This window comes from Sipha flava, unplaced genomic scaffold (genome assembly GCF_003268045.1).
Source record: "Sipha flava isolate LNK unplaced genomic scaffold, YSA_version1 35a_pilon_pilon, whole genome shotgun sequence".
Lineage (NCBI taxonomy): Eukaryota > Metazoa > Arthropoda > Insecta > Hemiptera > Aphididae > Sipha > Sipha flava.
Genome location: NW_020273058.1, coordinates 2,083,497 through 2,213,002, shown reverse-complemented (window position 1 = coordinate 2,213,002; position 129,506 = coordinate 2,083,497). Strand labels below are relative to the sequence as shown.

The window sequence follows — 129,506 nt, the reverse complement described above, 5'->3', positions numbered from 1 at the left end:
TTAAATAATTATTTAATTTTTACATAAACAAATTGTGATTACTACATATTTCATGAAAAATTAATTTTTATTTTCTAATGAATTATTAAAAAAAATTTTTTTATATGTATAAACAATTTTATTATCGATACTACTTTACCTATTGCATATAAATAAATAAAAACATTATGTTATTTATATTTATTCAAAATCATACAATAACATCATAATTTCATACAATGTGTTTCGAAAATGTTACAGCAATATTATGACAGCCTTTATTGAAACTTAGTATTGATACATTGAAGTTTTAAAAATACACGAATATTATATAGTTTCCTACAACGACTTCAGACTACAGATTTACCAAAAACGAAAATCTCCTGTTATGATAAAGATGACGCAGTAGATATTAAAATATATATATATATTGTGAAAATTTAATTCAAAAGCGATTTTAAAAACTAAAATCTTTGAACTGTGAATCGGCCGTTTGTGAAAAACGATACGATAAATACTCACTAATGATAAGGAAAAAAACTCTTAATAGCATCACTGATACTTGGTTATTTATAATGAATGATTTGGCCTGCATAATATACGCATTCGGGAAAGCAATTTCAAAACGTGTAACATGTAAAGCCGAGGTAATTTTTATTCAATAGCTATCAGCTATAAGTTGGAAAATTTTTTTGTGCTTCACGCATAATACATTATTCGATTGCAGTTAGATTAATCGTACCTACTTCATTATTCCTGTTTTTGTTATTTTATACATTTCTGAAATCGATTTATTTGATTGCATGATAATGACTTTTTTGAATTAAAATTGTAGAGTCTATTTCAGTAACAGTATTTTAGTTAAACATTTTAGTAACATGATCAAGTACATTTTGTGACATGACACTGATTTTTCTACATTAATATTTTTACTAAAATTGAACCATCTATTGTTGTTAACATTATAATCAGATTAAAATGTAAAATATTAGCAAAATATTAGCAAGAAATACAATTATTACAAATCTAAGTGAGAAATACTTTTTTTTCTATTTAGTATACGAGTACATTCATGGCGCCGTGCCGTCGTATTGAAAACGTTGTAAAATGTTTAGAGAAAATTGTTTGCATGTTTAAAATTTCAGAAAGGTTTTTCAGAACAATTATGTCTATAGTGTATTTTTTAAGTTAAATTCAATAAAACAAGGGTTTATACCTAATATGGTACATATCCATGAAATGGATTTAAACAACCCGTCTTTATAAGTATAAACCTTATATTTAACTCCTTAAAATTACATTTGATATTGAAATACTGACCAATACAAGCATTTCGTATATGTATATATATAGTATATGTAGTGTGTTCTTTGTATTTAACTAGGAATCATCATCGTGCAAAATTGAATTTCTGAGTGTACACAGAAAAGTGTGAATAATTGAATTACATCGCGTAAAATTTCAAATTTAGTTGTTTTATCTGGGGCAATAAGAATATTGATTTTTCTCAGCTAATATGGTATTTGTTTCTTAACAAGTACAAAAAAAATGTTATACGTTTGATAAAAAGTCAAACTAGTTTCAACTATAAATCACAATCATCGTAACTCATTTTCTTACAGCGATCACAGTTAGACACATCACTGTATTATCAAAATTTAACCACGTGTGACCACCGAATTCTACTGAGGATTTTTACTGATGTAAATATATAAAATGTCCGGTCATCTGTAGTCAAGTGAAAAAAGAAATCGCAGTATACATAAACGTCTGTTTAGTAACGATGTATGGTTCGTGATTTTTCCGGCCGAGTTCACGCTGGGTTTCGATGGGTTCGACACCGTATAGAATAATATCTATGACAACATGAAACAAATAGATGTAAAACAAGATGTCCACGTCATGTTATTTTGATTAGTAAAATTAGTAAATGAATGATTACTTATGTTAACCTATTCTTATTTCAATATCAGGACGAATAACGATTCGAATAAAAAAATAAAATAAAATAAAATAAGTAAAAAAAAAATAAAAATATAAAAATTAAAATATATTTTTAATATATTTTAATATAAGTAATTAAAATAAGTATAGAGCTCTCATATTCTCATATTCCTATTGTGTTCATCCGTCCGATAGTTACCACTAGATAGCTATGTTTTTTAATATTAAAATAATAAATTATATTCATAATAGTTAGTAGTAAATAATATCAAAATATGACTATTTAATATAGATAAATACTAGGCAATATTAAAAAATATGCAATAAAAATTATTTTTACATCGATGTGTCTTATTTTTGAGGATCGTGCTAAAATATCGTCCAAAATATCACGCCAGATGTGACACTCATCTAGTAAAAAGTAGTAAAATGTATTTAACAGTTATTACTATTGACTGAGTAGGTATGATGTACCTGATGATGAATTTTTAATTCGAAACCGGTCGTACATTGCAAATACAATAATAAATAATACTCTTGGCTAATCATATAATTTTTTCTATGTATAAACCATTTATTTATATCAATTTACAATTATTAATCATTTAATAATTTGTATTTTATTACTTAACAACTGTTTGATTGTCATAGTAAATTCAATGTCAAAATCAGAATAAGTTTTACATAAATATTTTTATTAAGTCAGAAATAGTTGATACCATAATTTTGACTAAATTTTACCATGAACTTACTACAAAAACTAAATTGTTTGAAAAGGAAAATATGAATTTTACTAATTTGTGTTGTGTCTAACCAAATACATGCACCAAATAGTCTACATAATAGCACAAATATTTGGCAGACCATCGTAACTTTCAGCGTAACGTTTCGGATTTTGAATTGTATATGACATTAAAATTTATTGTTTAAAAAACGTTCATAACCGGGGAATCTATGGTTTGTAGAGTGAAATTTTTTAACTTATTTTTCCTGTTATTTTTAACGAGTGTCTATTGCTGATATTTTACAATAGTTTGGACCAGCTGATTTTGAGTGTGAAATGCAAAAATTATGATATTCAAACTTAGGCAGAACTATTGTATAAGAGTTGTGCTGTGGTATAAATAAATTTTTATATTTATATAATTTTAAATAAGTGTAGCTTTTTGCTGCTAGATCGTCAACTTTAGATCATCAACTAGATCGTCAAAAAATGATTGCGATTATGAGAGACGAGAGAAAAAATTATTAAATTAATTAAATATTAAGTGTATGTACGTTTCTTTTTATCGGTTCTCATGTTTTCCCTCTTTGGTTACGTCACTGATTGTTAACATATGGTATACATGTGCAGTGTTCAGTTTATCAAATGCTATCGTCAGCTATTATACGGTATTATATAATATAACACTACATCAGCACACAGAAATTAGAAGTCATCGATCGACGTCGGGTTAAGTGACGTGAGACTATATTATAACACGGAAAGATATAATATAATATATATATATATATTAAAAAAGATGCGAAGGATACAAAAAAAAAAAGAAGCAAAAATACGCGGATCTTCGTATTATAATGCGATTATTATTGAATTCACACAGGCTTGTATATCACTATATCACTTGGACGCGTGAAAAAACTCTTAACAAAATCATGCGGAGAAAATAAACGCACGTGCGACTTATCCAAAATATACCTACTGATGTACGCATGAATAATATGTTTAATAATAATTCTTGAACGATGCATTATATTATAATACAAGCACACGGTGACACAATAACCGCTAATACGATCTAACAAAATTCTTCGCTGTCTTTTACGTTCTCCTATATATAGTGTCGGTGTGCACACGCGTTTCTGCGCGCGAATTTAACGAACAAAAAAAAAAAATAATATAATAATAACACCTGAAGATGAGCGGCTAAAACGCAAGCTCCATATTCTTTTCTACTTATATTAATCTTCTTTTGAATCCATCAAACGTAGCGTTTTCCACTATTTTGTGTGTGTGTGTTTTTGTGTATATCTCAAACACTCACGCTCACTTGTGAATATATATAATAGGGTGAACCATAAAACACATACGTATAACTTCTTCCGTCAACCACCATGGTATTGCATCTATACGTATATTTACATATATTATATAGGACACGCGGCTAGTGTGTGCAATATGCATCATCAATATGATCAGCTTAAAAGGGGACACAGCCGCGAAGTAGTCTGTGGAACAGAACAAATAACAAGAAAAACCATCTCATATAAAATATACATATACCTATGGTATGCTTTGAGTGCGTAAAAATATCACATGATGAACACACGCTCACCCCTAAGTATATTATTTCTAAGCTAAAATACGTGCGTAGTAAACGGTTTGACGCACATACCCTATACTGTTTTGATTGTTTTCCATTCGTGATCGCTTTTCGGTTCGTTCGATCATCATGTTTATTTGTATTTGTTTTTATTTATGAAAACCATGCAACTTCATAGGAACCAATGGGCAGAGTTTGAAGGCCTAACCAAATGCAGTCTAATAGAATACCTGATAAATTTGAACTGATTACGATAATGCATTATAAACATACTATTAGATAAATTCGTATCACTGTAACAATTGTATTATAATTATCGTTGGCAATAAAAAGGATTCGTTTATGCGAAGGATTTCATTGTATTAAGAATATTATTTAAAAATCATATTAGTGGTATTATTTGTCAGTGGCGTGAGTAATTGAATTCACTAATAAGGCACAATAGTTTAAATCGTTGAAACTATCGCTCACAACAAAAAATTAATTAACTTTTTTTCTAAGCAAACAAATATTAGTTACTTAAAAAATGTTTTTTCGATTATCTTCCAAGTTGTGATATACCACTTCAAAAACGATATTTTAATCATCTACATTATTCAAATACATTAAACTATTAACTAATCCGGGACATCCACCACCCTTCTAAATTGAAGCATGTGCCTCAAATTATGCTCTTCATCACGCCACTGCATTATAATCAATAAGTCTAATATTTTATTTACCATGATTAGGTAAGTATATTCTAATACTTGGACCTATTATTAGAGTATATGACATATTTTAGTAATTATCTTATACTTATTAAAATATGTATATATTGTATTTTAATTTAAACATTTAAAAATTAGTTTAAATATCTATTTATTTCCGAATAATGTGCAAATATTTTATAATAAATGCATAAAACTAAAAAATAAAGTAATTTTTGAGTCTTTTGAATAATTTTAAAAAGTATTTTTGTTTATTTTTTAAATATATAATAAATACTTCTAAAAATGGTTTTTATTTATTTTTTAAAATATAAAAGTTATCATTAGGCACTGAATTTCAATACATAATTCATTTAATGTAATAGATATAAATCACAGTTCAAGTGAAAAACTTTTTTATGTTGCATTTTTTAATGTTTTTTTCATTTTTTCACATTTTTCGATCATTTTGTTAGAATTAATAAATTTCTATAAAATATACAGCATAATGGTTTTAATTTAATTAATTTATAATATAATATATCGAAACAATTTATTAATTTATTTTCTTGATGTTTAATGTAATTATTACAAATTCAAGTTTATCAAGTTTAATTTTTTCTCTACAACAAATGTATAAGTTTTTGGTAAATTATGTATAAGATACTCAATAAAGGACATTTAAATCCAGGTCCTAGATATAATTATTGGCTTATAATTACCATTTACCGATTAATCTTTCATAAATATATCTTTTATGGGTCAAAGGTTATCCTATTAATTTCTTAATTAAATAAATAATGAATTACAAAATATAAAAAAAAAATTAAAAAAATTAATATTTTATGTTGTCTGTATTCCTCATAAAAAAGAAAACCAAATGAAATTTCTTTATAAATTAATAAATAATTTTTCTTGTTAAAAAAGTAAACTCAGGGGAATATAACTTCTGAATGGAGTCTTATATAAGTATTCACTGCATAATGCGAATTGATAGATATTCCTTTGTAACATAATAATCCGTTATCTTATGCTAGTTATCATTTTAATAAGGATTGGTAATTTTAAAATTTGGGTGAATCTCATAATCTAAATTATTTCACTGTATTTATGGCGGTTTTCCAAGGAAGTGTAAATATTTTTGATTACGTTGTACGTACATTTAAAATAAGATTAAAATGTTTAGTTGTTCAATTCCCATCTTTTTGTTACTGACCCACTAATCATTCAAAATTATAAATTGCCGTGGCTTTTGTTTTGAAAAAGTCACTAAGACAGTTTTCAAAGCCATTGGAATCTCCCGGTACTTACTACGCTGCGTGGCGACGTTTACATGTCGATATGTTATAAAAGCTCCTCCGCTCTACAGAAGACTATGTGAACAATTTAATTTGATGTTTAGATATTTTGAGTTTTATTATTTTAGGAATAATGGTGTTCCATGGGAGGGTAAATATTTTCAATTATAGTGTATGTCCACTTTAAATAGGATCTTATATGCATTACATTTATATTACATTAATTATCTTAAAATTAAAATATAATTGTTAAAATAAATCAATAATAATAAAATCTTTATAAATCAAACGTATACAAAAATATTAAATCAACACATTTTAAATAATTAATACTTCTTTCAATTTTATAAATACTTTTTTAAAACAGTTTTTTTTTTTATAACTTTCACTATATTACAGTTCAACAGTTACAATGTACAAATTAAATAGAATTTAAGTGAGCATATTCGTATATAAACCCAATATGGTTAATACAGATAATATAATGTAGATTATGATAAACACAATCCCATTAAAAATTAAAATAACAAATAATACCGAACAGATACAATATTAATAAGTTAGGTAAACATAGTACAATAATATATAATGGATCGAAAATAAATAGAATGAATATACATAGATAGCGTATACAAAAATTAAAATTATTGTAATATTGTTAATGAGGTAATACAGAATGAACTATGGAATAAGTTTGTTTAGAACAGCTGTAAGGAGCGTAATTAGAGAATTAATTAATGAGGAAAGTACAGAAATAAATTTAGCCAACGACATATCACGAATGTGGCTATTAGGTAATGGGATATTATTGGAATCGACAACGGAGGCGAAAGAAACTATGAGAAGGTGAGGAGGGGGAGTTTTAGGTTGATGAGACGAGAGTACAGTATTCGGATTTTGCGGTTTTGAATGAAACGATTTACTGCGTTTGAGAAGTGCTTTAAATGATGGGCAGCCTCTGTAGTTGGAGGTATGATCACCCATGCAGATAGCACATTTGGCTGGACTGTCTTTGTCCTTAGTGCAAGAGTCTGTGGAGTGGTCGTCCCCACACTTGACGCAACGTGGAGGATGATAGCAATAGTTTGCTGTGTGACCGTAGTTTTGGCAGTTTATACACTGGAGTGGACCACTGTTGGTCCTATAGGGTAGTTCGACTTTGATTTTGGTATGCGAAATTGAGAACAAATTTAAAATATCTTTGTTGTTGGTATTGGATTTTAGTTCCACGAGAAACAGCGGGCACGGGTTGCCGTTTTCGATAACGTTTGTGATTCGTCTAGTGGAGTGACCCATTTCTGAGAGTGCGTCAGAAATATCTGAGATGAGTATTGTGTGGTGCAGATTTCTTATTATGACCTTATATGATCGATATGTTGGGAGCATGAAGGTGTGAAAATGAGAATCGGTTTTCATTAGATGATTTACTATTACATTAAACATAAGACGACTATGAAGGCGAATGATTAAAAATGAAGACGTAGACTTACAGGTAAACCCGTCTGGACCGGTGATTTGTACTAACGCATTTTTGAAAGCGGAGTAGTTGATAATGTTTTTAACATATATTGTCGGAGCCCTGGGGTTGTCCTATTAAATGTTAGTAATAATAGAATCGTCAATTATGTTTGAAGTAACACAAGAGGTGTCGAGATTGATTTCGTTATCCTCTTTTTTCGCCAGGCCAGCGAATTTGTTTGGTGAGACGAATGATCTAGATTTTTTATGTTCTGTTTGAATTGGTGAATTTGGAGATGATGGCAACGGACATTTTCGGAGAAGTGTTTACCATAAAAATAATGAAAGCTCGAACAACGGAGAGGAGACCGTAATAGATCACATATTAATTAAATTATAGCGCGATAACGGAGCGAACAATCACATAACATGCGACCGCTTTGCGTGTCAACACCAAACTATAAAAACAGTTTTAAACGTATTTTAAACTGTTGTAAACAACTAAATAAAAACATGACATTTTAAAAAAAAATAAACAAAAAATCCCTTTTTTAACAAAATAAAAACATAAAAAATAATTATTCTGGTAGAATAGTTTAATATAGGAGTAAAATGTTAAAATATATATTAGATATAATTTTAATATAAGATATTGGTTTAATTATTATCGTATTATTAAAAATAATAGACTATAGAAGTGACGTGGTACACTTGATTCACAAATGAGGCACAATAATTTATATTATCGAACTCACCACACACAAAAAAAATGAATTCTTTTTTTTTAAGAAAATGTATTTATTTATTTAAACAATGCTTTTTTTTGACGATATTTCGAGTTATGTTATTGCCTCTTCAAAAACCATTTTGAAATCCCTTTTAACACTCAAAAACATTATACTTTTCAAATACCGGTACACCCATTATCCTTTTAAATTGAGGCACGAACCTCAAATAAAGTCCTTTGCCACTATCATATATTTCAGATGTATAATTAATTGTTTTTGGTAGTAAGTAGTCTAACCAGTAGTATGAAGATCATCAACTGAGTCAGGGATTTGGTATATAATAAGGGAAATTTAATTTCAGAAAAATATAAAATGATAGTCGTTGTTAATTGTAAAAAAAATCAATTTTATCATAACTTAAACATTAAAAATCTCATTGAAAACATCTGATATATCAAAAATAATAATTTAACATAAATCTACTATAATAATATATGTGATAAATCTTATTTTTTAATAAATATTAATCGAACCAAAGAAAAATCGTTAAACTACCAATTTAAAGTTCCATCTGTGTCCAATATCTGAATAATGAGATATTTAATGAATATTTTAATGCAAATTTACCAATCAATTATGAAAACTTAGACAGGGTAAGATACTGGAATGGGTGTATGATATTATTATATTGGTATTTTCATCTTAAAACCAATGTACCATTAGAGTCGAAAAAACTTATAAATAATGATTCTGAGATAAAGAGATCTGGTTTTTAAAGAAGAGTGATATGTATAGATCCAAATTTCTAAATAATGTATGTTGAACTTTAGGAAAATAAAAGTGATCTATATATTACGTAAATGAATTATATTAAAATGTTATATCCCTCCATGTTATTAAACTAGCGATTACAATTTGGTAAACATAAAAAATTTCAAATTTCAAATACTTATAAACAATGCAAATTTCATCGAAATATTTTGAAAATTATAAAATGTCTATAAAATGCTATTATAAGTACTCAATAAATGTTCAGTCACTGTGATTTATATTTAAAGGTGTACATAAAAACAAATTAACTAATATTATTCATTGAAAATTCATTGAAATAGTCGATTTCGATTTCATCGAATTTCATTTTCTGTGCTTATAAAAATGTTTATGGTTTCAATAGAATTGTATACATTTTACCTATTTTTCAAACATTAAGAATGGAATTGGAAGTTTTATGAATTTCTTACTACAAAAATTTAGCAGATTTTAGTGATTTTCATCATACTACTAAAATTTAATATCTGACGCTCAAATTGTTTTTTTTAATATGCACAATTATTTTAATTAATTAGAAATATATATGTATTAAATGTCAAAAAATGTTTATCAAACCAATTTTATCGACATTTTCGAAAGAAGCATAGAAAACATGACATTTTCAACTATCGATAAAAGGCTCGAAAATGTTTTTAAAAATTATAACATTATGGAAAACGATGATATAAAAATTCAGTGAACATTTTAATTCTATGATTAAAATTTTTTGAGTTATGATGTATCCAAACAAAAATTCGATCTTATTAATAATATAATAACAAAAACAAATACATATCATTGATAAATCCTAAATTTGATGAGTTCCTGCATGTTACTTAATGATAGATAAAATAAGATTTTTTTTTTTATTTATAAAGTTTTCCTTTTTTTTTTTTACATCTAAACTTAGGTGTAAAGAATTATATAGTAAGATAAAATATAAAGAATAAGATAAGATAAGACAGATAAAATATTTTATTTTTCCTAGATCGCTAGAGTGGAACTATTGTTTAAAAGATTATGTTTGGCTAGTGTATTAATTTTGTTTATTGTTAGTTATGTGTGTGAAATTTTGTATCAAAATAAAAGTTTGGCTTCAACTTGAAAGGAAAACCTGAAATTTAAAATTTAGATTTGAAAATGAAAAGCTGTATAATCAGAGTCAGCAAAAGTTTCATTAGCACTCTGGGTGAATAAACAAATATGCGCCCTTCCTATTAAGTAGTAAAGTACCCAATTAATAAATAGTTGCTTTATTTTAAATTGTGTTTTAATGCTATAAAAATATCTAAATTCTTAATAGTGATTAAGAATGGTGACTAATAGTAATAATAATTTATTATCTATAGACTAAATTATCACATATCTACCTATCATTATAAATAATAGTCAATAAAATAGGTATAATATTAGAATTATTTTCCAATAATTTTTTCAGTTATATTATTATATCAATTTATTTATTTCAATAAGCACCCTGGGCATAGACAAAGGTTGCCCACTCCTAATGCAGACCCTGTGTATATTGACCGAATTAAACTTAACAAAAATATAATTACGATATCATTATAATCCGGACCTTTTGATGAATTCCGAAGGTCGGTGATGAAAGTTTGGAAACTATATCATATATAATGTTATATAGCATATAATATGCATAAAATAATATTTAGTAGTTGAGACCTTCTAAATTGAAATCTTCTGAGTATATGCGATGAAGTATTCATAAATAATAATGTTATAACTTATAGACGATACCTTACTGTACCCATTTAGATTAAAAAAGATACACATATAATCTGCATGCTTTGGACAAAGTAGGAAAACCAGAAAATTCAAAGTAATTTAATAATTAACATAGTTATTTAGTAATTTTACTCATAATATTCCATAAGTAAAATAAACTTTTAATTTATAACTCATAATATCACGTCATTACAGTAAATACTTCATTAATGCATACTTAAAAAAATAATATTTTAAATACAAAAAAAAATATAAGTTAAAGAAACTTAAATATCATTAAAATAATTAAATTTAATATTGATTAATTAAAATTTAAACCTTTAAAAAACTAAAAGAAAAAAAATAGAAGACGTTCGAAGATACTTTTGTTTATGTGAGAAAAAAAAATATTGTGTACTTACAAAAACAAAATAAAATAAAATTTAAAAATCATACTTATAGTTAATAGTTTTTAAACCTAAAAAAAATATGAGAAGATGTCTTATATCGTCTGGAAACAATTTGAATGAAGTAAGTACAAAAAAACTTCTTACTTAAAAAGTATGTACTCGTATATAAAATATATAATATAATTAGAATGAATAAACTTAAAATTGGTAATTAAAATATCAACTATCAAATAATTATTTAAAAATGAGAAGTCGCCGGTTACATGTAAGCAATTTGATTTAAATGAGAACAAAAAAATTAATTTTAACAAGAAAAATCATAAATTAACTTAAATAAATAATACTTATACTTGTAATTAAAAATTGAAAATTAAAAATGTAGAACATTTAAATAACAAAGTTCAGCACATCATTCCAAAATACCCTAAAATATTATTATTAAATAAAAATAAAAATTAATAAAATTGAAAGATTTAAGATTATAATTGATTTAAATTTTAAACTTAATAAGGGAAACAATTAATGAAAATAGGTCACTTATGTCCATTGTAATTTGGATTATAAAATATTTGTATGCCAATGGCCATAAATTCCAAGGCTTTTATATAATTTAAAAAATAAACAAATGTTGATTTTAGTAAAAACAAAAATAATGTTTATTATTTTAAAAAGTCATAAATATAATTAAAATTGAAATTTAAAATTGATATTAAATGTAGTGTTGATTATTTTAATAAAGATGTTATAAGTAACCTAACCTGTGATGTAAGAATAAATAAAGAAAACAAATACATACTGTTCCAATATTCAAGCATGCTATAAAAATAAAGAAATAAATGTCTACATTTTTTTTTAACTAACATGAAAACGTATAATAAACGTATATAGAATTATATGAGTAATACTGGACTTACCATCATAGTAGGTGTCAGTGCAGTGCGCTACTAAGAAATAACAAGGACATAACATTTAAATTAAAATTTTGTTAATTGGCAACAATTTATTTGAATATTACAAAACATTGACTGGTAAAGTATAAAGATCTGTTTTAGATTTAATTTTTCACATAAACAATCGATTAAATTTACATTTCAAAACGATTTTTAGTTCAACTATTTTTTTTTTAATGCGTGCTAGAATATAACCAAAAATGTAACAATATATTTCTTACTATTATATTATGGATTAAATATACTATTTTTAATAACGATTCCATGCAAACTGCGTGAAAGAAGATGGAAATAAAAAAAAAATGGATAAAACAAAATTAAATATTATTATTGGCAGCGATTTATAATATGTTAAATATATATTATCTATCTAATAACATTATGGGGATTGAATATGCAACCGAGTAAAAAAGGAGTTCGGTCTATGTGAAAGTGGATCTATAGATTTGTATCATAATATTAAATTATATATATATATCAATTGTAAATTATGACAAACCATGGGCACGTTATACATGAGCGCCAGTCTGACGTTTTAAATAAACGGCGGTACATTTTTATTCGTCAAAGTTGTGTTTATGCGAAATGTAAAAATAATGAAAAACGATAAAACGTAGGTACCTAAATAAAATCGCCGACTATGATAATGCGGTGTATATGCACGAGGCGGTTGCAGCGGCGAACTTTGACGATTCGCGCGCACGGTTATTAAACGTAATGCAATAGATGATTTTAGATTGTGGAAAACCCAAGATACCAACGGTTTTACATCTATAATGTAAGTGTATGTGTGTGTATGTGTGTGTGTGTGTGTGTGTGTGTGTGTGTGTGTGTGTGCTCGTTTTTATGTATGTGCACACGATTTCGATCAGAAGGATTGCTCCGATTTTCAAAATTATTGGTTATTTTTGATAAAAAATGTTGTCTAATTGGTACTTGGTCATTTAAGAAAATTTCCAATAATTTTCTAGATAGTATTACAGAAAAAAAAAACAACGACAAATTTTACAATACATCTGTCGAATATTAAATGTTGATAAAACTCGACAAAAATTATAGTAGGCCTGCAACTTTTTTATAGTTTAAAATGCATAAACTTTCAATTTCAATACTTAAGGCAAAACGATTGGATACATGTTTTTTTCGCAAAGTTGTAAATCCTGGATGTTTTTTTCTTCCGAAAGTTAAACCATTAATAGTTCAATCTACTTTTTTAAGAAAATTGGTTCTACCAAACATCAACCATCTTTAGACGTACAAACGGATCCAACCGAAACCGACCTCTTTCACTCAGAATCGTTTTTTCAAGAGCAACATTGGTACATTGGTCAGTTCCAGTTCAAAAGACCAATATCGTTCTAGCATTTCTGCCCATTTCACCCGAGTACCCAACCTATGTGTTTCGCAAGGTTTTTCTCGTTCGATTAACCATCTGGGGAAAACACCGGCGGAAGAGAAAAAATAAAACATATCGAAAACACGACCGTGCGGGATACGATATGTTTACATTATGGCAGCGGTTCCCAAACTTTTTTTTCCGTGGTGTCTTTTTTTGGACCAATTTAGCCACGGTGCTCTGTTATGAATAACGTGAAAAACAGAAAAAAATAAAAATACTCACAAACCAATTTTATTAATCTTATTAAAATGTATCTAAATTATAAATTAATGGATTTTTAAAAAATAAACAAATAATAATTATTGTTATTATAATATATGATATATCATATATGATCATAATTATTACATAAAAATATTATAACGTTAAAATGAGAATGTCCGAATATGCGATAGAAAATATTACATTATTCGCTATAACGTTTTTACGAGAATAATAAGGAAAAAATATTCTATACATTTTAAACTATTTGCTATGTACCGTAGGCCACGGTGCCCTTAGAAAGTGCGCTCGCGGTGCCCCTAGGGCACCGCGATACACGGTTTGGGAACCGCTGCGTTACGATGTATCGCGAAAGACAATTAGAACGTTACACCTACACGGTCCGAATCGGCGGGAAACCCGCGCATGCCCTCGCCGCTGAGGCGTGTGCAAGTCGCTCGCGGTCTCGCGATTTATATCAGACATATTTCACGTGGCGCTGTGGAGTTAAATCGTTTTGTCGGCGCGCGAACATTTTTACGCCGGCCTGTGCCACGTTGTATTTTATAAAATATTATACTACGTTCTTCGTGACCGCTCTCGACGATTGCGATGTCTACGCAAACGCCCGGTCGCGGTAAACAAGTGGTTTAAATACGTACTTATTGTCGGGTGGCAGCGCAAGTGGGGGAGGAGGGGTATGGGGGCAAACTGAGTACGTGCCCGGAGCCTTGTGATGTGAAGCGCAAATTGAAAATGTTGAATATTTATTTCCGTAGAAGTACGAATTTCTGCACTCAGTTATGACCGGGGCTCGAAATTTAAGTGCGGAAAACCAATGAAATTTGTATATACATATGCACTTAAAAAAAGCACAAATATGCGGTATAATATGCAATGATTTTTTTTTTTTTTTTTTTATGAAATATCTATTAATCATATACCTTACTCGTATGAACGGTACTCGTAATGGTACTCGTATGAACGATTATAAAAAAATATATATATTTTTTAATTACATATTTTTTATGTATTTTTTTCCTTTTATAGATCTTGGATCTGAGCTCTGAATCTATATTCCCACAGTCCTAAATTTATTAAAAAAAAGTAGAACTTATCTAATACAGCGACAATTATATTATTTAAAATAATAATTTAATTGATAATGTATATTATAATTAATAATTAATATTTAATAATAAAACATAGAATAATATTGTACATTATATTATTATATGATGGTAATCTAATCGGTATGGTTATAAACAAAATTACAAAATGATATACTTATTTTGTTTTCATATTAAAATAAAAAAAAGAGTCATTCAATATGATGGTTTATTTTTAGGGATTTAAAAACTGACAACCCTATCTAACACTATTATCCAATTCGAGGACCGAAAAGACGAAAACGAATTTCCACCACCATTATTTAAATAATAAATTTGTATATTAATAAAATAAAACTCTGTTTTTCTTTAAATAATGAGTAATAAATATTTAAATGTAAATTAGCATGAACACCTTTGGGGGTACTAAGCACACCCAAGCCCCCCCCCCAAAATGAGCCTATGGATGACATGATGTAACATTATATCTATGTCTTGAAATTATTGTATATTTTACAAAATAAGAGTAATTTCGGGAGGAGGGGGGTATAACTAGTTAACCCCCTTGACTACGCCATTGCAAATCGGCGTTACCTCGAATGAGATTTTACCTTCTCATCTTTATTCTGTTATTATTAGGGCCCGGAATTATATGCACTAAAAACGTACAAAATATGCATGCATTTATGCGATGGTTTTCATTCAAATATGTACTCAAAATATGTAAAAATATGCGAAAATATGCAAAAAAAATGCATGTTTATTATTTATTAAATTTATTTAATTTTAAAATGTATACTATTCATTAAATATTAATATTAATATTAATATTATTTTATATATTTATTTAATTATTTTTTTTATGATTATTATTAATATTAATTTAATATTATTTTAATTTAATATTCAAAAAAAATATACTTCAAAATATATAAACTGTATTTTATATATTTTATTGAACTGTATGAAACTGTATGTTGCATTGAAATTAAATTGTATTTTAAAGACTCACTCATCTAAACAAAAAGTCTCAAACGAAAATCAATTTAAACAAATCAAGTGGATTTTTATAATATTTTCAAAGTTATCTGGAGAGTTACTATTGTATTGGTACTTTTAGAAAACTGTATATCTTATTATAACACAAAATCAAATTATATAACTGCACGATTCACGGAATTTACGATGAACATGCGCGAAGTAATAAATAATAATATTAATAACTTCGTAATATTTTTTTCTATATATGCATTATACTTCGAAAAATGCTAAAATATGCATAATAATTTGAAATGTTCCAAATATGCAAAAATATGCCAAATTTAATTTCCCATACCAACACATTAGATTAAGATTCAAATTTCTGTCTTGCCTAGTTACTTTTTAATTTAATATATAAAAATATGCAAATGCATACAATTCCGGGCCCTAATTATTATTATTATTATTATTACTTTCTTATACAGTGTGATCACGATAAATGGAAACACTCAATAACTTTGTGCAGGCTTCATATATTTTAATTCTTCTTTTTTGACTTACTAATAAACATTATAATACACATTTTCAGATAATTAGACTATTTTTGTCACAATTGATTTCACGCATGCGCGCAAAAACTTTTTTTTTCGAATGACAAGACGTATTTTTGAAAAATAACTACCTAATCCAATTTATGAAATAACTGCTTACCTATTTTATTTATCATTATCAAAATTATCTCAGTAATTGTATTATAATTAATATCATATTTGCATAGGTACTAGTTAAAAATTAAATCAATGCATTTTTCACGGTCGATATTATTCTGCAGTAAGCGTCACTAGTGGCAGTAACTAATAAGAAATGAAAATCGATATGTTATAGTTTTTAAACAGATTTAATATTTATCTATTAGTTATTATGGATAATAATTCAGCAAAAGTTGACATACTTTATACATATTAGGAATGCCAAAAGAATACACGTCGTGCCCAAGAAACTTATGCTCTTCGTTATCCGAGTAACTATTATTTTAATACAATTACTGAGATAATTTTGACAAAGATAAACAAAATAGGTAAACAGGTATTTCATAAATTGGATTAAGCAGTTATTTTTATTTTTATTTTTACGTATTTATTATTATTAATTTAGGAAAAGATAATTTTTGCATTTGTAAATGACTAAATCTCTCTTGATGGGAACCATGGTTTAAACTTTAAACAGCTACGCTTTTATTATAAAAATATAAAATATTAAACCTAATAATAACATTTGTAATACATTTTCGCTTGAAGTATTCGCAATGAATTGCGTATTTTTAAATTACGATAATGTGTTTTTTTTTTTTTTTTTTTTAATTGTGTATTATTAAATTAATTTAACTATTTTAATTTAAATTTAGCAATATATGAAACTATTATAATAGTAATGATATTATCGTTTTATCAATGTTATCATATTTTGATAGCTGCAAAAAAGGGGCTAAATATAGGCGATATTATATACGGACACAAACAATTTTTTCCTGCAAAGATCCATTTGTCGAAAAAGTCGTATCTCCATGATATATTTATTATTTTACTGATAATATTATTTTCGATGAAAATGAAATACTATAATACATTATTACCATACTGTTAATTGTTTTTATAAATAAAATGTTATACTGTTAATTGTAGCTCTTAATTATAAGCCGAACAAAGAAATCAATTATAAACTAAGATTTACTGATATATTGGTTAAACCATCCACTGTTAAGAAATAATAAACAGAACGCAGTTATCTCAGAAAAATTACCACAACTACATATGCATAGAATAAAAATAAAAAAATAAAAATTCGAACATTTACAGCAACTTAAAAATAGTACCTATGAAAAAAGACTATCATCATTTTTTTGATAATTTGACATTTCAATGATAATTTGAATTTTATTTTATATTGTATTTTAACATTTATTTAATTAAAAAACTGTATTTTATTGTAACTATTCAAATACTGAATCTATAAGACTAAAGATAATATGGTTAACTATTGTTTTAATTTTTTTTTATATTAAAGGTTGTTATTTATTATTTTAAATTTGTTCATTGAACTATTGTGATAGTATCAGTTATTTTATTATATCTAAACATTTATTTTATGTATAAACTATATTTTATTAAAGATATTCACAAGGACTGAATACTATAAAACCAAAGATATGGTTGACAACTGTTTTAATTTTTTTTATTATTTTTAAAAGTTGTTATATATAATTAATTATATAAAAGTTAACTATTGTTATTTATTTTATGTTATTATTAAGAATTGTTGTCCAATTATTTTATTAATACACCTACATCTTTTTGTCCTTTATACAAAGGTTTATCAATTAAAATACAATCGAGTCGCGATAACTCGAAGTTGAAGAGGGATAAAAATTCACTTCGAGATATCCAACTAATTTATAGCAAAATAATTTTCTAGGGGAATAAAACACGATTCAAGTTGTCAATTTTTTCGAGTTATCACGACTCGACTGCACTAAATAAAATACGGTACTAATATAATATTATAATATTTAAGTATATTTATTGCACAATACTAGGTATATTACCTAATTATGCTTAAAAGCTGTCTGGCATATTTCCATATAAATTAGGAATATTTGGAAAAAATGGTTGTAAATCCCATATGCAAATATCATAAAAGTCGTATCTCCATATTTATTAAATAATATACAAAGAAAAAGTTCTAAGTTCGTTAAAGTTAATTCACACTATGATGTTCAAATTGTTCTAACATAATTGCAATTGTTTTTTAAATGAAATGGAAAAAAATAGTGTCTAATTTTTGTAGGCGCATTAAATGAGGAGAAGAATAAAACATTTGATAAATTTTATCAGATGTTTTATTATTCTCCTGAAAAATTTGTAATTTTGGACATACGACCATTGCGATTTAGACCGACGATATGTTCCTTAGGGACGTATTTCAATAGGAACTCTATCAAAATATATACATCAAATTCTAAAACATTTTCATTACGCCTATAGATGGCAAGTGTACAAGTATAATAATTGACGCATTTGTAATTTTTTAAGTCAGAAACTTATGTTTTTACAATATTAACTACATTTTAAGTCATAATATAAGTTAACATTTTATCCGCAAGAAATTATTTTAATTTGAAATATATAAATAAATTTTGATTTGTATGTTTTTGTGAGTACAATTTTAAAAACATCAAACACTGTCACTATACAACTCAAACAAAGGATAATATTGATGTTAATGTGGTTTTTACTTTTGCTACCTTTAAATATATATATATAATAAAATATAACTTTTCATAGCAAAATATAATAATGATTATTAAAATTAATTTCTACATTTTGCAACATCAGGAATTCTATGTATCTACAGATATTATAAATTAAGCATAGTCTAGACACCCATAGTTATTTTAATAGTTTTTCAGTTACCTTACACACCAAAATCACATTAGATAATTGTTTATTATATCAAATAAAACTATAATAATTCAGTTAATTTTTATTATGAAGAATAAATATAATTATTTTTTTTTTCTATAAGTATATGAAATGAAAAAAAATAAGCGTATAAAAATAGTATAATATATGAATAAAATAATCATGTGGATATAATAGAAATCGCCCATAAACAACTCTTGTGCGACAGTGAAAAAAACAAAGCGAGAAGAAAAATCAAAATTGTAAATGAATCATCATAGTTTGTAATACACTATTTATTAATGAAAAATTATTTACAAAAAGTAATTAATATTATATTTCCCTAGTAATGATTATAACACATTACCGAAACACAATATGAATATAGCTATATGTAATACATATTAACATAAAGAACATACTTGGAATAATTAATTCACTATAAATATATTTTATTAAAATACTAAGAAATATCTAACAAGGAGGTAAATAAAAGATTATAAAGCATACTTTTTACTATACTTCTTGATGTTTATTTACTTATCTTATCGAGACTCAATGAAAAAAAAAACAATTTATGAGCGATTTCTAAGGTATGATTAAATGTGATGGTAATTATCCCCATATTGACTAAGATAAATATACTGTTGAAATCATGCAATACAATCGCATTATTAAAAATCCTCGCATATTTCAAGAGCATTTAAAAACAATAAAATTATATAAAACGAATGGAATGTAGACTTTAACATTGTTGAGTAATGAATCTTTAATCATTCTTCTTATTTTCAGCTTCTTTATAAGGCGGAGGAAGTTCCTGAAACAGAAAATTGTCAACATTTAAAATTAGAATAAAAATTTTGAAATATAACTTAATAAACATTTTTTTGTAACTACTTCTTGTAAATTTTCTTGAAATCAAATACTTACACTAAATATCATAAGTTACTAATAGATTTTTTAAAAACATGAAAAATAAAAACTTACGTAGTATGATGGTGGTGGAACATAGGCCATTTGTGGTCGGTTAGGATCAAAGTATGCACTTTGTGCTGCATCTGCTGCTTTGGTATCTGGAAAAATTATGCATCTGTTACTTTAAAATTAAAAAAAGGTGGAACTCCTAGATTGAATAAGTCTTTATGTCCAGATGAAATACAGGGATGTATGAATAATATTGCTGCATTGATATTTTAATCTTAAAAATAATGTACCATTGCTCTTAAAAACTTATGAGTGAATGAAGATAATGAATTAATATTTCTAAAGGTATTTGGTATAGAAGTAAAATTAAAGGTTCTTTTAGTTCTGTAGTATTAATTATAACTGTTCTAACTATGAAAAAAAAAAAAAAAAAGGTATCTAAAATTTAAGGAAAACTAAATTTTCAAGTTAAACAAAACAAATATCTTTAAAATGCGAATATAAATATTTAGTAAATGTTTCAAAACATTTACAGTCAGTTGATTAGCATTTATATGATACAACTAAATAACTAATATCGTTGAATGGAAATTTTTGGAAATATCAGATTTCATTCATTTTGTCATTTTGTAGACCAAATTTCAATAATTTATTTGTCATTAAATTATTATTTTCTCTTTTGTATTTCTTTGCTTTAAAATAATATAATTTTATAATTTATTATATATATTATATTATTATGTATCTTCAAACATATTTTAATGATATAATAAATGTACAGAACTAATATTAATAGTTATGAACTGAAAAAAAAATCACAAATAAACAAGTAAAATTATTATCTGAAAGCTATAGTATAACTGATTATACTATATAAATAACTGATGGTAGAAACTCAAAATAATTAATTTTTAATAGAATTTAAAATTAAATTAAATTAAAAACACATAAATACCTTGTCCATTAAAATGTTGTGGAGGTGGAGCCGTTTGTGCAGGTGGAGCACTTGCATATCCAGGATTGCCTGTAAAGCCAATAATACCTGGATATGGTGGAGGCATATCTGTTCTGTACACAGATTGAGCTAAACATGAGATAAAATTAATATTAACATTTTTATAGTGAAACCTTTTTCAGTCAAATCTATCTATAATTGTTTTGTTTTTTTATAGTAAAAATATTATAGAAAAATAATACGAGTAATATTATAATTCAACATATTATATTTATATTACTTAAAATTAGATCAATTATAGTATTTCAACATAAATTTAATGAAATTAATAATAATTACGAGGTGGTGCATCTGGGAAAGCTGCAGTTGAAGGCATCCATCCATAATAGCCAGGAGGTGGTACACCATATGGAACATCAGCCATATAATATGGACCTTCAGGTGGAGCATATGGTGGAGGATTATCCATTTGAGGAAAGTTGCTATTAGCTAAACATATACAATTAACATTTTTGAACTCGTGTATACATTTTTACAAAAGTATACAACATACCCATCGATGCAGCTCTTAACATGGCTTGCCCAAAATCAATAGCACCTCCTTTCTTGAAAATCAATTTGAATTTTGCTTCACCTACCCAGTTCCCATTAGGTTGAGCACGTATTTTACCTTTTATATAATTTGAACCAAAGACCGGTTGTTCCAATTCCACCTGATTTCCGTTAAATATGTCAAAATAATGATATTTAAAAAGAAGTAAAATATTGTAATTTCAAAAATACTAACATCTTTGAGAGTAACAAAAGGCATGCTAAATGATAAGAGGTCATCTTTATCCGATTTGTTGATAAAAATCAAACGATGAGTAGTTAAAAAAAGTTTTCCCACTTTTGAACCATGAAATGCTCTGCCATCTTGTCCATGAAAGTCAATAGTAACAGCATCCGTAAACAAAATAATACTAGAAAAAACAAAAGCAATATTAATCATTTTGTTTATCGAATAGATTCTATAATTGTTTTTCCTTCATGTCAAAATTAATATTTCCCAGTATACGTGATATGGGCATTCACCATAAAATATGCAAAACTGTTTAATAAAGCATTAAAAAATAGGTCTTACTCTAGCTTTAGTGTTAGTCTAAAAAAAATAAATGCAAGCGTACCCGTGTGTATGTATAAATATGTAAGCGTATATGTATGTGTGTGTGTACGGGCACATTGACATACGTGCATTGACCATTCGGAAACATCATCATACCGATAATAGCCAAATCCAGAGACAACTGTCAGGAAAATGGGTAAGAGGGCGGGGCAGAAGGAATATTTTTCATAATATGCAAAAGAGCCCAAAGCTCTTTGCCGATCATGCGATTCATGGGAATTACATTAGACGTGATGTATAAAACTTAAGATTTTCTTATACCTTATATCTATGTCTACGAGGATAAAAGATCAAGTATTAGGGATTATTGTTGACATCAACAATGTAACACATAGGAGGCTCTACGGGGTGTGCCTTGGCACACCCTAATGTGAATAATGTGAATAAAAAAATTTAATAATTACAATTAAAAATATATGTGCATACACATTAATTAAATTTTAGTTTTTTGTAAGTAATACTCTAACAATAAAGTGTTCAGAATAAGTCTGAAATAATAATTATGTGTATTTTTTACCAATCATTATTTTACATCATTAACGAAGCCTTTATTTTTAGAATTTAAATCATAACACGGTCTACACATAAGTGTTTATTGCCTCCCCTTTATACTTTAAAAAAATAATCAAAAAATAACAGAGCACACTGAAATGTAAGACTCTGAGTCTACCTATGATATAACATAATATTTTGTAAAAATGTATCACATAAAGAGTATATTTAACTTGTTATTTTACACATCCATGTGTTTATCATTGCTTTTGTCAAATCACATTACGAAATCAACATATTTTAAAGCATGGTCAATATTAACTAAGATTGGTCGGACTAAATTATGAAATTGTATAAAAAAAAAAAAATCATATTTTTCCCAGTACAAAAATTTATCCTGTTCCGCTGTATAAAATATATACCTAGATTATTTATTGATCTTAATGTAATAAATAAATTTAATTTGTATTTAATTTGTAATTATATTTAAATAATAAAAAACACAATTTTCTAAAACAGATGATAATTTAAAATACACATGTATTTGGTGACATTTCTGTTCCCTGATTAATTTGAATCGCACTGTTAAGCAATTTTATTTAAATGAAATGGCTATTTATTCTGCTACTTATCATGTAGGTACACAATTGAGCATAATTATATTTCATGCTTTTAATTGTCAACAAAAATACTCTTAAGCTACAAAGAACATCCAACATCAATATATCACTCAAAATTTTAAAGACTAAAATATTCTAAAAAAATGGAGTTAATAAAATCCTTAAATAAAACTAGGCCATTCTTAAAATTTTCAGTAACAAATTTTAATCAATAAGGATAACCTACCTTAAATTGACTTTGGTAAAAACTTAAACCAATAACATATTAAATTCAAACTGCTAATCACTAATATTTTATAAAAAAATATTTTTATTAAATTAGGTACCTATCTAATAAAGAAATTTAATACTAGCGTTAATAAGCAATTAGTTATGTTTTTCAACCAAGTCTGAATACTAATTGATACCAAATAATAATTGTATTGTTACAGTTTTCAATTCTAAGATGACAATATAGATTAATTTACCTATATATCGGAACACTTAAATATGTTAATAAAACAAATCTAGGAAATAAAATTGTTAAATAACAATAAAAATGTGTAGGTAACAAAGGTAATCTATCAGAATTAAAAGATTTCTAATAAACTAGATATATATGAAATCAATATATATTAATCCCAATTCGCGAACAGTTAAAATGTTCTAGAAAATTCTAGATGTCTAATAAGAGATAAGTCAACAACACATTGAGTGATAGGTTTGTTTTCATACAGATAATCACTACTACCAATCCACGTAATGTTGAAAAGGAAAAATTAGTTCATCAAACGAAATCTATAGCAGGGTTTCTCAAAATGTTGTAATACCACCCCTTAATTTAATTTAGAATTGTTGATTCCCTATGGTTTGAGGTATAGATATTTTTTTAATCAAAATCATTCAAATAACAACTAATTTTCGTTCTTAACTATATAATAAAATTAAATAATTATATAGATTAATAATTTACGAGCCTCCATAATATACAAACAACAGTTTAAGAAGCTCCGGGCTATAGGTAAAGACACGAAATAACTAATTGGAGAGAAGAAGAGAATACAAAAATTCAAGATTTTCAAGGCAAACGTACAAATCTTGACACTAGAAAAAAAAATTGACAACAAGCCAGCGCCTCAGAGTTGGATTTCAATGGCTTCGCGTTTGGATGCGATCCAATGATTGCGAAATGAAATAGTTCGATCGTCTACCGACGTAATAATAACAGCGAAGAAAATGACATAAAACATCAAATAATCAACATCGAATTGACAACGGTGACTCACCATTCGCCTGCGTGTATCAGGCATCCGCCGCCTTGGACGTGCGCAGTGTTCAATGACATCGCGGCGTGCTGGTGGCGTGATGGGTTCGCGGACCGGGCGCGCGAAAAATGGAAGAAGGAAGGAACCGGGTTACTGCAGCGGATTTATGAAAACAATGATTCGGTACGAACGGATTGCGTCACACGCGGCAACAAACGACAACCGGTGACGGTCGCCAGAAACCGAAATCGGAAGAACAAATGAACGGCCGACCGTGCGGAACGATGCAACAGTATCGGACGTGGTGCAGCGGACCGCGAGACCGAACGACGAAACGACAGCGGAATAATTGATATTGAACAGTACGCGCGCCGCGAGTGGAGCTGAACCGATTGACAACACGGAACGGAGGAAAACACAATATTAATAATAATAATAATAATAATAGCAGTAATAATAGTATTCTACGTATTATCACGAAGCAGTCGTACGACGCGGTGGTGGCGGTGGACAAGATACAAATTTCGCATGCTGCTGCTGCTTGCGGAGAGCTGAAACCAGCCTATCACCACGCTCGTGTCCGCCGACAACAGCTGATCGCCCCCGTGATTACACGGACTAGCGTTCGTGAATCTCAAGGACAGACTACGCGCGACAGTGCGACCGAATCCGGAATGACAAACACATCGTTTAGCCAATAGTTATCGTAACGATATGCGAAACACCTACTAGAATTTTGAAATTATCGATTCCGCCGAGATACGCGTTCCATTTGCCTACATTCTTAACCACTGAAACTGTGCGATCATCTAGCACTTCTAACTGAATACATATTTAGAGAAATGTTATAAATTGAATTCAATATTTATGGTCTGATAAAATTACTAATAAGTTCACGTTCATTGTTAATTTAATTGAAAATACATCTATATATTACATTAATATGACCTGTAATCAGGTCCGGATTAATACTAAGCCCCAAGTCCTTGCAGGGCCGTTGTCCAGTATTTAAATGTTTAAGAAATCTTCTCTTTGGGAGTGTAACAAGGGAGTGTAAGCTTGTAAAAACAATAATATTTATAACATAAAATCAAATCTAAACTTTTATTTGATAACTATTATAAATTTTTGTATGATAAAAGTTTTAACAAATGTTAAAAAAAATTAATTTTAATCCAAAACATATATAATATAAATTATCAAAAACCATAAAAAAATGTTATACCAATTCGTATACTACAAAAAAATTGTAGCCACACGTTTTCGTAGGCCCTAGGCACAGTGCCTAGAGTACCTGTACACTAATACGGCCCTGTCTGTAATTAATGCCGCAAAAACCGGGTGTGCAGAGTGTGCCGTGCAGGCTTATATAGATTTGACTAGTCCCAGCCTAAAATAAACTACATTTTACAAACACACAATTATTTAATAATATTATATAATTATTTTATGATAAGAAGAAACTTTTTTTAAAATTCAGGCAATAAAGATCATGCTCAAGTAGTTAATTGTCTAGTGGAGTCTTTATAATGCGAAATAGTTTAGTTTCATCAGCAAAAAGCAATACATTTGAATTTATAAATTTAAGATCAATAATATAAATATTAAAAAGTAGAGTCAAATGAGATCCCTGGGGAACGCCAGAAGTAACATATTTGGATATACAAGTTATAATTTTTAAATTTAACGTACTATTTTCTACCGAATATAAAGAATACTATCCAAAAAAATAAAGGATCGCGAATACGTGATTCGTTCAACTTTGAGGCAAGTATATTATGATCAATATAATCAAAAGCTTTAGCAAAACCTATGTAAAATACGTCCACATGACTATTTAAACCAAATGCATTTAAAATATATTGTTATATGGTAAAAACTTAGAACTAAGTAACATGTAAATTATTTTAATATTGATCTTTATGTCTATATGTAACTTAAATATTTCTTTTAACTAATATCTTAGTAATTTAATTACTGTCTATATTGTATACCTCTCACAACATCTATACTATATATTGTTATTTTATGTTTCCAAACTGACTATTATAGTTGGGTTCGCCCGTTTAATCATAATAAATAAATTAAATAAAGAAATATGTGGCGTAATTTAACAGTATTATGGAATAAATATAGAATATTTTAAATTCACCTAGTGTCGGCCATTTGTTTTCTATTAATATATATTTATTAATCTAAATGTATACCATATTAATTTTTCAACTGGGCCGTAGTCGCCCCGAAAATTGGACGCAGATAATTCGCGTTATATTCCAAAATAAACTTGAAGCCACAGGTGCTGCATGTGTCAATATCTTGGTAGGTAATCTTTACGATAACTCTATAAATGCCTAATGATCAGCTGTGGTTTCTTCCATTTGATTCATATTCTCGTACAAATATTTGCACACCAATAAAAGTCTTAAGCATAAGCGAGGGGGGTACCATGTATGCCTGACAGTGGCGATGAATGAAATTGAAATTGGTAGTTCAAATAATTAGATTTTTTAATATAACCCCTTCCAATTTACCATCTATTCAAATACCTAAACATTTTTTTTAAACATCTTAAATAATTAAAGATGTTATATAATATTTATGGTAATTATTAAATAAACTATTTTAAATAGAAAATACTTGTAATGTTAAGGTACCTAATATATAAAAAAATTATTTTAAATTTTTAACTATCATTTTTATTTTTTTTAACATTTCAATTTTCTAGGCAACTCAAACGAATTTACTTGTTCGACACCATTGATGTCTGATGACTTGAAAATTCTAAAAATAGATTTGCAAATTACTGCTAATTAATATTTTTGGTTGATACCAATTTCAAATTTCTAGGTCAGAACGGATAAGCTATATGAGGTTAGCCCAACTTTTAATATTTTGGTTTCACAGTGAAATTTTAAACTTGCAAGTTCTAAAAATTGACTTGCAAAATAATAGGACAGATTTTAAAAAAATTGCAATACTTAGGTGACCAATTTCAGGAATGTCAAAAACTTATTATTGAGACTAATATACTATAATAGTCAATAAAAAATCTAAGTTATGCTTATTTAATTATTTATACATTAAAATATATTAATTATACCTAGAAGTTTTGTTAAGATAGGACCCAAAATATTATAGACACTCCTTGAAATACAGCTCTGCGCATACTTATGTTTATAGATAGCATATGGACTTACTGTCACATTAAGTGATGGTTTAATGAAAATTCGCAGAGATGAAATTATTATAAAAATAATATAGTTTTAAAAGTGAATCCCATCTAACAATTCTTAGGGTAGAATAATATTATATTGTTTTATTATTATCAACGCTTCAACTACAATTAAAAAATGCTGTGATCAACCTATAATACATCACTTTTCGACAAATATGTAATTTAGATATGTCATTAAGGCGTATGTAGACTATATATATATATACCTATATATAGCGTTTATAGATATCTATATAAGAATCAAAATAACCAAACTTACAAGGAACTTTTTTCTAGCCGGAATCTGGGCATATTATTACACGCCTTCCCACTTTTTTTTTTTTATCTTGTACACTAACGAATTATGAAATATAGTTAAATATTCTAACTAGGTATATATATAATTTTTTTTATTAATTTGTGAATAATAAAAAAAAAAAATCATAAAAAATAACAATTTGTAAAATTACAATGTAAACCGTAGATACTGAAGGGGTTTGAAAATGAGAGCACATTTAGTGAAAAACAGTCAAACATTTCGTGCAAATAAGTGGGAATTGTAATCTGAAATTTGTAATTTTTCCTAGTTGCCTCGTTGACAGACGACTGTATACAACCGTTTATAGTCACGCGTTGTTTACATATTCAAGATAGTAAAACTTGACGGCCACATCGCTGATTTCCGTCGACGACCGCATTTCATCGATCGCGCCGTGCGTAACAACCTCGCCCCACTCGTGCGGAGAGTCAAGTCGCGTGCGCGCATGCCACCCCCGGCAATACACACACACCCACACACACTGAATAGAACTGTCTACGACCCTCTTAGAGTTTTTTACATTCACATGTGTGTCTGTGTCTCTATGTTTATGTGTGCGTGTGTGAAATTCAAGGCAGTACGCAAGTCCGTTGGGTACATACGTTTATGCTCGTTTCGCAGAAGGGTGAACCGTGCGCGAACCGCACGCGCGAACTTCATAACAATAATAATAATGTGTGCGCCGTTCCGTCATTGATAATAATTATAATAATAACAGACAGTGAACGTGAGTGTCTTGCGGATTATATAGACAATATATAAATAATAACATTGGGACAACTTTCGGTTTAAGAAATAATTATATTAAATATAATACTAATAATATAAGTGTGAAAAATGTGATAATCTGATAAATTCGTTGAGACTCCTACGATACGTATCCTCGTACTGTCCAGTGTATAATAAAGTGTGTACCATATATGCGGGTGGGCAATATTGCCTGACCTTGCGTTGAAATGGACGAGAACCTGAGCAGGGGTTATGTAGCCCTGGGCAAACGCAGCAACGTCTGTCCACTGTCTACGCCTCCGGTCGACTATTTGGGCAAGACTTATCTGGCTATGGTGCTGGCTGGTGCTGGTTTTCTGTTCCCATACAACAGGTACATACATAACATAGTTAACATTACTACTAACACCAATATAAATATCTACTTCGATAAAACTTGTAAGAAATTTTATTCCAAAATTCATTAATATGTATATCGAATGAACTTCTGAAGCAGCAATAAAAACCAAGAGAGGAGCAGAGACATTTTGGTTGTATTCTGAAATCAAATTTTTATTCAACAAAAAACATATAACAATAGGAAAGATTAATAAATTTAGAAATAATTTTATCCCAAAATTTACACCACTTATGAATTTCACTTTAAAAATCATATCCAAAAAAAATTAAAACTTAAAAAAAATAATGAACGGCATAGAGAATTGAAATTTTAAAATCAAAAATAAACAAGACATAAATAACACCAATAAAAACTACAAAAATAATACTAATAAAATATTAAAATAAAATAGTATTGTTAAACGACAAAATAAATTATTAATAACATGGTAAATTAATTTATAAAATTATTTAGAAATAATTCCAGTAAATAAATATAATACCATTATAATCTTTCACACTACTGTAATTGATAAAAAAACTTTAGATTTTATAAATAAAAATAATATTCAAAACTTAAAATCTAACCCAACTAAAATTTACACGAAACAAATTAATAAACTAATAACAAAATCGAAAGAAATCATACCTAAAGGCCAAAATAAAATAAAATTAAAAATAAAAATGGCTCCGTACTAATATAATATAAATTCAATGACAGTAGGAAGTTTATTTTCCAATAAAACAGAACTTTTAAACTATCAAATACCCACCCCTAGTCAATATTTTACATCCAGATACATAAATATCAAAATTAACGGGTTCAAATAAAATAATGATATTTTATGTCAAATGTACAAATTATATATTCAACTTTTCTGTTACACAAAAATACCTACCCATTCCATTTTAGTCATGAAGCAACTGCATCAATACAACCTGTATCGCGCCACCACTGCTTGCATCCATTCATACAATTGCATAAATAAGAAAAGCCGATTTAACTATTAATTAACTTTAAAACGGCTCCATTGTATAACCTTGATAAATATTTATAATAGCTCATAAAAAAATCAATTAAACATATACTGATACTTCTAAAAAAAAATACACTTATGATTGCATTGAAAAAATTAATACAATTAATATCGATCCAGAATACTAAATTATTTCTCTTGAAGTAAAAAAATTCTATACATCCACTTCTAAACATGTAAAAGTAAACATTTATAAAAAATTGTTTCCAATATTTTTTTAAATAATTGCAAAACACGGACAAAAAGTAAGAATGTACACCACATCAGTTTTTGATACAATTAATTTTAATTTGTCGGAATTAAAAAAAATAAAAATTCGATAAATAAAATGTTATGTTTCAGTAATTATAATAATAATATGAAGATAGTGATTTTTTTCAATCTAAAATTTTTAAAAAGATAAAATATTTCTCGTGTGATATCGGGTAATCCAGCTAATATTACAATACAAATTTATCAACAGTTAAAATTATATTCACTTTCGATTTTTTTTTTTTTTTTATTAAAAAGAAGTCACCAAGAAATTTTATATCACCTCTTATATTTTTTATAAAACAATACATTTTACTTTAACTTTATTTTACGAAACTAAATATTCTCTATGTAAAAATGTAAATAATTTTCAATTGTACTATTTTACTTGTTTTCAATATTATTCATATTCATTGTTTTTATACCGGACAAAACTAGTGTTAAATATTACACACAGAGCTAGTTTTAGCTCTTTCAGCACCCAGTGCAAGAATTATTTTGGCGCCCCTCCCTCTTAAACGACCAAAACATTCAATTTAAACAGACAGAATTTGGGAAGCTGGAGAAGTTCGTTCATAATCAAAAATGCTCAAAATAATTTTTCAAATTACCATACTTGTCACATATTTGTAAATCATACAGAGAAAATCAGCCACTACTTGCATATTGATATAATAATAAATAATTATAAAAATGACAAAATTAATTTTTATTAAATCATAATGAGAAAATTATTATTATTTCTACTTATAGTAGATAATTTGCGTTTCTAACGTTTCATCAAATTTATTTCTAATTTTTACGCCTCTCACGCGCTCTTCTAATTTTAGCGCCCGGTGTCGTCGCACACATCGATCGTATCTAAAGCCGGCCCTGATTACACATCACTAATATTCCAGATAAGAACTTTTAATCGGATTATAATATATATAACGATATATAATAAGTTATAAATATTATATAATTATACATATATAATCATCAAACCCATTTTTCGAAATAAAACAAAACACTTTATCTCAAATGGTTGCGCACCAGTTTAGTAATCGAACTAATTTCAATACAACAAATCATAACATGCCAAGACGGTCCCCCCTCAAAATAATCTGTGTTCAAAATATCCTCGTTAATTTTATCCTTTATTCAAAATAATTAGAATTATTTTGTTTATTTAGTCATCTAATTATATTAAAAATTATATTAAAAGCATTATATTAAAATAAAATGTATGTTATACCTTTCAATCTTCTCTCTTTTTTTTTTTTTTTTGACGGAAAAGTAACCAGTTATATATTTTTCAATTTTCATTTCTTGAAGACCTAAATAACGATAATAATAATTTAAAAATGTTACATATTTTAATATTTCTGATTTACCAATTAAATTTATCTTGGATGTAGCCCATTTAACTTCTATTTTACAAAAAGGAAAATTCCCGTCGAAAAAGATTTTATGAACAGTTAAATTCCCAAACGGCTCCGGTTTTTTACAACACAAATTCCTTCCCATTTCATTAAGACTTAGAACCGTCTCAAAATCGATTTGGTTAAAAATGTGTTAGTATTTTTTTAACATTATATTCTAATTAAATTATAAAAATTATTAAGAAAAATTTTACATTGGGCAAATTTTTGACGCACAATTTTTTTATATAATCCATAAGTGTTATTTCAATTGATGAAAATTTATCTATGATGTTTTCAATGAACTCATATTTTTATTCAATTTAGGGATTTTTACATGATTTCAAGCTTTAATTTAAGTCTCTGATTATATTTTGATTAGTATGTCAATAATCTTAAAACTATTTGGATGAACCATATTGAATTCACTGTTGAATTTACCGTGGAACGCGATTCAGTCATTTGTAGTTAAAGAATAGAAATATGAACACTCAGCCCATATTTCAGAATGAAAACGACTAACTGATATTATATTATTTTCAAAAATATAGTTGAGCATTTTGTCTATTTTATCGCATTTCGGTTTGATTGACATTAATTTGTCTATAAAACAACCCAAGTCGTCTGATGATGTTATGTAAGGAAGACCAAATAAACGTTTTAGTGCTGTTCCAATTTTAGAATCTTTGTTTCTAAATATTAATTCAAGTTCCACTGACTTAATCTTCCACCACCAACTTAGACACAAGTATAATGTTCATCCCTTTATGTTTACCAATTTCAAACGTTTGGAATTTACCTGTTCGTAAAACGTTTTTCGACTTGTTCTGGTTCTTTATTCAAAAATAAGGTAGGATTCCAGATAATTTCGGTACCGCTTTGCGTATTGACGTTCCCTATTCCAAACGATCCATAGGCTCAAATGGAACCTCCTGATTTACGACTTAACGATTGACCACGGTTTTTGATAAATAATAAAATATATAAATAGATTTAATAATCATTCGTTTTACTAAAATATATTATGATTAGATATTAAATAACATTTATTCATTTTATTATAATTTTTTATTGTAAAATAACTAAAATGTAACTATACTAAATAAAATCATTTTATTTTTGGAACCTTAAAGAAACTTAATAATTTAAAAATTACAGTTCAATTGCGGTAACCAATATATCAATATAAAGATTTCAGTTCCTACTATTTAAATGATTCTGGTTCCATAACTGGTTCTTTTCGGTTCGGTTCCTGTACTTGGTTTTAATTGAAGGAATAATATGATTTTTATGACTGACAAGAGCTAGTAGAATCTGTAATATAATATAATGTCTCGATCAAGAATGGAATTTCATATTTTAAAAATTTAATATTTTGATGTATACATAAATAAAATGAAAATTATATGAAAAAAATTTAAGAAGTAATTCGAATGTGCAATTAATTACTTATAATAACAATAGAGTATAATTATTATTAAAATTATTTAGTCAATGATAATATGTACCTATTTTTTTAATAGAGATTTACGGCCACTTTCCATGACAATGATAATGTAATTCATGTGTGACATGGTTAACTTTACTCAATAGTTTTAAGAAGAATGAGTACTTTTCCCAAGACCGACGCGACCCCTATTAATTATCGTATGCAGTATTCTACAAAAATATTTTTCTGGTCTTGAAAATCAAAATTAACTTAATTGGGATAGAAGAAAAAAAAATACTATAATTTCAAGTTTATCTGTAAAGAAATGAGTTAAGTTAAGTTAATTTAATTTATCAGTAATGAAATTTATTTATTCGTATGGCAGGTTAAGAATAAAATATGATTTACTTAACTTCCTACTAATACGATATAATTTAAAATATAAATTATGAATTGAAAAATTTTAAATTTTGTATATACATGGCATTCATTTTTCAAGTAACTCCGATGGGTCAACTGTCCAAGAGTCCAAATCAAGATCTAAAAAGAGAAAAAAATTTCCAAGAGGTCAATTTTGTCAACAAATGTTAACTGTGGGTCAGCTGACCCCCTGAACTCCCCCCTAGATCTGTCCCTGTCCCAATACAAGAGTGATTTCATTAAAATATATCAAATTAATTTCTTTAATACTTGGATTATTCTAATAAATGAGCAAACTCGTTCAACAATTTAAGATTTAAATAATTGTCTAGAAGATATATTTTTTATGTATTTGCTTCTTAAACAATAATCAAAGTACTTTTGTAGGATAAGTCACTTTTTGTTTCAGTTTTAATATTTAAGTACTTAAGTACTTAAATTTTATAAAACTACAAAATCCTAACTCCAGGAATAACATGACTTTAAAATTGTTCTGTTTATCGAAATGATAAATTTATATTTATTTTTTTTATTTTACAGTTTTGTCATGGCTGTAGATTATTTTCAGAATAAATACCCCGGGACAATGGTAGTATTTGACATGACAATGGTGTATATCATGGTTTCTTTTGTTGCCGTGCTGACCAACAACCTATGCGTTGAAATGTGGTCTTTTACGTGTCGCATCAATATCGGTAAGTCCTTACAACTATCAAAAATATTTTCAATGCCCAAAAAATACGTGCAATTAAATTGCGCATAATGTAAGTTAGGTATACTAAATAGCTGCTAATAGCTATTAATTTTATAGTAACTGTAATAAATGTAATTTTCAGAGACTTTCACAACGACCTCACACAATCCTATCCCGTTTCTTTATTTTGATTTACTCAAAATTCAATATAAGATACTTGAAATAATTTTAAACACCACTTTTTCATTATTTTATGTACACAGACCAAATATTATAGCTATAATATATTATAAACATAAACATTTTTAGTCGACTTTAGTCAAGTGATTGATTTTTAAATTATATCCAGTTTTTTTTTTTTTTTTTTTTGAACCATGATTTCCTATTCAGTGATATTTATTAAGCAATTCAATTAATAGTAATACATTATTTTGAAAATTTTCAGTAAGTTATAGTGTCTAAAAATTTTTCGATTTAATATATAATACGTTGATATCAAGTATTAATATCAATTTGTATATTGATAAACAAAGGAAAAATATTTACTTTAGCAACTAGCAATATAAATTATCAAAATTCTTAAAATTTCTGATTCATAGTTTTTAATTCTTGATCATGAAATATAACGGCAATTATTTCCATAATTCAAATATTATAAATATTATCAAATATTTTTCGTAAATATGCGTGATACAGTATTGCTCCTGACACATATTACTAAAAAACGAATGCATATGCATATTATTAAAACAGATTTAAAACTAATTTAATTTCGATATCAAAGATGGTAAAATATAGATGTAAAATTATGATTCTAAACACGTTTCTGATCAGTTTTCCGTTCGTTATGTTCACAGGTTATGGATTGACAATTTCGATGTTATTGTTCGTGGGCGCCGTGGAAATTTTGTGGGAAGAACTATTTACGCTGCGCATGTCCTATTGCCTCAACTTAACGGCACTTGCAGTGATTGCATGGGGCGCGACAAGTAAAAATTGAATTTGTCAAGAGAAAAAAAATTTCTTTATAATTTTTCAAATTTTTTCCTTTTTTTTTTTTTTCAACAGTCCAACAATCCAGTTTTTATGGTTATACCAGTATATTGCCAACAAAATACACACAGGCCGTCATGATTGGAGAAAGTTAGTAGCCCTTTGTCACTGTTTTATTTCGTAAAAAGAGAAAATGTTAAATAAAAAAACAATTTAACCATATAATATTAATTATATTAATAACGATAATTATATTATAGCCGTAGCTCGAGTTGGCAAAATTTAAGTATAAGAATTATGTTTGTTATTTAAAAAAAGTAGTGTTTCAATTGTATACGTTAATAAACAGTGAGGACTATGATCCTTATATCTCCCAAATAAACATTTTTATTAATTATATAGAAAATTATTAAAATATTGACAGTAGTAATTAACTTATTGTATATATTATGTATATTATAATAAATTACAAATACTCTCAATATTACAAACTCAAAAAGAAATAAATAAAAAACACCCATTGTCTATTTATTTAAGTAATTACGTTAATCTTAATATGTGATAAACAAATATATATATATATCGGTTTATCTTCCAACTTTAAATAATTTTTGTGTGACAAGTTTCTTGGCTATTTCTTTTACCATTAATTATCCAAGATTATACATAGTTTTTTGGAATACAGTTTTAAATGGGTGTTCCGATATCGTATTAATAATAATGATAATATATGCTTAAGTATCATGCATTTCTTTTCCAAGCAACCATGTTAATTATAGCACTAAAAGACTCTTTCGCGTTCAAAATATAACATTTTTATTAGGGATGGGCAAAATTGTTTGAACATCGATATTCGATGTATCGATACATCGATTTTTAAAATATCATTGTGTTCGATGTATTGGTGAAAACCATTGATGTTTAAGAACATCGAAAAATTTTTTTTTTCCTTTAGAGCTGCCATCTGTTGCACACCTTATATCTGTACAATCAACTATTTTGATGATTAAATAATAAATTTTAAGAGTTAAATTACTATTGTTTAACTTATATTTTTTAAAAATATATTAAATACTTATAATCAGATCTCGTAATTTCATGTATTTGCATGTTTTCTTTGCTACATCGAAAAATATACTAATTGAGATAAAAATCCGTTTCAAAACAATGGTAATAAAAATCTTAAGTTTAATAGAGCAAGTTTTTTATAGTTGATTTTTTTTGAGTTATTAGCGCATATTATTTTGTGTAAATTCAACGAAATCGTTTTTTGTGGAAGTCAAAAAAAAAAAAAAATTAGATCAATAAATGTTTGAATTCATTTTTATTTACTTTTCCGAGTTTGTTTATAAAATTCTTATTATTTTAAAAAATCCTTAAATGTTTTTTTTCGTGCATTTTTTAATGCATATTTGATCAAATGTTAGTGCATTTATTTATTGCATGTTTATTTATGCGTTTTTTTAGTGCATGAATTTACGAACCCTGATTATAACTGTATAATGTACACTGTATAACAATTTTTGTATACTGCATACTAAAATAATACAAACAAAAAAAATTCGAACTTATCGAACATAAACATTGATATTTAATCGATTAATCGATCCAAAACTTCGTGTTTTTTGCCATCTCTGATTTCTATAGAATTAATTGCAATTAATAATGATGAAAGATAATTTAATCAACTGGTTAAAGTTTTTTTGAGTCTTTAAATTTACGAAACCCTTGAACTATAGATGTTTTATTCACTTGAAATGTTGTAGCTAATATCAGTACATTTTTTTTCTATTATTTATATCTTATTTGTCCGATGAATATTTTACATTTAATATATCAATAAGTCTTGAAGAAACTCATTATATTTTTAGTTGAATATTTTATTTATTGTTGTTGATTGAAATACCTGAAAAGTAAAAATCTTAAAATACTTTAGAGTTTATACTATATTCATAAATCAGTGAAATAAAATTTATAAAATTATAATAATGATTATGACCACTATTTATTGAGATTAGTTGACTATCAATCATGATTTTCTACATCATATTTTAATTTATCAATTTTTATTATACATTTTTAAATTATAAAAAATATAATAAAGTAATCAATATAATTAGTTATGATCACAGGGCTCGGAAGTTGTAGCATTAAAATGGTTACTTTTTAACTCTTAAGTATACACTTAAAAACTCTAAAATATGCGTTATAAATAGCACAAAAAATAAAAATAAATATGCATTTAACTTGAAAAAAAATGTAGTTTTACAAATTGCTGGGCTCATTAGATACAGTCTGGACTGATTGAATTATAAACTGTTAAAAAAAATGTTAAATTATTTAAATATATTTGTAAAAATGTACTTATTATTAAATTATTTTATATATTTACCTTGGAAATTATTCTAGATTATTAAAATGTTTGATAATCTAATGCAATGATATAATAAGGGAATAACAATGACGTCACTAACAATTAATACATCAAATTGTTGATGAAATCGTAAAATATTATTTGATGAGGTCTATGTATTTCCAATAACTAAAATATTTTTTAAAAACATAATCAAGTAAATACAATTATTATCAACAAAATGTGATTATTTCCTACATTATCTAAAAATATACCAGAAAATAGCCTATAAACCCTAAATTAGCAAAATAGCAATAAAACCCGTAAATATACAAAAAATAGCAAAATTAAATTTTGTGTATGATATCCGAGTAGCGATAAACATATTTGTATCTTACTTTGGATGTTCTAAGATGAACCAAGAAAAATATGCATTTGCTAGAACTTCCGAGCCCTGGTTATGAAACATACATTTTGATAAAAATTTAAAAATGTACCATCTCATTTCGTTCTACAAAAACAAAAATAGTAAAGGTATGCCAAAATTTCGAAAAAATTAGTTGAGTACTTCATCCCCCCTAAGTTAAAGACTAATTATAGCAATATTTTTCTGTGATTTCTATTTAATATATTGTAAAGTGTATAATGTAATACGATAATGATTAATTTAAAGGTGCTGCTGGTCTATGGGTTTCCATCAATCGAATAACGACGAAAATGTTGACCGAGGACTTAAGGGTAAGCACGTTCAGTTTCTTCGTAATCAGCCATCTGGTGGTGATGACATCATGCATTCTATTCCAAATCGTGCAGTCGTCCGATTTTGTCAAATTTTACATTGCCCGAAGTGAAGAGTCGAAGAAAAAAATCTCGCTGGAACCTACGGAAGAATACGTGAGAATTTAGAAAGTTCTTAAATCTTTATATTATTATTTCGAACAATTAGTATGTAATTAGTGGCGTATTTTCAGTTTTTCCTAGAGTAGGGCAGTCGGTATGATCTTATTAAATTGCTGACTCGACGGCTCACTTTACCAAAGTGTTGATAAACGCGAGGGGAAGAAGACGTCTTTATTAGTTAATCGCTTAATGTATTATTGAAATAGTATGTTAACTGTTTGTAAGAGATAGAATCATCTACACCCATAGCATATGCTGTGGACTTATCAACTAATTTTATAGGAGAGCTAAGACTTTTTTTGTACCAAATGATTTTTAAAAACGTATTTTTTTATAAAACAGCGTTTCTCGACCTTTTTTTCATCACGACCCCTAAGATAGGTAAAAAATGAAATCATTCAACTCATGACCCTCCCTCCATTATAATAATAGATAATTTAAACTAGTATCTATTTTACCTGTTACAAAATATATTGAATCATTCACCATTAACAAAACAAATAACTAATATGCAAGTAAACATTGGTTCCATTCGCCACTTCTTATCTAAGCAAAAGACGCTTTTCTTTCTATGGTGGCATTAAAAACTGAATATAAAAATAATTTGTTATCATTAAAAAATAATTTACTTCTATGTATTTCCAATGTTGATCCATGACTAAATAAACTTTTGAGTATAAAACAATCAACAATAAACTTATTCATTTTTATCATTATAGTTATGTATTTATTTTCTATTTTTTATGTAAGTAAATGGTTTATTTTTTACATCAGTGGTTAATTATTTCTGACCAATACGACCTCTCTTCTAAGAGTTCATGACTTCCCAGTTGAGAAAAGCTGATATTATTATTATACTATAATGAATGCGATAAACATGTCAAGAAAAATAATTTGTTTACTCTATATCTTATTTAAAAATCGTAAATTAATAATACGTGAATTAATTTATGATATTGTGGCATTAATTTTATGATAAGACATTTCAATGACATTGAGACATTTTGAAGTATATACGAAGTATTAAATGTTTATTGGAATACGAATCAACTATATTGTATTTTGTACTAAGAAAATCTTTATGAACACATATATTCGAATTTACAATTCGCCAAGATCCCAGAAATTTATAATAAATTTTTTTTTTATGTTCATGATATAAGATCAACTATTATTAGATTTATATTACTCTGTGATAAAAAATAAATGTATGTAAGCCCGGCAATGTATTTTATGCATTTTAGTGTTATAAATGATAATAAAAATGAATACATAATTTATTAAAAGAGAATAATTATTATTTTAATTTGTACAATATAATTTACATTATCATTTTTTGAAGAGGTATAATACGAAAGAAAAATACTATAGGATTAAAATTCAATTTTATTATTAAGTCAAAAACTATTTTAAAAGAAAGCTTATACTGATATTATAATAAAAAACTATATATATATCACATCGACATTTTAATTAATTGCCTTCAAGTAAATAAAGGATTTCGGTAATTCAACCTCACCTTTGATTAAAAGTATTGTTTGATAGCGTGGCTTAATCGTTAATTATTAAAAAATATAAATGTTATTACTAATTGATAATCAGATAATTGTTAACAATTAAAATAATTATAAGATTTTATTTTTTTATTTTTTTATTAGCTTCTTGTATACAATTATAGCTCAACAATTATAGATAATAACAATTAAAGATAATAAAAATTACAGGTAATAACAGTTGTACAATACAATTTACATAATATAGTAATGTTTACAAAGAAAGATAAAAAAACAGAAGAGCAAAAATTAGATGTTAAAGCCAACCTCCAATATAAATGCTATGATTTGAGTTATAGCTATTTTTGAATTAGAGTTCAGGATAGAGGTCAGGGGTAATATTAAAAGCTTATAGGAAGTTAAATAAAATGGTGCGTTTTAAATGCAAGGAAGGACATTCGAACAGAATGTGATAAATATCACATAGACTTTCTGTTAAATGTAGGGTGTAGAAAGGAGCGTCATTTAAATCTAATTTGTATGCATAGGCAGGTAAAAATGTATAACCTGAACGTAGACGATTAAATTGTACGATGAATTTTCTCGATAGATGGAGGTTGTTGAATCAGTTGTTATAAAGGATTGAAGGAACAATATATTTATATGGCGAATACTGCTGGTAGATTTGACCACTGGTAGGCCCAGAGGTTCTTTATGTGGTAAGGTATAAATGGAGTGAAATCGGAATGAGGAATTTGGATTAGAGGACAAATTATAATTAATCTAACTAATAAGTTAGACGTATATTTGACAAGACTATCAGCGATCTCATTACCATTAAATCCCTATGTGGCTTGGGATCCACAGAAATTGGATGGAGTACTTTGACTGGTATAATAAAAGGGTAATATGTTTAATAAGAAGCACAAGTGGGGGAAGATGGGATTTAAAGGGATTGGATTTGAGTGCAAGTAGGCAAGACATGAAGTCAGAGGCTATTAAGTAATTGTTAGGAGCAAGGTTAGAGATATGTGTTAGCGCTTCTATGATGGCGTAGCACTCAACAGTGAAGGAAGAAGACGAAGGAAGTAAATTTTTTGTGAAAGACATGTATAGCTCAGGGATATAAAATGCATAACCTGTAGAGAAGGGAGATACTGATCTGTCGGTATAAGAATACTGAGAATATTTTGTTGTCATAGAGTGAGACATGATTTGTAGTTCCTTAGAAGATAGGGAAGAGAAATTGTTTTCTGTTTGGACAGATGAAGAGTATAATAAAGATTCGTAAGATTGTTCATAAAGCGGGAGCTTGGTTGATCTCATAATAAATTGGTGAAAGTTTGAGAGAGAGAGTTCGCTGAAATTGCAAGAATGGAAATTGATTTGGAAACGTATTGCCAAGTGAGGAATAACAAATAATACATGTTAAAAATAAGATGGTTTGAGTGAGCGAGTTGCTTCAGAATAAATTTGTTGGTTAACCATCGGCATCTGATGTTGAAGGGAGCACAGTTTGATTCTACTCCGATGACCGGGCAAGGAGTAGATCTTAGGTAACCCATAATGTTTATGAGGCAAGAAATTTACAGTTTATTTATTTTTTTCCAATTTGAGAATGATGCTGAGCTGAAAAAAAACAACCGTAATCGAGTTTGGAGCGTATGAGGGTACGGTAAACCATTAGTAAGCTAGATGGGTGGGAACCTCACCAGGTATTAGTTACTGTCCTGAGTAAGTTGGACCATCGGGAAACGGTGGCTGTGAGTGATATTATATGTGAAACCCGACGAAGTTTGGCATTTAAGGTGATACCTAGATAAGTGATTTTGGGAACATAAGGGATGATGTTGTTGTCAAAATAAGTGTTTGGAGCATCAAAATATCTTCGTCAGGTGAAAATGACGGATTTGCATTTCTCTGGGGCGACTAAAAATGAGACTTTATCTAGTATGAGTTTAAGATCTTTAAGGTCTAGGTTTTAGAGAGCAATAATAAGATAAAGGGACTTATTGGTCATAAATATTACCATATCATAAGCATAATGAGGCATTTATGACTCTTCATAGCTAGATGTTTTTCTATTATACTCATATAAACATTGAAGATTATTGGACTAATACAACTAACCTGCGGTAGTCCTATGAATTTGGTACGAGTATTATAAGACCCAAAATGAGAGGAGAAAATGCAGTTTCTTTTATTGAACAAAGAGATCAATATGTTGCAAAATTTTTGAGGTACATGTAATGAAATAAGGTGTGAGATAAAAGTGCAAATATTGACTGAATCGAAAGCACCACGTATGTCTACGAAGGTGGCTACAAAAAACTCTCTATTGTTAAAGGAATGGTATATATTTTTTATGAATGACGAGAGATATTCTATCGTACCCCTTCCTTTCCTTTTTGGAATTTTGTTTAGCAATGGGTATGACTCTATATGCACACCATGTAGGCGGAATTTGTTGGGTTGTAAAAATGTTGTTCATTAAAGCAAGGAGAGAATCTAAGGCAATAGCAGAGAGGTGTTTTAATATGACCGGCGAGATATTGCCGAGACCGGGTGCGGTGGATTTCCTTGAGGTAATAGCGTAAGTTAGTTCAGACATACTGAAATTAATTTTTAGAACATAGGTGAAAAGACATTGTGGTTGTAACACGGAGCAATTTCAGAATCAAAAGGAATATAACATAGAGCAATTTTAGAACAAAAATCATCAATCATCGTTGTCGGGGCGTGTTGAAGGAGTTATGCAATTTTTAAATTTCCTAACAACAGACCAAAGGTATTGTATGGTATTAGACGGTTTGAGATTTGAGCAAAAAAATTTCCATTTATTTCTCTTTTCATTTTTAAGAGTTCTGGTTGTAAGGGTGCATGCATTCTTATATGAGAGAAAATCTGTAATGGAGCCAGTACGTCGGAAAATTCTAAAAAGTAAGAATTTATCATTGACTACTTCCGTGCAGGTGGAGTTCCACCACGGTGGGGAGGGTGGAAATATTTTTGTATTTGGTCTTTTGAGGAGAATCGTTGCTTTGGCTGATTTGTATAAAATTTTGGTGAAAGAGGAATAGGACCTTGCTGAAGATATATTGTTTGGTAAGATAAAAACTGAATTTTGTATTTGGTGAAAAAAAGCTACCCAGTCAGTTTTATTGAAATTATAATGAATCAGTTTATGTTGGGGAAATTTGAGCGAGAAGTAGAGGAAATAGAGTTAGTAGTCAGACATAAGTTAGTTTTCATAATGATCGGGATGTGATTACTGCCATGAGGTTCGCTAAGTGTTTGCCAGGATAAGTTTAAAAAATCAGTAATAAGTTTTAAAGTCTGATATGGGTCGGACTACCGTCGTTTAATATACCGAGGCCTAGGGAATCGATTATATTATATATATATGATTGCCACGACGCAAATATGAGTTTGAGCCCCATGCCGAGTGAAATGCATTGAAATCGCCACACATAAGGGAATTGTACATAACTAAATTAAAAAGAGACTACCAAAGGAGGAAAGGGATATTTATATTGTTAGGAATATAACAAGACCAGATTTTTACTGGGGTAGGAACATGTGTTATTACAACCTCAACTCTGATGAGATCTATTTTGTGGCTGATGAGTCTGTTTCTGGTAAAGTCATTAATAGGAATAAGCTTAGTTTTAAAAGAGTTATGTATGGCTATGCCGCCATAACCCTCTGGGTGATCAGTTCTGAAGATTTTAAAATTTGATATGTTCAAAAGGCGTGAAGGAAGTAGCTAGGTTTCAGAGATAATAACTATGGAACATTTGTGGACTGAAATTAGGTTCTGTAGAGAAGGAAGGCAGGCTGTGAGGCTCCTAACGTTATATTCAAGGATATTATAATTGATAGCAAAATGTTTTTTGTTGGAGTTGTGGTACATATTGACTATAATGTGTTGTGGTGTCTTAGATGTTGTAATAATTAGTATTAATCTAATCAATTGAGACAGATTTAGAAATAGCAAGGATGAAAGTTAAAGAAGAATCAATTAGGCAAGGTAAGAAGGCGAAAAAGTAGAGGAAAGCGAAGGAGCATTTATAAGGGATTCGGATAATTTGTATGACAAACTGTTTATCCAGAAAAAATCATCAACGTTATTTCCTGTTAACTTTGTTTGGCAAGTATAATTGTTTAAGGAACTCCCGTTAGGAGAAGTGTAGGAAGATTCCGCTGGTAAGGTAATTTTCTTTTTTTTATTCACTTGGATTAGATTTTAATTGTATTTTTTTTTTATTATTGAAGTAATAGTGGCTATTGTTTAGGGTAGAGAAGTGCTCATTGTGATGAAGGGTGTCAAAATCCATAATTTCGGAGATAAGAGGCTATTTGTAATGTCGAAGTATTTGAATGCAGAAGTATAGTGCTTATTTTTTTTAAACGCAACCGCGTCTTTGTACGATATGTTTTTGGGACCCATGATTTTTTAATATCCTTTTGATGGGACCACTCTCGGTAGGAACGATTCGTGGAAAGATGAGGGAGTTTGCAGTAAAGACAAATAGGGTCGATGACTTGCACGGAAGGGCACGAGTCTAATAATTATTTAGATTCGCCGCAGTGGCTGCATCTCACGTCGCTACGACAGTATTTTTGGGTATGTCCTAATCTTAAGTAGCATTTGCATTGGACCGGGGAGCGGATGCTTGGCATTACTTCAAATAACATATTGTAGATCAAAATGACGGCAGGTATTTCGGGAGATATGAACTTCAACTCAACTGTGCGAGTCTGTATGACTTTCCCATATTTTTGAATGGAAATGCGTTTAATTGAAACAGAGAAACACTGACTCTCGGAAATTCTTTTTCAAAAATGCGATTGTTTAATTTAATTATACCGTACGAAAATATAAAATTGCGAGGAATATACGCGAGAAAAACCGTTCGCGTGAAAAATGTCGGAATTTAAACAAATATTGGCATTGATAATAGTGTTGAAGGTAATTTTGATCTTTTTGGGGCCAGCAGGTTTGATGTTGGTAATGCCTGCAAATTTGGTAGAGAAAAATTTTATAACGCTAATGGGATGCCAATTACCCATATTTTTATTTTGGTCGAGGCTCTCGGCTAGAATTATTATCGGGCCGTTATAATCTGTTTGAAGGAACGAAGTAGAATATTATTATTAATGCTAGCAGACATATCGATATTTGAGTTGGACGGTAGAGACGACGAAGTGCTATCTGTAGATAAGCTAACGACGGGTGTGAGTTCATTAGGTTGATTATTGATGCGTGAGCTGTTTGAATCGGGCAAATTATAAGTTTCATTGAAGTTGAATGTGGAATAGGATCTATTTAAAATCGGTGGGTTTTCATTTATTTGTTGAAAATTAGGTGCAACTGGACAAATGGTATTTTTAAGTACCTTACCGTTTCCACCGACAATGCTGAAACCAGGTGATAGTGCCGTATTTTTGGTAAGCGAGGGTTTGATTTTGGTTGTGACCGGTGTTTTGCGGCTATTGCCTCCCGAAGACGACGACAATAAGAACAATAATTAGATGTATAGATTATTAAAACCGGATTACTATCAGTGAAACGCACAGAGACACGACCGTAAGCAACGACTGCGTGAACACGAATGTAGATTTGATTTATAATTTACTACCTATACAATATACTTTTATGTATACCTACCATACATTGATGGTTACATTCCTTTGTTTCATAGATCGATTCCGAACAATCACAACCAGAACCATTGGCTGAGACCAGTCTAAGCACTGGAAAAATATTTAAAGACGAAAATCTATTCAGCTTTGCAAATCCCATGTACGACCCGAATGCCAATAGTATGCCCACGTTTAAAGTAGAAGACGTCATGGTACACGTAGATACTGGAAACTCTTTTAAGCTTCGAAAATCTAACTTATCCGGACTGTGGGATGCATTTAAGAGTAAGTAAAATTAACATTATATTAGATTTATATTATTATAGATATTCTGTCTATTGCAAATAAAATATTACTCAATAATATTATTATAATTATGAAAGCTCGTGAATTTTGCATCTTTACTATTACATAATATACTATCATAGTATTACTAAAATTTCATAATGTCACCTACCTCTAAAGTTTCGATACTTTATTTAAGTTATTGAATTTGCATGTAAGTAGTTGATAAACAAAAGAGTTTTCATCAATTTTTTATCGTTTTGTCTATATTTTTAACACAGGTGGATACAATTTGAGAAAGGAAGTATCAAAAATCATATGGAAACAAATGTTGGCAATTTTCTTATGTTACTTCGTAACGCTGAGCATATACCCAGGAGTACTTACCGATCTGGTCAGCCCTAGATTTGGCACGTGGATGCCAGTGCTCGTGATGACCGTTTTCAACTTATTCGATCTCATAGGAAAGGTAATGCGCACGTTCAGTATTATTGAAAATTTAAGCCTGGAAGATAAGCGGTTGGAAGAGAATATTGATATATTTACGTGTCAAGCTTTACATGAAAGTTGTACATGATAATATTCAAATTGATAAAATTAATACAAATATCATATAAAATTCGTTCTATTGTGTTAAAATATAATTTTTTAGATACAATTCCAATCTAGATTGGTATTGTTTTGAAAATTTTCACTCTACGCATTGATATTTTCCTGTATAAAGAAAATCCATAACATGGTAAAAAATGTAGATATATCTATACTACAAAAATAATTAACATTTATATATATGATATTTTTTGTATATTAAATTTTCACAAGTATAAAATATCTGAATATGATATTCGCTTGAATTATCGATGAATGCTCTAATTGTTAAAATATTGAAACATTGCTAAGACATAATTAGTGGTATAATCATAAGCTTTGGTCCCTCATCATTCAAAAATCTGTTGTAAATATTTTTGTAATTTTAACACAGTTTATAAACTATAAATCAATGTACATATTATCGATAATAAATATAAATTGTTAAAAACCAATTATAGGTCCTACTTGGAACTTTCGAAATGCTGCAGGTTGTATGTGCCATATCATTGATAAATATATATTACGTATTAATCAATGAAGCTATATTTTATGTGAATAGAAATTTGTAAAGTTAAGTAAAAAAACACTGAGCATTTTTAATTCAATAAAAATTATTGTACGTACTGGACTTGAATATAATTTATGCATTCAAAAGACTTTAAAATCCCCTCAAATTAACTCAACGTTTCGTAATGTCTACATTACGAATAATGATAATATATTATTGTAAAAAACTGAATTCATATTAATTAAACGCATTTTCAAAAGTACTCCATACTATTTGAATAACCTAGACTCAAATATATGATAATATTCGTCTCCGTGTATATTTCTACTCACAGTTATTTGCTGCGTATTTGTACGAACGATGGGACGACAAGATATTAAAGAGTACCAAGAAACGTCTACTAATGATTCCCGCCATCCTGCTGGTTGTATTCGTCCAACATCCGTTCCATACAAAAATCTTAAGCGAGGTCTTAATTTTTGCGCAGACAGCCATACTCGGCGTGTCCAATGGCATCACAGGCAGCGTGCCAATGATCTTCGCACCCGCTAAAGTTGTCGAAGAAAGACGTGAACTTGCCGGTAATTATACACTCATATTCAATAACGTATAATATTGCATTAGATTATATTTGTAATTTCATGAATTAGACGAAAGTATTAGTTAATTCAAATATATTATTAATTTTATCGGTTACAATTCAAGTTGATTAGATTCTAGAGATGGTGTATATTTTTGTCGATTTAAACAAACCTGACAAAATTACGATAAGAATCAAAAGCGAAAGAAGTTTCTAGTTAAAATCTACACAACGATATTATTTGAAAGTTATGCCACTAGTTATTATAATTATTTACCGTTTTTAGTATAAAACTAATATTTTTCTCACACTTGTCATAAAAGTATGATGTTGTGACAACTGTTTTGATGAAAAATTTTACAGATCAAATTAATATATTATAATTTAAATAATGTATAGTTAAAAATGTACCTAGTTTTATGATTTAAATTTATACCTAGGTATTTATGGGTTAGAAATCTACATAATACTTTCTATGGATGTATGTAACTCTATTTTGTTATCTTGTAATATTCAAATTTAATTTAATGGTCATCAGTGATAACTCATTACTTTGTCTTCGATTTACACGCGGTTAAATGCAAATAAATATATAATATATATAAATAATACAATATTTAAAAATTAATTTTATTGGACAAAACACAACAACATTTCAAATGTCTTATCACCTAAACGGTTCCTTCTTGGTGTTAATATTTGACTTCTACTGCTAAACAAGCGCTTGACAGGTGCAGATGAAAGAAGTTATATTTATGAAACTCAAGTTTGATTAAATATATCATAATTTTAATACTATTCCATATAAATCGGTATATTTATTTTATTTACCAAAAACTCATAAATGATTACTGTTACCCTGTTGCTATTCTCAATATTCACTAACACGATTTAAGATCTATATACACTAATACTATATAGCCGTGGCCACTATTCAGTGATTACTGGTTGGCTTTTATTATTATTAATTACTTTAATCTAAGTTTATACATTGTTATTTATAGAACGTTCCAGCCAAAGATTGAAGTTATATGTCCATGTGTTAACACAATTATTGTCTATATTATTATTATAAGAGTATAATATTAGCTATTAGGTATACGTATATTAAATTCCGGGCGTACTTAAGCATTGGGCAGTGAGTATCGCCCAGTCGTCCATTATACAGGAAAAAAAGTTAATCGTTATAAAATTTAATGGTATTATTTGAAATATGTAGTAGTTTTTCGTTTATAGAATATGTATATTTAAAATTTAAAACGCATATACGGTAATACTAAGTATTTATTATTCTTCGTTTCATTTCCCACAAAAAAAAATTATCTTTTTAATTATTAATTAAATTATTAATTTTTAATTATCTAGATAATTTATCTTAGATAACCATTTTATTTAAAAAAACATGGATAAAAAGATACTTCAAATTATTATTATCTAGATAAGATAAAAAGATTAATGTTTTTATCTAGATAAATCATCTAGATAATGCACAACAGTGGTTAAAGTGAGAAAAATGTTGTGGGGGGGACTGTATGCATCAAAAATTGAGGAGCGTTCCCCTTTTTTTCTTGTGTGTAAACCGCTCAACAGGGAAGAAAGTAGGTTTCCCCATTACTGCCTCCCTGACAGCATCATTTATTAAATGAAAAACAATACATACAACAATACATATTAAATACTTAGAATACAATAAATTACGACTAATTACAACAAATTGGGGCCTCTAACCACTCTGAGTTGGCCAGCCGTCTATGGACCACGCTCATTAAAAGGCTGCGTTTCAATTGAGACGGGCCTCCGACGTTGGCATGAGCCTTGCCAAAGCGGCCACTGCCTTTTTCTCCCTTGCTGACACTGCGCTGACGTACTCGACAAACGACAACCAGATATCCAGTCGAACTCCCAGGTATTTCAACGAGCGTCTAACCGGAACCTGACACTCATGGATGAAAATCCTTGGCTCGCGAAACGAGTTTTTGTTAGTCAGGACCACACACTCCGACTTCTCGAGCCATGTGACTGGCATGCAGAGGTCGTCGTCCACCAACAGGCTCCTCACATACATGTAAGACCAGAGGACTTTTATCATGTATTCAGGAACAGCAGCTCTCCGCAAAGCCTCGTCAATCAGGGTCCACGGCGCCGAATTGAACGCGTTCTTGACATTCAGAGAGATGAGTACACACAGGTTCCTGTCCTGTACCGGGCCACGTTTGGTGCTGTAGGCCATTCTCAGGACGTCCTCAATTGCGTCGGTGGTAGACATCGCCCGTCTGAACTCGTACTAGGTATCGCTAACTGCTCCGGTGCTTACGATATGCGACTCTAGCCTGTTGAGCAACACCCTCTCGAAGACCTTGCCGGCCTCATCTAGCAAGCTAATTGGCCGGTAGCTAGAGGGAATTTCCGGTGGTTTGCCTTGCCCTTTGTGTAGCAAAACCAACCTCGCGTGCTTCCACCTCGACGGAAAGTCCCCGTTAACGAGGCACGCATTGTAGCACTCTACGAAGACCTCCGGGAATTTACTGAACGCCAACCGGATGATTTCGTTCGATACAAGATCGGGTCCCGGAGCCTTGCCTGATGGTATTCTAGCAACGGCGCGACCCACTTCTTCAATGGTTATCTGGGGCATCGACGTAAGCGCATCAGATAGATCTGCCAGAAATGCCGGTATTTCCACCACCAAGGGGATGTCTTTCCAGACCGTGGGGGGTGGTGATGATAATAGTCCACGGGCCACTCTGACTGCAAGTTCCCGGTCCAAGGTCAAGGAACAACGTCCGAGCTTTTTCGTCACCAACCTTTACGGGATTTCCCAGGGATTATTGTCCACGGAGAGGCACAGGTCCTTCCAGCTCTTCTCCTGGGCTATCCCGATCACACGCTTAAGCTCCACTCTCGGTCTACTATAAGCCTACCGTTCTGCTTCACGTGACGTCCCCGGTGACCTGTGCCCGACACGCTGATAGCTTCTACGAGCGGCTCTTGCGGTCTTGCGCAGATCCGCGATTTCACTGCTCCACCAGTGGCCTCTTCCCTTTCAGGACGGCTCTGCGTGGCATCGTCACGTCGCATGCTGTCGTCAGGAGATGGTTGAGACGGTCGGCGTGACAGTCGGAAGTCGCGGTTGCAGACAACCGAGAGGGGGCACCCACGAGGTCCCAAGAGATGCCCACCACCTCCGGATTCAGCTTTTTGACCGACCAGCCGGCGGTCGAGGCTCTTACATGACCACTTGTGTAGCGGTGAGCTTTTGGTGGTATCATGGTATATTTTATATATATGTGGTCGCTCACGGTGTAGTCCTCGAGTACCTTCCAACCCCTCACCAGTTGGTGGTTGATCGGTGAGGGCTTCACCATCGTTAGGTCAATGACTGAAACCGCATTCACCCTCCGATATTTCGGTGTAGACCTCGTGTTGCAGACCATTATTCCGAGTGACATCGCAAGATCCGACAAGAGAGCCCCTCGTAAGTCATCCGTGGCCGATCCCCATCCGGCAGAGTGCGAAATCGCCAGTTACAATGAGGTTGTCCTGACCACTGGATGCGTTTCGGATAGACGCTTCAAGGCCACCGAGGAAAGCATCCAACACCAGAGTCGTGCAATTGGGACTGCAATAACAACTGTAAAACAGTATTCCCTCGACTCTTGCCCAAGCGAAGCCCACGCCAGCACCGTGGTTGGTCACCACCGGGCGTGTCTTACCCATGACAAATATGCCGCACTTTCCGTCGGCACTCTGGATCCACCGCTCGTCATCACCCAATGGTCGGTGGTAATCGCTGATCAAGGCAATCGTTGCATCGACTTCGGTAATGGTCTGGAGGAGCAGTTGTTGAGCCATCCAACAGCGGTTTAGGTTTATCTGAATCACATTGATCCTAACCGAAGGGACTGCTCCCGGAGGGTTGCTGTGGTTTGGACACATCACAGCTGTTCGGTCGTCGCCTGAGACAGGTCCACAATTTTGGCGAAGGCACTGATTACCGGGGCAGGAGCCTTGCAGATGACCGCCCTGTGTCCGGTCTCTCCGCAGCGTCTGCAGCACTCCTTCCTGTCTGGGCCCTCACATGCTTTGGATGTATGACCATAAGCGAGACAGCGGAAACATCTCACTTTCACTTCAGCCATCCTAACTCTGCAGCTAACCATGCCGACCCGCAGCCGACCGGAACTGATTAGTCCATTAGTCCCGCCCAACGGGAGGGATACTAGTGCAATCTGGAAGCCTCCGAACCTTTTCCTGATGCTAATGACCTTCATGGTCTTCTGACCAATACCGACAGAGCTAGATACGGCCTGGAGCACTTCGCTGGAGCTTGTCCACTGGTCGAGATCCTATATCTCCACCAAAGCTCTTTGTTGAAGATCTGGCACCTCAATCCCCGGATCTGCGGACCACCACTTTAGCGCGGACAGCCTCGACCCGGGTCCGGTCGCCACGGACTTCTATGAGCAGACCGCCAGACTTGGCCTGTCGCGAACCCACCACACTGTCACCGATGATCTCTGGACTCACCCCGCCCCGAATTCTCCTGGCCAGCTCTAGGAACTCTTCAGTCCTGACTGAGAATTGCTGATGGGCGCGTTCTGGCACGAGGCTCGGTGGTGGCGATCCTGGCAACAGGTGCACCACCGTCCGGCTTAATGGTAGACAGAACTGGTTTCGCCATTTTCTTTTTCCTTTAGAAGGTTAGGTTCTTCCTTTGGAAGGAGCGTTCACCTACCTAATTCTAAATCTTACCAACTTTTTTTAGGAAACCCATAAGGTCTAAGCCTCTTCTGTTACACATATGTGTTCTTAAAAAATTAATTTTCATAAGGCGTAAAAATAAATTTCCCTCAAAGAAAAAGAATTCTATACATATGCCTGCTCAGTAAAAATAAATTGAAATACATTAGTACTGTAATATATAAATAAAAATAAATATAAGTACTTTATATATTATAACTACATATTATTTCTTTATTCCACTTTTTCAAATTAATCAAAAAAATAAATTTTTATGTAATATTGTAAGATTATAATAAGTATTGTATATTCAATATTGTATTTTAGTGACCAATGCCATAAAACGTCCAACCGGACTTTTGGCGACTTAAATTAAAAAGGACGCATAATCTTACCTAAAATAAGAAGCTCCAACCCTCCCCCACTTAAATCACTGATGCACAACACTGTACATATTGTACATGTCGCCTAGTCGTTTTCCTCACGATTCACCACTGCAACCCTCTAAAATAACGTGTTAAAAAATGTATTCATCCCGAAAACCGACGACCGTGCGCTAAACAGAATTTGACGAGAAACTACGCCCACGTAGAAAAAATAAATAAAAATAAAAATTATAATTAACATCAGTATTTCTCGCAGGCAATATTATGACGATATCGTACATAGCCGGTACGACGGCGGGCAGCTTGTTCGCGTACATACTGGACCGAATCATACACTTCGAAATCGACTACCCATTTAGCTCGGCGGGCGAGTACCACAGGTTACCGGGCACTATCATGCTCAGCAATCTCGAGGTGTTCAACCAGAGCATTTTGATGGTCGTCGACCCCGTCAACGGCACATCGTCGTCGCCGTCGTCCGTGCCACTGCTGCAGACTACCGCCTCACACCTCAACACAATTCATGTCAATTCCACAGCGACCATGTACCCGGTGTAATATTCTCGGGCTCCGCAGCCACTAAATGTACACATAATAATAATAATAATAATACTAATACCGATACACAAAATGATATTACATTATGTATTGTGTATTTACAGGGTGTCCCACGAAGATACGCCTGCTTGCGTTTTGCTATGTCCTTGGATAATAAAGACAATCAAATTCTGTAAAGAGAAAAACACAAGTATTCATATTTTAATTACATTTTCATGTTTTAGTGAAAAAAAATATATTTTATAATTTATAGTGTTTTGAAATTATTAGAAAATGAAATAAGATCATATCGAAACATTGTGTTATGCTACACTATTTTTTCGTAAACCCAATATTATGACAAATCAAGAGATAATAACGAAAACAATAAAGTTGAAACGTCAACATTTTTAAAAGAATAAACCTTATTATTAAACTTATATATTTTCAATTTTCTCGAAATTAATGTATAAAATTATTTTTTTTAATTCTTTACCAAGACATAAAAATGTAATGAAAATATAGAAATACTTTGTAGTCCTTATTTCTCTGACTCATATTCAATTAACAGAATTTGATTATCCCCGTAATCTCAGAATACATATTTGAAATGGGTTTACCTCCGTGGGTCGACCTGGAATACATACAAAGCCATTCAAAAGTCATTAACAAATAGTAAATATAATATATATGTATAATAGGTATATGAATATAACTTTTATATTATATTACATACTGTTATGTCGTAAAATACGATAATATTATCATCGTTCATCATAAATATTTTTCCATCACGTACAGTCACAATTTAAGATATACGATTTAAGTTATATCTTAACCGTGCGTATAGTCAATGTTAATTATAGTAAATATTATTTAAAGTATTAAATAAGTATTTAAATAAGTATAGACATTTTTCAATAGTAATCTTGTAATTTATTTTTAAAACTATATGGAGAATGTAACTAAAAGATATGCCGAGTTCCATAACAATAATAATTTTCTGCAAAATGTTCAGAATTCCCTGTTACTCTATGTATTTATATTTTATAAATATTATTCTATATCAGCGTTCTGCGATCACTTCTAGTTGATCTCAGACTTCAAAAACTTGCCATCTTGTGATCATCTAGAACAATATATATTATATTCATGTTGAAATTGTAATTTTTAATTTTTTATCGTTTGATAAATATATGTGAGAAATATAAATGTTTACCTTCGGCAGCTATCCGTTGGTACTTAAAATGATATGTAACTTGTAAAAAAGTTAGAGATCAGCTGTGAACAGAGTTGCTCATCTAATAATTAAATTGATTTCTGTAAAATTGCTGCCGTATTTATTTACCCACATTGTCGATGTCAAAGATATAAATATAGTTACTGCATTTATTTATAAAAAAAATTGATGGAGAGAGGAGAGATCCGAAATGCCGTTTGACACTCCGGAAGATAAAAATAAAAAAGTCACCACCGTGACAACTGTTGTTATATGGACATATATGTATATATATATTATAGGTACTTATTTTTATAATTTCTATTTTATCCCAAGACAATCTCTCTTCTAGTACTAAATGTTACCCTAATACTACTAAGATTTCACGGTTATCATAAGCGCAACTAGGGTTTTATTATTAGGGGCTACATTTTTTTTTTTTTTTTTTTTTTGTATCACATTGGTAAATGACCCTTATCTTTTAATTTGTATCTTTACCTATTATGTGAAGAACAGATAAATATTTAAAGAGCTTATCTACCCTTAGTCTTCAACCAATTGCGCCTATGACGATTATAGAAATTGAGATATTTTAGCAATAATAACACAGGTCTAAAAAAAAAAAAAAATGTAAAAGCTGTCCTGTTTCTAATCACATTAGTCATTAGTCATTCGATGGCATCAACATTTGAACATGTTATCTACTGATGAATTGAAGAATAAAACTGCGTCCGATACAGCAGACTATATAGATTTCATAAACAATCTATTTGATTGTCTAAATAGTAGAAATATATTTAGTAACAATCCATAAAATTGTGCATTATCCGATTCCGGTCAAGTTAAACCATTTCTTTTGAATGCAGAAAATTATTTTAACGACTTCCACAAAATTAATGTTAAAGGAAAAGTAATTCATCTACCATATTTTAGTCGATTTACACAAATCATAAACGGAGTTTTGAGTTTTTCTGACGATGAATTCAAAAATAATAATATACAGTTCCTATTAATGAACAGACTAAATCAGGATGCACTGGAAAATCTTTTTTCTAACGGCGAGGACAATCGGAACTTCATTTAGAAATACATGCGTTTTTTTTTCTTTAATAAATTCTGAAGGTACTAACTGTGAAAGTAGTCAACATTTGGACGATCCGGCCTTGGTGCAAGATATAATCACACCCGACAAAACAATTACAGACGAAAGATCAGAAACTAGTTCAGATTCAAATTCATCTTTTTTATCTTCCTCATCCATAGCAATAATACCAGAAAAATGTGAAACGATTTCAATACAAGAAACTACGCTAGAAGATTGTTGTGTGACATATTTTTCAGGATACCTAGCATATAAGTGTATGAAAAAATTTAATTGTATCGACTGTAAGATAAATCTAACCTAAAAATTTAACTAATAAGAATCAAATAATTTTAATTCAAAGAAATTATTCTAATCTCGATAAAAATACAGGACTTATGGCAACATCGAATCAATTAAATAATGTAATAGATCACACTTATTGTAACCCCGAGAGCCCTTAAACAAGGAAAAAGGTAATCAACCCATAATACGTATACAATGTATAATACGTTATACATACCCACGACCTATACACATATACTTTATTATCCCCATATATACTATATTTATTTTGCTTTTGTATTTTCGGGTTATCACAATTGGTTCAAACGGCGGACGGCCACACTTCTTCGACCAGTGGAACTGCCGTCTTTGACATAAATATTGGGGATTTTAACATTTCTTTATCCGCCATCATTATGGACAACTTATATTGCGACGAAATAGCAGGACATGACTATCTCGTCGAGCACGAAATCTCCTATTGTTACGCCTCATGCATCATTCACTGAGTCGCGAGGAAAATCACCGTATGTTGGAATGGTTGCACCTACACGGTTCTCGACCTATAAGGCTTGGAAATATCGAAAACACGCGCGAAACATTTTGAAATCATCTTCAAGTCCACCAACATTCAACACGGATAAGGAGCAGTTAGCGTCGAAGTCGACCGGAACGAGGTCAATCCCGCCGACAACGGAGACACCATCAGGACAACACCGACCACATCATCCCCTCCTGGCCGACTAGATGCTGTCGGCAGCCTATAGTGTTAAAGTAGACTCATTTGCCCCGGACCAGTGCGGTCAAGCTGGAATCAACGGACAGATCGATCACCAGCACCGGAGGCCCAAACGAAGCCAACCAAATCCACAACTGACTGACTATACATCACAGGGACGGCAGAACGGACATGGAGTTGGCACGTTCCGAGACTGTCGGTTTGAAGGGGGGAGTATGACACGGCTACTGTTATCACAACAGCCGTCAATGACCGCGTCTATTTTTCCAATCAACCACCAGACCGCGGATCGAACCGTCATCACGACCCCCGGTTTTCGATCCAACCTAGGAGGGGGACCTGGAACGGTCGCGAGAACGTCGGGTCGGACTGGCATCGAGTCCGATATGTGTTCCGCGGCTGGAAAACCATAACCGTCCACCAGAAACCATTATTTCTGTCAATTGTGTTTTGTGTATCGATTGTATTCACGCAAGTATTTATATATAAATATTTTATGGAAGAATAAGACGCTAAAAATGATTTTTGTCATCAGGCGCTGACTTTGCTAGGTACCAGTAACGTACTTAGACCTGAACTTTGGAAGTGGTTTTAATTTTTAAATTAACATATTGGATGGCGTAACTCTTGAACATAAAAAAAACATATCGTACATTTTAACAAATTATAAATGCGTTTCAACGTTGAAAAGCTCCGTTCTACGCTAGCAACTGTGACGGGCAACGTAGCGCCAGTTTTTAAATATTGGTATACTTTAGGGAACAGTAACTCATCACAACAACTAATTGCATCTATAAAAGTACAAGGAAGATTATTTTCTGCGGCTATCCATCTTTATTTCCACAATAAAACTTATTTGTAATACCTAAGTACAATATGATATTACAGGTACCAGATATTTTATTTTCTCATAAAAAGTTAATTCATCCTAAAAATTTCGGGGTTGTTTTATCCTCCCTGTTTGTATGTCACTGCTAGGCATAGTACTGTATATGTGTATTGTGAAAAATTAAAATTACTTAACTAATAATGAACATATGAATTATAAAAACTGATAATAGTATATAATTAAATCAAGAAGTCGAGAGGTAGATTTCTCTCATTTTATTATTTTAAATTTCCCATTATTATAAACTAACTACATCTTCGTTCAAGTAAATAGAAATCATAGGAAAATTGTATCTCTGTCTCTATTTCATTACATTTCAAAAAAAAATTCCTGATAATATACGGATCAATAAAAACTTCATATTAGAAACCTATTTTTATAAAAATAAATCGGTGACATAAGAAAGAAGTAGACTTTTACATTGAACAGAATACAATATACATACATTGTTAAATATTCATATCAAAATCTACTAAACTTCGTCTACTTTTTAGATATATATACTTATAAAATTATAATGGCAATACCATTAGAATTCTTCCAGTGGAAATCTCTTGATTGCAGGATAATTGAATATTCTTTAAAAAAGTAAAAAGAAATCATATTTTTAATTATATTTACAAAATATATTTTAAGTACATCATATTCTATTTTTTTTTATTAAGTAATAAAAATAAATGTATTTACAAAATAATAATGCAACACTTAATACATTTTACAATTATTATAAAAATTGATTCTATTGTATACAGAATTGAATACATTAAGTAGCAAAATAAATTTATTATACACATATAACTTTTTACTGTACATAAATATACAATAGAAAAACAACATAAAATGAAGATGTGTACAAGAGTAAACATTTTACTTTGTTAGTTATCAATTTTATAAAGAAAAAAATGTTAAACTAAAATCAAATTATTAGATTTTGATTATAAAATAGATGCCTACCAAGTTGCAAATTAATATATTTATTTAATAATTAATTTGACTAACACAAATTGTACGAGTTGGATTTTTTTTTAATATTCTTCTATCAAATTAGAAAATACCATAAAAATCTAATATAATTACGTTAACATTTTAAAAATGTTTTTTTCAATATTTTGATCTTAAAAAATCTAAGTTTATACACACAAAATTATTGAAAAATATAAAAAAAATATTATAATTAAATTTAAAAGCTAACTTTGAAATAATTTGAAATTATATAATATAATTAGTCATAAAAATAATTCAATGATTTGTATAGAAAATATTAATAAACGTATACAAATAAAAATGTTTTGTTTTATTTAAATTAAATAAATACTAAAAAAAAAAAAACTAATAATACTAAAATTTAAGAAATTTAAAATATTTTTGGTATTAAATTCCATTTCGCTGAACTCTCATCATACATAAAATGGCCTACTTCTATTTGCCAATATGTTGACATACGGGTACATTTATAGGCCAAAGTAACAAAGTAATATAATGGATATAGAAGTGCAGGCCAAGTCGATTGAATACTTCCAAGATTTAGTTCAAATATTGGTATGGTTAAAGCTAAATGAACAATGATGGTTCCTAAGAAGCTAGGATACCTTATAAATGATCCAGTGCCATCAGCAATAATTGTTATACCTACAATTAAAATAATTTTCAGCATAATTTAAATTATAATAAAATCATCAAAATATAATAATTACCTGAATGTCTATGAGGATAATTGAAAGATCTATAAAATTGGTATTTTTTAAAATCACTATATCGTTGACATACAAATCCAAGGAAAAAAAGAATTGAAGAAATACTCAAAATTACATAATTAACTGGTCTAAAATAAAATATAAAAGCGTTAATCAATTATAATTCAATTAATAAATACACACTTACACATTTTTAGAGAGTAAAACTTGAATTGGTAAGAAATTAATAGCTGGTTGAATAAATTGTTGAATTACAGTCCAATATCCATCTTTTTCTTTATTTAAATAATAAGATTTTGATAAATGAAATTCAAATATTAATTTGTCAATAGCAAATAAAATTTGCAATCCAGCAACAAAATACAGATGAACATTAGCAACATTAGCAGTATTTTTGAAAGAATCCAGAATAACAAGAGAATTAAATAAAATCTACAAAAAAAATAAAAAAATAAATAAATAAATAAATAAAATAAATCAAGAAAAAAAAAATTACCGTTAATAACCAGGAATATTTGTACAGTGCTAATTTTACATTAATTGGTCCTAATGTAGAATAACTAGTCGTTCCATTAAAAAATCTTAGAACACTGTTCGTAATATAATATTTAATTTTTAGTTTAATGTACTTTGCTTTAATGAACATTACTAAAGATAGGATAAAAGCATATAAGACAGATGCCACAACGTATGGTACTGTTTTTTTAGCAATCATTTCTAGAATTAAATGTATTGGGACTTGGTAATAATTCATACCAACAACAGTCAATAATGCAATAATCAAATTGAAAAATCCTAAAACAAGACAAAACATTACATTACATTATCAGAGTAATATCATTTATTTTAATAACTAACCTGAGAACCTGTAGTGACCATTACCGTTTACATCATTATCATCATTATCAAACTCATCAAATTTTTTTCCCAATGGTATAAGTGAGATTAAAAATTGATAAAACAAAGAAGCAAAAGTCCAAATAAACACATCTTGATCATAATAATTTGCAACTCGTAAATATCCTCGAGGAAATGGTATTAAATTTCCTTTCTAAAAGAAAATTCAGTAATAGTCTTTGTAAAAATTATATTTTATATATAAATTAATTACCGCTTTTAGACCAATTATGGCGAGAATAACCAAAATTGGTGACAATAAAGACAATATGAGATTGCCAAAAGATCTCTTAAATTCTTTTTCTATTTTTTGGAGTTTCATATCATTAATTAATTCATAATCGGCACCCTCATTAACCTCATCAACATCATCTTTATCATAAGTCAATCTAGAAGAAATTGATGCTGCTGATACCTGGACAAAAATAAACAATAAATAATTTATCAATAATCAGACAAAAAAATATCACAACTGATTATATGTACAAATAGGTGAAAGAACTATACATGCCATTGAATAATTATCCAAGGAAAAAATAGACAAAAACCAAATCATTAAAACTTGGTGAAATAAAAATTAGATACCATTAAAAACATAGAAGTTGCTCCTCCATTAAATCATTATGGTTATTTTAAAATAACAAGTGACGTCAAAGGGTCTCTTAGTTAGTCGTCTACATAATTTATAACATGTATATCCTTGAAACGTCTTCATTCATTTAATTTATATATTAACTTAGAATATTCAAAATGAAAAAACAATTTTTGAGTTAAACAATTTTATCTATTTTCTTTTAATCTGATAACAATATCTTATTGGAATAATAAATATTTAAAGTTAAAAATATTTATTTTGTATCCATAATTTATACATTTTTTGCAGTAATTGTATTGTTAGCAAATTTAAATGGATTCAAAACCATTCAACTTGCATACTTTCTACAAATTCACTACTCATTTATGTTTACTTGGGTTCTTCCCTGGACATCTAATGGTCGTAATCCATAAATACATCAATATCACAAATATTTGGCTCAGAACTATATGATTTAAAAGACTATTATACATACTGTTTGACACACAATAATGAATGCCACATGTTCAATATTTTACAATGAAATATCAATATAATATAGATTATAAATAACAAAATAAGATGAATTTGGTAAAAAATTGTAATGGTATTTAGGAAAATCCATACATCACACATACATTATTATTGTTTAAATTTGTATAGTCATATAAACACAATAAAAAATGTATAAATTATAGATATAAAATACATTTTTATACATTTAAACTTTAAGATCTTGAAATCAGATTATAGGATAATTTCTAACCCTTTTTTAATACGAAAATCGCTTTAACAAACAAATAAATCAATGAAGATGCATGGATAATGCAATGCAAAAAAGTGGTAGAACATTTTTCCATTTTTCAATATTTCTTGAATTTTCCTTGGATAGTTCTTTAAATATATAATATATATGAGAAAAATATACCTCATGATTTGATTTATCTACAAAAGGACTACTTCTAACATTGTTTTCTTTAACAGGAGTCACACTCTTCCTTATCTTTGAATCAACAGGTGTAGGTTTCTTTTCTAATAACATAACATCAATTATAAATTAATTAAATTGAATATAAATTTATATCAAAGAATAATGATAACTACTTTTGGCATTTTTAGAAATTTCCATAGTATCATCAAAACGTTTAAGCACTATTTTTGGAACAATTCTTTTGGACGATCTGGACCGGGATCTTAATTTTCTTTCCACTGATTTACTTTTACGACGAGTTGGTGTGGTTGATTTTTTAGATTTAGTTATAGAATTAGATGATTCATCTGGTGAAGCAACAGCTTCTTTTCTTGATCTTCTAGTCAACATGACAACCTTAAAAATAAAATAAAATTAATATTAAAACAAGTTTCAACCCAATATTTAACAATGGCATCATATAGTTTCATTGCCAGTAGAAATACATTATTTTGGCATAAATAGGTACCGTCAATCAAAAAAAATTATTGAATCTTAGGAGAATTAAAAAAATTACAGATTTTCCAAGGAACGTAGAATTGTCTTGAAATTAAAAAACTAAAAAAACACACGCGTTAATATAATTTTAATAAAGAAAAAAAAATTATAAATGACAGAATTTAATACTGAAGAGAAAAGTTTTAGTAAACTCTTAATGCGTGCAGAAGACATAGGAGTATCATGGTTGCCGTCAAGATTGCAACGAATTCGCCGCGTAGGTATTTTCGAACGACGTGATTAAATCGTGTCGCGTTGATCGTCTGCCAATTTAAACGTGGAACGAAAATAACGACTTTGGTCAACTACTGAAGCCCGCCATTTTTAGACTCTGCGGGAGACAGATACCGCCAATAAAATGTATTATTAAAATAGCCAAAATTCGACAACCTCAATGTGTTGATCACAGTACAGTCGGATATAAATACGATAAATGAAAAAAAAAATCGATAAAAATCTAAACAAATGAAGAAATATATGAAGAATCAATGTCGTACGCAATTGCGTAATTATCTGTGGTTTGCAAGTAAAAAGAAAATGCAAACCACGATTAATAACGAAGTCCACTCACCTGTTATTTCTCGTCCTCGTAAGTCAAATGACGTCTTACTGTTAAGGAAAAATTAAAAACGAAACTGTAAAATCTTGTAACAAGAAGATGACAACAGAAATATGAAAACGAGGGAATTTTAACCGGATAGATTATCAGAACGAACAATGATGTAAACATTGTAAACAACTGTGTTTACGGCGGTGACGCCTCTTGGGCGTACGTCATTGGTGGATTTTTGAATAGTTCGTATACACCGCGACCTTTTCCGTTCCATGAGATGATGGTCTTATTGTTGGTCCAGTTAACGGAAAACCAGCCACCGAAACCGGGGGGACTGGTTAACAGCGGGTTTCATATCGTAGAGACGCATACGTAGACAGCAGTTACTATTGGCGGGTTCCACATTCCATTTATTTGCTCCGACAAATCGACCAATCGAATATTTCGCATCTCATAATTTATCCTTTTCCTTTCTTTTTTTTACTAAACAACAATAAAAATCTCACATTTACATTAATCCTCTGCCCAAGCGCGCCCGCAGGATAAAATCCCACCAGGGGCAAGATAAAAATTACTTAAAATATAATATACTCACTAATTAACTAATAGTAGAGTTAAATTAATAGTAGTATTTAATAATAAAATAATAATATTTAGATGTTTAGTAATTTGACTTAAACAATATTCTTTTATTTATTAAAGTTTGTAGGTACATTTAAACATTATTAATTATTAAATAAAAATTGAACTCTTCTTGGTTGCATACAAAATAACTGAATAACATCATCTATAACCTTTTCTTTTTCTGTTTTAACAATGTCTTTATGAATATACAATAGAGCTAATCCATTTAATCTATCTTCTGAGATTGAATTACGGATCCAGGTTTGTAACCTTTTTAATGAACTGTAAAATGATAGTATAATAGTTTCAAGATGTATGTAATAAATTATAAAATAAAATAAACAAGTTTTTTTATTCTGGAAAGTTAAACAATTTAATTTAGATTTGAAATAACTTTTATTATTTATAAAAAATCTATAAGTAAAACCATGAAATTAAATTGTTTACTTTTATGGATTTTTTTATGAATACAATAATTATTATATTATTATTATTATATATTTCAGGTATATTATTATTGAATAATAATATACCTGAAAGACCTTTCAACACTGCAAGTCGTTGCTGGAAGTGAAATTGCTATCATAGCACACATTCGTATAGAAGGAAGTAATTCAGTTTCTTTTAAAACATCAATGAAATCCATTATATCTGACACTTCTTTTGAACTCCACATATTATACCATACTAAACCTTCTACAATATTGTCCATAAATTCTCCATAAAATTTTTTAATTCGATTGAGATGCTCAGCTATTTCCTCTCTTGAAAACTTTTTTAAACTTTTTGGATGTAGAGAAAATATGCAAAAAGCATCTTCATTTTTTTTTTTTTAAACCGAAATGTTAAAGATGATATTAATAAGTCCAAATATGGAAGAAAAACTAACATTCTGTAATAGTCAATTGGATTATTTGTAGGATAATTTGATCTTAGTGTCTGTTTTGAAGTAATTCTGAGTACCACAAATTCAATACCAACATCATCAGCATACTGTTTAATATCTTTCATCAAAATGTTAAAAACCTGTTCACTACTACTTCTATCAGCTGAAATAATATCAGTCAAATTTTGTACATGCTTGTGTACTGAAAATAAATCAATATCTACACCTTGTAGTTTGTTAGTGACCGGTTCAATAATAGCTGAATATTTTGCAATTACCCTTAAACAAACTAAAAACTGTAGAGAAGTTATTGAATTAAAAATATATACTGATTTAACTGATGTGTCCTTATTACCATTAATTTTAAGATAATTAAGAGCTTCAACAATATCAATATACTTTTCATAGAACTTCCTCAAAGCCTTGTGGGATTCTAACCATCTCGTTAAACACAATTTTGTTAAACTTGGAGCAACTGAACTTCTAAGAGAACTTTCTTTAATAATTGCGATTGTATTCCTAATTTTTGGAATATAATTTAATTCATTCAAAACTAAATTTAATTTGTGACTTGAACAATGTATATATATTGCTTCATTACACTTATCTTGAATTCGTTTTTGTACCCCACTAATATGACCAGACATAGTGCTAGCACCATCATATCCTTGACCAATTAATTTATTTAAGTCTAATCCCCAATCAAGCAATGACTTAATAATTACATTTGAAATATTTTCTGCATCTAATTTATTAAGTGCTATAAATCCAAGAAAATCTTCTCTCATAATTGGGGATTGATTTTCTATAAATGTATACCTTATACATATTGACATTTGTTCTGTTCCACATATATCCATTGTTTCATCAGCAAGGATACAATAACATTCAGCTTTTTTAATTTGTTCCAAAATTATATTTGAAGTAATAGTCCCAAAAATATTAATAAATTCATTTTGAATATGATGTGATAAATAAGTTGCATTCTTTGGAGCATTTTTAAAGTGATCCTCTAAAATATTATCACCACATTCTACTCTAAACTTCAACAAATCATTAAACAATGCAGAATCGTCAGAATGACCTCTTAATGGTAAGCCATGTGTCCCAAGAAAAAATATTGATGAAACTATTGACTTTAGCTTTAATGTATTAGTCTCTGTCATTAATTGAACTGAATTATCAATCATTTGATGAACATTTGTTGTTTTGTTTAACATAACAGAAATAAAATCTTTAGATTTTAATGTTGTAAACTTATGCCAATCACTATTTAAATGAACTTTTGCTTGCTCATGAAATTTTTTATAGTTACAAAAAACGTTTTTTATAAATACACCTTTAAAACTACCTCTTTTAATTGGAGATTCAAATAGTACACAATATTTACATAATGCACCTTTCAAAACAGAAGAATAACACAGCCAAACATAATGCTTAAGCCATTCATGTAAAAAGGGCCTTTTCCCATGTGTAATATCAGCTTTAAAGTTATATTTTAGACTTGGAATCCATGGGGCCATAAGAAGTTGGTATTTAAGTAAGTTATCTTGAATATTTGTATTTAAAAAAGACCAATATCATAATCTGCTTTAATTTCATTAACAGAAGTATCATAAACATTCATCTAAAAGGACAGTATAACTTTATAAAAATGTTATCTGTTGAATTTATTTAATTAATTGACAGTAAAACACACTCTTACCTTTAATTGCTGAGTAGTCGAGTCACAAGAATTAGATGTGCTCATGTCCTACAATTCGTTTAAAAAAATTGATTAATTAAAAACAGTTAACTAGTACCTAATAAAGTAATAAATATTTACGGTGGATTGAGATTGTGTTAAAATTTCTTCAGTATCATCAGTTTTTTTTTTTCTTTGAAAAATATGAATATAAATTTGTATTTCTTTTACTCATGGCTATACGGTAGAAGTCTTATATTTTTTACTTTTTAGATAATACTAACAATAAGTATAAAAGTATCACAGTTACGGTCTACTGAATACAAAATGACACGACTAACTGGGCGTCACTGATCGCGTTTCCGCGAGTTATTTTATCTATACTTGTTGTCGTATCTGGGTAAAATGAACCTATTAAACTGACTAAAAATAGCCAATTACAAAATCAAATAAATTATAATCATTAAGATTGGGAGATTCTATATTTTGTATCCTGCTAGGTAGAAAATATTACAATAGTTCGTGATACTATTGATGATAATTTGTAATTCCGTATTTTGATTACTGTTGATTATATTAATTAATATAATTACTGATAAGCTCGAAAAAGTTTTATTCTATACGACTATATATTATTTTATACTTTTTATGGAAAAATGGAATACCATGCATGATATTAAAGTACAGTTAAAAATTCCCAAGGGGGGCAATGGCCCCGTTGGCCCCCTTGTGGGCGCCCTTGCCTCTGCCAGAAAATTTAGAATACAATTTAACTTTTAACCATTTTTTTGTTTTTTTTTTTAATGTTAGTAAAATAAGATACTCTTAGACGCGACTATCAATATTGATGAAAATGTACGATTATACATTTTTTTAACAGTTTGAATATGATAATTAATTATAATATTATATAATAGTGAAATAAAAATTATTATATTAGCTATCTACAACAGTGGCGTAACAAGATGGGAAAGAGCCCCGGGGCAGAAACTAAATTAGGCCCCTTGATTCTACAGAGTTTTTTCGTCAATGCTACATAATATTTTTGGAGTTAAAAAATCAAATATTTTGCTGACTTAACTCATACCAATAGAACGTTTATTTAATCGAGTGATAATTATTAACCATATGGTTATTTTAAATATCTCTTTTCTGTTACCAAATCGGTGATTAAAAGCTAATTCATGTTTTTTAATTTTGTTTTGCCGTTTTACTTGAAAATTAAGATCAATATAATATTTTCTTGCAGTTTCTGTAGCCTTATTGCAAAATGATTCAAAGTTATTTCTGTAAATCTTCAATATGAAAATTTAAATTGTCTTTGGTCTCTTCTGAAACGTTACTTGCTGGATCCAAATCGATATAAATTTTGTAAAATTGTTGATGCATAATTTATGTTGTTTAAAACAGAGAACATAAATTCACAAAGCAACACAAAATCAAATTTAAACAATGGCGCAACTAGGGGTGAGGTTTGGGAATTGTAACCCCTCCTTCGAAATTTTTCTGAGATTTTTACAAATTCTAAGTAAAAAAAAAAAAATGGTTTATCTTGAACACGCGAAACGGCTGATTGATATGAAATATGAATATTATTCGTAATATAATAGATAACAATAATAACACGACGTTTTGTAACGTTCCGATCAATTTTAATACATCAATAACCATGCTACTACGAAATCTCGATAGTCGATTGTATAATACTTTTTTTTTGTGGTATCACAACCTGAAATAGAAGTTAAACAGTTTAATTTGTAATTTAAATATTTTACTCATAATACTAACTTAACTTTATTTTCTATCCCCACTAAACACCTGTTTATTTTTTCCAAATTCACAACTTCCCTCGAAAATCAATCCTGGTTGCGTCACTGAATTTAAACATTTCTTTTTTTAATAATATTTGCTTCTGTTCGAACATAGTTAAGTTCCTGCCGGAATCGCCAGAGACGGCTCATAATAACCCACCCAACTGGAGACACTGTCTAGCGGTTTAGCTTTCCCCTCTCTGTCGCATACGGACTAAAGCAACGGCAAGCAAAGGCCGTTGGTGAAGTCAACACCGGCTCGCGGCTGTCGTGCCATAGTTCTGTACGAGTTTTTCCTGTTTTTTGGTAACGAAACTTAATTTATGATCTATATTCCGGAATCGCAGTGGGCACATGACGAAGTGACTGCGTAGTGCCGTGTTTGTCAGAGTGGACGTTTTTTCGCCGTGCGCGCACGTTGCCAATGTAGTTCGAGTAATCCAGAGGGCAACTTCGGCTCAGGTGCTTATCGTGGTCTGGTCGATTCAGAGGGCAACGTCAGCTTGGGTGTTTTGTCGTGGTCAACCGATCAGGTCGTGCTTTTTATTGTATTATAACACGATTATGTGTATTATTGCCAATGTTCCACTTTGGTATTAGTTATTATTCATTATTGTATTATTGCCCATACGGCACCTCGTTTTGTTGTTATAATTAAATATTTTGTATTACCATTATTATTATTTTTATTAATATTTTCCCCTCCTTGGGCGCCCGTCTCTATCTTTTTTTGTATTATTTAATTGCTCATTAAAAGTAAGGCGGTGCTATTTGGCCCGTCATTTAACAACAACAAGGACTTATTTATTTTAATTATAATTACGACTGACCAACTTAATCCCAACACCTCACGAACCGTCACCGCCAACCGCCATATTCGCAGGAGCGGCGTCGGCGAACAACTTCATTGCGTTCGTCAACATTTTTTGAGTTAAGAACTATTTCAGATAGAGATTTGATAATATCAAAAACCCGTAGTTTAACTGCAGTTATTGTATTTACCCTACTGGACCATCTTGTCGGATTTAATTTTTTTAAAGTGACTTCTAATTCGCTTGTAAATTTCGATAATATATCCCAACGTTTAGTACTGTTTGTAAAAAAATTAAACTATTATATTATTATTTACTATTATTATTATATTATTATTTGATGCAGAGCCAGATTAAGACATTTTGCGCCCCGGGGCAAATCTTCTTATAATTCAGATTTTTTGTCGTTGATACTTTTTTTTTATGCTAAATGGTACCTACATTATTTCAAAACTTTACGCCTATAAAATTTTGCGTTTAGTAGGCCTAGTCTGCCTAGAATGAAATTCGGCCCTGTATTTATAAGACATTATAAAGATGTGATATTTCATTAATAAATGCTAAGTAAATTAAATTTAAAATAAATTTATTCTATTTCAAGAATTTATTTTATTTATAAATTAATAATTAAGACCTTTTCCATTACAAATGTAATAACATTTGTAATGCATATTTGTTAAATAGTCTAGTTACGAACGGACATATTTATTTGTCAAAAAAAAATTTTGCCAAGTAAATCAATTATTGAGATAGAATAAATTTATTTTAAATTTAATTTACTTAGCATTTATCATGATATCACATCTTTATAATACTGAAATCTCATAAATGACTATTTTTTTTTATAATTTTTTTACATGGAGTTCGACGAAGATTTTTTTATTTGGGATATCAGTAGTTTTTTATAATATATTTTTATGTGTATATATTTTTATTTTGTGTAAAATGGTTCTATATACTGGGAATGATAAGCATAGGCGGAACTGAACTCTAAAACGTGGGTTGCTAAATCTATGAATATATTACAGAGCTATGAGGAGCTTCAGTAGAGACGTTGAAGATTTTAAATATGTGAACACAATTAATATCCGTCTAACCCAAGTCCCACATTTTTTTCTGGATTTTGGCATGTTTTACGTGCTTATTTGTACCGTCTGCAGCCCTCTTAACAATTATTAAGAAATAAATCCGTACACAATATAGTAGGTGACTCTCGCGCTAAAGACTGTGCGGTTGGGTCGTTCCAAGGTTTTCTGCACTAACTAGCGGCATTAGACCGAAATCGAAAAGCAACGGAACACTTATATCGTCTGGGTTAGTAAGCTACAACCCGAGTAGGTCTTACAGCCACGGATAGAGGTGTGTTTAACAAGAGGCAAAGAGGGAATTTGCCCATGGGCAAATTTGAAAATATTTCATACGCGGCATCCGTATGTATACTAATTTTTCAAACATTTTTTTGGTTTTTCGTAATACTCGTAAATCAATTTTTCCATTAGATATTAAATATATTATAAAATTAAATGTTAAAAGATTTAAGTATTATATGAAAAATATTTTTAATTATAATACATCTTATTTACTTATTTACTTATATCTATACGGCTATACATATATCTTATTCGAATGATTACAATATTAACACGCATTAATGTATAAACACAGTCGAGATTCGACGGACGAGGGTATTGTATTGTTGTACGCTTGTACATACGAACAGTTGTTGTAAATAGTAAATATAAATAATAATATGCATTAACCCTATATTAACTATAAATAGTTTACAGTTCTCCTTAGTATAATACATTCATATCTATGATGAGGCGGCAAAATATGGTGGCATAACAACTTAACACGCTACTGGCCCAGTGGCGGATTTAGCGTTTTGACGGCCCTAAGCTTAATCACTCTGGCCCCCCTCTATCACTCTACAATATTTGGTCTAAACCCTTCTCTTTAAATTGTATTCAGTTTTTTTATATAAAAAAAAAAATATTTAATATTAAATTTTTAAAATAGAAAACTTCTAAAAATAAAATATTGCATGTCTATTATTTTACATCAGATACCATTATTACCAGTACAAATAAACAATGCTTATACAGTCACATAACGGAAATATAAATAGCCAGATATGAAAATACCTTATACTCGGATAGTCGGATGTTCCCAATAAGTACATCATAAGTACTAATAAGTTATTAATAACTAGTAACTATCTGTAATTATTTTATTATAAATGAAATATTTTCAAATTGTAATAATAATTTTAATATTTTTATAATAGCCTATTGATACGTATCATACAATGTACATATTAATATATTATTATATATAATATAAAAATGAATCGCAAAATGTGTTGGTAAGCGCATAACTCAACAACGCCTGGACCAATTTGGCCAAATCTTTTTTTCAAATGTTCGTTAAGTTCAAGGATGGTTTTTACGGCGAGAAAAATTAGAATTATTGCTGGAAAAACCCTAAAAAATAGCCCTTTTCTTTTTCTAATACAAATGATTTGTAACTAAAACTTATTTTTATTCGTGTTTATATGACAAATATAAAAAAATATATATTAAAATAAATATAACTAATAAGTCAATAATAACCCTTAATTCTATAAAAAAAAAAAAAAACGCCCGTCTAAAAAAGCCGCCCTAGACTAAGCCTTTTAACCTGTCACCTAATCCGCCACTGCACTGGCCACGGAGACGAAAAAAAGAGTATCCTTCGGACGGCGGCGGTCGAGTTACATTTTTCGTGTGTAGGATTCGGCGATAATACATTGTAACGGACGTATGTTCTGTAAAGACCGCGCGAAAATCGTAAGGATGAAGTCTTTCATATTTTGCTAGATTCAACCGTCCATGAACGAGTCGAATTGGTTGCAATGGAAGTATCGATACAATTTATTACGTAAGAAAAAATCGATTTCGTCTTCTAGTAATGGCCGAAAAATGTTCGAAAAAAATACGTTACTACGCTACATGGTATCGTGGATACGAATTTACCTATTCGAAATAACATATTTGGAAAAGGCATTTTGACTTGTTAGCGCCTTTTGAAGTGCAATTCGAAAGCAACATAACCGGAACCGAATTATATCATATTCAACTCTAGTGACCACTGCTGCTGCAAACCTTGTGAAAATTGTTGTGAAGGAATATTATCGACAGCGACATCGTATCACGTAAGTACACCTACCTCACCTCTACGCCATCCTAAATCCTCGGCCCAGCAGGCACGTCGTCAAGAGGGGGGGCTAAAGGGGCCTGGCCCCTAAGAAAAATCAGTGGCCCCTAACTGACCCCTTTGATTTTGATTTTTAAATATTATGGTGTTTAGTTGTCCCAAACAGGCTAAATCCTGAATGTATATTCCATATGGGCGATTGTAAACTCCGCTAGAATATCGGTTGAGATAAAAAGATAATAAAAAGTCTAGTGTAAATTCCGGCAGTTTTTTTTTTTATTTACTTGCTCAGTGCTCACATTGCCACGTGCCTTCTCACATTAAATACGTTGACATCTATTGCGATGATATATGTTGAAATTGATAAATTTATTGTCATGATTCGATTCATTTCAAGGTGGATATATATCCACATCGATCCATTTATTAATAATTTTATCTTCATATTATCTGAAATTATTATTTCCAATGATGATATCGGCAGTAGGTAAGGTATACGTAAAGTATACTTTGACGAACATCCGTAGTCTGCGTATCTCCGTGTATATTTTATTTTGAACGAAATATGTCGCAACAAAGTAATAATATAAAATTAATTACTGGTCAACGAGGCAATTTATTGGTTTTATTTAACAACTAACTACAAATATAACCAAAATATAAAATATGCGTCTCGTGAAATAAAATGGAGGTATGATATTATATAATATTATAATAATAATATTCACTTATTATCAGTTGTTGCCGCCGTAAAATAGCGGCCGGTCGACGACCCGAGGATATCACAGCCTATCGACACACACGCACACATACACAAACACTCGCGTACATTAGCCGCTATTTTTGTATTTATCTTTATTTTAAATTATATTGTGAATTATATCATATGATAATGAGCTAGCGGTGCGTTATCTGCGTCGCCGGTGCGGGTAAATTTTAACACGGCCGCCCGTTTTTATATTGACGTTTCGAAACCTCCATCGCGTTACGTTAAAAATATTATTGTAATTTCCGTGTGTGATTTAATATTTTTTCTTCTTCTCGTGTCAACCACCGTCCGGGAATGTTAATGAATTATGTTGTTTTTACAATTTTTTAGTGTGTGTGCTAATCGTGATTCATTATTGTTATTTTTACGTGTGCTAATCGTCGTAATTGTTACTTGATTAAACATATTTTTTATTGTAGGCGCTAATCGCCATATTATATTAGAGTGTATTTATTTATTATTTGTATAGGCGCGAATCGCCGTTAGATTTGTATTTATTTATTTTAGAATTTAGGTAGCGGCTGGCCAGTCTGCGCTCCACAAATTGTGAGTTTTTATTATTATTATATATTATACATTTATTAATTGTTGGGCCAAAAGGGCTATCTTTACTAAGAAATAATAATTATCGCTGTTTAGTCAGAAGGGCTTTTCTTTTATACTTTATACTAATTATACTAGGCAGCTACTGTTCTAATAGCAGTCTGCTATATTAATTCATATAATATTTCATATTTATTCTATATTAATATTATATTGAGCCAGAAGGGCCATAAATTTATTTTATTATACTTTACCTATTTATTTTCAACTATATTCATATTTAATTCTGTTTAGTTATAAGGGCTACGCTGTTTATTTAGTTTATTTAGTTACCATTTATATTATATGTTAATGTGATTTCTTTATAAACTTGCAATTATTACTTAATTATTTTATAGATAATTGTTATATCTGGTTGTGCCGAACCGGCATTTTAGTTAGGCTTATTATTATATATTATACATTTTTTACTTGTTGGGCCAAAAGGGCCGTAGTAGAATTATCATATATTTTTTGTACTTTAATGTTTCTGTGATTTATTGTTTATTTATTATATTATTATTTTACAATACAGCAATATAGTTACCATATTTTTTACACTATTTTAGTTACCAGTTATTAATCTTTCAATAATTGTAAGCACACACAACACACCTACACACCCACCACACCATATAGTCGGACAGTACTTGCGCGGCGACCCCAACCACTGCTGTCCGATCTATAAACATACACACATACATACAGTGTGCCGGCCGCGATCGTATATAAAGGCGGCGTACGCGGATTATTAGCAACCGGGCGCGCGTAATATTAATTTACGCTCTCGGCGCGTACACAGTGGTTGAATTGAAAAAAAAAATAAAGGTGGACTCTAAATGTAGCTGAACAATTAGTGTTCCAAAGCAAATTAATCTAAAAAAACCCGTGGGGGACTTTGTCCCCCTCACCTCCTAAATGCATCAACAATATAAATAATTAAATATATCTAATCATTAACACAGATATCTATAACAAATAATAAACAATACTAATAGGTATTTATTTGTATAAATTCTATCAACACAGCAACACGTCTAGCAAATTTAAAATCTAAAATGTAAATATATAGCCACATGATAAAATTAATTAATCAATTAACTTTCAATTTAAAATAATTTATGTATTTTACTGTTGCCTACAAAAAGTAAATATTAAATTTATAGATTATAAATGTTACTCTTTTATTAGTATATTAATTTTTTTTTGTCAATATTAATTTTAATATTTGAAGTTTAATATTAGTCAAATAATTTATTTCATCCCGTCATATTATTTTTAGGACTAAGATTTGCTGAGAGTTAAATAATAATTATTTTTATCATAGGTATGTATATGTATTGCTTTAAAATGTATGACCAAAAAAAATTTAAGGAGCTTTTAACTGTATTTATTAACTTTTTTTTTAGGTAGGTACTAGGTACTTAAGTAAAAAGGGATAATAACTTTTTTTGGAAAATCAAGTTTTTTTTATCAATTTTATCAAATTACAAAAAAATAAAAATTGCCGGACTGACGTTCATTGATAATCAGATTGTACATCAGTTTTTCTAATAAATTTTATTCCTACTTACTTATGTTTTGTATATCTATTTTTTTTTTAAGGCGGGATTTATGAGGGTGGATTATCAAAAAAAAATAAAAGTACACCGGTAACAGGAATCTGCGCATGATTTATTATTAAATTAAAGTGTTTAATTACCTTAGTCATTGTTTTTCTTTTTATTGAAAAAGTCCGATATGGACAATTTTTGACGTTTATTCATGTTTATTTGTTTATTGCTGACGTGACGTGTAGGACTGTAGGAGTGCGGTTGAGGTGTTTACTATTTTCAACAAAATTACAATTTATAAATTACATACGCGAGTACGCGACAAGCTAACATAATACTGATTACTCATTCGTGGCGCACCTCGTTTCCAAATAAAATATAAATAATATTTAATTTTCCTTGAAAACGATCACCATTTGTTAATCGTCGATAACTAAAACAACGGACGGATTCTCAAAATACAGAGTCAATATATTATTATTGTCAATGGTTTACTATAGATCGTTATCGTCGGTACACCCAGGGAAGTTTTCGTAATAGTTATATTTTTAGCAATTTAGCAGTTTATACCACGAATTAATACGCAGTGGAAACACTTAAAACGTGTTACATAAATTATATAACATTATTATATATTTTATTATTGCGTTCCTAATATACATATGTGCTAATAATAAACAGATTACGAACTAATACCAAAAATTAAATAAAATATTAATCGTTTCCAATTTTTTTTCATATTTATTTAATTTTTCTAAGAAAAAAATTCATATTCATATAATTGTTGAAGGACGCTGCGTCCCCTGCGTTCCTTGATGAATTAAATTAAGGGGTACGCTATAATATGAAGAAAAATGAAGAGTAGCTGAGACCCTCTGCGTCCCCCCCCTCAATTCAACCACTGCTTATTATTACTTATTACGTATTACTTTCAATAATATATCATATTAATTTTATACTAATACTCGATTTTCTTCACTGGCAGTGTTTACATGTATTCAATTTTACTTGATTTTTTTTAGTAGCGGAGTTAACATGAACCCAATTTTACCTGTTTTATTTTTCTGGCAGAGTTTACAGTAAAAAAAGATACTTGTGACGGAGTTTACATGCGCCTATTCCACTATTCCATAAAATTAACGATCGTATAACAAAAATTAAATTCTGAGATTTTATTTTATAAATGTTCATCACTTGACAATTTGAGATAAAACAATAGTACGTGTATTAATATAGGGTTACCAGATTATATTTTTCCGAACCCGGGACTTTTTGAATGGATAAATATTATACATATATATATCGCCATATGAAAAAAAAAATATATATACATATATATATTTTTTAAATTAATTATGTATAGAAGCAATATAATAATAATAATAATAATCATAATAATTCATATTCTTAGTCTTCTGATCTTTTGGGGTGCAGTGTTTCTTATGTTGATTTTACTACATATTTGACTGATCCATTAACTTGTTTTAATAAAGACTTGTTTCCCAAACTTTGGTCGTGGAATTTTTCATAAAATGTATTATTGAAGCACGTTTTTATAATATACCGTTTTTATATCTAGTTATTAGGTGCGTTACCCCAGCACCCGCTCTTTCGAAATCATGAATTATAATCATGCAGTATTATGTACTTTATTTTGTAAAATTTTGTACAACCCCCGAACCTCCCCGAAATTCAATTTCATTTTACGGGTGTTGCGGTAACGTTACACCAGCACCCGGATCAACTATTTTAAACATATTTCAACTTTAAACCACTCGTCATTTTGTTGTTAAATTTTTTCAAAAATTTTGAATTGTTCGAAAAACATTTATTCATAAAAATTAAGATTGTTTGATATTATAGCTTTTATAAAGATTACTGATTTTTGACATTTTCCCAATTTACTATTGTTTTTGGGGCTAATGTTGTCCATAACATTGATTTTAAATTAGTTGTATGTTAATTTTAATTGTTCCATTTTTTTTTAAATAGTTGTAACAAAGTACATAAAATTCATCACATTAACTTTCAAAATTAGCTCTATTGATAATTCCCTCGTCCTCAAGTTTTGTTACGAGATATTCAATTTCCACCGTGAGAAACCGATCCTTTCTTTTGTTTTCAATTTTCTTGATATTTTATCGAGTAAAATGTTGAAACAGAGACAAATCGCTGTGTCCCGAAACACTTTCTCGGGGCACCGGGACACTTGGTTAAAAACCGGTAGTGTCCCGGTAAAACCAGAACGTATGGCAACCCCATATTAATAGATTGAAAACTTACTTACTTTAATTTCTGGGCTTTTACAGGCCCTTAAGGCCCTTCGCCGCAACAATATATTGTTTCCATTTTCCTCTATCATTTGCACATTCTTCTGCGTTTCTTACGTTCAGGAGTTTCAAGTCTTCCTTTACTCTATCCACCCATCTTTGTCTGGGGCGTCCTCGAGGTCTCTTAGTGTCGGGTTTCCATTTAGTTATTGATCCAATCATTCCCTCTGACCTCCATACATGTCCTGCCCAACTTATCCTCGTAAGAATAATGTTGTTGTTTCTTAACAATTTATTTTTTAAGTGGTAGGGTTGTCGGCCCTACGCACAACCCCCAACCTGGAGGACCAGTCCACACTAACTAATTAAAGTCAGTGTGGGGCTCGGGGCCCCGGGTTCGCCAAACCCGTAGTACTAGTTGCTTAGTACCCCCCTGAGGGGTTATAGATTGAAAACTAGGAATCTTTAAATCTTTGTCTTGTAGCATGGTAATTAGTCATTATTATATGGTATTCTGAAGATTTCTCATTAAGATTTTTAAACGCTACTAAATCCCAAGTTAGATGTGATAAAATAATTTGTCAAAGTGATTCATAATAAAGTCCTTGCTGATTTTTTGAAAGAATGAGTGGTAACCACTGGTGACAGTTATCTGTCTGAATTTTTTGGTTTTGAACGTTTTGTCTGAATTTACGAAGGTGCTGATAATAGTGATTCTGAAACACTGTTTAATTTATTTCATGGAAACGTTTAAGTAAATTTCGGTATAAAGTGACAGGTTTATTTAATTTAAGAATTTTTATATTTGGAGATTCTGGATGGGTTTTAATTACAATATAGGTATCCAGCCATTTTGGAGCTACTTTGTCTTTACTAGCTTTTTCTTGGATCATGAATTTTTCACCTATACTTATTTTCAGGGATTTCACTAATTTGTCGTAATCTTTCGATTTCTGTTTAGCTTCTAACAAGTGTTTCCTTGGAAGTGCGTGAGCTTCTTGCATATTTTTTTTGGGTGTATGGTGATAATTCTCATAGTTATACTGAGGATCAGGGTTTTGTGTAAAAGTTGATGGTACAACTACTGAGTTACCATACACCAATTGATAAGGTTGATATTTGGTTGTTGAATGAATAGTTGAGTTATGACAGAACATAGTAAATAGAACATATGAGTCCCATAACTGAGACCTTTATTAGCAAAACTACGAAGATATTCATCGAAAGTTAGGTAACTTCGTTCCAGTGAACCATTGCTCTGTAGATGGTACGGAGTTGTGGACGTTTTTTTAATTTTCAGGAGCTTGCATACATCTTTGAAAACTTTACTTAGAAACTCTGTACCACTATCTGTCGCGAGATTTTGAGGAAATCTGTAAGCACACAAATTGAATGCGAAATGAAATGCAACAGTACTTCAAGATTACTGATTAAATTAATATATTATAATTTAAATAATGTATAGTTAAAAATGTACCTAGTTTTATGATTTAAATTTATACCTAGGTATTTATGGGTTAGAAATCTACATAATACTTTCTATGGATGTATGTAACTCTATTTTGTTATCTTGTAATATTCAAATTTAATTTGATGGTCATCAGTGATAACTCATTACTTTGTCTTCGATTTACACGCGGTTAAATGCAAATAAATATATAATATATATAAATAATACAATATTTCAAAATTAATTTTATTGGACAAAACACAACAACATTTCAAATGTCTTATCACCTAAACGGTTCCTTCTTGGTGTTACTATTTGACTTCTACTGCTAAACAAGCGCTTGACAGGTGCAGATGAAAGAAGTTATATTTATGAAACTCAAGTTTGATTAAATATATCATAATTTTAATACTATTCCATATAAATCGGTATATTTATTTTATTTACCAAAAACTAATAAATGATTACTGTTACTCTGTTGCTATTCTCAATATTCACTAACACGATTTAAGATCTATATACACTAATACTATATAGCCGTGGCCACTATTCAGTGGTTACTGGTTGGCTTTAGTATTATTAATTACTTTAATCTAAGTTTATACATTGTTATTTATAGAACGTTCCAGCCAAAGATTGATGTTATATGTCCATGTGTTAACACAATTATTGTCTATATTATTATTATAAGAGTATAATATTAGCTATTAGGTATACGTATATTAAATTCCGGGCGTACCTAAGCATTGGGCAGTGAGTATCGCCCAGTCGTCTATTATACAGGAAAAAAAATTTATCGTTATAAAATTTAAAGGTATTATTTGAAATATGTAGTTCATTTTTGTTTTCTGTGTAAATAATTATACAATACCTGTTTTTCGTTTATAGAATATGTATATTTAAAATTTAAAATTTAAAACGCAAATACGGTAATACTAAGTATTTATTATTCTTCGTTTCATTTCCTACAAAAAAAATTATCTTTTTCAAAATTATTGAGATTATTTATCTTAGTTAACCATTTTATTTAAAAACATGGATAAAAAAATACTTCAAATTATTATTATCTAGATAAGATAAAAAGTTTAATGTTCTTATCTAGATAAATCATCTAGATAATGCACAACACTGCTTATGATAATTTGGAGTTGAAATATTCTATTAGGAAAAGAAAATCATAAAACTTGTACCGATTGAAAGAGATGAAAATATCAGTTCAAATAAATTGTGATAATGGTGTCTCATTCTGAATATGTACCTATATTATACTGATATGTTCATATAGATTATGAAAATAATTTACTTAATGTTTACTTTAATTATACACTGGATTTAGGTTGGTTGAATTCATATCTGTAGTAATTAAAATTGTTCTTAAATATCTTATAAAACAGTGTTGTATCTTTTATAGATAAATTATGGATGTAGGTGTAACTGTTCTTTTTTATTTATAAAAAAATACCTATCTTCTACGCGTATTCTTTTTTCCTTGGAGCTTTTTCCACTTTTGATTATTTGACAAAACAAAGGTTTCGAACCTTCGGCTTTCGGTCTGTTGTTAACTGCTGTTAGTCTAGATACAAGTCTAACTTCGTTAATATATGGATATATATCCACCTTGAAATGAGTCGAACCATGACAATAATTTTATCAATTTCAACATACATCATCGCAATAGATCAACGTATTTAATGTGAGAAGGCACGTGGCAATGTGAGCACTGAGCAAGTAAATAAAAAAAAAACTGCCGGAATTTACACTAGACTTTTTATTATCTTTTTATCTCAACCGATATTCTAGCGGAGTTTACAATCGCCCATATGGAATATACATTCAGGATTTAGCCTGTTTGGGACAACTAAACACCATAATATTAAAAAATCAAAATCAAAGGGGTCAGTTAGGGGCCACTGATTTTTCTTAGGGGCCAGGCCCCTTTAGCCCCCCCCCCTTGACGACGTGCCTGGTTTGGAGCCGATCGGACTATGTCGGGGTACTACGTGAAGCTGACATCCTGAAGCTATATCTGTATGATAGTCTGTATCACCGTAAAAAATGTGTTGCAAATTTTTTCAAATTCGTAGGAAAAAATGACCAAGTCGGGGTGCCAACTTCGCGTACATTCTAGTGCGCATAAATAAAAAATTACGAAATGCACCTTACGGACTGCCTGGGGCGTATTTTAGTGAGGGCAAAGGAGCGAACTCCTCCCTGAATCCGCATTTAAGGAACCGATCATAAATGAGATAAACATTTCTAATTTTTTAATATGGATAATTTTATAAAGATACTTAGTGTCCATAACAGGGCACCAAAACGTTTTTATAACGTTATAAGTATAACTATTCAAAAAGCGATTGAAATCGATAACAGATAATAAAACGAAAAAAGATTAAAATTAATATCGAATAACATAACAGAAAACAATTAACGATTGAAACATAAAATAAATTGCCATGAATTTGGAATATTTTTGTAAAATTGACTTAAATTACTAGGTAGTCTTAATAAAATATATATAAAAAAATTTTTTAAAACAGCAATAAATTTATCAACTAATAACATATAAATAAGCGTTATCAATTATAATTTATAAATATGCTTTCAGAAAATTCGTCGGATATTGTCGGCGCGGAACCCATATAGTTTACCTCATCAAATATAGTTTCAGTGAACACCGATGAAACATTAGTAATACACCATAAATAAGTTATAAATTGATAATAAATACATATTTTACGTGGTATATGCATTTATTGTTATTATACAACAAATATGATTGCTTTATTTATAAGTTATGAGTTATGAGAATTATAAAAAAAAAATATTGTTAAAGGCAGAGGTGTATTGGTACGTACACATGGTTTTACGGCGTATTCACATCAGCAGATTTTCGACTATCGGCGTATACCTAATGTAAAATATTATTTTACGGGTATAAGTTTCTAGAATAACTCGAAAACAAAAAAACTAATAATAATTTAATAGTTCAATGGAAAAAATTTTCTATGAATCATGAAATTTGATGAAATATTTATCTGTTGAAGATTACAGGGTACGCTGTGTTTAATGTAACTATAATGAATAGGCTTCTCCAACGATATATTTTTGAATATCGATATCGTTTTGAAAATTGTGCGATATCGAAAAAAAAATTTAGATATAGATATATCGATATCGATATTCCGATATCTCTATGACTATCATAATAAAATTAATCAAAAAATACTTAATACTTATTTGACTAGGTAGTAAGTATACAGAATTATGTGGTAGGTGCTACAAAAAAAGGTTAGGTAATAGGTACCTTATTATTGGTACTAGGTAGTAACTAGTAGCCAGTAGACAGTAAGTATTAGTTATTAGTTAACAATTAATTGTTTTAAAATAGTAAATATTATTTTATTCAAGAGCTTTAAAATCAGTTCAGCTTATAAAGATTAAAGGGCTATTAATTATTATAGTCTTAAAATACAGCAGTAAAGTTCTTTTTGATAAGAAATCAATTGTAAGGCAAATAATAGGTATTTTTTTGAAGATGGCTTTTAAAGTTAATTTTTTCTTGTGAAGTTATATGATCAGATAGTCTTGTTATAGTTGAGTTACTAGGAACAACATATTCAGGAACAGCCAAATTCATAAACGCTCTAAACCCTTTTCCTTCAGTAACATTAAATGGCCGTACATTTCTAACAACAAAGTTCAGTAGACCTCTAGTTAGCTTTTTGTAGCGTTTACTATTGTGTGACAATTTGTACTTAGAACTTGTAAAAAATGATGATATTGTAGATGTTTCAGATTTAGAAGGGCCTTTTGTGCATTGTTGTGTGATTTTAGATTTGTTGTGTTACCGGAGTATGCTATTGACAGTGAGCAGTTACGGCAAGTAACTTTTTTTAGTATTTGTTATTACACCACTAGAATCTACATTGAATCCAAATGTCTTCCATACATCACTCCGCGCACCAGCTAATGACACAAGTTTATAAACGGCCATTATTATTTAATATTTATTAACAATTATTAAAAAGTAAAAACCATTTAGACAGTTGAAGCGCTCGGCTGAACAACGGGACAAGCGCCAATCTCGGCAATATTACGTTTATCGATGGAGTATCGGGGCACGAGTACAATTTATTGTATATGTTCACTACCGCATTGAAATTACAATAAAAATAGATTAAAAGGCAATAATAAGCAACAATAAGTTTAGTTTTAAGTCGTGAAAATGGTCCGTAATATTTTAAACGCCTCCATTGTAAAATGCGCTCAGTGGCACTTGTCCCGTTGTTCGGCCGAGCGCTTCAATTACTATATTAATGAGAAAAACAAAACATAAACAAAATATTTTAACGAATCACAAACGACATCGGAACGTCCGAAATTATCAAGCGATAAATACTAACTGACTAAGATACAGAGGTATGAGGTATGATACTATTAGACTAATGAGTAATGACTAATGAGTCACTGGGAAAAATAATTATTTTTCTGTTATCCTGTGCTATTTTAAACCCAGAACACCCGATATATTTCGATTATTGATGTATCGTACGATATATTACGATTATCTATACCTAAATTTCCGAAAAAAGTTCGCGATAACGATATCGTTGGAGAAGCATTAAATAAAATAATATGGAGTGTGGATAGGGTTGCCATAAATTTATAAGGTGAAACCGGGACAAAACAAACACATTATCGAGTAATATACTTTTTATGTAACTTTTAATATATTGAAAGGACCAGTGGAGTATTCAAGGAGGAATCAGATCCCCCCCCTCCTAGGCCTTTTATTAAATGTTATAAAATAATATTTTTAGCGTGAGGTCGTTAGAAACGTAAAAATAAATAATGATTTGCTTGCAAATAATCCCTTCCCCATACAAAAGTTATGTATACGCCACTGAAGAGGATCATTATTGGCCTGTAATATAATATTTAAAAATATTTTTGTGAAATAAAATATATTATATATTTATATGTGTAAATTACAAATTGTATTTTTATTATATATTGTTAATCGATTACGATTAAAAATGTACTTTGAGATAAAATGGTCGAAATGAAAAATTAAACAATACTACAATTTCTTCTAAACGTCCAAGCCGGGACATATGGACGTCCCGAAAACATTTTTCGGGACACCGGGACGCGAAGTCCAAAAACGGTGACAATCCCGGTTTTCCGGGACGTATGGCAACCCTAAGTGTGGACATTCAGCCATGGTTCTTAAATCTGTATCATGCAATTTATAACGCACTGCAAATATTTATTTTATGTTGTTATAATTTATAGTCTTAATAGAAATTATAAACATAAAGTTACAAAGAATTAATTAAATTTTTTCGAACGTATGGAGAGAAAACAATTGTCGAGTGAAGAAAATTTATTTTAGGATTAATAACTATATTTTTTTAGTGCGTATACTCAAAATATGTTTACCAATACACATAGGCGTAATTCGGGGGTGGCAAGGGGTGGCAGTTGCCACCCCAGAATTTTGAAGTAAAAGTCTCAATAAATTACAAATACCTAATTGAAAAATACCTGAAAATGAAATATAGTATAATTTTCATCGATAATAAAAATAACAATAAAATATTTTTGGAATAATTGTAGGTATTTATCATGACAAAATATACATGTATATACAAAATGTATACAAAAATAATAGTCATTAAGGTCGCGACAACGATACCACACGCGCTTCGGTACTAGTTTCCTGGAACGTTATTGGTTATTTTTAGTTTCTACCTAGAATGGTATAACTGATATTTCATTGTTCATTGCTGGTACAGTTTGATGTTAGACGTCAGTATTGATGTATAAAGATTAAACTGAGACAGTGAGACATGGTAAGTTAATTTTAGTTATTTCATAATATGTTTAACTAGTGAAGTAAAAATACAGTATTAATTTACTTTGTATGATACAGTGTGTATCAAACTATGACATAATTAATTTTTGTATTATACAATAAACAATATTCAAATTCTTTTATTTTATAATATACAAAAATTTTGAAATTGCACGATGACAATACATCGTAAAATTAATGCGCGTTTTTAAGTCGCTTATTGTCAGTAAGTAAAAATTAACAAATAGTAATCACGGGACACGGGTTATTCATAATACGTAATCGATATACTATTATTTTTTTATAATCGTACATTATGTTTGACATTATGACAGGTTTCCCTAAATTTAGTTTACTTGTTAATCATTATTAGTTTTTATCAATGTGTTCTTTATTTTGCTATATATATAGTGTTACATGGTGATGCGATAACGATCGACAATAGTTATCGTTTTCTTTGAAATGCAGATAATATTATTTTTTTAGATTACAGCGATGACGTTAAGTTTAGATTTTTATATATCTATATTTTATTTTTCTATAACCAATGATCATATGTATATTTTTCAAAAATTATTATGTTTATAACTTATAAAAATGCAATAAACAATTATCTCAAAATAACGGTTACTATTCATATTTTTCCTATCATTATTATTATTATATTATATCTGAAGCAATATTTTAATAATTTAGTTACATTTAAACTGTGGTTTAAAGCTTTACATGTAATGTGTAATGTATATTATTTTTTTCTTAATGAGGTAATATTATACATTGAAAACTTAATATGTTTGTAACTTAGTACTAACATTGTGCTCGCAACAAAACAAAACCGATGAATTGACTTAAATTACAGTAAAATATAGATGTTTTATGTAATTTACTTTATTTTTAATGATAATCTAATTTTTAAATAAATTTTATATTACATAATTCCCTCCAAATTGTTCACGCGCCGCCACTGAATATATTTATAAACCATAAAAAAAAAAAATTTTCATATATTCCCTTACGCTTTTAAATATTCCATAAATAATTTCAAATTACAATAAAATATAAACATCTTAAAGTGGCTTTAACTATCGTAAAACGACATTAATTCGATATAATATAATTATTATCAATGTTTATTATATATGAAAAAGAGTGCAAACACTTTAGCTTAATGGGTTAGGCTTGAACCCGGTACAGTCGCATTCTTTACTTTTAACTAAACCACCACACTACAACTACCGCGCTAAAAATTCTATATTTAACTCAAAATTGATCAAATGTTTTTGAATTTTTAAATGTCATCATCATCTTTTCTTACGGGTTTTTTCCCAGGCTCAAAAAAACAAAAAAGGGCAGAGTTCGTTGCTGTCCTTCTTTAGCACAGACCCACCAAATAAAAAGAAACGGTTTGAAGATAAAGCGCTAGAAGGTGTTTTGGAACATGAACTAGAACTAAATGTAGAAGATGTATCAGGCTCGTCATCCGCTCAGTCAACCGCTACTACTAAGCACATTGCTCCTATATATGAAATTCAGAGGCCCGGCTGTTCTTCTAGTTCAAATGGTCAGTTAGAAATTGGTCTAATTAATAAACGTGATCCTGCCTATGGTCCAAGTATGGCTATAGTGTGTTTTGGGGAAGGCTCATTTCAACCATGAGATTTTAATTTCTCTAAAACGGATGGTAGGAAATTTAGACCGGAGTGTTTTAAAATTTTTTCTTGGCTGGAATATAGTCTTCTAACCGATAAAGCCTTCTGTTTTGTGTGTTGTTCGTTTTACAACTCAGAAGATAAAAATAATGCAGAAGATGTATTTACACTCATTGGATTTTCCAAATGGAACAAAGCTGTAAAAGTATTTGAGAAACATAAGAAGAGTAACTCACACCAAAGTAATAACATAAAACTCAATTGTCTAAAAGAAGCGAACAAAAGTGGCACTGTTATTGAAAAAGTAAATCAAAAGTATTCAGAAGAAGTACAAGAAAATAGATTGTACTTGGAAGCTTTGTGTGAATCGTTGATATTTTGTGGCAGACAATCTATTGGTCTAAGAGGTCATGATGAATCTACGGATTCAAAAAACAGAGGAAACTTTTTGGAGTTGATGAAACTTCGTTCCAAAGATAACAATTTAATAAAAAAAAATTCTTCATGGAGTATCGTAAACATTTTCAGTATAAGCTACTGTCCATTATTGGGGAACAAATTAAGTGTCAAATTGCTAAAGAAGTTAAGGAGCCAAGGTTTTTGCAATTATAGCTGATGAAACTCAAGATATAGCAAAGCACGAACAATTAGCTATTGTCGTGAGGTATGTTAATGAAAAGTTAGAAGTTCATGAGTCATTTGTGGGGTTTTACCGTGCTAAAAGAACTGATGGTAAAACACTGGCAAATGAACTTAAAAATATTTTGATTTCAATGGATTTGAACATTAAAAATCTGCGTGCTCAGTGCTATGATGGGGCATCGAACATGAGAGGCCCATACAAAGGAGTGGCAGCTATAATTATGCAAGAAGCCCCAATGGCTATGTACATTCACTGCAATGCACATATATTGAACTTGTGCATTGTTAGCTGTTGCACGCGCGTGTCTTCAATTAGAAATACGTTCTTTGTACTTCAAAGTCTTGAGAACTTCATTGAAAAATCAACTAAACGACATGCCATTATTGAAAACATTAAAAAAAGTTTCCAGAGCTTTAGTGGTGGAACATCAATTTTTGAGTGATACCAGATGGGCTTGCCGTGTCGAATCAGTGCGTTCTTTATTAGATAATTTTGATAACACTGACAACTCTACGAGAAATTTCTGATACGGACCCTGACAGTGGTGGACAAGCCTATACTTTGTTGAAAAATCTGGAGGACTTCAACTTTGTATTTGATCTGCTATTACTGAAGAGAGTTCTAGCACAATGTGACATACTATCAAAAACTCTTCAGTCAAGCAGTGTTACCTACGAAATTGTGAAATCTGTAAAAAACAGCACTCTTGAAGTATTGAAATCCTTCAGAACAGATGAGTTTTTTTCAAAGTTGTTCAATCACTCTACAGAAATCGCTGACAAGTGTGGATTTAGAGCTGCCCAACTGCCAAGACAGGGAAAAATCCCCTCGAAAATTGGGAGGGAGTAAAGCTCCATTTGAATCTGTAGAGCATTACTACAAAGTTTCAACTGTCTGGCCATTTATTGATATCCTAAATGAGGAGATAGAGGCCAGGCTTCAAGAAAAAAACCTGTATGTACTTAAAAATCTAAGCAAAGTTCTAGGTGGAACTGATGAAGATACAGCCAGTGTTAAGTATGTGTGTAAATATTACAATTTAGACAATGAACATCTTTTGTCTGAATTGAGATGTTTCTATAAAATGAAAGAATCAAGAAACAAAACTATTCAAGAAAGATCTGACGTTTTTGTACAAAAATCTTTGAAAAGTGTGTTCCCTATGCTTTTTGAACTTTTTCGTCTGTTTTTTACGATTCCAATGAACTCAGCATCTTGTGAGAGGTCTTTTTTGTGCTTGCGACGGTTAAAAACATACACCAGAAACAAGATTGGCCAGGAGAGGTTGTCCTCGTTAGCACTTTTGGCTATAGAAAGAAGTATTGGAGTAAACATTTCCAAAGTGATTGACGACTTTAATTTAAGCCAGAAGAGAAGACTTAGTTTTGTGTAAAAATAATTTAAGTATGCTATAAATTAAAATATTTTTTTTTTTTTTTGTATCATGTTAACTTGATTTATCCTTTTTTTTATAAACAAATGAGCCAGGCACACATAAATTAAAATTAGGCACATTTTTATGTTGTGTGTGAACGATAATTATTTTACATGTGGTTTAATTAATAATTCAAGTCATAATAAATTATTTTTTTAGGATAAATTGTTAGCAATTTAATTTTTACAGAAATAGTCTGAGAGTTTCAAAAATAAGAAATTTAAAGCCAGTTTTTGAAAAAAAAATTCTGGAAGGGGTGGGAATATCCCTCGGACCCTTTTCACCAGGGAGTATTCCTTACCACCCGATAGATCTTGCCACCTCAGTTTAAAAGGTGAAATGACGCCCCTGCCAATACACCACTGGTTAAAGGTAATAGATATATAATATAATATTTAAAATATATAATGTTATTTTACATAGTATTATTTGCTAAATATTACACTTGAAAACGTTTCAAATTTTAGACTAATTTAAATAACGCAAAACGCTAAATTGTTCATAACGTTTTAATTGTCAATAATGGTAAACGGAAAATTTTTGAAACGTTTAAATTATTTATAGCGTTAAACACTCAATTGCTTAAAACGTTTAAATGTCCAATAACGGCAAACAGTATAAATTATTTTGATTTAGCCCTGGTCTATATTTAGTGAAAAATCAAATAAAACACAAGCGAAACTTTCAAAACACAGATAGGCGTTAAAAAAAAAAACTACTCAAAAGTCAATTCTAAGTGGATCCGGCATTAGATTAAAAAACCACAAATATTAAGGATTCACCTGATTTAAATACTACCAAAAATTTTACTTGTAAATTTTGAGTCTGAATTAAAAAAAAATTTGAATCAACCCCCCCCCCCCCACTCAAGAAGTAAGTCTAAATACGCCCCTGCGGCCTGCAGTAGCAGTATTCTGTCATTATCTGAATATCATATGGTTCGTAATCCACGTGTCTACCAGTGGTATCATCCGAAAACCCGATATTTCAAGGGGAAATAAATTGTGTTTATCAGTAAACAGCCTGATTTGTCACTTAATTTAAAAACTGAACAACCAAATTCGTAATTTCTCTCTTTGGATAATATTACAAATTCGTCCCTATTCTTTGGTTCATGAATTGTTGTTTGTGTTTTTTTTTCATGTTACAGCTGCCTCAAATTAAATCAACGCGTTACACTGGAAACTGATGGTAACTAAATCACATTGCTTATTTTTATACATTATGAATCCTTATACATCATGTGTTACTACTTATGTTTAAAATATAAAAAAAATAGTTAACTGATGCAAACTGAAGCGGATTTCACACGATCAGTAATACTGACAGTATTATTTCGTTGCAAGGACTATTGTAATAGAGACAAAAAAAGAACTGCTTATTATGAAGTATTAGTAGTCTATAAGTTGATTAAGCCTGAAGCTACTATAGACGATATAAAAAAAAAAAAAACTGCTAAGTAATTTTCGTGAAGAATAAAAAAAAGTTCATGATTATTAAAGAAGTGGTTCTATCATGCTTAAAAGTTTATTATAGATGTTAATGTTAGAAAATAATTCTGGTAGTCTTTTGCATCGAAAAGTTGCATTTCTTTTAAAAGATTTAAATAACAATACTTCTTACGTTTGGCAATCCATTCTTTTACCCATTGTTTCCTATTAGTTATACTTTTACTTTGAATATAAAACGCTAAAAGAATTGCTACGCACGCTTTTCAATGACAATTTTTGTCCATTATAATAATAAAATAATTAATTTTTAATTAAATAAAAACATTTAGAAAAACCAAAGAAATTATAATACAATATTTAATAATAATAATACAGTTGATACTTACATTCATTGAAGTTCACAACTTCACCAGTCGAATGACAAATAAACTGACTATTATTGACAATAATCTATACTGACTGTGTGAAGAGTACACTGTCAATATTTCTACTGTCAGTATTACTGTTTGTATGGGGCCCGCTTAATACACATTTAAAAAGGAACATAACCTAGGTAACTCATTTTTATTTAATTAGCTATATGTGATCATTGATATCTTCTATTGGTACTTGATAATTTATATTCTAGTACAGGGCCGTCCAAAGGTTTTTCGGGGCCTGGGACAAATTAATTTGGGGGCCCTCCAGCGACCTTAATAATAAGATATGATTAACAAAATACTCAATGAGAATATAAAAATTCTTGCAAACATATTTTTCCAAACCTTAACCAATCAAGCTTATTTAAATGCATGTGCTGCATTACACACTTAATTTTCAATAAATTCAAAATAACGCATCACCATATATTATACTAAAAAGTACAATTTATTCCTAAATAATTATGTTTATTCAAAGAAAATATGAACTTGGATGTTTATTGGATTAAATAAATAGATAAGGTAAATTAAGAAAATTAAAAAAAAAATTATTTTATTAGTTTATTATTGTATATAAAATATTAAAATGTATAGCAAAAAACTATTTTTCTTGCTTTTTTTTCAGCAAAACTGTCTATAACATCATCATAATCTAAAGTCTTTGCTAACTTGTGTTCAATGGAGAGAAGTATTAAATGATTTAGGCGGTTCTCTTCTGTAGTTGAATGTAAATAACTTTTTATTAATTTCAGTTTACTGAAAGATCTTTCTCCCGTTGACACAAACGTGGGAATGGTAGAAAGTATTCGAAGACAAATACATATTTGAGGTAGTATATTTTGAAGTCTTTTCTTATTTATTTGATGAAGAATTGATGCAATTTCGCTATCATTAAAAATAATTGTTGATACTTTGTGTATTTTGCAATAAATGCGTAGTTCCTCTTTTAATACAATAGCACACACGTCATTAGATTATAAACTTGAAATTATTTCAGATTGAGCTTTGAAAAATTCATCACATGGTTCTTCTGGTGGGCTGATAATTGAAGAAAATGTGTTTGATATTTTCTTCATACTTTCTTGAATACCATAAATATCAAATAAAAGCCTATCTAATGCTGTTACAAACACTTCAACTTTAAATTGTCTTGACTGGGCAATGTATACTGTATAGTACACACATGACAAAATGTGTCAATTATTTTGTAATGGTATTACAATATAATGCAATATCACTAATAGAATTGTATATTATTATGTGGATGACACAAAGAAAATAATTTTTGTCTCAATAACAGTGGTAGCCGGTCGATGACAGCTTGTCATTATTAATTATTATACATCAAAACTTTTAAGGGGGCCCCATAAAAAAAAATATTCCGGGGCCTGGGGCACAATGTACCCATTGCCCCCCCTTCTGAACGGCCCTGTTCTAGTATATAATATATGTATAATATTTTTTATAATACTTTCACATACAAAGTCATAAAGTTAATACTCTTCTATGAATGATATTATTCTTTATTATTAAAGTTATGTAAATATGATTATTTATGTGATTATTATATTGATATTAAATGTGATTATGATTATGTATGTTATTAGATTATTGACACAGTTAAATTTTAATTTTTAAACAATTACGGTTTAAATGTTGTGCAGATAAAAATGAATGAAAAAAAGTCTAATGATATTCTTCATAAAAGTCGATATGGCCGAGAATCAACTAAAAAAAAAATATTTGAAGTGAATCAAATTTCATCCAATGATTCATCTCAATCTGCAATCCGTGTATTACCTAAAAGAAAAAGATCAAATAAATTGCCCCCATCAGTTTCAAGATGTATTCTTAATTGTAGTTTGCGTAAAGGTACAACAAATGAACTTAGTATTGGTGATATAGTTTGGGCAAAGACTGGTAAATACCCTATATGGCCTGGAATTATAACGAGTGATCCAGAAACCAAAACTTTTTTTAAAAGCACGTATTTATAATAATTTCCAATAAAATTTGAATGAATAATTTATACTAAATTATGCTTATATTGTAGAAGAAAAAAAAAGTATTTCTATGCTTCATATATACTATTTCAATGATGCATACAAAAGAAATTGGTTAAGGCTGAAACAAATTTTCCATTTCTCTGGAAAAAATGATATATTAGCTGGAAATCCTAAATTAATGGTAAGTTAAGTTTTATAATGATTATAATTTTAAAACTATTTTGAGTAACTTAATTTTTTTGTTATTTTCATTGTGCATAGAATTAATTTTTACTCTTAAGTTAATGTTATTTTTATATATATACTTATGGTGGTATGTACCATTTTTAAGAGAGAGCCTATTTTGTCACTATCAAATTAAAACTAGGATATTTAATCACATAAAGTTATTAATACATATGCAAATTGTAATTTCTTAATCATAGTATAAATTATATTTATAAAAAATAATTAAAAATATTTATTTAGATTATTAGTCACTTTGAAAATATTTTAAGGAAATATGTTAAGAAATTGTTGTAAGTAAACCTACTAATTAACAAACACTAATTAAAACAATAATTTATTCTTAAAAACACCATAAAATAAAATAGTGGTGTATTTTCGGGGAGGGTTTCTGGGTCTCAACACCTCCAGAAGACAAAAAAGGTTCATAAGTCATAAATGACTTGCTATGAAAGATACACAGAAAGAGAATATTAATTTGTATTTATAATAATAATACTATTATATGATTATTAATTTATACCTTATATACATTTTTTATAATATTATAAAATCACTTATTATTTTTAGAACAAATTAAAATTCTCTCTCCCAAAAATTTGAAATTTTGCCATTTGAATTTAAGCAATTTAATCAATATATTAAAATAGTTGGTAAAACTCTGATGTTATAACATTTGAACTGAAATACTTTATTACTAGTATTAAACCTATAATCTCTAAAGCTAATGGAATATATTATAATCATGTGAATTTTCAATGAATAAAAATTAAACAACTAACCTTTATACTAAAGTGGCTTATAAATATTCTTCGTATTAAGTAGACAATTCTCAAAAAAAAAAAAAAAAAACCTAGTATGTTTTAATATAACAACATTACTTTACTATTAATTTTATTATAAAGAATTTTATCATATACTTCAACACAATGCTACCAAACTTAATTCTGATAAATATAATTATAATATATTATTATATTTTGATAATTAAGATATTTTCTTAATTAATTTACAAACAATGACCCATAGTTTGGGAAACGCTGTTGTAAAGCATTTATCAGGGGTGACTTTATCAATGGTTAATCATAATCTATTAGTCGATCTTTGATATTTTATTATGATTTGTATTTTTGAACATTTATTGTTATTGATCTATAGATTTGCCAATAATTGCAAATAATCATGAAAAATCACATGTAAATATTTGTTTTCATTAATCTCTACCTAAAAAGATTTGTCAAGCTTTGGTAAATATTTATAAAATAATAAACACAATATTTTATTCTAATATAAAAAATTCTTATTGGAAGTAATTTATATAGGTTATTAAAAAATACTTCAGTCTTGGTCCTTTAGTTATAAACACCAATATCTATTACAGTATCTAAAGAATATTGTACCAACTAAAACTTTACACTTGTTTTGAAACATCTTAAATATTGGTAGAATTTAAATTGCAATAAATAAATTGTAGAAAAAAAATAGTAATTTGTATGAATTAATATTATATTGGTTGTACATTAATAAGTTTTTGTTATATGTAGAAACAACTTTCTCGCAGTAAGCTTAAAGTAAAATGGAGTAGAGCTGTACAAGAAGCAGAATGTTTGTTATCTATAAAGAAGTAAGATATATATTTATAATGGTTTTTTAATATTTTATGGTATTAAAAATCAAGTTATATTAACTTAAAATTATATTGTAGAAATGAGCGTCTTACTGCATTCTTTGATACCAAATTTATATCCAGTAATCATGATATGAAATCAGAAAACAATATTCAGGTAAATCATTAAGCTACTATAAGTTCTATAATTGTTATGCTTATTGAAGGATTAATAAATTAATGTTTAAAAAGAATCATTTGAATTTATTTTTTAAATTATAAACATAGACTTAGAACAAATAAGGTATTTGAAAAATTATTCAATTTAGCTTTCAACATGTTAACTATAATAAGGTATAGACTTTTTTAACATTTAATGCCTAAATTAAATGTATTATGTAAACTTATATTATGATAAAGTATTGCTGGAATTTTTAAGTTTTTCTTCTTGTAGTAAAAACAAGATTTTTGAAGTTTAAGGCATTTAACAATTATATTTAAATTTAAGTTAATAATTTAAAAAGCAAATCCATACATGCATTTTTTTCTTTCACTATTAATTTGCTGTACATAATTTATAAATTATGATTACATTGGTTCAGTTAAACAAAATAGATTAATGTATATATATTTATAGACAGAAAGGTCATCTACTCATCCACAAACATCATTCACTCCAAAATATATGAATATTATACCTAAGCTCCAGCCAAAGCTAGAATTAGAAAATAGTAATTATGATAGTGCCACTTATCAGGAAAACCTAACAAATATTGTAAGTTACATGTATTAAATTTCTTTAATTTGTTTCATCAGTAAATAATTAATATAATATATTAATTAGTATAATTAAAACTACAAAATATATTCATTACAATTTTAATAGGTAATCAATTATGCTAAGATAATGATTATTAAGAGTTCTGTAATTGATAAGATAATGAAAAATACTTCATGTTCATGGTATTTCTTAAATTCTTATTGAAATTATTTTTAATTAAATCATGTTTTAAAATATATTTTTATTCTTTAAATTGTTATGTGAAGCTTGAAAGTTTAGTTGAACAATTGATTAATTTTTAATAATAATTTTATCAATAATAAAATATTGCTGCAATTTTAAGTTTTTTTTCTTTTAGTAACAAGATTTTTAGTTATTTAAGATTGTTGAAGTTTAAGGCATTTAACAATTATATTTAAGTATTTGATTGATTTCAATTTAGGTTGATAATTTAAAAAGCTAACCCATACATCATTTGTTTCTTTCACTATTAATTTTTTGTACATCATTTATAAATTATGATTACATTTGTTTAGTTAAACAAAATTGATTAATGTATATATATTTATAGACAGAAAGGTCATCTACTCATTCTCAAGCATCATTCTCTCCAAAATGTAAGAATATAATACCTAAGCTCAAGCCAAAGCTAGAATTAGAAAATAGTTATTATGATAGTGCAACATGTCAGGAAAACCTAACAAAAATTGTAAGTTACATTTTTTAAATCTCTTTAATTTGTTTTATCAGCAAATTATTAATACGATATATTAATAAGTATAGATAAAACTACAAAATATATTCATTAAAATTTTAATAGGTAATCAATAGTGCTGAGATAATGGTTATTAAGAGTTCTGTAATTGATAAGATAATGAAAAATACTTCATGTTCATGGCATTTCTTAGACTGTTTCTTATTGAATTATTTTTAATCAAATCATGTTTTAAAATATATTTTTATTCTTTAAATTGCTTTGTAAAGGTTGAAAGCTTTGTTAAACAATTGATTAATTTGTAATTTATTAATTTTTTTCAAATTAATATGATGTCTGAAGTATGTATACAAATATTAGGGTTTATATTATAACCATCCAAGATATAAATTTAATCAAAACTGTAATATAATTATCAATATTTTTCTTAATACCTTATAGTTATGTATTTTGTAAATTCTAAAATTAAATCTTTAATTTTTGATTTAATAACTTTTTTTTTTTGAAATTGCTTAAAGGTTTGATTTAATTTTTAAAGAATTCTTGTATAGTTTATAATAAAACAATCCAGTTGTGTTTACTTTGTTAAAAATAAAATTGTAATTATATCATTAATGATTAAATTATTATTTGCTTAAACTTATTAATCTTTGTTTCTTCACAAATAATATTTATAATTTTGTGGCAGTATATTTTTAAATATTACTATTTGGATAACACATAATTTCTGTATGTAAATCTTCAATCTCTATGAATATTTAAAACTATTAAATAAGATAGTGGCCTTAATTTTTATTCAATAATTAATTTTATTAAATTATGCATAAAAAAAATTGTACCTTATACATATAGATGTATACAAACAATATCTTACACATACAGATGTAGTATTCACATGACATTTATGATGCTATGTAATTCATATAGGTTATATAACTTAATTTCAATCATGTTTTTTGCTTCATAGCAATCTATATTAGATTTTAGTTACATGTATAATTCTATAATTGAGTTAATTATTAATTTTTATAGGGCTTATTTGAAAGCAAAATTTCAGTAAATTTCACTGACTGATTCGAACATTAAACAAATCTAAATAAAAATAACTCTGTACATTACTTTTGCTTAATATTTCTTAGAGTAGATCTGAAAAAATAATTAAAAAATAAATAAATAAATAAATAAATAATAATCTTTTTCAATAATTGGCTATTGGTTTTGTATAGCTTAATATAATTGAAGGGCTACAGGGAAAAATTATAATAGTCAAAATAAGAAAAATATCTAATAATAAAATCATCTTGTAATTTATTTTAAAAAGTAAATTTAATTTTTTTATTGATTATTTTGTATTTTATCACTTATTTTGTTGTGATCTAAAAATTTAAAATAATACTAAACAGTTTAGGAATATTGACTATTATCTATTTTTTCTGCAGCCCTCCAATTATAATTTTCACATTGTCTCTATATTATATGTTTTTTTGTTGACAGTCGATTCTTCAAAAAGATCACCCTAGAATATTGATACCAGAACTATGTAAATTATTCTTTACCAATGGATGGGTAACTGGAACTGGTGGTGGTATCAGTATCAAGTACAAGTATGTTATTTTTAAATGTTTTACATAAATCGTATATTAATTTAAAATTTTATACTTATAATTTCTTTTTCATAAGTTCATAAATACAGTAATTATTTTTTCTTCTTTTCCCTTGCCTTTCTCCCAACTATTTGGGGTTGGCCACCTTTGTTCTAAACCACTACTCATTTTGATTTTCTACATCTACGCACACACCACTTGCCTCATATCATTTTCAATCGTATCTAACCTTCTCTTTTTTGGTCTTTCTCTTCCTCTTTTCCCTTCAACATTCAATTTTATAACCACTATTACTGTTTTTGTTTTATTTTGCCTCATCTTATGCCCAAACCATCTCAATCTATTTTCTCTCATCTTGTACACTATCAATGCTGCTACATCAATACTAACTGTCACATATTTGCTCCTTATTCTATCTTCTTTTGTCATTCTACTCATCCATCTAAGCATTTTAATTTCCACAATACTTATACTCTGTTATATTCTCCTGTCAACTGCCAAACAATATAGCATAATTGATCTCACTACACTCCTGTAAAATTCACTTTTCAACCTTATTGGAATTCTCTTATTACATAAAACGCTCAGCACTTCTTTCCATTTCCAATTAGTTCTATATTTTACATCCATTCCCAAGCTCCTGTCTTTTTGTACAAATACAGTAATTATTTGGATATAAGTTTTTTATTATTATTTGTAAAATATATTAATTTTTGTTTAATAATATTAAATGTTTTAGTAACCAAATTTTTATTGCTCCATCTGGAGTACAAAAAGAAAGAATGGAACCAGATGATATTTTTGTTCAAGATATGAATGGTGCAGATATAGAAGTGCCTCCCTATGAAAAAAATTTGTCAAAAAGTCAATGCACTCCAATATTTATGTGTTCCTATATAGGTAAATTATTATCAAAAATATTAGTTATTATTTATTAGTATCAATATTATTTTAAGTTAATTTTAAGTAATCTATACTGAAAACAATTTAGAGCGTAATGCAGGTGCAGTGATCCATATACATTCACCTGAATTAGTAAAATTATGTTTACTGAATCCTGAAAATGAGTTACGGATTAGTGGCTTAGAAATGATTAAGGTAAGAAAATTATTATTTTATTATGTGAATCAAATTAAATAATTTAAATGTTTGTTCCCCAGGGAATTTATAACGAAGAAAAAGGAAGATTTTATGATAATGATGAAGAAGTTATTATTCCAATCATAGAAAACTCTAAGTACGAAAGAGATTTAGTTGATACATTTCAGTTGGCATTAATGAAATATCCAAGTACTTCAGCAGTTGTTGTGCGTAATCATGGAATGTATGTATGGGGTAGTGATTGGAAGTCTGCTAAAACACAGTGAGTGGTAACTTTTAATAATTTGACACCTATTATACATAGTTTTATATTTTTTTGAAATTAAAGTATTTAGTATGTTTATTATTTAATACAGAAGTATTACTATTAGAAATGGTATTTAATTTACCTTAATATCTTTAAATATGAAATATATCAAGTAATCTATGTAATTATATTAATTTTTTTTTTTTTATGAATTTTAGGTGTGAATGTTACGAGTATGTGTTTAATATAATGGTTTTTAAAAAAATCAATAACCTTTAAATAAATTCCATTTTCATATTATCATTTTTCCTAAGTGTATATTTATATAATTATAAATAATTATTTAAATAATAGTTTGAAATGTGTAAACAGTGTTAAACTAAAAGATAGAAACTAGAGAAAAAGTGTTACATTATATATATCTAAGCTCTAATAATTACTTTACTTTTTGCATGCTATTAATGCATAACATACATTTATACTCGTAGAATAATGACATTCTTATACTATTGTAATCATCAAATTATTTGCTGTTTGAATTAATTGAATAAACAAATAGTAAAATTAAAAATATATTATACAGTGATTTTTTAATTTATAAATGGTTTTTATATTTTATATTGTTTTTAAAATTGTAGGGACATTTCTAACTTGACTGATCTTAATATAAGGTAAGTTTAATTAATCCAAGTGTACTTTATTTAATTTTAAAATTATAGTTATTAAATACGAGTGAGCAAAAAATTAACACTTGAAACTTAACCACTTATTAAAGCAACTGCATTAAGATTTTCTTCTTTCAAAAGTCAATATTTTATTTATTGAAATCAAACACTTATCTAGAACTATCCAGAAATCATGGCTAATCTTCTTTGGTTTACACATCTAACTAAACCATATTTAAACATAAAAATACATAAAAAATGATTGCAGCAAAGCAGTTCTTTATTTTCCAGAGAACTGAAATAAAACCAACATAAACATGTACAAAATAACAAAACTGATAATTTTAATAATAATTAACAATAACTAGATTAAACAATAAACCCACATAGAACACAACAAATAATAAATACAATTATAATAATTTAATACTGTAAACAGAAAACTTTAGTGACTATAACTCATTTAATATCATAGAAGAGGTAACCTAACCCTGTTTCTCTTTCACTTTAATATTTATTACTTCTATCAAAATCAATATGTTAAGTCTTAACATTTATACAGACAAGTAATAATAATAATAATATTATTATTATTTTAATCAAATGGCAAAGGAATGCTTGTGTATTGCATTATTGGGCTAACCATCTCAACTTGCAGAGCAGTGGCCATACTGTCTGTAGCACTATTGGTCTCTCCCAAACTTTCTAATACTTTTCCCAAATTATACCTATGAAATATACACAAATAAAAATCAAATTTTGAATTAAACTGGACATTGAAATCATTGAAATTACACCCAAACATACCATGTTTCTGGAGAGTAAGGATTTATTTTTGCTGCATCTCTAAGTGTTTTTTCTGCTAATCGGTGACTACCAAGATAATGGTACATTAAACCCTGTATTAAAAAAATAAAATATAAAATATTAAAATCCATTAAGAAGTACATTGCTATTAATTTTACCAAGTGTTGTAGACTTTTTAAATGAGATGGATGAACTGTCACAGCGTTTTGATAGCATTGTTTGGCTTCACTAAACTCATTTCGTTTTTCGTGAAATAATCCTCTCTATATAAACACAATGTATGAAAAGGAAAGAATAACACTCTAAATGTCAAAAACTAATCGAATAATATTAATTGCAATTAGGATAAAACTAATGTTTCGATTCAAACTAATTAACTAAAATTGTGTAAATAAATAAAAAATAAAATCTTTATCAATATGAAATAGAAGTTATACTATACATTTGAATGATCATTTGGAAAGCTTATCTATTTTAATACTATTTTCATTTACCATAAACATGATATGGTGAGATAATGGAAAAATGCTAGCTGCTTCCAATAAACAATTATTTGCTGCATCAAATTGATCTTGAGATAAGTAAATTTCGGCTAAAAGCAACCAGACATTCTGTTGTGTATGCCATACTGTATTAGTCACAGGTCGTTGAGGAACCAACGAGCTAATAGATGATGCTACTTCTGATAAAGCTTGTTCAATACGCGTTGGCCCCAATGAATCTATTTAATGTATAATTTTTTTTTGTAATACAAATAATAATAGACTATGAAAGTAAATTACTTGTATCTTTGTCAGAGTATTCAGTTGTATAAAGTTGAAAAATACTACGAGTATCAGTATGTTCTATGGAAGGAGAACCTTCATGGCTGGCTGAGGCTTTGCACATGGTAAGCATATGTTTAGCAGTTACAAGTGCAACCTATATATAATGTTTACAAATTAATTTATTTTAATTCAAATTATTTATAACCAAACACGATTATTTTAGTTACATCAGAAGCTTCAATCTGCAATTCAATCCTAGCTCTGATGAATAATAAACCAATATGATCAGGGAAATCTTCCAAAGAAGACTCTAAAAGAGCTTTGGCTTCATTTATTTTTTTCTGTGCACTCAACAATAAAATAGCTAACTGCAATGAAGGTGTATGTTCTGGGTTCAGTGATAATGCTTGACGCACTTTGATTGTAGCTTCAGGTACTTTAGCTAAACATGCATAATAAAATGCTATATAATAATGAACCAAATGATCATTGGGATCTAATTGTTGTGCTCTAAAGAAATAAACAGTAATTATTATTATCAAATTCAATCCTTAACATAAAGTAATCTTACTTAGTAAGAGATTCATAGCATAGGGCATGATATTTATCTTTGACAGATTTCAAAAATGAAGTCAATGCCATACACTGTGCTCCAATGCCTATATACAGATGACACCTCGATAGTAAATTTTGGGAATGTACTTTTTCTCTTTTAAGAGCTTCTTGGCTCCAAGTTAGTCCATCTTCCATCTACAATTTAGAACTATCTAGTAATAATTTTTTATTGCATTAAACGTAATTTATAAAATAAACCTTAAATAAATGTTGATAACAAATGCGAGCAGCTAATAAACATGGAACAATTGCATTTGGCTGCATGTATATGACTTGAGTTAATACTTCCAACGCTTTAATGTGACGTCCAGCAGATTCAAGACATAAAGCTTGTTGCATCCACACATGAGTATCATCAGCAGAAAATTTCATAGCTCGTTCAAAAGACTAATCAGATATAATACAATTATACTTAAAATCCAAATTAGTTTTGAATAAAAACAAACCTCGTATAACATATTGTATTGACCCCACAAAACTAATGCAATAGTAAGAAGATCATAGATAGCTGTAGCTAAACTAAAAGCTCTAATTCTTGCTTCTTTAAATTCAGGTGACTGACTAAGAACAGCATTTCTCGCTGCCATTGCTTCACTATTGTTAGTAAATAGTGTAGTTAAGTTTTAAATTGCTTTTAAAGAACTCTTGATTAATTTACCTTATAATAAGTAGTAATATTATTTCTTCATGTTCACTTCTTGGCATAAACATATTAATTGTATTGTATTTTTTTGGTCTTCTTATATTAGCTAGTTGTTTCTTAGGAGCTAAAATTTAAAATTATAGGTTACATTAATAATTTTTCAATAACCATTAGGGAACATACAATTATTATGTCAGCAGTCCTAGAGGAAAGGACGTCATAAGTAGAATCATAGTGTAACAATCTTGAAAAATATTTTAAATTAAATTTTAGTTTAATAAATTCATAGATAAATGAAGTTTTATCTTGGGGCATTTATTAAATAAATATTATTATTAAATTAAATTTTTCTGATTACCTTAGTCATTTTTGATTTTTTTCTTCAGAAAATTCGTTGTTGACAATTATTAATGTTTATTCATCTTAGGTTAATAAAACATAATTAAAATAACACAGTAAATACTATCCACACAATAATAATTAACACATTATAATATACATGCGTGTGGGTCATATTAGTTTACGCTTTTTATTTTATTTTAAATCAAAAATGTGACATGCCAAAATAATATAGATAAGTGGCACACTCAATTTCAAAATTAAAATTAGATATAAATAATATTTGAATTTTGTAGAAAACTGAACAATCATCGATTGTTGTTATTTTTGTGATGCAAGTTAATGCTTGAACAAGCCCATGTGCAGGAACAATCCAAGGGAGGGATTCAAAATTATACATGTTATGTTAAGTAAAAATTCAATAAAAAAAAAAAAAAAAACACAAATTGCCATATCCATAATTGAAAATTAATAAATGTAACAATTGTCTAAACAGCTTAAACAGATGAATTATCAGTGAAAATACATTATATCAATGGCTGTATTTATGATAATCGACAGTAGGTAAAAAATGCATGAAAATTAAATAGGAAAAGACGGCAAATCAAGAAAATTGGCACTTTTATAACAAAAATAGAATAATGAAATAATGAATTTTCAAGTAAGTTTAATTATTGTAGAATGAGGACTAGGTGTATTCTTAGGAAAAATGTATGTAAAAAAATCCTCAATTGTGAGAGGGGGTGGTTAGAAATCACAAAACTCCCTCTTTGCGTACGGGCCTGTGCATGACATATCTTTCATCAAAAGCTTTCATGGATCTGTATTGGTATACTATCGATAACAAAACAACAAACGAATTCCCAAAATACGAAATCTAAATATTATTATGGTTGCTAAAAGTAGGTTATTGTTGAATTATCTTTATAAGCTCAAATTTAGTACAGTCGATATTCTTATTTTATTGTATTATATTTTATCCAATAATATTCTGAAAAAAACAAAAATTTTGAATCTTTTTACAAATTACTTATAGGGTAATAATTTACAACCCCAATAAAAAAAGTAAGGTAGCAACTGCTAATGACGCCTATGCCTAGAGGGGAGGGATTTGAGTATCTTATATAGAAAGATAAATTATAAATTTGATGGTTTTCAGCATAATATTAAAATAATTACACCACAGACAAAATTTTAATCAATGTATGAAAAAATAAAAAGTGGATAAATTACTGACAGCAATGAAAACTGGGCCATTTTATAATTATTTTTACAATTGAAGAAATTAACTTTATAAATAAAAATAAAATGATTTAGGAGGATCTATGAAAAATGTAAATGTAAGATTTGCTAGGGGTAATCAGTATCTGACATACACTTATACGGGAGAGATATGTTAGGGGTCAAAAATGCTAAAAAAAATGTGCCGACCTGAAAATTGAATGTTTATTTATTACAATAGACAACTTACTGTTTTGAGTTGGCAGTGAATAGTATTTTGGAGAAACTTTACGTAAAAGAAATTCAGCAAATTGGTATGTTAAAATAAGTCTAATGGAATGACTACCATGAGCTTCACAAGCTGTTAATATATTCCTAAGTAAAAATCATAAAACTTTTGCATATATAAATTTTGAAATAATAAATTTTTTCATTAATAGCTTTACCTAAATGTATTTATGGCACCAGAATAGTTTGAACTTTCAATCAGTAATAATGGCAACCTTAATATTGCTGTTTCAACTAAGATACTCAAAGAATGTGTCATGTTCACTGGTTGTGGAGAGTGAGATCCTACAAAAAAAGATGTTTACAAAGCTATTTATAGATAACTCTAATATATAAATATTAAATACCTGTTCCAGATGTAGTATTGGTATTTACAATTGATGGTGCATTACTTCCAAGTGGTGATGGTAGCATAAGCTGATTTTCTTTGTGGTCCAATTCTTGCAAATATAAAATACCCAAATTGGCTGCTTGTTCAAAATTTTTAATAACACCTTCAATCCATTCAGTTTTTTTAAAACGAGAGCTAGAAGTTGGTCGTAATTTCTCTTGACAAATACCTACAGTTATAAAAATATATGAAAATTATACTCTAATGCTACAGTAACGATTAATATATTTTTGAACTGAATTCAGAAAATCAGGTAATTATCTTACCTTTGATAGCAAATGATTCAGCTAATATTCTAATGTTACGAATTTGTAATTCTGTTTGAATAACCGAGTTTAACTTGGCATCTGTGCAATGCTGCATTGCTTCATCATACTGGCCACAAGCATAACATAATTTAGCCAATAACATGTGACTATCAATACTCATGCCTGCCTAAAAATGATTTTATATTAGAATTCTATTATTGTCTCAATTTAATATTTTTACAATATTATTTTAAATTATAATTTCATACTTGAGTAGAGAGTTCACTAATTGATTCAGTTAAATAGGACTTGGCTTCAATAAGGCCAACACAAGCTTTGGAAATGTTGCTCTCAATAGGGGGATTTTCTTCCAAAAACATTTCCAACTTAGCTTCGCCAACCATTAAATTATACAGTAATGCTAAATAAACAAAAAAAATTATAAATTATAAAATCATTTTTAACTGTGATTAATATAGGTACTTAGTGAAATATAATTAATTTAATTTTAAAAACAAACCAAAAGCAAATCATTAAAATTTACCAATTAAATAAATTTAAAATAGGCATCATGAATGAACTTAAATAATTGCTTTCTCTTTTCTTTTTATACATGGAACAAATTGTTTTTTATTGTTATGTAATTAGTTAAATAAACAATGACAAAAAATGTACACTTATTTTTGAATAATTTGTATAATAATTCTATCTTATCTAATACTATCGAGATTGATTACATAATAAAAATACAAAAATGTCAACTACTATTATATGTTAATACTGGTAATATAAAAATTAAATTAAATTTAAATTATAAGAGTTTATAAAAAAAAAAAAAAATGTTAACAATCAACTTCACAATATTTATGTCTATAGTTAATTACATTTACAATAATTTTAGTAATGATATAATTTATAGAAATAAAGATGATTATAATTTATAAGGAAAAAATTCAAGTAAAGATATTAATATAAAATTTACATAAAAACACATAAATATAATACTAGTAATAATTGTTTTAAAAAAATTAATAACTTTTACTTAGGCAATAAACATTGAGTTTTAATTTAATTAATTTCTCATTTATTTCATATATTTTTACTTTTTATAGGAAACCTTGTTTCTGGTAATCGGTAAAAAATACTAAAGAAAAAATAACAAAATCAGTATAGCTGGAAAATAAACTGTCACATGAGTTTGTTTTGTTTTTTTTGATCTTAAGGTTTTTGAGAATGAAATGAATAATTAACTCATGAAGCAGGGTCTTAAATACAAAGAACTATCCCATCCACAACAGTATCAAGATCATTGCTTCTAGTAGGACACTAGTATTTTATCTTACCTAAGTATGGAGCACCAAACTTACAGTGCTGTTGTAATGAGTAAAAAATAATTTTTTGTAATAGAAAAATCAACACATAATATTATAAATTATATATTGTTAAACTAAAATTTTGTGCATAAGGTTCTTACAATTATGTTGTTTAAATTAAATCATATAACTTAGTTTTTTTTTTAAAATGTTAGAACTTGGTTAATTGTGTCTATGTTCGGTCTGAGTGCTGAGTCAAGGGTGTAAGGGATATTGAGGTTGTTGAGTTCGTTTTTTCTTGGAGAAAGTGTTGTACTATTTTGAGATTTTGGCTTTTGCACCAGAAGTTAAAGTCGTCTGCGAAAAGATTGGCTTTAACAGGGAATATTACTGTATAGGTTGTCATTTATTGAAGATCCTTGGGGTATTCAATTTTGCTGAGTATAGTTTTTTGATCAGACTTTCAACTTAAGCAAAACTTTTCAAAAGGCGAATGGGAATTTGATAAAAATCTAAGCGTATTATTCATAGACTATGATTCGATCCATAGACTCAGTGTTGTAAATAAAATAAAAAAATTCAGTTTCCCCAAGAAATTAGTAAACATAGTTGAAGCTACCCTAAAATATATGGAAATAAAATTGAAAACAGCAAAAAGAACTTCGGAATCGTGATCAGAGTAACAACAAGATTGAGACAAGGAGATACACTCTCACCCATTCTCTTTAAATTGATGTTGGAGAAGGTTGTCAGAGAAACAAATGTGACTGAAGGTTTTTAGCTAGGGTAGACAACTTCTGGCCTTCTAACTTACGCAGATGATATGCTATCATAGGGAATAATTTAGAAGAAATTAAATCATCATGTAAGCAACTCATAAAAAATATAGGAAAAGTCGGTTTGCAAATCAATGATGAAAAAACGGAATAAATAATAGTGAAAAGAAGAGAGGTAAATTACCAACAAGATGAAATAATAAAATTAGAAAACCACAGCTTTAAAAGAGTCTCCCACTTTAACTATTTAGGTCCAATATTAACTAATGACAATAATATAAAATTAGAAACTGATACTAAACAAAAAAAAGGAAATAATTGCTACTATAGGTTGGGAAAAATACTAAGCGCTAGAAATGTTTCAAAAAATCTTAAAGTAAAGATATATATGAATTTGATACACCCAATAGTACTATACGGCTCGGAAACTTGGTCTCTCTGGAAAGCAGAACATATGAGGTTGAAGGTTTTTGAAAGAAAAATTTTGAGAAGGATTTTTGGACCATGCAACAATGAACAAACCGGAGAATGGAGGAAAAAAAATAACTAAGAACTCTAGAACCGTTTTCAACACCTTAACATCACAAAAGAAAACTGAAATGGGCAGGGCATGTATGAAGGAACCGGGGTTACTTATAAGGACTGTAATCAAAAACAACCCAGCAGGAAAATGACTCTTAGGTAGACCTCGCTTAAGATGGGAAGATTGTATTATTAAAGATGTCGGAAGAATATATACTTGGAGGGCTGGACTTAAAATATTTAATCAAATGTATCATTGGCAATTTTGCTCTATACCATACATATATGGATTTACAAATTCTATGGCTTGAAGTTGTGATTCCCTTCAAACAATATACCATATCTCCAAAAATACATTCTAAAAAAACATAATAATTCTAAAAACAAAATTTTAAGTATCTTTGGAATAGTTAAGACCCTAAAATATAATAATATACCTACATATATCATTTATTATCTATAATATAAACAAATAATTTTTGTATTTTATTATTAAGTTATGTTTACAACTTAATTATACCTTTAAGATCATTTTAAACACTATAATATTTCTTAAACTATTCATACTATATTTGATGTTCAAATACTACTAATATAATGCTGGAGCATAAGTCATAAAATAAAACAAGATGGAATCCCATTAATATTACTAATATAAGTCTATTATTAATGTTGGGACGAAATCACAATAATTACAATAAAGCTACAATGTTAATATTTATCAACATAACACATACCTTTGCTGGAAGACAATTGTTCGGCAAGTTCCAATATTTTCGACCAATTTCCTTCTTCTCGACACCCGGCCAGGTCCGATTCAACCCTAGTGCTTTTGACGTTTTTACTAGACATTATGCCGTCGAAGTTGTTTTTCACGCGTTTGCACGATTACTGTGAGGAGAAAAAATACGAAATATCCTTTCAAGTTGTACGCCCCGTCACTGCCGATTTTAATCCGTACTTTTGGCGACGTAGTGTAATTTACTGAGAGACGATGTCATGAAAATACCGCAGAGAATATACTAGTTCGTAACAACAGACAAAAATATTCCATAACGTAAGTTAATATATTGTACTAAGCAATAATTATTATCCAATCAGTCCAAGGCCGAACGACGAGCGAATTATAAAATACAAGCACGAATCGGATATGATTATATTATATATTAAACTAAAAACGCGAATTAAGATATACTGGATACTCAACGACCGATGATAAGACAAACTGATTTTTCGATTTCTAATGTCTTACAGCACTACGAGTGGATAAAATTAACATTCAGTGATAAAATGCATCAGAAATTGATAACAACATATAAAAATATTCAGAAACTAAATATTATTTTGGATTAAGAAAAAAAAAATTTTAGATTCAGAAAAATAAAGATATCGTGATCATGTATTATTTTATAAAATTAAAAAATAAATTTTGGTGGTAAATAAATTGATGTCTATCTCATAGATATATAATACATATATATCTGTGGTCTATCCACTTGTATAAATGGCTACTAATATGATAACAAACGCTAAATGCACTTTATAACAGCTGTATTGGGGAGTCAGTGTTCCTCTCACAGATATAAAATACTATAATAGATAATACCATTATAGATAACTAACTTGTCTACTTCGGGTTTGTCTATATCACAGATATATAATAATATATAATATATCGCTTCTCCGGTGGAACAACGGCGTAAGTGAAAATGTAATTGTCCCATTGGACATGTGATTAAAAACCGGTATTTTCAACAATGACGAATCTGTTCTCTAGCGGTCAATAATAGGTATTATACTTATGTCATTGTTCCATTCGATAAAATGAAATGTTATTGTACTGTTGTCGTACTTATGTCTAAAAATCAAAAATTTGCACTTATGTCGTTGTTCCACCGGAGAAGCGATATGTTATTACATTTAGGCAATATTCAATTCCTTTTAAATTTTGTTATTATAGAACTAATAGGTACATGTAAAATAGTAGGTAATAATTTATTTGACAATGGTTGCATTGTTTGTTATTGTTACTCTAATACCAATAGTTATAAATACAAATAATATTACATTATGAAACATGAATTGGTTGACTCTATTATTATTAACTGCATATTTTCGTATTTCTACCTTGACCAATTACAATTTTTTTCCTGACCAATACCCAGTGGTAAACCAGGCATTTTCTGATAGAGCCTATTTGGCCCTATAGGCCCACATCTGAGTAATTATCCCGTCAGCAATCAATGTAGTTATCTCATAAGAACATTTATAAAATTAAAATAAACTTAGAATTCTTAATAGTCAAGTAACATGCAAGTTTAAAGGAGTTAAAAAGTTAAGTTAACTTAACTCTTTAGCTTAACTAGTTGCCTTTGAGTTTTCACTAACTTATTTAATAACTTAACTTTAATGTTTATTAACTAAATAATTAAATTTATATTTTAAAGCATTCAAGATAATTTATTTTCTATTAAATGCACTGAAAGTTTATATTTCAATTCTACTAGAAGATTCCTAAAGTATAAAGTCATTAAGTGACCCTTTTCCGTCCAATGCTTGCCAAAAAAAAGATCAGTCCAAAGAGGATAAATATACATGTACGTTATATAACGGACTCTTGCACCCGTCAGGGTCATACAATATTTCTTTGTGCGAGATGTAAATTTATATATTTTTCATTTTCAATATTATGTTACTAACAGAGATTTTAAATAATAATGTTTTATTTTTAAAATTATTACTGCCACATTTATTAACATAAATAGGGAAATCAAAATAATAATTTAAGTTGGTGCGCATATACCTAGTTGCATTTGTGAAATAGACTTAAAAACTCTACTTTTAAAGTTTGGATTTTAAGTTGGAATTTTTAAATTATTTTTAACAAACTCTCCATACCCAAATTAATTAAAAACATTTATTTTCAGTAATAAAAAAAAATCATGCAATTAAGGGTTAAGATAAGATATATAACAAAAAATAGTGCGCTTAAGTGTGGCTCGTGCAGCCATACAGGATGGCAATTTCAACCTTGTACTTGAATACATAATTAGAAATCGTATATATTAGTGTTGGATTCACTATGTGTTTCGATTGACAAGAAGACAGGCATGCCCGACGAGAATGGGCAGCTGGTGCTGCAGGCGCGGAACTAGAACTCAAATTGGGGAGGGGTCATTTTTTCGAAAGTACAAAAAGATAATTTACAATTAAAAAATAATAAAAGTAAATTATTAATTCAAATTAAAACTTATGAATATATGAAATTGTTAATTTTTAAAATTAAATAACAAAGTTTAATCTTCTTTGTTTTATTTTTCCAAATTTAGAAATAATATTATCAATATTTATGTGTATATTCTCGTGAATATTGAACAAAGCGTTCCTTTCCCATGTTTAAACGAAGCCATGAAAGCTTAAGCCTTAAAACGCTTGAGAGTAGAGAATGATCGCATGTATAGTATTTTTTAACAAGTTATTAGAACCTAAATTAGCGATTAGCGGTGCCATAGCAAGTATATGGTATAATATTATTATACGGGTAACGGATTGGGAGTAACCGAATTGGTTCCCGTTTGAAAAAGGTATTTTATTAGGTATAGCCGAATTGGTTCCCGTTTATGTACAGGTTAGGCGAGCCAGTGCATTGAGAGCAAAAAACAAAATTTTAAAAGTTATATGTATGACATATAGACACAATTATTATATCGATAAGATAGAGTATAGAAATATAATAGTTATAATATAGATTACTAGATACTAGCAAATTACTAGCAAACAGGAAAGAAATAACAAATACTATTGTAAAAATTGTATGACTGAGTACATTAATGAGAAGATTACGAGAATTGAATATTTAAAGAAAGTTAGCTTCAAATTTGCAAATCAGTGGTTTTAAAATGTATTTATTATATTTTATTATTTGTATTTCGTACACTTAAGTGATGACTAGTTGACTTCCGAATCAACGATTTAAAATTGTATATATTTTATCATTTTTTTTTCAACACACATTAACGCACATTGTTAACCAAGCCTACTTTAAAGTTGACTGTCAAAAAACTGTAAAATTGAGATGGAAAATTTGCGGCGTAATTAAATGGGAACCAATTCGGCTATACCTAATAAAATACCTTTTTTAAACGGGAACCAATTCGGCACGTGGGGACGAAGCTTGGGAACCAATTCGGTAAAAGCCCTTCTGGTTATTTTCATGTCTATATTTAAGATTTCGATTAGAAGTTTACTCCAATCGTAACAGTCATGAAAGACATACGAAAACTGGTACCTAGCCAATATATTTAGAGGAAGCTAGATATTTTATTAATTTTTGACCATTTCCCGAGTAATTGAAAAAACTGAAAAGTAATTATGAAAACATTTAACTGAGTTCGTGTTACGAACTTGCTAACACCAATTATCTTTTCAGGAATTAGTCGATTAGATTAAAGAAATTACATTTTATAAATATTTCATAATTTTCAAAAAAATATGCTAATTGTAAAGACATACGATACAATTTTCGATTAAAAATTAAATATAATGAATAGTTACGATATTAAAAAGCATTTTTGTAATATTTAATGACTAATGATACAATCAAAGCTATTACAACATAAAAAAAAATTAGTATCTGTATTTGGGGTTAAAGAGTTGATCCAATTATTTTACTATTTACTAATTACTCGCTAGTTGAAATATATAAGAATAAAGTAGTGTTATGACATTTCGTGGAGTTTTGTATTTAATAAAAATCAAATAAAAACTTATTGTTAACTGGTTCAAACGAAATACAATAAATAAAAATATAAACAAGTATGATTTATAAAATTTGTTTAGTAAACAATACAGCTTTGTTATTTCTTTACAGCATTTAGTTTTGCACTTAATACCACGGTATCTTGACTTACAATTTCAACGCTTTGATATAATATTCAATCAGTTCGATTTCTTATTATCATAATAACCGTAGAGCTACTATACTTGTATATTTTATAAATATACTTTATAATTTGTAAGTTTATATATTTCAAGATGAATAATAATTACATTCAATCTGCTACATGCAAAGGAGAAAATAGACTTCTGAACATTGTAGATCGATCGCAATTGATTAAACCGGATTCAATGATTTCGAATCATAGTGAAATGATAGCTCAGCTTAAAATGAAAATCGAGATTCAGCAAGCGACTATCAATACATTATTGTCAGAAATAAACGAAATCAAAAGTATCTGATTGTTAAAAGCTCTTAAAATTACAGAAATAATATCCACTTCTAATGTACTATAATAGCATAATATACTTTTGCAGTTAATTTTCAATTTCAAAGTAAGTTCAAGGACGACGAGTTGTCCCATTTAAGAGAAAAGTGTTCAGAGTTTCAAAGTAGAGTTAAAGAATTAGAAGGTATGTAACCAATTATAGATTTAAAAAATAATTTATCGAAATCTATAAATCAATGTACATTGTAAGGTAAAACAATATCAAACAAACGTTATTTTCAGATAATTCGATTAACAAATTAAATATTGATCGCCTTCAAAATTCATCAGAGAAATTAACCAAAGAAAGTAAGTCAATGCAGAGAAAAATCAAATAATTTGTTACTGAAAATAATTTTTTGATGTCAAAATTAACTGATGAATTTATAAATTGTCCAGGAGTATCGTTTGATGGAAACGAAAGTGATATCAGCGAATTGAATGAAGCTGATAAGAGTGAAAACAAAGATAACGAATGTTGCGAGGAATTTACTGAAATAGATGAAAATACTACTACTACTATCGCCGACGTCGTTTTGACATTTTTCACAAATTTCTTAGGTTTTTTCTTTATATTATTTAATAGAATTTTTTCTTATGAAGGTATCCAAAAAACCTCTGGTGCAATTGATGTTCAGCAAAGTCAAATACACGAATTGGCTGAATTCGATGAAAAGCTGTCTGTAGCCACCACCATTGATAGTATTGGCCACAAAACTACAGAAGCCAACCAAGTCCAGCCACTTCGACTGAGCAAAGAATTAAAGGAAAACAATCAGGATAATATGAATTGCGTATCGATTACAAGGACTACCCAGATAGATCACGAAGTAAATTTAATGGACAGTGCGAATTCTACATCCACTAAGGAAAACATCTGCAATGTAACTAATACACTCACGGGTTACAATGAGAAGTTGATTGCTGTCCAAATACAGGATCAAATAGAGACCGTCGATACTACTAGGAACAACCCTAAGTATAAAAAATAAAAAACAAAATGATATTAAATAGAAAAAATACGTAATATTATGTTTATTTTCAGACAAAAACTCAGAGAAAATAAATTAGAAGCATATTTCAAATCTGATCCGATAGGCGCCCTGCAAGAACTGTGTAGGTCTCGAGATTGGATACTTCCGAAATATCAGTTTTTTAAAGAAGGTGATAGCAGGACGTTCACATACTCGGTTGTGTGTACTGTATTGTCATTCACTGTCAGGGGTAAGTGATTGAAATAACATTTCTGTTCATGTTCGATAAATTATTAATGTTCATTTTTACCGATTGAAGTCAATGGTGTGCATAAAAAAATTGGCAAACGACAAGTCGCTACTGAAATGTATCACAAAATAAAAAATGTTACCAGTAGTAAAGTTGATTTGGCAAAATATGTCTCTGAAATAAATCCCAAAGGTAATGGGATAGTCAGCGATGAACGTGTTTTCACGTCTGCGGGATTCTACTCGAAACCGGACACCACAGATGTCGTTGACGCACCAGTATTTACTTTAGCTGATGAAACGGAGTGCATAAAAATTAACAAAGATTCAGCATTTAAAACGTGCAATGAGGTCTTAAGTCACCCAGCGTCACTTAAAGAACACGATAATGGTCGTCCTATCGTCATTTCAAAATGCCTTAATCGCAATGAAAATCACGAGTCATCTGTAAACGAATCGGTTATCGTCAATGAAGACAAAAAATCATTATTTGCTTCTGTAGACGCCGATCTCGTCGAAAGATTTCGACTATCAAATAATCCTGGTTTGCGTAAATTGAAGGTAATTACATTTGTTTTATCTAATCGTAACCATGGCATACGAGTGATACGTACAATGTAAAACGTGATTTATGTGTACAATTGTTATTATGTCACAGGAAATTAAAACAATAGACATGCTTACGGTTCCATCGAATGTTTTGTTTTTGCATCAAATCGCCAGAGAAGAAGAGCTAATATTGGATTATGAACTTTTTGAATGTTGCTCACTAACGATTAGTACGATTTCCATACAGACATTCATAGTGTAACATTAAACAATATTATTATCCATATACTTACAGGAAAAGATTTTACGGGTATTCAACTTACGGTAAACCATTGTGCACTAACGGTCGTTGGCTTCGGTGAAACGATATTTGACAGTCAAGAAGATGCGGCTTACGAGTGTTTGAGTCGCTTCAAATTGATTCTAGAATAATATTCTAGAAGTACGATCAAAGCAGTAGATTTCTCTAGTAAGTTTATATAGATTATTATAAACGAAAATAATACTTAACCAAACTTATAAAATCGCTCATTATCTATTACGATTTACGTTAAGCGGCCCAAATTCAAAATTGAAAGTATTTTTTACACCTTATATGTTAAATTTCTTTGTAAGTACTAATATATACAATTGTATAATAGCAGTGTGGCACGAGCGGATTAAACGGGATTACTAAAATTCATCGATTGTATGCGTTTGGATTATTCTGTTCAACAATAAGATCCGTTAGCATTTAAGATCATCAACATCAAAACCATATAAAAACAATATAAATTGAAAATATCGCTAAACCCATTATGTGATCATTCAACCCCCTTAGGGTAGAATATCTCACTTCTTATCGATATCTACTTGTAATAATTTAATCACTGTTAACTATAATAATGAATTGTTAAATAACACTGTTATTGAATAAATGATAGTCACTATTCACATTTGTAATTTATTTCATAGATATATTATGCAAATAATAAAAAAATCTACAATTCATCAATAATATTTTAAATTTTTATAATAAATATATATTTGTTTTGATGTGGTCTGTTTAAGACAACCAGTGTTGGGAAAGATAACCAATAATTTTATCTAGATTAAAAATAAAGATAATGACTAAAGGCTTATATAAGATAAGGATAAAAGATAAAAGATAATTATTTAAAATAACATTTAAAGTCTGACTCTTGACTATATTTTTAAAATAACTCTTTTATTTAATGCCTTAAGGTTTGATGGAATATTCTTATTATTCTTAAAAGTAAATAGGTTAATAAATGATTATTATTTAAATTACTATTTATTATACCTACCTATATTTCAATATCTGTACAAGTAGTGATTACTAAGTGGCTTTAGATTATGTATTTGTATGTATTAAAATACATAAGATAAGATAGAGTATAGAAATATAATAGTTATAATATAGATTACTAGATACTAGCAAACAGGAAAGAAATAACAAATACTTGGAAAATTATATGACTGAGTACATTAATGAGCAAATTTTGCAAATTTGCAAATCAGTGGTTTTAAAATGTATTTATTATATTTTATTATTTGTATTTCGTACACCTAAGTGATGATAAGTTAACTTCCAAATCAATGATTTAAAATTGTATATTTTTATCATTTTTTTTTTTTTTTTTTTTAACATACATTAACGCATATTAACCAAGCCTACTTTTAAGCTGACAGTCTTAAGTCTGTAAAATTGAGAAGGAAAATGTGCGTAGCGAAACGAAAACGAATTTGGCTATACTTAATAAAATACCTTTTTCAGACGAAAACCAATTCGGCACGTGGGATTGGAGCTCGGGAACCAATTCGGTGCCAGCCAACGAATTGACAGTAATCTTAACTAAGATAAGTTATCTTTCCGTCGAAGGTCGAATACTTAAAAACTTTCGCAGATTTACTATTATATTTATATTTATTCGCCAACAATATTATAGTCTATCAATAAGTTTATAATCACTATTAATATACTTATAAGTTGGATGGAAATTATGATTTTATGAAAAAGTGGTGATGTAGATTAAATTTATATAAATATAATATATTATATAACATTTTTGTTGCAAGAAAAAATCTAATTGAAAAAAATGAAAAACACATTTTATGCATATTTTAATTTTTAAATAAATACAAAGGATCTAATATTGATGTTTTTCTGGGAGGGGTCATTATCCTCCCCCTGGATCCGCGCCTGTGGTGCTGTAGCACTGGGGGCCCGGATCCGACCAAAGCAATTAAGTCATATGTTTTACCCAATTATTACTTAAATATAAAGAGTCCTTGCTCCTCTGCGGTCCTTGATTTTTCTCCACGGCCCTGAAGTCAGGAACCGATCGGTAAATTGAGCCGCTTAAACATCAACACCCAAACTAAAATAGGTTCTACATGTTATAATACAAATTTATAAATTTTCCATACGATTTATTTAATAAATGATGAATGATAACCGATATTTTCATGAAAATAAAATGTATTTTATTATTATTTTTATTTTATCCGTGTCCACGTGAGTCTACTATAATTTTATCAATTGCGACTTTGTAAGTTGTATATACTAAGTACAATCATAGATTAAATATATTCTAAGGGCATATTTAAGGGGGAGCTACAGGGTGTTGTTGTCCCGGGCGGCTGAATATGAATATGAGAGAGCGGCAAATTTGTTTATATTTTTAATATTTAATGATCTAATATTTTTGAAGTGAAACTTCTTTAGAAAATAAAAGTGTATCTCAAAAAAAATATATATATCGTCAAACACGGCGTCATGACACCACACACACACACACACACACACACACACACACAGAGAGGCGTCATTTTAATTTTTGAAAGGATGGGGCAACTGATTAAATTTACCGACTAAATAATATTTAAAAAATTATGGTTACCTATATATTTAAATATTTAATATTTATAGACGATAGACCAGGGGCGTATTTAGACTTACTTCTAGGAGCTGGGCGATGTGAAACTTATGTTTTCGATTTGCCTAATAATGCTATATTTAGTGTAGATGATGTACTTCACAGTTTATCATCTTTCAAAAACGTTTGGCCTTGATGGTCTCTCAGTACATTTTTTATTTGAGTTAAGATCAATTATTGGCCATCCGTTATGGCTTCTCTTTAGAAGATCGCTCGACGAAGGTATTTTTCCTTTTATGCTCAAATTCAGCTCAATTACACCTATTCCCAAATCGGGTAACCTAATAATTGTGTCTAATTACCGACCCATTTCCGTTCTATCTCATATTTCCAAAATTTTTTAATCTTTAGATTTTTAATAATACCATATTATATAATAATAGTGATTAATTTTATTAACTTCTAAATTCTAGTACATAATGATTTGATATTACCTACCTATTTATAATTCATTAATGTTAAACAAAAACAACTTCACGTTAATGATTGTTAGTTACCAACTCGTACAAATTGGTATGACAAATTAATAACCAGACAACCAGTCTCCAGCCTCAAGACGTATTTTGTTACCAATATTGTTCTGTCATTCTTAGTTTACTAACTGATCAATTGTTGTTTACATATTTTTAATGTATGATAGTATTTGTTGAATGAGTCGAAATGGGTAAAATGTTTCGAATTACAAAAATAATAATTTTGTGACTGATTTCCGATTTTATAAAAATTTTATTATTAAAAAAAAAAGTGGTACCTAAATAGTTCTATGTCCTATAATACTGTGTTTTATATAGTTCTTAGGAGGTAAATTTGATAATAAGCAATATATTGTAATAATTACATTTTCAAGGACTAAGTTACACGATGGCGTTCCAAAAAATTAAAATCAAAATATATTTTATACTTCGACAAATTTATTTGTTAAATAATTAAATAAATAAATAATAATAAATAATAATAAATAATTAATTAATGAGTTAAAGAATTTCAGATGATCATTAATAAACACCGACTGTAAGTTATGATGTAAAATAATTATTAAAAAAGTTTAATTGTTATGAATGTGCTCTTATGGTGACATTCTAAAAATGTTGAACAAAACTAGTCAAACGTTACAATTCGTTGCGATTGATTTAATCACTGTAATTCAAATATATGTAATATATTAATACATTATGTTTAATCTGCTCGAAAGGGAAGTAAACTTCAAAAATTATGAAATTTCTGCTAAAAAATTATCTGTAATAAATATCTATCAAGAACATGAAAAGCGAAAAATAAAACGAAAATTACAAAATAGCGAAAATAGATCGAATAAAGTTACTTTAATTTTCCCAGAAAGTTTTACTATAAAGACATATTTTGTTATTCATCTTAATAAATTTATCGCTCCGCTTAGAATCAAAAATATGTTATTCTTTGTTAAGAGTAATTTACACTTTTTTGGAATAACAACATAAAATAAAATAATATTACTAATTTAATTTAATTACAAATTACATTCTGACTTGTTATAGACAATATAGATAGAAAAAACAATTAGTATAATAAATAATTATTATTCTTATAGATACTAATTTAATAATATTTTCAACAAACATTATTTCTGATTATAAATTCTGATATTTTAATAATTATATAAATATTTAAAATTAAAATGTTTATTTCTATGCTATACTTTTAGGTAAGAAAATGGCTCAAACCGATTTTATGTTTTTTTTTTATTTTTTATTTTTCGAGTCGGGGTGACAGATCATTTTACTAGTAAATAAATGTATAATCATCATTACATGTAGACTAACATAAACATATAAATTAACAAAACTTCATCAGGTAACTATATAAATACTAAAACAGGTGTATAAAATAAAGAAGAGTTAATGTACTAAGTAGATATTGGTAATTATCATAATGGTAATGGTAACAACGGATGATTTAAGAGGTAACGTATGAAATTATGTTTTTAAATTTCGTCACTCCAAAATTTTACCATCCTTATGGCCTTGTTATTTGCGGTTTGTAAGTCTGTTACGTCACATTTTACTGGGCATTCATAGCAGTTTAGCAGGTGCGACATTGTTTGAGTCTCTCCGCATACACAGCCCGTGTCTTCCTTCCCATCGCTTATTCCCCATTTTTTTAGGTTCTCCCTCAAACGTCCTACTCCTGTACGTAAGGGATTTAATGTCCTCCAAATCACCCATTTATTGTCGTCATCAGGGTAGCTTCTCTTCGACTATTTGCCTGATATCCACCTCCCACAATTTCAATCTTACTGTCTGTGGGTTATCTTCTAATTTTTTCGTGCATTTTAGAAAGCTCTTTCTTAATTTTAGTCAGAAATCTTCAACTTGTGTGTTATACATCAGGTGTCTTTCATCCATAATCTGTTTCGTCCGTTCTATGTCACTAGCAATTTGTCTACGTATATATAGTGGAGGTATTCCTGCTAGAGGGTATAGTGTGTCTATTGGTGTCGGCTTTAAACAGCCTGTTATATGCGTACCGTTTCATTTAACGCAGTATCAATTTATTTGGTGTGTGATGATCTACCCCATACAGGGCATGCATATTCGGCCACCAAGAAAAATAGAGCTAGTACAGAGATTCTAACTGTTTCGGGATGAGCTCCCCATTTTGAGCTAACCAGTAGCTAGCGGATATTTTTCGTTTTAAGGCAAAACAGTGTTCTTTGTAGTTAAGTGATTATCAAGGTTAACATCTAAATATTTAGGATAGGGTGTGTGTTGTAACTTAACTCCTTCCCAAGTGATGTCCAGTTTTCTAGATGCTAGCCTGTTTTTCAGAAGGAACGCACATACTTGAGTTTTCAGTGGGTTAGGTTTCAGCTTTATACTTTTGTAGTATGTTGTTGTGGTTTTAAATAAAGACTCCAGTTTAGTTTCTACTCCTTTAAAGTTGTTATCTTGAACTACTATCGCAGTATTATCAGAGTAGATGAAATGCCTGGCACCTGAAGTGATTGGTTGGTTGTTCGTATAGATATAAAAAAGAATTGGAGCCAGGACACTGCCTTGTGGAAGTCCATTTTTTTACTTTCTCTATCTACTTTCCTTGCTTCCAAGAGTCACGTAGTATCTTCTATGTTGAAGTAGTGCCTGTATTATCTGCGTAAAACCTTTGTCTTTAGTTAGGTTGTAGATTTTCTCGAGTAAAATTCTGTGTGCAGACTGTATCATAGGCTGCTGTCAGGTCTATTAGGGCTACTCCAGTGATATATTTATTTTCAAAACCGTTTTCAATAAACTGGGTCATATTTAGTAACTGTCCCGTACATGATTTACCTTTCCTACAGCCTGCTTGTTCTTATATCAATTTTTCGTCAATATGTTCCATTATGCGATTGAGTACCGTTCTTTCGAAGGCTTTGTATAAGTGACATAAAAGTGATACAGGCCGGAAATATTTGGGACTTGTTGATTCTTTACCTGGTTTTAAAAGAGCTATTATATGAGCTTTTCTCCAAATTTTGGGTAGTTTGTAGGTAGATCTTATTTCATTAAACAGCTCTAGTATCCATTGTTTGGTCTTGGGGCCAAATTCCTTAATTTGCTCAACACACATATCATCCAGCCCAACGGCTTTCCTATTTTTAAACATCTTTATGGCTTCGTTTAGTTTTTCTATGTTGAATTACTCTTTGAAGTGCCCATATTCTTCATATACAGTTGAGTGTTTTTTCTCGGTTCTCTTGTGGTTTGTATCCCTCTGATATTTTCCGTTTAAGAGAAGTTGATGCGCGATTTGATCTGGTGTAGTTTGACTTGTGAATTCCTTTATTTTGAATCGTTATTTAGATTATTCATTAAGCCCTAGGCTTTATGGCTACTGTGTTTCATATCTATGCTTTCTACTAAATTTATCCAATTTATTTTCCTTTCTGTACCTATTGCTTCTAATGCAAATTCACCTTTATTTATGGTTTCAAATTTAAAAGGGTCCTTCTCATACATTTTGGTGTATATATTCATGTGTTCTATTAGCTCTGAAGAAAGGCTGGTTATGTATTCTATTCTACAGCCCCTTGGTATATGATTTCTCGATACTCTTTTATCTATATTCACAGAAGTTTCGTAATTTTCTGTGGTTGGAGCGATTTTTATGATCTCCGAATCCAGTTCGGTTCTGAGGTCATTCCAATTAGCCTTTCTAAAATTAAACCTTCTTTTCATTGGAACTATAGTGGTTTTAATGACAGCATTTATTGAACACACAATTGGTCGGTGTTGGGTGCGCGGGATTGGTTTTTCTACTGTCTTAATGCACTGCTGTCTAATAGTTTCACTGACTATGATCAAATCTGGGTTATACCCCCTTTCCATCTAACACTATTGAAGGATGGAGATAGCTTAGAATCATGTATGATCGACAATTGGTTTCCATCTGCCCATTGTTCAACTCGGCCTCTATCGTAATTTGTATTTTCATATCCCCATTTTATGTGATGGCTATTGAAATCACCAGTTATTATTTTTGTTCTTGAATTTTTAAAATTATCAGGATTGTGGAAAGTAAATGAAACATTTGGTAATTTGTATAATGATGTAATTATGCAATTAGCTAATTCTATAGTTAAAATTTCTATTCCTTCAAAATTTGTTACATCTGATGACTTTATTTTCAACATGAGTTTGGTGAAATTCAAGTGGTTGGCACTTCCATGTTTATCATGTGGTATTTCAGCTACCAATTTCATTTCTCGGATTTTTGGTTTATACCATTCGTTGCTTCTATGTGTTTCCTGTATACAGATAATATCGCATAGTGTTTCCTTGCATAAATTTGCTAGGAGTATTTCCTTGTTACTAGTTAAATCCTCGATATTTATCGAGGTTATCGTCAGGGCTGGCCCTGAGAAAGGTCTTTTTATAGTTGACTTAGAGTTTTTATTTATCATGTGTGGTCTAAAAGACCTGTGCTCCGTGGTGGAAAGATTAGCCGTTTAGTAATAGTATCACTAAATCGTTGCCTAGGATGTACCGCGTAGAGGTTCTTTCCGTATACCCTATCGATTTTATGTTTAACTTATATAATTATAGGGACCCGTGAATTTATATAAGTTCTGCAAACTAATTTAATTGTTCTCTTTACTTATCTGATGCTGACTGTACTTAATATAAGCTTAACTTAATTATAACCTGAGGTTATCAAATTTTATTTCATGAATCTTTGATAATTCTTTTTCCATTATACTATAAGTATTTATACTATACATTCTATTTACTTTTATTATTCAATAGCTTGTATTAGTAACACTTCAATCTTCATAAACACTTCCAAACATTGTATAATAATTTCAACAGACAATGATATATAACAAGGATATTTAAATTATTATTATTATCTTTAGTTATTTAAGTTAAAGACGACTCATCAGCGCTAAAAACTGTTTAATATAGGTAATTTAAAATATATTCCGGAATAATACGATTCGGATGAATACGTTTCGGGCAAATACGGTTTTCGAAGTTTTAATTCCGGTGAAATACGGTGCGGATGTTGTATGTGATAAGAGAATCTCAATGATGTTGAAAGGTAAATTGTACAGGAGTGTAGGTGAGACCAACTATGCTATATGGTTCAGAGTTTGGGTAGTTGACAGAAGAATATAACAGAGTATAAGTGTTGTGGAAATTAAAAGTAAAGTATCTAAATATGATCATAATAATATGACTTGTGTGTGTGTGTGTGTGTTTATAGTGTTTATACAAACTATTAATATGATTTCTAAGTCAAAATTCTAAAATATAAAAATGTTAAAGAAAAAACCGTGTTTCATGTAAAAGTTAATTTACCATCCCAGGTTCATGATGGGGGGGGGGTGGGGGGTTCTGACCCCCAAAACCTTCTATGGATACGCCACTAATTATTACGATTTTCCGAGCAAATATTTTCATTAGAACAAGTCCAACAGAAACCGCTGGAGTTGATGAAACCTCGAGAACCTCCTCTACAATTTCTGAAATCTGAAAAATACATGAAAATTATTAATTTTTAATGTTTTAGATTTATTAGTAGTTAGTTATTTGCAAGCTCGGATTAACACGTTCAATGCCGATGCCTATTTGTGGTTCCAATACCGCGTCGCCGCAACGATTTGATGCTAGGTCAATTACGCACTGTATACAACATGGTATACACATACGTGGATATCTAATATAATTTTCAGTGCTCGAAATGGAAAATTTTCTGAACCGGAACGCTTTTTTTTTGAGTACATATCATAGAATTGGGGGCTTCACCCAACTAAAATTAAAATTTCTTCTTCCTCAAATACTAACCCTTTTTTAATAATATATAAGTTTTATCTACTATTTTATGAAACTCACTTTAAAATTTCAGCCCTTTTAAAAATTTAAATATATTTTTATCTTCTTTTACTTACGAATATATATGTATATATTATATAAAATAAAAATATAAATATAAAATGTTTAAAGAACTACTTATAATTTATAAACTTATTTTTATTTAAATTTTATATTTATAACTCAAAAAGTACAGCATCAATACAATTTTTTTTACAATAACTTCCACAATGATTCATATGTCTTATCACACTTTTGGTTTCTTTTACGACTTGCGGTATCATCAGCTGAATGTCGACCATTCAATAACCAAGATCGAACGTATTTTTCTGGTTCGAAATTCGTTAGAGGTGGTCCAACACAATTAATAAATAAAAGAGCAGCAACAGTTTTTATATTTAATGAAGTTCTTAGTGGTGACATGATTTCGTTCATAGAACTAAAATTTCGTTCACATTCGCTAGTCGATACTGGAATCGTTGCAATTGATTTATAAAGAGGTTTCAAATCTTCTGGAATTTCCTTTTTGCCCAAGTCCATTTTATAAATTCTAAAACTTTGAATAGTGCTCTTTTCATCAATTTGAAATTGTTGACATAAATTACGAATATTACAGTCACCAAATTGTATGTTTTCTATTTGGCCATCATTCGAAAGTGGCCAATTTTTTGGATTCAATTTTTCAATATTATCAAGTAAGTTTTTAAACGTTTTTTCATTGTCTTGGCGATGTTTTTCATTACGACTGACATTTGATGAACTGGAAGTCATCATTCGAGATTTTAAATTATTAGCTATGCTTTTGTAAAATTGTGCAGAATTTATTTTAGGAACATTGCCACTGTGTAATATTACATTTTTATACGACATTTCGTTCTTTATTTCTTTTAATGCGTTAGTTAATTTTGGACCTGGATCGGTTGCCATAGAATCTAATACACGTATTGTTGTTCTTATAGATTTATCAGCGTCTACTAATGTAATACTACGTTTTTGTAAATATTCTGATAAATCTCCTAATTCGTCTAAAGCATCAGACATGGTATTTAAATTACTAACAAATTCTATACTTGTTATCATTTTAAACAATCCACAGTATTTACTTCTTTTTTTAGAGTCTCTGGTAGAGTCCATTGACGCCAAGTTGAAATGTTCACACAAAGCAGAAAAATTATTTATGACTGCATTAACTGTCTGTTTGCTTGATGCTACCCATCGAACTGACAAAATTCTACCAATTTTCAAAATTTGTACTTCTAATGAACTAGCAGCTTTTTTTTAACTCGTTTTGGTTTTTAGGTGACTGATGGAATATAGTATAAAGTTTATCCATAAATATTTTAAAATGGTTTATACCACAAACTTCGCTAATAACATCACCTACTGCCAGTTCCAAACGGTGATTTGAACAATGCCAAATAATTAATTTAGGAAATTGAATTTTAAGTCCCGTGGCTACTCCCGAATCTTTTCCGATCATAACAGAAGCTCCGTCACATGCAAAAGCAATAAAACATTCATTTAAAAAAATTTGATCAAATCCGTGTCCACCCAAACAATCAAGTAATGATTTAGTAATAGTTTCAGCAGAGGTATTAGGGAGTTCAATTAAGTCAAGATTAAAAGTATAAGGTTCACCGGGAAAATCTTCAATAAATGCACGAACAACAACTACTAATGTTGTTAATTTACTAAGAGTAGTTGATTCGTTGATTAAAATAGATATATTTGTTTTAGTTAAAATTATATTTTGGCAAATAATTTTTTTCATCTCTGATGCAATGTGGAGTGCTATATCCGCACACTTTTTATCGGAATGTAAAATGTTTCCCATATTTATACCATTTAAAACTTGTAAATCTATTTCATTTGGTAAATCAACAAAAGGCCTTTGAGTTTTTACAATTTTATAAACAGTTCTAAAAACTTTTTCAGTAGTAGAGAACTTTGATTTCAATGCATTTTCGAAACTTTTCTATTTGTTTTTCTTTTGATTGTTCATGTAATTCTACTGCTCTAAGATGAGCGTCAGATTTTTTGTGTTCAAATATTTTTTTTCTCAAACTAGACATTTGACTTTCTTTTGACTTTCCATTCGAAATTGTAGAACAGTCTTGCCAAGGTTTGGAAAAGCGAAGAGTTTTATCAACAACAGATAATCCTAAATTTGTTATATTTTTACAAATCAAACAACCTAATGCTTTATTTTTAACTACTAGCCACTCATTTACAGTCTATATATTTTCGTACTGACCTTTATTCCAACATTCGGGCAAATCACTAGTTTCGTGAAGTTCCATATTTTTATTTGATTCTTTATTAGATGATGTATGTTCACTTTCAACGCACAGTTTTTTATTTGTCGAATTATCACATTCATCATTGGACTTAGAACGTTTATTTACCCAATTTAGTATGGAAGAACTCATATTTTTCGCACGGAATAATATATGCTATAAACTAATGTAATTAATGATCAGCAAAATATAATACATGTATTACTGCAGCTTAAATGATACTAAAAGCTAATCAAAACATACGGGTATCAATATGATCACATGATTTGCTGCCACTCAGAAAAATCAAAACTTTTACGTTTGATAAAGAATTTCCGGTTAACTTGCGGGAACGTATGTACAAAACTGCGGGCACGTGGGGATGTCAAACCGTCGTATGGTGCCGTTCCATAGTATTTCTTATCGTACGTTAAAAATACACATAGGTGCGTATCGTGTGAATATAGACAATAACTACACTATCGGCGGACAACGATTATCTAAAGATAAGCAATAAATTTACTAATGCGTTGCGGTCGTTTGTCGTTTATTAAATATTTTACAATGCACAATTCTGCAAAATGTTTAAATTTTACAGAAATATGGTAGGTACAGTAAAAATTTGTTTGAACCGGAACGATAAACGTATTTTTTTTTACGAACCGGAACGCTAAAAATTTTTTTGTCATGAACCGGAACTGCGTTCCGGTGCGTTCCGGTCCATTTCGAGCCCTGATAATTTTAGATGTAAAACCTATACAAATATTTTCTGATAATTTATAAATAATATATTTACCTAATAACATGTAATAATATTTATTAAGCGATAATATGCATTATATTTATATTAGAATTATAATAATAGTAATAAAAGCCACTCCGTCTACAATTCCGGGTAAAATTGAATTTTATAAATAATATCTTTAATTAAAGATGTCAAATAATATTTATTTCTTTATTAGACGACGATATGCAATTTATGCTGGTATTATACTAGTAATAAAACGAGCTCCGTCTCTTAATTCCGGGAAAAGTTGAAATAACAGATGTATTTTTAGACCTAATATTTACCGAAAGACCGAATTTATATTTTGAACTTACCTTTTCTCCGTCTTCATCATAGTTCTGAGGATGACTCGAGCTGGCAAGTGAACATGTCTCATCATTTATGTCAGGACTTACATTTAACTTCATATAATCAGTCATACGACGTGATTTAGCAATAACTTCTTCGTTCCTCTTGTTTTTTTCTTTTGCTATTTTTCGTTTGTAACTTCCGCTTTTATATTCTTGTTTTTTTTTTGTGACGATCTAATTGTATTTTATGGCGATGCATAATACTATAAAAGTTTAGCTATTTATGAATTTAGATGGTACATCGAGTCATTAACTATTAAGAGTGTCAAAGCCAGTACATTTTTAGTAAAAAAAAAAATTAACAAAAACTTTTAAATGTTTCTCTACGAAAGAAAAGAATTGGATCGACGGATCCATATTTATGTGGAACGAAAATTATTTAAATAATAATTCGTGTATTTTTTAATGGTGATTTTGTGACAATTAGAAAAATAAACTAAACAATAATAAAAAAAATAATATCGTAAAATAGAATTATCTTTTCATAACTATTTGTATGTATAAAAAATGTTAATAAAAAAAAGATACATACTTTAATACTTAGTTAAAAAGATACCAAATTAAGAATATTTGAATATCAGTAACCGATATATTTTTATTTATTTATATAATTTTATAAAATAAAAAAATTTATCTTAAAAATAATAAATTAGTAAAAATTACCTGCAGGCAGACGGCAAACAATGTAGACTAATAGATAATTCTTTATCAACAGCGTCCAGCGATCAAAGTTGCAAATGACGATATTGTCATAAATGATAATAATATAATAATTTTGCCCATAGGCGTGTTTACGTACGAGTCGTTTTCAATGATGAAACAAGAAACGGTTCAGTCGGGGGAACGAATTAATAATAACAGCAAAAAAAAAACTAAACGTTATCGAGCGATAATCTACCGACGACGCGGTGTATGGGAAATTCCCATTATAATGTACACACGTACACACTATATACTATATAGTATATTTTATTACACAACACCAATTTTAGAAAACTGTAAATGAAAAATTTTTAGACGGAGCCTTTTTTTTTTTTTTTTTTAGTTGTATGATAGTGTGGTGAGGGCCCTGTTGTGGTGCGGGCCCATAGGCTACAGCCTATATAGCCTACGCTTAAATCCGGCCCTGCATACATAGAAATATATAATGATTGTCGGAAAATTAGTACGGTCGTTAAACACCTGGGTTTCTTAAACTATAAAAATAATAATGAAGCATATACACATAAGATAAGTACTGCATGACTTTGTAGGGATGTATTAATCTAGTCTACAACGAAAAATGACAATGTCAATAACGATGAATAAAAATATTGTATGGGTTTTATGCGACCTAGTATAATATATAGTACAACTGTAACATTCAACGAATTGCCACGTGCACAATGTACACTGCACATAATTTCCAATTTTGTAAATTTTGTTATTACTTATAAATTATAATGTAAAGTTTTAAAACTGAAAAGGGAAATGAACTAATGCTGTACAATAATTATTTGTATGTTATTTTAAGAAAAAATAATAATACTATTAGGTGGAAATGTTCACAAAATACAACATTAAAATGTCCGGAAAAAATTGTCGACAAATTTAATTAAACCCGTAAGTTTTAAATTAGTAATAATTTATATTATTATATGTATTGTAATATATAATGTAAGATGAAAACATTAATTTTATTTCAGTATATAAACTATTCAAATATAGTGTCACATAATCACATTTCAAATAGTAAAATTTGCGAAATAACTGTTATTAAACATAATACAAAAAAAAGAACCTTAGACCCACGAGAAACTCCTAGTTAAATGGTTTCGACCATCATGCACAATATTTCTTAAGATACAGTGGTGACACTTGGAAATTTGTCTTCCATAAAACGTAACATACGAAATTACCGACATAGAAAATTTGCCGATGAACCATTTAATGCAAATTTGTGTCTTCCCAACGAGTGGACAACTACGATGGGTGCTGAGGTTAAGCCAATTTTGATTTTTGATAATAAACAAGTTGATTCACGAATTTTGATTTTTGCCTCTAATTTCACTTTAAATTTTATCTTACGCGGAAACTTGGTTTATGGATGGAACTTTCAAGTGCTCCACTATAATATTCCAACAAATTTATGTTATACGAGGAAAGTATAAAAATAAAATCTCTACATGTGTGTATACATTTTACAAGTTGTTATTAATTGTATTCAAACTTCAAACAATCCAAAACCTAAATATATCATGATGGATTTCGAAATAGGAGCTTTATGTGTCACTAAACATGTATTTGATGAGTGTGCAGATTAAAGGATGTTTTTTTCACTTATGTCAGTCTATGTGGCGAAAAATTCAACACCTAGGTATAAGTTTTGTTTACAAAAATGACAAAAATATCAGAATAAATTGCGGTATGATTAATGCTATAGCGTTTTTACCTCTCAATGAAGTATCCAGTGGAATAGCTTATTTATACACAATAACTCCTATAGAACTATTGCTAGTGGCTAAATATTTTGATGACATCTATGTCAGTGGTACTAGTGGTACCCCAATGTTTTTTCCAATTTTGTGGAATGTATTCAACGTCACATTGAATGGTGGTGAACGAACAAATAACTATTGTGAAGGGTGGAATAATTATTTTAATAAGCTTGTAGGAACAGGCAGCCCATCA

The 129,506-nt window shown here is 29.1% G+C and overlaps 9 protein-coding genes across 23 annotated transcripts; 4 read left to right on the top strand and 5 right to left on the bottom strand.

Moving 5' to 3' along the window:
• Positions 1-19,970: 19,970 nt before the first annotated feature.
• On the bottom strand, positions 19,971-25,415 carry LOC112687723 (WW domain-binding protein 2). 3 transcript variants are annotated; one of them, XM_025560604.1, is made up of 7 exons: positions 24,885-25,415; positions 22,130-22,304; positions 21,896-22,055; positions 21,682-21,831; positions 21,343-21,471; positions 20,451-20,527; positions 19,971-20,280 (listed from the first exon to the last, which is right to left on the bottom strand). In XM_025560604.1, exons 1-7 carry the CDS (start codon positions 24,941-24,943, stop codon positions 20,233-20,235), a joined length of 798 nt encoding a protein of 265 aa, XP_025416389.1. In that variant the 5' UTR covers positions 24,944-25,415; the 3' UTR covers positions 19,971-20,232. The 3 variants fall into 3 exon arrangements, with proteins under 3 accessions (XP_025416389.1, XP_025416388.1, XP_025416390.1); XM_025560603.1 differs by having other exon boundaries at positions 20,451-20,536; positions 24,885-25,413; XM_025560605.1 differs by having other exon boundaries at positions 20,451-20,524; positions 24,885-25,413.
• Positions 25,416-28,889: 3,474 nt separating this feature from the next.
• LOC112687621 (equilibrative nucleoside transporter 4) lies at positions 28,890-54,021 on the top strand. Its single transcript, XM_025560423.1, has 10 exons — positions 28,890-29,498; positions 34,585-34,739; positions 35,596-35,727; positions 35,807-35,881; positions 38,758-38,978; positions 46,183-46,408; positions 46,690-46,877; positions 47,842-48,088; positions 53,470-53,798; positions 53,876-54,021. The coding sequence occupies exons 1-9, from the start codon at positions 29,353-29,355 to the stop codon at positions 53,769-53,771; spliced, it is 1,692 nt and encodes a 563-aa protein (XP_025416208.1). The 5' UTR covers positions 28,890-29,352; the 3' UTR covers positions 53,772-53,798; positions 53,876-54,021.
• A 5,270-nt stretch (positions 54,022-59,291) lies between these two features.
• On the bottom strand, positions 59,292-63,642 carry LOC112687745 (lamin-B receptor). Of its 2 annotated transcripts, none has more exons than XM_025560641.1 (9): positions 63,168-63,642; positions 62,230-62,455; positions 62,057-62,160; positions 60,769-60,969; positions 60,516-60,708; positions 60,154-60,452; positions 59,845-60,089; positions 59,658-59,785; positions 59,292-59,592 (listed from the first exon to the last, which is right to left on the bottom strand). In XM_025560641.1, exons 2-9 carry the CDS (start codon positions 62,447-62,449, stop codon positions 59,318-59,320), a joined length of 1,665 nt encoding a protein of 554 aa, XP_025416426.1. In that variant the 5' UTR covers positions 62,450-62,455; positions 63,168-63,642; the 3' UTR covers positions 59,292-59,317. The 2 variants fall into 2 exon arrangements, with proteins under 2 accessions (XP_025416426.1, XP_025416427.1); XM_025560642.1 differs by having other exon boundaries at positions 59,294-59,592; positions 62,233-62,455; positions 63,168-63,596.
• A 232-nt stretch (positions 63,643-63,874) lies between these two features.
• LOC112687605 lies at positions 63,875-64,485 on the bottom strand. Its single transcript, XM_025560402.1, has 2 exons — positions 64,307-64,485; positions 63,875-64,055 (listed from the first exon to the last, which is right to left on the bottom strand). The coding sequence occupies exons 1-2, from the start codon at positions 64,483-64,485 to the stop codon at positions 63,875-63,877; spliced, it is 360 nt and encodes a 119-aa protein (XP_025416187.1).
• LOC112687746 (zinc finger MYM-type protein 1-like) lies at positions 64,315-66,882 on the bottom strand. The gene is made up of 3 exons (XM_025560643.1): positions 66,485-66,882; positions 66,365-66,412; positions 64,315-66,286 (listed from the first exon to the last, which is right to left on the bottom strand). The coding sequence occupies exon 3, from the start codon at positions 66,180-66,182 to the stop codon at positions 64,551-64,553; it is 1,632 nt and encodes a 543-aa protein (XP_025416428.1). The 5' UTR covers positions 66,183-66,286; positions 66,365-66,412; positions 66,485-66,882; the 3' UTR covers positions 64,315-64,550.
• A 6,115-nt stretch (positions 66,883-72,997) lies between these two features.
• Positions 72,998-88,761, top strand: LOC112687748 (zinc finger MYM-type protein 1-like). 5 transcript variants are annotated; one of them, XM_025560656.1, is made up of 3 exons: positions 84,394-84,643; positions 85,975-86,206; positions 88,562-88,761. In XM_025560656.1, exons 1-3 carry the CDS (start codon positions 84,641-84,643, stop codon positions 88,570-88,572), a joined length of 246 nt encoding a protein of 81 aa, XP_025416441.1. In that variant the 5' UTR covers positions 84,394-84,640; the 3' UTR covers positions 88,573-88,761. The 5 variants fall into 4 exon arrangements, 4 of the variants coding, with proteins under 4 accessions (XP_025416438.1, XP_025416441.1, XP_025416439.1 ...); XM_025560654.1 differs by lacking the exon at positions 88,562-88,761 and having other exon boundaries at positions 85,975-88,384; XR_003149004.1 differs by lacking the exons at positions 84,394-84,643; positions 85,975-86,206 and adding an exon at positions 72,998-73,476.
• A 578-nt stretch (positions 88,762-89,339) lies between these two features.
• On the top strand, positions 89,340-98,830 carry LOC112687747 (probable methylthioribulose-1-phosphate dehydratase). 8 transcript variants are annotated; one of them, XM_025560646.1, is made up of 14 exons: positions 89,340-89,563; positions 90,868-90,930; positions 90,995-91,071; positions 91,907-92,225; positions 92,296-92,429; positions 94,018-94,097; positions 94,179-94,257; positions 94,717-94,854; positions 95,432-95,569; positions 97,070-97,179; positions 97,919-98,079; positions 98,171-98,277; positions 98,340-98,542; positions 98,746-98,830. In XM_025560646.1, the coding sequence occupies exons 4-14, from the start codon at positions 91,913-91,915 to the stop codon at positions 98,804-98,806; spliced, it is 1,524 nt and encodes a 507-aa protein (XP_025416431.1). In that variant the 5' UTR covers positions 89,340-89,563; positions 90,868-90,930; positions 90,995-91,071; positions 91,907-91,912; the 3' UTR covers positions 98,807-98,830. The 8 variants fall into 8 exon arrangements, with proteins under 8 accessions (XP_025416431.1, XP_025416433.1, XP_025416430.1 ...); XM_025560645.1 differs by lacking the exons at positions 90,868-90,930; positions 90,995-91,071 and having other exon boundaries at positions 89,341-89,563; XM_025560648.1 differs by lacking the exons at positions 90,868-90,930; positions 90,995-91,071; positions 95,432-95,569.
• Positions 98,831-99,454: 624 nt separating this feature from the next.
• Positions 99,455-108,367, bottom strand: LOC112687682 (tetratricopeptide repeat protein 7B). Its single transcript, XM_025560541.1, has 16 exons — positions 107,860-108,367; positions 104,781-104,932; positions 104,530-104,698; positions 104,220-104,432; positions 104,031-104,157; positions 103,835-103,959; positions 102,040-102,148; positions 101,828-101,975; positions 101,580-101,768; positions 101,338-101,516; positions 100,994-101,276; positions 100,782-100,920; positions 100,494-100,720; positions 100,158-100,262; positions 100,000-100,091; positions 99,455-99,920 (listed from the first exon to the last, which is right to left on the bottom strand). Exons 1-16 carry the CDS (start codon positions 107,972-107,974, stop codon positions 99,788-99,790), a joined length of 2,505 nt encoding a protein of 834 aa, XP_025416326.1. The 5' UTR covers positions 107,975-108,367; the 3' UTR covers positions 99,455-99,787.
• Positions 108,368-112,156: 3,789 nt separating this feature from the next.
• On the top strand, positions 112,157-115,091 carry LOC112687603. The gene is made up of 9 exons (XM_025560400.1): positions 112,157-112,352; positions 112,436-112,531; positions 112,630-112,695; positions 112,786-113,365; positions 113,432-113,610; positions 113,680-114,170; positions 114,268-114,388; positions 114,454-114,627; positions 114,800-115,091. Exons 1-8 carry the CDS (start codon positions 112,157-112,159, stop codon positions 114,588-114,590), a joined length of 1,866 nt encoding a protein of 621 aa, XP_025416185.1. The 3' UTR covers positions 114,591-114,627; positions 114,800-115,091.
• Positions 115,092-129,506: the final 14,415 nt, after the last annotated feature.

Coding starts and splice junctions, on each gene's coding strand:
- LOC112687745 (XM_025560641.1), bottom strand. CDS start 62,449: ATGTTGACTAGAAGATCAAGAAAAGAAGCTGTTGCTTCACCAGATGAA. Junction 60,453..60,515: donor TGGTCACTACAGGTTCTCAG/GTTAGTTATTAA, acceptor GTCTTGTTTTAG/GATTTTTCAATTTGATTATT. Junction 59,786..59,844: donor GTTTTACTCTCTAAAAATGT/GTAAGTGTGTAT, acceptor ATTTTATTTTAG/ACCAGTTAATTATGTAATTT.
- LOC112687747 (XM_025560645.1), top strand. Junction 95,570..97,069: donor AGGAAAACCTAACAAAAATT/GTAAGTTACATT, acceptor TTTTGTTGACAG/TCGATTCTTCAAAAAGATCA. Junction 98,543..98,745: donor TGGAAGTCTGCTAAAACACA/GTGAGTGGTAAC, acceptor TATGAATTTTAG/GTGTGAATGTTACGAGTATG.
- LOC112687605 (XM_025560402.1), bottom strand. CDS start 64,485: ATGGACAATATTGTAGAAGGTTTAGTATGGTATAATATGTGGAGTTCA. Junction 64,056..64,306: donor AGTGTTGAAAGGTCTTTCAG/GTATATTATTAT, acceptor ATCATTTTACAG/TTCATTAAAAAGGTTACAAA.
- LOC112687723 (XM_025560603.1), bottom strand. CDS start 24,943: ATGTCATTGAACACTGCGCACGTCCAAGGCGGCGGATGCCTGATACAC. Junction 21,472..21,681: donor TTTCCCAGATGCACCACCTC/GTAATTATTATT, acceptor TCTCATGTTTAG/CTCAATCTGTGTACAGAACA. Junction 20,537..21,342: donor ACAACATTTTAATGGACAAG/GTATTTATGTGT, acceptor TAATTTTTCCAG/ATACCAAAGCAGCAGATGCA.
- LOC112687748 (XM_025560653.1), top strand. CDS start 87,671: ATGAGTTTTTTTCAAAGTTGTTCAATCACTCTACAGAAATCGCTGACA.
- LOC112687682 (XM_025560541.1), bottom strand. CDS start 107,974: ATGTCTAGTAAAAACGTCAAAAGCACTAGGGTTGAATCGGACCTGGCC. Junction 104,158..104,219: donor CAATACTACATCTGGAACAG/GTATTTAATATT, acceptor CTTTTTTTGTAG/GATCTCACTCTCCACAACCA. Junction 102,149..103,834: donor TTCACTGCCAACTCAAAACA/GTAAGTTGTCTA, acceptor TTTAAATTTTAG/CTCCTAAGAAACAACTAGCT.
- LOC112687746 (XM_025560643.1), bottom strand. CDS start 66,182: ATGGCCCCATGGATTCCAAGTCTAAAATATAACTTTAAAGCTGATATT.
- LOC112687603 (XM_025560400.1), top strand. CDS start 112,157: ATGAATAATAATTACATTCAATCTGCTACATGCAAAGGAGAAAATAGA. Junction 112,696..112,785: donor AGAGAAATTAACCAAAGAAA/GTAAGTCAATGC, acceptor TAAATTGTCCAG/GAGTATCGTTTGATGGAAAC. Junction 114,171..114,267: donor CTGGTTTGCGTAAATTGAAG/GTAATTACATTT, acceptor ATTATGTCACAG/GAAATTAAAACAATAGACAT.
- LOC112687621 (XM_025560423.1), top strand. CDS start 29,353: ATGGACGAGAACCTGAGCAGGGGTTATGTAGCCCTGGGCAAACGCAGC. Junction 34,740..35,595: donor TACGTGTCGCATCAATATCG/GTAAGTCCTTAC, acceptor TTATGTTCACAG/GTTATGGATTGACAATTTCG. Junction 48,089..53,469: donor AGAAAGACGTGAACTTGCCG/GTAATTATACAC, acceptor TATTTCTCGCAG/GCAATATTATGACGATATCG.